Source organism: Struthio camelus, chromosome 35 (assembly GCF_040807025.1).
Source record: "Struthio camelus isolate bStrCam1 chromosome 35, bStrCam1.hap1, whole genome shotgun sequence".
Lineage (NCBI taxonomy): Eukaryota > Metazoa > Chordata > Aves > Struthioniformes > Struthionidae > Struthio > Struthio camelus.
In genome coordinates this window covers 114126-245961 of record NC_090976.1, presented here as the reverse complement: position 1 = coordinate 245961, position 131836 = coordinate 114126, and the positions used below count along the sequence as shown (strand labels likewise).

Here is a 131836-nt window from a genome sequence, read left to right as displayed (position 1 = left end):
GGGGGGGGGGGACTGAGGTCTGGGGGGTCCTGGGGTGGGGGGGACCTGGAATTGGGGGGGGGACCGGGGTGGGGGGGGACCAGGGGGACCCGGAATGGGGGGGGGGACTGAGGTCTGGGGGGGGCCCAGGGTAGGGGGGGACCCGGAATGGGGGGGACCGGGGTGGGGGGGACCAGGGGACCCGGAATGGGGGGGGGACTGAGGTCTGGGGGGTCCTGGGGTGGGGGGGACCTGGAATTGGGGGGGGGGACCGGGGTGGGGGGGGACCAGGGGGACCCGGAATGGGGGGGGGGGGGGACTGAGGTCTGGGGGGTCCTGGGGTGGGGGGGACCTGGAATTGGGGGGGGGGAACTGGGGTCTGGGGGGACCAGGGGACCCAGAATGGGGGGGGCGGGGTCTGGAGGGTCCTGGGGTGGGGGGACCTGGAATTGGGGGGGGAACCGGGTCTGGGGGGGACCAGGGGGACCCAGAATGGGGGGGGGACCAGGGTTTGGGGGGGTCCGGGAAGGGGGGGAACTGGGAGGGGGGGCACCAAGGAGCAGGAGAGTCTGGGATGGGGCTGGGGGGGGGAATGGGCCTATGGGGGGCGTCCCAGGGGCCTAGGGGGTCCCCAGGGCTCTTCCTGGGGTGTTTGGGGAGGGGGGGGAGCCCGGACACCTGGGCCCTCTGGGTGGGGGGAGAGGGTTGGGGGGGGTCTCCAGGTTTCGGTCCCCCCCCCCCAACTCTGCTCCAGGCCCGGGACACGGAGACGGGGGAGCTCGCCGCTGTCAAGATCGTCAAGCTGGACCTAGGTGCCCCCCCGGGACCCCCCCCCGGGGACTGACCCCCCCCCCGGACACCCCACCCCCACCCCTCTGGGGACACCTGGGTGCCTGGGTCCCCTGGGGAGGGGGTTGTGGGTCCCCCCCCCAGACTCCTGGGTCCCCCCGGACACCTGGGTCCCCTGGGGAGGGGGTTGTGGGTCCCCCCCCCCGACACCTGGGTCCCCCCGGACACCTGGGTCCCCTGGGGGGGGTTGTGGGTCCCCCCCCCAGACATCTGAGTCCCCCCTGGACACCTGGGGGGGAGGTTGTGGGTCCCCCCCCCAGACTCCTGGGTCCCCCCGGACACCTGGGTCCCCTGGGGAGGGGGTTGTGGGTCCCCCCCCCCCAGACATCTGAGTCCCCCCTGGACACCTGGGGGGGAGGTTGTGGGTCCCCCCCCAGACATCTGGGTCCCCCCTGGATGCCTGGGTCCCCCTTGGATGCCTGGGTCCCTGGGGGGGGTGTGTGGGTCTCCCCCCGGACGCCTGGGTCCCCTGGGGGGGTAGGTTGTGGGTCCCCCCCCGGATGCCTGGGTCCCCCCTGGATGCCTGGGTCCCTGGGGGGGGGTGTGGGTCCCCCCCCCCGGATGCCTGGGTCCCCCCCGGATGCCTGGGTCCCTGGGGGGGGTGTGGGTCCCCCCCCGGACGCCTGGGTCCCCTGGGGGGGTGTGTGTGGGGGTCCCCCCCGGACGCCTGGGTCCCCCCCGGATGCCTGGGTCCCCTGGGGGGGTGTGGGTCCCCCCCCGGACGCCTGGGTCCCCTGGGGGGGTGTGTGTGGGGGTCCCCCCCCGGACGCCTGGGTCCCCCCCGGATGCCTGGGTCCCTGGGGGGGGTGTGGGTCCCCCCCCGGATGCCTGGGTCCCCCCTGGATGCCTGGGTCCCTGGGGGGGGGTGTGGGTCCCCCCCCCCCGGATGCCTGGGTCCCCCCCCGGATGCCTGGGTCCCTGGGGGGGGGGGGTGTGGGTCCCCCCCCCCGGATGCCTGGGTCCCCCCCCGGACACCTGGGTCCCCTGGGGGGGTAGGTTGTGGGTCCCCCCCCGGACGCCTGGGTCCCCAACGGCCCGCTCGCCCTGGCAGGGGACGACATCGGCTCCCTGCAGCAGGAAGTGTCGACGCTGCGCGAGTGCCGGCACCCCAACGTGGTGGCCTATTTCGGGAGCTACCTCCGGTGAGGGGGGGGGGAGTGGGTGGGTGGTTGGGGGGGCCCAGGAGTGCCCAGTCCTGTGACCCCCCCCCCCACCGTCCTCGTGCCGCAGGAACGACCGGCTCTGGATCTGCATGGAGTACTGCGGGGGGGGCTCCCTGCAGGAGATCTACCACGGTGAGCTGAGCGCCGCGGGCCGGACGCCTGGGTCCCCGGGGGGCTGCGGGGGGGAGCGGGAGCCCCCCGGACGCCTGGGTCCCCTGGGGGGGGAGCGGGAGCCCCCCGGACGCCTGGGTCCCCTGGGGGGGGAGCGGGAGCCCCCCGGACGCCTGGGTCCCCTGGGGGGGAGCGGGAGCCCCCCGGACGCCTGGGTCCCCGGGGGGCTGCGGGGGGGGAGCGGGAGCCCCCCGGACGCCTGGGTCCCCAGGGGTGGGAGCAGGAGCCCCCCGGACGCCTGGGTCCCTGGGGGGCTGCGGGGGGGGAGTGGGAGCCCCCCGGATGCCTGGGTCCCCTGGGGGGGAGCGGGAGCCCCCCAGACGCCTGGGTCCCCGGGGGGCTGCGGGGGGGGAGCGGAAGCCCCCCGGACGCCTGGGTCCCCTGGGGGGGGAGCGGGAGCCCCCCAGACGCCTGGGTCCCCTGGGGGCTGCAGGGGGGGAGCAGGAGCCCCCCAGACGCCTGGGTCCCCTGGGGGGGAGTGGGAGCCCCCCGGACGCCTGGGTCCCCTGGGGGGGGAGCGGGAGCCCCCCGGACGCCTGGGTCCCTGGGGGGCTGCGGGGGGGGAGCGGGAGCCCCCTGGACGCCTGGGTCCCCTGGGGGGGGAAGTGGGAGCCCCCCGGACGCCTGGGTCCCCTGGGGGGCTGCAGGGGGGGGAGTGGGAGCCCCCCGGACGCCTGGGTCCCCAGGGAGGGCGGGGGGGGAGCCCCCCGGACGCCTGGGTCCCCGGGGGGCTGCGGGGGGGGAGCGGGAGCCCCCCGGACGCCTGGGTCCCCTGGGGGGGAGCGGGAGCCCCCCGGACGCCTGGGTCCCCAGGGGGGGGAGCGGGAGCCCCCCGGACGCCTGGGTCCCCTGGGGGGGAGCGGGAGCCCCCCGGACGCCTGGGTCCCTGGGGGGCTGCGGGGGGGGAGTGGGAGCCCCCCGGATGCCTGGGTCCCCTGGGGGGGAGCGGGAGCCCCCCGGACGCCTGGGTCCCCGGGGGGCTGCGGGGGGGGAGCGGGAGCCCCCTGGACGCCTGGGTCCCCAGGGGGGGGAGCGGGAGTCCCCCGGACGCCTGGGTCCCCGGGGGGCTGCGGGGGGGGAGCGGGAGCCCCCCGGACGCCTGGGTCCCCTGGGGGGGGAGCGGGAGCCCCCCGGACGCCTGGGTCCCCGGGGGGCTGCAGGGGGGAGCGGGAGCCCCCCGGACGCCTGGGTCCCTGGGGGGGAGCGGGAGCCCCCCGGACGCCTGGGTCCCCGGGGGGCTGTGGGGGGGGAGCGGGAGCCCCCCGGACGCCTGGGTCCCCAGGGGTGGGAGCGGGAGCCCCCCGGACGCCTGGGTCCCCGGGGGGCTGCAGGGGGGAGCGGGAGCCCCCCGGATGCCTGGGTCCCCTGGGGGGGGAGTGGGAGCCCCCCAGACGCCTGGGTCCCCGGGGGGCTGCAGGGGGGAGCGGGAGCCCCCCGGACGCCTGGGTCCCTGGGGGGGAGCGGGAGCCCCCCGGACGCCTGGGTCCCCGGGGGGCTGCAGGGGGGAGCGGGAGCCCCCCGGACGCCTGGGTCCCCTGGGGGGGAGCGGGAGCCCCCCGGACGCCTGGGTCCCCAGGGGGGCTGCAGGGGAGGGAGCGGGAGCCCCCCGGACGCCTGGGTCCCCAGGGGGCTGCAGGGGGGGGAGCGGGAGCCCCCCGGACGCCTGGGTCCCCTGGGGGGGGAGCGGGAGCCCCCCGGACGCCTGGGTCCCCTGGGGGGCTGCAGGGGGGGGAGTGGGAGCCCCCCGGACGCCTGGGTCCCTGGGGAGGGCGGGGGGGGAGCCCCCCGGACGCCTGGGTCCCCGGGGGGCTGCGGGGGGGGAGCGGGAGCCCCCCGGACGCCTGGGTCCCCTGGGGGGGAGCGGGAGCCCCCCGGACGCCTGGGTCCCCAGGGAGGGGGGGGGGAGCGGTGGCTGGAGCAGGGGTGCCAGCACACCTGCGGGGCCCAGGCGTCCGGGCGGCGACGGCAGGATGTTGCGACGAGCCGTCGCCGTTTGGCGCCTCATCCCTCTCGTTTCCTGTTTGTGCCGGGAGCCGGTTCCTGCTGGGGGGGGGCGGAAGTGGGGGGCAGGGCTGGGGGGGGTACTGGGAGCACTGGGAGCACTGGGATGCTCCCCCCCTCCCAGCCCCTCCCTGTCTCTGTCCCCAGCCACCGGGCCCCTGGCCGAGACGCAGATCGCCTACGTGTGCCGAGAGACCCTGCAGGTGGGTGCGGGGCCCCCGGACGCCTGGGCCCCCTGGGGTGCAGGGGGGGGGGTGTGGTGGGGGCTCCCGGACGCCTGGGCCCCTGGCTGGCGGGGAGCCCCCGGCCCCGCTCAGGCTCTCGCCTCCCCCAGGGGCTGCAGCACCTGCACGCCAAGGGCAAGATGCACCGGGACATCAAGGTGAGCTGGACCCACGGCTCGGACCCACGGTCCCCCCCCCTGCCCCACAGCTCAGCCCCACAGCCCCTAGGACCCACGGCTTGGACCCACGGCTCAGCCCCATGGTCCCCCCCTGCCCCACAGCTCGGACCCCACAGCCCCTCGGACCCACAGCTCAGCCCCACAGCCCCCTAGGACCCACGGCTTGGACCCACAGCTCAGCCCCATGGTCCCCCCCTGCCCCACAGCTCGGACCCCACAGCCCCTCGGACCCACAGCTCAGCCCCACAGCCCCCTAGGACCCACGGCTTGGACCCACAGCTCAGCCCCATGGTCCCCCCCTGCCCCACAGCTCGGACCCCACAGCCCCTCGGACCCACGGCTCAGCCCCACAGCCCCTAGGACCCATGGCTTGGACCCACAGCTCAGCCCCATGGTCCCCCCCTGCCCCACAGCTCGGACCCCACAGCCCCTCGGACCCACGGCTCAGCCCCACAGCCCCTCGGACCCATGGCTCAGACCCACAGCTCAGCCCCACAGTCCCCTCGGACCCACGGCTCAGCCCCACAGCCCCTAGGACCCACGGCTTGGACCCACAGCTCAGCCCCATGGTCCCCCCCTGTCCCACAGCTCGGACCCCACAGCCCCTCGGACCCATGGCTCAGACCCACAGCTCAGCCCCACAGTCCCCCCTGCCCCACAGCTCAGCCCCACAGCCCCTCGGACCCACGGCTCGGACCCACGGCTCAGCCCCATGGTCCCCCCCTGCCCCACAGCTCAGCCCCTCGGACCCATGGCTCAGACTTGTGGCTCAGCCCCACAGTCCCCTCGGACCCACGGCTCAGCCCCACAGCCCCTCGGACCCATGGCTCAGACCCACAGCTCAGCCCCACGGTCCCCCCCCGCCCCACGGCTCAGCCCCACAGCCCGTAGGACCCATGACTTGGACCCACAGCTCAGCCCCATGGTCCCCCCCTGCCCCACAGCTCGGACCCCACAGCCCCTCAGACCCACGGCTCAGCCCCACAGCCCCTCGGACCCACGGCTCAGCCCCATGGTCCCCCCCTGCCCCATGGCTCAGACCTACAGCCCCTTGGACCCATGGCTCAGACCCACAGCTCAGCCCCATGGTCCCCCCCTGCCCCACGGCTCAGCCCCTCGGACCCACGGCTCAGACTTGTGGCTCAGCCCCACAGTCCCCCCTGCCCCACAGCTCAGCCCCACAGCCCCTTGGACCCACGGCTCAGCCCCATGGTCCCCCCCTGCCCCACGGCTCAGCCCCACAGCCCCTTGGACCCATGGCTCAGCCCCATGGTCCCCCCCCCTGCCCCACGGCTCAGCCCCTCGGACCCACGGCTCGGACCCACGGCTCAGCCCCGTGGTCCCCCCCTGCCCCACGGCTCAGCCCCACAGCCCTTTGGACCCACGACTCAGCCCCATGGTCCCCCCCTGCCCCACAGCTCAGCCCCACAGCCCCTCGGACCCACGGCTCAGCCCCACTGTCCCCCCTGTCCCATGGCTCAGCCCCACGGCCCCCCCTTCCCCACGGCTCAGCCCTATGGCTCAGCCCAGTAGCCCCCCCTGCCCCACGGCTCAGCCCCGTGGCCCCCCCGTGCCACAACCCTGCCCCACGGCCCCCCCTGCCCCATAGCCAGGCCTTCCCCCGCTAACCCTGCCTTTCCCCTTGCAGGGAGCCAACATCCTCCTGACCCATAACGGGGACGTCAAACTGGGTTCGTCACCTGCCAGCCGGACGCCTGGGCCCCCTATGTGGGGTAGCCGGACGCCTGGGCCCCCCGAGTGGGACGAACCTGCTGCCTCCCCCCCCCCCAACCCCTCTCTCGTCCTCCCCCCCGCAGCGGACTTCGGGGTCTCGGCCGAGCTGACGGCGTCCGTGGCCAAGCGGAAATCCTTCATCGGGACCCCGTACTGGTAACGCCGGGGGGCGGCCGGACGCCGGGGTCCCCCCCTCCCGCCGCGGCCGGACGCCTGGGCCCCACCTGCTGTGTGTCCCGTCCCCCCCCCCCCAACCAGGATGGCCCCCGAGGTGGCGGCGGTGGACAAGAAGGGCGGCTACAACCAGCTGTGCGACGTCTGGGCCGTGGGCATCACCGCCATCGAGCTGGCCGAGCTGCAGCCCCCCCTCTTCGACCTGCACCCCATGAGGTGAGGGGAGCCGGGGACCCCCCCCCCCCCGTCCCCCCCTCGGCTGCTGCCCCCTAACCTGCCCCCTAACCTGCCCCCAGGGCCCTGATGCTCATGTCCAAGAGCAGCTTCCAGCCCCCCAAGCTGAAAGACAAAAATCTCTGGTGAGTGGGGGCTGTTTGGGGGGCTGGGGGGGGTGGCCGGGGTGCGAGGCCGTTTTAGGGTTGCAGGGGCTATTGGGGTGCAATGAGGTAATTTGGGGTGCAGGGGGGGTGTTGGGGTAGGGGGCTATTTGGGGTGCAGGGGGGCATTGGGCTGCAGGGGGATATTTGGGGTGCAGGGGGATGTTTGGACTGTGGGGAGAATTGAGGGTGTGGGGGGGCATTCTAAGGTGCAGGGGGACATTTTGGGGTGCAGACCCCCATGCAGTGACCCCCCCCAGGTCCCCCATTTTCCACCAGTTCCTCAAACTGGCGCTGACCAAGAGCCCCAAGAAGCGCCCCACGGCGGAGAAGCTGCTGCAGGTGAGGGGGGAGCCGGGTTCGGGGGTGCCGGGGGGGCGTTTGGGCCCCCCTCGACCATGTCCCCCCCCCAATTCTGCCAGCACCCCTTCACGGCCCAGCCGCTGCCTCGCCACCTCGGCCTCCAGCTGCTGGATCAGGCCCGCAGCCCCGGCGCGGCCCCCCCCGGCCTGGACGACGGGGACCTGGAGGTGCCCCCGCGCCGTGGGGCGGGAAGGGCAGGGGGCCAGGGTCTTTAGGAGCGGGGTTTGGGGGTGTCGAAGGGGATTTGGGGTCCCTATGGGGGGTCTAGAGTGCCTGCGAGCAGGGTTTGGGGGTATTGAGGGGGATTTGGGGTCCCTGTGGGGGGGGTCTAGGGTGCCTGGGAGCGGGGTTTGGGGGTGTTGAGGGGGATTTGGGGTCCCTGTGGGGAATTTAGGGTCCCTATGGGGGGGTCTAAGGGTGCCTGGGAGCAGGGTTTGGGGGTGTTGAGGGGGATTTGGGGTCCCTATGGGGGGTCTAGGGTGCCTGGGAGCAGGGTTTGGGGGTGTTGAGGGGGATTTGGAGTCCCTATGGGGGGTTTAGGGTCACTGGGGGTGAGGTTTGGGGGTGTTGAGGGGGATTTGGGGTCTCTATGGGAGGTCTAGGGTGCCTGGGAGCAGGGTTTGGGGGTGTTGAGGGGGATTTGGGGTCCCTATGGAGGGTCTAGGGTCCCTGGGAGCAGGGTTTGGGGGTGTTGAGGGGGATTTGGGGTCTCTATGGGAGGTCTAGGGTGCCTGGGAGCAGGGTTTGGGGGTGTTGAGGGGGATTTAGGGTCCCTATGGAGGGTCTAGGGTGCCTGGGAGTAGGGTTTGGGGGGGTTAAGGGGGGTTTGGAGTCCCTATGGGGGGTTTAGGGTCCCTGGGAGCGAGGTTTGGGGGTGTTGAGGGGGATTTGGGGTCCCTATGGGGGGGTCTAGGGTCCCTGGGAGTGAGCTTTGGGGGTGTTGAGGGGGATTTGGGGTCCCTGAGGGGAAGTGGGGGGCATGTGGGGGCCCAGGGTGGGTCTGGGGGCTCCCGGGACGGTTTGGGGGTGCCCCGGGGCCCGCTGACACCCACCGCGGCCGCAGGACGACGACGTCTTCCCGGACCTGATCCGGTCGCGGGACGGGCACGGCGCGGCTGAGCGGACCCTCTCCGAGATCCAGTGTGAGTGGGGGCGCGGGACCCCCCCCACACCCCCCCCCCCGGCCCGGACGCCTGGGTCCCCGGGCTCCGACACCCCCCCCCGACCCCGGCCCGGACGCCTGGGTCCCCGGGCTCCGACACCCCCCCCCCGGCCCGGACGCCTGGGTCCCCGGGCTCCGACACCTCCCCCCACCCCGCCCCGGCCCGGACGCCTGGGTCCCCGGGCTCCGACACCTCCCCCCCCCCCCCGGCCCGGACGCCTGGGTCCCCGGGCTCCGACACCCCCCCGCCCCGGCCCGGACGCCTGGGTCCCCGGGCTCCGACACCCCCCCCCCCCCAGCCCGGACGCCTGGGTCCCCGGGCTCCGACACCCCCCCCCCCAGCCCGGACGCCTGGGTCCCCGGGCTCCGACACCCCCCCCCCAGCCCGGACGCCTGGGTCCGGGGTGCAGTTCATGGCCCCCCCAAAAAGCTTCTTTGTTTCTTCCCAGTTAATCAGGTGAAATTTGGGCCCCCCCGGCGGAAGGAGACGGAGCCGTGCTGCGGCCTGGTGAGCGGCCGTGGGGCAGCCGTGGGGTGCTGTGGGGAGCGTGGGGCAGCTGTGGGGACTGCGGGGACCGTGGGGCAGCTGTGGGGCAGCTGTGGGACCGGGGGGCGGCAGCCGTGGGGCAGCCGTGGGAGCTGGCCCCCAGCCGTGGGGCAGCCGTGGGACCGGGGGGGGGCAGCAGCCGTGGGGCAGCTGCTGGCCCCCAGCCGTGGGGCAGCCGTGGGACCGGGGAGGGCAGCAGCCGTGGGGCAGCCGTGGGAGCTGGCCCCCAGCCGTGGGGCAGCCGTGGGACCGGGGGGGGGCAGCAGCCGTGGGGCAGCCGTGGGAGCTGGCCCCCAGCCGTGGGGCAGCCGTGGGGCAGCCCCACGCTCACGGAGCTGCTCTTGCCCCCGGCAGAGCGACGACGACGACGACTGGACGCTGCTGGGGAACGAAGAGTAAGTGATGGGGGGGGGGGGGCCCGGACGCCTGGGTCCCTCCCGGACGCCCGGGGCTCCGTTGGGGGGTGGGGGGGGCAGGACACAGACCCCCCCCCCCCGGACGCCTGGGTCCCTGGGGGGGCCCTGACCCCCATCTCCTCTCCGCCCTCCGCAGGAGTTTGCTGCAGTCGGTGGAAGAGGCCCTGGAGGAGCGGTGAGACCCTGGGGGGGGGGGCACAGGGGTCGTCCCCCCCCCTCCCCGGACGCCTGGGTCCCTGGAGCAGCGGGGGGGGGGGGGGGCAGGCACAGGGTGTGTGCTGCCCCCCCACCCGGACGCCTGGGTCCCTGACCCCACTGTCTCCCCCGCAGGAGCCTGACCATCCGCCCGGCGGCCAGGCAGGTAGGTGCCCCCCCACCCACGACCCCCCCCCTCCATTGACACCCTAAGGTGCAGCCCCCCCCCCCCCCAAGCCATGGCTCACCCCTTTCTGTCCTCCCCCCCCACCAGGCCGCCACCAGCCCCCCGGCCCCCGCCAGCCCCCCGGCTTCATTCTGGGACTTCGGGGACTGGGAGCTGGACCCCCCCGGGGGCAGCCCAGACCCCCCCGGGGGCAGCCCAGACCCCCTTGGGGGGGGCCCGGACCCCCCCGGGGGCAGCCCGGACCCCTCCAGGAGCAGCCCAGACCCCCTTGGGGGGGGCTTGGACCCCCCCAGGAGCAGTCCGGACCCCCTTGGGGGGGGCCCTGACCCCCCTGGGGGCAGCCCGGAGCCCCCCAGGAGCAGCCCAGACCCCCTTGGGGGGCACCTGGACCCCCCCAGGAGCAGCCCGGAGCCCCCCAGGGACAGCCCGGAGCCCCCTGAGCGATCCAGCCCCCCAGGTAGGTGCAGGGGGGGGGGGGTCCCAGAGTGTGTGTGTGGGGAGGGGGGGTCAGGCCACCCCTGAGCCCCCCCCCATCCCCTGTTCCCCGCAGGCAGCCCCCCAGGGGGGTCCCCACGGCCCCCCAGCTCGCCGCTGCCCCTCGGCTGGGCCACCGCCAAGAGGAAGGAGGAGCTGGAGGTGGGTCGTCCCCCCCCCGGACACCTGGGCCCCCCCTAACCCCGGACGCCTGGGCCCCCATCGTCCCCGCCGGGGGGGGCTCACGGCTGTCCCTCTCTCGCAGAGATCCCGCTGCCACGGGCTGCCCCCGACCCCCAAGGTCCACGTGAGTGCTGGGGGGGGGGGTTTGGGGGGGGGGTCTCAGGGTGGGGGGGGGGGTCTCAGGGTGGGGGGGGGGGGTCATAGCCTGTCCTGACTGTCCCTCTGTCCCCCCCCCCCCAAGATGGGCGCCTGCTTCTCCAAGGTGTTTAACGGGTGTCCGCTGAAGATCAACTCCGCCGTCACCTGGATCCACCCCGAAACGCGAGGTGCTGGGCTGGGGGGGGGGGGGGGCGGCGGGACCCAGGTGTCCGGGTTGGGGGGGGGGTCCAGGCATCCGGGACCCCCCCCCGTGACGGCCGCCGTCTCCCCCCAGACCAGTACCTGGTGGTGGGGGCGGAGGAGGGGATTTACACCCTCAACCTGCACGAGCTGCACGAGGACACGCTGGAGAAGGTGGGGGCCGTGGGGCTGGGGGGGGGGGGCGTGGGGCAGCCCCACTGGGTGCTGACACCCCCCCCCCCCGGCGCCTGGCCCCCAGCTCCTGCCCCACCGCTGCGCCTGGCTCTACTGCATCAACAACGTGCTGCTGTCGCTGGCAGGTGGGGGCTATGGGGTGGGGGGCTGCGGTGTTGGGGGGCTGGGGGGCTATGGGGCCCTATAGGGCTGTAGCATGGGACCCTGGGGTGCTATGGGGCTGGGGGGCTGCAGTGTGGGGCCATGGGGCACTATGGGGCTGCAGCATGGGACCCTGGGGTGCTATGGGGCTGGGGGGCTGCAGTGTGGGGCCATGGGGCACTATGGAGCTGCAGCATGGGACCCTGGGGTGCTATGGGGCTAGGGGGCTGCAGTGTGGGGCTATGGGGCCCTATAGGGCTGTAGCATGGGACCCTGGGGTGCTATGGGGCTGGGGGGCTGCAGTGTGGGGCCATGGGGCACTATGGAGCTGCAGCATGGGACCCTGGGGTGCTATGGGGCTAGGGGGCTGCAGTGTGGGGCCATGGGGCACTATGGGGCTGCAGCATGGGACCCTGGGGTGCTATGGGGCTGGGGGGCTGCAGTGTGGGGCCATGGGGCACTATGGGGCTGCAGCATGGGACCCTGGGGTGCTATGGGGCTGGGGGGCTGCAGTGTGGGGTTATGGGGCACTATGGGGCTGCAGCATGGGACCCTGGGGTGCTATGGGGCTGGGGGGCTGCAGTGTGGGGCCATGGGGCACTATGGGGCTGCAGCATGGGACCCTGGGGTGCTATGGGGCTGGGGGGCTGCAGTGTGGGGTTATGGGGCACTATGGGGCTGCAGCGTGGGACCCTGGGGTGCTATGGGGTTGGGGGGCTGCAGTGTGGGGCCATGGGGCACTATGGGGCTGCAGCGTGGGACCCTGGGGTGCTATGGGGCTGGGGGGCTGCAGTGTGGGGCCATGGGGCACTATGGGGCTGCAGCGTGGGACCCTGGGGTGCTATGGGGCTGGGGGGCTGCAGTGTGGGGCCATGGGGCACTATGGGGCTGCAGCGTGGGACCCTGGGGTGCTATGGGGTTGGGGGGCTGCAGTGTGGGGCCATGGGGCACTATGGGGCTGCAGCATGGGACCCTGGGGTGCTATGGGGCTGGGGGGCTGCAGCGTGGGACCCTGGGGTGCTATGGGGTTAGGGGGCTGCAGTGTGGGGCTATGGGGCACTATGGGGCTGCAGCATGGGACCCTGGGGTGCTATGGGGCTGGGGGGCTGCAGTGTGGGGCCATGGGGCACTATGGGGCTGCAGCATGGGACCCTGGGGTGCTATGGGGCTGGGGGGCTGCAGTGTGGGGCCATGGGGCACTATGGGGCTGCAGCATGGGACCCTGGGGTGCTATGGGGCTGGGGGGCTGCAGTGGGGGGCCATGGGGCACTATGGGGCTGCAGCGTGGGACTCTGGGGTGCTATGGGGCTGGGGGGCTGCAGTGGGGGGCCATGGGGCACTATGGGGCTGCAGCATGGGACCCTGGGGTGCTATGGGGCTGGGGGGCTGCAGTGTGGGGCCATGGGGCACTATGGGGCTGCAGCATGGGACCCTGGGGTGCTATGGGGTTGGGGGGCTGCAGTGTGGAGCCATGGGGCACTATGGGGCTGCAGCATGGGACCCTGGGGTGCTATGGGGCTGGGGGGCTGCAGTGTGGGGCCATGGGGCACTATGGGGCTGCAGCGTGGGACCCTGGGGTGCTATGGGGTTGGGGGGCTGCAGTGTGGAGCCATGGGGCACTATGGGGCTGCAGCGTGGGACCCTGGGGTGCTATGGGGTTAGGGGGCTGCAGTGTGGGGCTATGGGGCACTATGGGGCTGCAGCATGGGACCCTGGGGTGCTATGGGGCTGGGGGGCTGCAGTGGGGGGCTATGGGGCCCTATAGGGCTGCAGCGTGGGGCCCTGGGGTGCTATGGGGCACTATGGGGCTGCAGTGTGGCACCCTGGGGTGCTATAGGGCTGGGGGGCTGCAGTGGGGGGCTCCGGGGTGCTATGGGTCTGCAGTCTGCTAGGGAGCTCTGGCATGGGGCCCAGGGGTGCCGTGGGGCTGGGGTGCTGTGGGTGTGCAGGGTGCCGTGGGGCAGGGGCGCCCCTGACCCCCCCCCATCTGTCCCCCCCCCAGGGAAGGGGCCGCAGCTGGTGGCCCACGACCTGCCGGGGCTCTGCCGTGGGGCTGGGGGGCTGCAGGGCACCGGGGGGCTGCAGGGCGCCGTGGGGCTGCGCCGTGGGGCAGGGGCGCCCCTGACCCCCCCCCATCTGTCCCCCCCCCAGGGAAGGGGCCGCAGCTGGTGGCCCACGACCTGCCGGGGCTCTGCCGTGGGGCTGGGGGGCTGCAGGGTGCCAGGGGGCTGCAGGGCGCCGTGGGGCTGCGCCGTGGGGCAGGGGCGCCCCTGACCCCCCCCCCATCTGTCCCCCCCCCAGGGAAGGGGCCGCAGCTGGTGGCCCACGACCTGCCGGGGCTCTGCCGTGGGGCTGGGGGGCTGCAGGGTGCCAGGGGGCTGCAGGGCGCCGTGGGGCTGCGCCGTGGGGCAGGGGCGCCCCTGACCCCCCCCATCTGTCCCCCCCCCAGGGAAGGGGCCGCAGCTGGTGGCCCACGACCTGCCGGGGCTCTTCGAGCAGCGGCGCCAGCGCCCGGCCCCCCTCGCCCTGGCCGCCCACCGCCTGCCCCAGCGCATCCGGCCCCGGTAGCGGCACCCGCCGGACCCCCCCGACACCCCCCCCCCCAACGACCCCCCCCCCCCCGCCGGGAACGACCCCCGGAACAACTGACATCCAGAACAACCTGCTCTCTGGGAACGACCCCCCCCCCCCAATGACCCCCCCCCAACGACCCCCCCTCAACGACCCCCACCCCCCAACGACCCCCAGAACAACCCCCCCGGGAACGACCCCCCCCCAATGACCCCCGTCCCACCGGGAACGACCCCAACGACCCCCCCCCCAACGACCCCCAGAACAACCCCCCCGGGAACGACCCCCCCCAATGACCCCCGTCCTACCGGGAAAGACCCCAACGACCCCCACCCTGCCGCGAACGACCCCCAGAACAACCCCCCCGGGAACGACCCCCCCCAATGACCCCCGTCCCACCGGGAACGACCCCCACCCCCCAACGACCCCCAGAACACCCCCCCCCCAATGACCCCCACCCCCCAACGACCCCCAGAACAACCCCCCCCGGGAAAGACCCCCCCCAATGACCCCCGTCCCACCGGGAACGACCCCAACGACCCCCCCCCCCAACGACCCCCACCCTGCCAGGAATGACCCCCAGAACACCCCCCCCCCGGGAACGACCCCTCCAATGACCCCCATCCCACTGGGAACAACCCCCCCGACCCCCCCCAACGACCCCCACCCCGCCAGGAATGACCTCCCCCCGACCCCCCCCATAACAAGCCCCCCACAGGGAATGACCCCCCCCACTGGGAATGAGCCCCCCCCACCAGGAATGAGCCCCCCATAACAAGCCCCCCCAACTGGGAACGAGCCCCCCCATAATTGAGCTTCCCCCCCCCCACCAGGAACAAGCCCCCCCATAATGAGCCCCCTATAATGCCCCCCCCACGCTGGGAACGAGCCCCCCCCCATAATCAAACCCCCATAACAACCCCCCCCATAATCAAACCCCCATGACAAACCCCCCCATAAGGAACCCCCCCCATAACGACCCCCCCCGCCGAGGGTCCCGCGGGGGGGTCACTCAGCCCCTCTCCCCCCCCCCAGGCGATTCGCCCTCTCCTCCAAGGTCCCCGACACCAAGGGCTGCCAGTGCTGCCGCGTGGGTGAGGGACACCTGGGGGGGGTCCCAGGGGACGAGGGGGGGTCCCCAGGGAACGGGGGTGTCCCAGGGGAACGGGGGGGGTCCCAGGGGATGGGGGGATTCGGTGGAAACGGGGGGGGTCCCCAGAGAATGGGGAGGGTCCCAGGGGATGGGGGGGTCTCAGGGAATGGGGGGCCCTCAGGAGATGGGGGGGGTCCCAGGGGATGGGGGGTCCCAGGGAATGAGGGGGTCCTCAGGAGATGGGGGGGTCCCAGGGGATGGGGGGGTCCTTGGGGAATGGGGGGGTCCTCAGGAGATGGGGGGGGTCCCAGGGGATGGGGGGGGTCCTTGGGGAATGCGGGGTCCCCAGAGAATGGGGGGGGTCCCAGGGAATGGAGGGGGTCCCAGGGGATGGGGGGGTCCTCAGGAGATGGGGGGTCCCAGGGGATGGGGGGGTCCCAGGGAATGAGGTGATTTGGTGGAAATGGGGGGGTCCAAGGGGATGGGGGGGTCCTCGGGGAATGTGGGGGTCCCGGGGGATGGGGGGATTTGGTGGAAATGGGGGGGGTCCCCAGGGAATGGGGGGATTTGGTGGAAATGGGGGGGGTCCCCAGGGGATGGGGGGCGTCCCAGGGGATGGGGGGATTTGGTGGAAATGGGGGGGGTCCCCAGGGGATGGGTGGTCCTCAGGAGATGGGGGGGGTTCCAGGCTTGTGGGGGGTCACAGTGGCTAGAGGGGGGGGTCTCTAATCAGGGTGCTGATTTGGGGTATGCACGGGGGGGTCCTCAGGCTCGGGGGGGGTCCTCAGGCTTGGGGGGAGTCATGGTGGTCAAGCGGGGGGTCCCCAATCCGAGTGCTGATTGGAGGTACAGATGGGGGGGGGCCCTCAGGCTGGGGGGGGGGTCCCCAGGCTTTGGGGGGGGTCACGGTGGTCAAGCAGGGGGTCCCCAATCCGGGTGCTGATTGGAGGTACAGATGGGGGGGGTCCCCAGGCTTTGGGGGGGGTCACGGTGGTCAAGCAGGGGGTCCCCAATCCGGGTGCTGATTGGAGGTACAGATGGGGGGGGTCCCCAGGCTTTGGGGGGGGTCACGGTGGTCAAGCAGGGGGTCCCCAATCCGGGTGCTGATTGGAGGTACAGATGGGAGGGGGTCCCCAGGCTTTGGGGGGGGTCACGGTGGTCAAGCAGGGGGTCCCCAATCCGGGTGCTGATTGGAGGTACAGATGGGGGGGGTCCCCAGGCTTTGGGGGGGGGTCACGGTGGTCAAGCAGGGGGTCCCCAATCTGGGTGCTGATTGGAGGTACAGATGGGAGGGGGTCCCCAGGCTTTGGGGGGGGTCACGGTGGTCAAGCAGGGGGTCCCCAATCCGGGTGCTGATTGGAGGTACAGATGGGGGGGGTCCCCAGGCTTTGGGGGGGGGTCACGGTGGTCAAGCAGGGGGTCCCCAATCCGGGTGCTGATTGGAGGTACAGATGGGGGGGTCCCCAGGCTTTGGGGGGGGTCCCCAGGCCTTGGGGGGGGTCACGGTGGTCAAGCGGGGGGTCCCCAATCTGGGTGCTGATTGGAGGTACAGATGGGGGGGTCCCCAGGCTTTGGGGGGGGTCACGGTGGTCAAGCAGGGGGTCCCCAATCCAGGTGCTGATTGGAGGTACAGATGGGGGGGGTCCCCAGGCTTTGGGGGGGGTCCCCAGGCTTTGGGGGGGGTCACGGTGGTCAAGCAGGGGGTCCCCAATCCGGATGCTGATTGGAGGTACAGATGGGGGGGGTCATGGTGGTCAAGCAGGGGGTCCCCAATCCGGGTGCTGATTGGAGGTACAGATGGGGGGGGTCCTCAGGCTTTTGGGGGGGGTCACAGTGGTCAGAAGGGGGGGTCCCCAATCCGAGACTGCAGACCTGGGGCAGAGCAGCGTCTCCTATTGAGGCTCTGGGGAGGGGGTGGCAACATGGACAGATCCCCCCCCCCCCAATTCCGGGCTGGTGGCCCCGGGGCAGTGTTTGGGGGGGGGTCCCCAACATGCACCCCCCCCCCAGCAAGAAACCCGCGCTCGGGCCAGACCTTCCTGTGCGCGGCGGTGCCGGCCGGCCTCATCCTGCTCCAGTGGTACCCGCCGCTGCGGCGCTTCGGGCTGCTCAAGGTGCGCCGAGCCGGGGCTGCGTTTCGGGGGGGGGGTTGCTCTGACCCCCCCCACCCCAAAAAACTCCGTGTCCCCCCCCCCATCTCCAGCACGTGGCCGTACCCCTGCCCTCCCCGCTGGGGCTCTTCGAGCTGCTGGTGACGCCGGCCGAGGAGCACCCGCGGGTGTGCGTGGGGGTGACCGAGCCGGCCCCCCCCGGCGGACCCCTCTCTTTCCGCCTGCTGGAGGCGGGACCCCCGGCGGGTTGCAGCCCCCCAGGTAAAGGGGCACCCGGTGGGTTGGTTCGGGGGGGGTTTATCCGAATTGTAACCCCCCCCCTCCCCAATTTTTCGCTCGCCCGTAGGTGCCCCGTGCCGCCCGGCCACCCACGTCAACCAGGTGGACCGCGACACCGTCCTCGTCTGCTTCGAGCGTGAGTGTGTCCCCCCCCCAGCCCCCAGCCCGCCTTGGGTTTGGGGGGGCGGGGGGGGTTTGGGGAGGGGGGTCGTTTCGGGGTGTGACCCCCCCTCAATCCCCCGGCGTGCGCCCCGCAGGCCGCGTGCGGGTGGTGGACCTGCGCGGGGACCCCCTGCCCCGGCCCGCCTTGGGTTTGGGGGGGCAGAGGGGGGGTTTGGGGAGGGGGTCGTTTCGGGGTGTGACCCCCCCCCCGTCTTCCATCGCCCCGCAGGCCGCGTGCGGATGGTGGACCTGCGCGGGGACCCCCGGCCCGGCCTGGCGCCCGAGCTCACCTTCGACTTCCCCGTGGAGACCCTCGGTGAGTGCCCGGCCCCGCGGCGGGGGGGGGGTGGTCCCGGCCCGGGGGGGGGTCCTGGCCCCTTGGTACGGGGTCCTGGCCCTGTGGTGGGGGTCCTGGCCCGGGGGGGGGTGGGGTCCTGGCCCTGTTGTGGGGGGTCCTGACCCGGGGGGGGTCCTGGCCCCATGGTGGCGGTGGTGGGGGGGGGGGGTCTTGGCCCCATTGGGGATGTCCCGGCCCCATTGCAGGAGTCCCCGGGCGTGTTGGAGGGGGTCTCAGCCCCATTGGGGGGGGCTCCGGCTCCACTGCGGGGGTCTCGGCCCCATTGGGGATGTAATGGCCCCATTGGGGTGTCCTGGCCCCATTGGGGATATAATGGCCCTATTGGGGGGGGTCCCTAGTCCCATTGGGGGGGGGTCCCAGTCCCATTGCAGGAGTCTTGGCCCCATTGCAGGGGGGTCTCAGCCTCATGGGGGTGTCCCAGCCCCATCGGGGGTCCTGGCCCCACTGCGAGGGGGGTCCCAACCCCATGGGGGTGTCCCAGCACCATCAGGGGTCCTGGCCCCATTGTGGGGGGGGTCCCAGCCCCATTGGGAGTTCCTGGCCCCGCTGTGGTGGGGGGGATGTCCCAGCCCCATCGGGGTTCCTGGCCCCACTGCAGGGTGTCCCAGCCCCATCGGGGGTCCTGGCTCTACTGCGGGGGGGTCCCAGCCCCATGGGGGTGTCCCAGCCCCAACGGGGGTCCTGGCCCCACAGCGGGGGGGTCCCAGCACCATCAGGGTGTCCCAGCCCCATGGGGATGTCCCAGCCCCACTGCAGGGTGTCCCAGCCCCATCGGGGGTCTTGGCTCTACTGCGGGGGGGTCCCAGCCCCATCGGGGGTCCTGGCCCCACGGCGGGGGGGTCCCAGCCCCACGGCCGCCGTGCTGAGCCCCCCGCAGTGTGCCTGCAGGACAGCGTGCTGGCCTTCTGGAAGCACGGCATGCAGGGCCGCAGCCTGGAGGGCAACGAGGTGAGTGGGGGGGGGGGTCTTTTGTGGGGGGGGGGCTGCCACACCTTGACGGGACCCCCCCTTGCCCGCTCGCCCACAGGTGACGCAAGAGGTGACTGACGAATCCCGGGTGTTTCGGGTCCTGGGCGCCAACAGGTGAGGAATGGGGTGGGGGGGGGCTGAAATAGGGGACAGGCTGGGGGGGGGTCCTAGGAGAGGGGATGGGCTGGGGGGGGTCCTGAAATAGGGGACAGGCTGGGGGGGGTCCTAGGAGAGGGGATGGGCTGGGGGGGGGGGTCCTGAAATAGGGGACAGGCTGGGGGGGGGTCCTAGGAGAGGGGACAGGCTGGGGGGGTCCTGGGACAGGCTGGGGGGGGGTCCTGAAATAGGGGACAGGCTGGGAAGTCCTGGGACAGGGGATGGACTTGGGGGGGGGGTCCTGGGCCATGGGATGGGCTCAGCTGGGGGGGGTCCCCAGGCCTGGGGGGGGGTCCATGCCCACCCCCCGTGTCCCCCCCCACCCCGGCAGGGACATCGTGCTGGAGAGCCGCCCCACGGACAAGCCCGAGGCCCACAGCAACCTCTACATCCTCACCGGCCACGAGAGCAGCTATTAGGGCGGCCCCCCCCCCCAAATCCGGAGTGTGGGGGGGGTCCGAGCCGCCCCCGGCCTGACGTCTTCCTGAGACCTCCCACCCCGCTGCGGGGCCGCGGGGCTGCCCCACGGGTCCCCCCCCGGGGCCGCCGCCACCCCCAACGGGGACAGGGACACCCCCGTGTCCCCCCCCCCCCAGGTTTGGCAATAAGTGACTGTTCCCCTGCCTGTGCCTGCTGTGTCCCCCTCCCCTTCCCCCCTCCCCGGACCTTTTCCGGCCCGCGGGTAGGTCGGGGCTGGGCCGGGATGGGGGTGGCCCCCCCTTTTTGGGGATTTGTCGTATTTTTTTACACTGGAAGCCGCTGGACGCGGAGACGGGACAGAGATCGGGATATTTAAGAATAAAGAGACGGAGACGGAGAGACGTGGGGATGCAGGGGCGGGGAGGGGGCCGGGGGGGATTTGGGGTGGGGATTTGGGGGTCGGGGCAAGGATTCGGGGTCGGGATCTGGGGGCAGGATTTGGGGGCAGGGTGAAGACTTGGGGTCGCGATTTGGGTGGGATTTAGGTCAGGATTTGGGGTCAGAGGAGAATTTGGGGTCAGGATTTGGGGTTGGGATTTGGGATTGGGATTTGGGCCAGGATTTGGGATCAAGGTGAGGACTTGGGGTGGGGATTTTGGGTGGGATTTTGGGGTCAGGGAGGATTTGGAGTCGGGATTTGGGATTGGGATTAGGGTCAGGATTTGGGGTGGGAGTTTGGGGTCAGGGTGAGGATTTTGGATCAGGATTTGGGGTCGGGGGAGAATTTGGGGATGGGATTTGGGGTCCGGGTGGTGATTTGGGGTCGGGATTTGGGGTCAGGGTGAGGGATTTGGGCATTGGGGCAAGGATTTGGGGTCAGGGTGGGGGTCTGGGGTCAGGATTTGGGGTCAGGGTGGGGGTCTGGGTTCGGGATTTGGGGTCAGGGTGGGGGTCTGGGGTCAGGATTTGGGGTCAGGGTGGGGGTTTGGGGGCTGGGCGAGGGGTTGGGGTTATCCCCCCCCTCCCCAGTACAGCCCAGTTTGCCCAGTGGCTCCTCCCTTCCCTCCCCCCGGGGGGGGGGTCTGCAGGGGACGAAGGGCCTTGGGGGGGGGAGAGAAAATGGCCGCTTTCCCATGATGCTCTGGGGGGGAGGTTGGCAGGACTCCCATGACGCTTTGCGGCCTCCTTTTTTTTTTTTTCGGCGGGCCGTTGGCCGCGGCACGAGGCCGCCCCCCCCGTCCCCACCCCCGCCCGCCGCCCTCCGCCAATCGGCGAGCGCCTCGCCTTGCGGGACGGCGGAGCCCGCCAATCGGGCCGAGGCGGCCGCGCTGACGTCACGCCCAACCGCCTGGCACGGGGTCTTCCAACGTCCCGTCCAGAGCGTGGCGCGCGGGGCGGGGCGGGGCGGCCCGCAGCCAATGGCGCCGCGCCTCGCCCTCCGCCCCCCCCACCCCCGCCGCGGGCCCGCCCTCCGTCGCTCCGCCCAATTCCCGCTCGCCCCCTCCCCCGCCGCCACCGCCCCGCCCTCCCCGCCAACCCTACGCCGCCTCCCCTTTTGAGCGACGTCCCTCCCAACCTATGAGCGCCGGCGCCTCCCCCGGGCCAATCGCAGCCCCTCTACCCGCCCTCCCACCAATGAACGGCGGCGTCGCTCGGACGGACGGGGCGCCCGACCAACGGCGACGCGCGGCGGCCCGGAGCGACGCGCGAGGCAGCCAATGAACGCCGGGCGTGAGCGGAGGCGGCTTGGAAGGTTCGCGAAGGCCGGCGGCTGAGGGGGAGGCTCTATGGCGACCGGGGCGAACGCCACGCCGCTGGGCAAGCTCCACCCGCCCCCGCCGCCGGGGAAGCCGGGTTACCCCCTGCCGCCGCCTCCCCCGGGCCCTCCCGGCCTCGTGCTCCCCGGGCCGCCGCCGCCTCCCGGAGCGGGCCAGGCCCAAGCCCAGGCCCAGGCCGCGCTGCTGGGCCCCATGGCGGCCGCCGCCTACCCCTTCGCCGCGCTGCCGCCGCCGCCGCCTCCGCCGCCGCCTCCTCCGCCGCCGCCGCAGCCCCAGCCGCCGCCGCAGCAGCCGCAGCCGCCGCCGCCGCCTCCGCCGCCCCCCCCGCAGCAGCAGGCGGCCGCCCAGCAGCAGCCGCCGCCGACCTCGGCGGCCCCCCAGCAGCAGCAGCCGGCGCAGGGCGCCGCGCCCTACGGGCAGTACCGCTACCCGTCGTCCTCGCCGCCGCCGGGCCACGACCAGCCGCAGGCTCCGCAGCCCGCCGCCCCGCCGCCTCAGCAGCAGCCGCCCCAGCAGCAGCCGCCGGTGGCGGCCCCGCCGCAGCAGCCGCCGCAGCACCCGGAGGAGAGCGGTCCGGGCGGCGGTGGCGGCGGTGGCGGTGGTGGCGGGCAGAATGAACCGGCCCCGCGGCCTGCCGGGGGGCACAAGGGGTCCCGGAGGTCAGGTACGTGCTGGGGGGTGGGGGGAGAGGAACAAAGGGGAGGCGGAGGGGGGGGCGAAGAAGAGCCTAGGGGGGCTGTTGGGGGGGGAGCAAGGAACAAAGAAGGGCTGAGGAGGGTTATGGGGGGGCGAGGAGGAGCCGTAGGAGGGTTATTTGGGGAGGGGGCGAAGAGGAGACCTAGGAGGATTATTGGGGGGTGAGGAGCAAAGAGGCGTCCAGGGCGATTATTGGCAGGATGAGATCTGAGGAGGGGGGCGAGGTGGAGGGCCCGGAGGGGTTGGTACATGGGGGTCAGGAGCGAGGAGGGGTCGGGGGGGGAGGTGTCCAGGGGGGGTACACGGGGGTCAGGAGCGAGGAGGGGTCGGGGGGGAGGTGTCCAGGGGGGGTACACGGGGGTCAGGAGCGAGGAGGGGTCGCGGGGGAGGTGTCCAGGGGGGGTACATGGGGGTCAGGAGCAAGGAGAGATCTAGGAGAGGGTGTCGGGAAGGGTACATGGGGGCTAGGAGGAAGGAGGGACCTGGTGGGGGGGTGTTCAGGGGAGGTACAGGGGGGTCAGGAGCAAGGAGAGACCTAGGGGAGGGTGTCCGGGGGGGTACATGGGGGCCAGGAGGAAGGAGGGACCTGGTGGGGGGGTGTTCAGGGGAGGTACAGGGGGGTCAGGAGCAAGGAGAGACCTAGGGGAGGGTGTCCGGGGGGGTACATGGGGGTCAGGAGCAAGGAGAGATCTAGGAGAGGGTGTCGGGGAGGGTACATGGGGGCTAGGAGGAAGGAGGGACCTGGTGGGGGGGTGTTCAGGGGAGGTACAGGGGGGTCAGGAGCAAGGAGAGACCTAGGGGAGGGTGTCCGGGGGGGGGTACGTGGGAGTCAGGAGGAAGGAGGGACTTTGGGGGGGGGGTGTTTGGGGGGGGGTACGTGGGAGTCAGGAGGAAAGAGGGACCTTGGGGGGGGGGGGGTGTTCCGGGGGGGTACATGGGGGTCAGGAGCAAGGAGGGCTCCCAGGGAGCTGAGAAGGAGAAAGGGAGAAGAGGTTTGAGGAGCGCAGCCTGGGGGCCGTGGGGTGCACCGGGGGTGAGGGGGGAGCAGGATGGGGTCCGGAGGCCCCGGAGCCGAAGTGGGGGGGGCGCTGGGGGCCGAGAGGCGGCCTCGGGCCGGCGGGGGCGGGGGGGAAGGAGCAGCCCTGTGGGGGAGCTCTCGGCCTCCGCCGCCAGAAACGGGGCTCAAGGCCGCCGTCGCGAGGAAGAGCCGCTTCCCCGGTTGCCCCGAGCCGCTCGCCTCCGGCCCCTTCCAGCGGAGGGGATTAGAGCGGGGGACACGTGTACTGGCAGCGGGGACACGTGCGGGTCGGGCGCCCAGCCCTTCTGCGGCTCTCGCCCCCCTTCCTCCGGGCTGCCGCGCGGGGAACCAGGCCTGTCGCTGCCTGAGCGCGCAGCCAAAATGGAGGCCGGGCAGGAAACGGGGCAGAACGGCTCGGGGTCGCCGCTGGCCGATCAGCCCCCGCTCGCCTGGCGGCGCTTTCCGCTCCCTCCTGCGTGAAACTCTCGGCCGGGTCTCGTCAGGAGCCCGGAGACCATCTCCCCACGGCGGCGGCGGCCTCGGCGCTGCCGTTCCCCCACCGCGGCGGCGCCTGAAATGGAGCCGCGGGAGGCGGCCATGTTGCGTGGCGCTGGCCGGCGTCCGTCCCGCTCCGATAGCGAAGCCCTAATCGCGTCCCCGTGAACTCGCCGCCGCTTCCGCCTCTCCCTCGTCCCCGGGCGATCAGCCGGCGGGAGAGCGAAGTCCGCGGGCTCCCGTCACGTCCTCTCAGGCCGCTTTTAATCGCTCTTCGGGCAGGATGCGGGAGGCGGCGGGTGAGGGGGTTGCGGCCTGGGCGGGGGGGCTCTCGGGGGGCCGCCGCGGCGAGGCCGGGCCGTCCCCGGAGCCCCTCCGCCGCCCCGGGGCGCAGGCCAGCCCCTCCGAGAGAGGCGTCGTCTCCTCCCGGCCGCTCTAAGCGTCTAAAGCGAGGTGCTTGCCCCCAGATTTCCCTAAGAAGCGGAAGAGGAGCCGATGGAACCAGGACTCCCTGGATCAGAAGACCGTCATCCCGGGAATGCCCACGGTCATCCCTCCCGGGCTCACCCGCGAGCAGGAGAGAGCCTACATAGGTAATTCCACGTTCTTCCTTTCCCTGCTGGCCACCTCTCGACGCAGACGCTCGCAGTCCGGACGTAACCGTTCTTTCTAGGCTTCAGGTGGTGGTTGTGACCCCGTTGCACCTCCTCCAAAGCGAGCGGCTCGCGTGGTTTTGCTCAGCTAGCCGCTGAGCGCTGCCCGCGCCCGGAGCAGCCTTCTCCACGGGCGCGACCGGAGCCGCCGGCCAGGGTGGTGGTTTAGGGGGCCGGAGTAGCTTCGCGGGACGCTTCCCCCGTGGAGAACGCCGCCTCCGAGGCTCTCCTCGAGGCGAGCGTGTTAGGCGGGCTGCGGCTACCTCTCCCGCAGCACGGCCTCGCCTCAGAAGCCCCTCCAGCCTAGTCACTGCCTGACTCTCTTTTAGGTTGTTTAATGACCTTACTTGAAAACATTTCTTTACCGTTGACGATTGCGTTCGTGGTGGTCAAAAGGGTCGAGCTGGTTTTGGTTTTGCGAGGAAAACGCAACCGTGTGCTTCCATTTTTGGCAAGAGAACTAAATCTGCAGCCTAGCTCCTGGGTCGAGCTCGGTTTAACGAGAGCTCCGCGTTTGCACGCCCACGCTGCTGGGAAAGGGACGCTGCTCGGTCTTCGGGGAGACGAGGGCTCGAAACGCCGAGCCGCGCTCCAGCCCGGGGAACGTCAGACGCTGCCGTTTGCTTTTGGGAGTTGCAAAGTGGGAAGACGCAACGTGCCAGTAACTGTCTCTGAAACGAGGTTTTAACCAACTTTGCCTTCAGTCGATGATGCTAAATTGCCTTAACGATCACGTGCCAGGCAGGAGCGTATAACGAGGGGGCAGAAGCCCTCCCTAAGGTGTCCGAGACGGCGCGTTGCCACACGTGACTGCGGTCCCTGCGCTTCACATGCAGCGAGCTGTTCTTCACGAGACAGCGCGATCCCGTTTATGTCTCTGGGCCTCGCTCTTTCTTTTGCGGAACGACTGAGAATTTTGGGTGCGTTTCATGCTCTGCCCTTCGGGTGCGTTTGGCAGCCGGCTAGGGACAGCTGTTAATAGGTTACTGGCAAGGGCGCCGGGCGACGCAGGTCTTGCCCTTAACTCTACCCCGATAACCTGCGCCGGCGCGCCTTTTTCGGGCAGCGATTAAACGCCGCGTTTGGCCCAGGCTGCCCCCTCCCCGCTGAGGGAAGCAAAAAAAGGCAAGAAACGGCTAAGCGAACGAGCCGGAGGAGAGCGCGGAGAGCTGTTTTGCAACAGCTCCGTCTCTCTGGGGAAGCGGAAACGAAAACAAAAGCGTCCCGACTTCCCGGTCCCCTTTCGGGCCGCCGTGGCGGCGCTGTGAACGCAGGTGGCGTCCGGCGACGTAGGCGAGCCGCGTCCCAAAGCGCTCGCGGCCCTCCTCGAGAGGAAACGCTGGGCGCTAGACCGGGGTGGGGGGGGTCTCGGCTCCCACCGCGTGGGGATGGCCCGAGGGGCGGCCCGGGGAGCCGGGCGGGCAGGCGCAGGGGAGCGGGGCGCCCAAAATTCTCAGCGTACGCAAAGGTAAGAAGCAGGGCGACGCCAGCGCTCGGTGAGCGGAGGCGCCGGGCAGGGACGGCGATCCGCGGCCGCTCCGGAGCCCGGCCTTCGTTCTCCGCGCAGCCCCGGAGGCCGGGAACGGAGCCGAGCTTTGCCGCCGTGTCTCCGCTAACCTGGGCTCGGTAACGGCAGCCCCGGCTCCGCGGCTCGCGCCCGTCACACGGGCAACGGCGCCGGGCGGCCGCGCGGGGAGCCCGCCCGGCCCGGCGCCAGCCGAGCGAGCTGTGGCGCGGCCGCTTTTATTGACCTATTTTTAAAGAGTTCTCCGAGAGCCGCGCGTGGTCCGCGTGCTGCTCTCTCCAGGGAGGAGGCGAGACCGTTGCTAAACTGGTGAATCCAAAACAAGCTTTTAATTGGCCTCAACAACAGCAAGGCGATTTGGATCGGGTTTAAAACTGCTCCGTTTGGGGAAGGAGCAGCCCGCGTGGGGCCAGGGGACGGCCTGCAAAGGTACCTGCCGCCGGGCCTGGATTTTCCACCAGTTGTAGCAAGTCACGGGAGGGTTTCGCTTCCGGAGACTTCCCTGGCCGTAGTCTCTCGGAGAGCAGGCGGTCGGCGTTCGCTAACCCCTCAAATAAACACTTTGCTTCCTAATTAATGATCCTCTTTGAAGAAGACTGGCTAGGTGTAAATAAGGTCAAGGTGGGCCCATCTGGATCCCGCTGAGTTCAGCTGGCTGCCATAACATTGCGGGGTCTCCTTCGGTTTGCTCACATAAGAGTCGTCCTTTGCAAAAAGTCTCCCATTCTTCATGCTTTGATGTTAAGATTTGAGATGTTATTTGGTAACATTGTCTTTTTTCCATCCTTTTTTCTTTCCTAACCTGGTTTCTTCCAGTGCAACTGCAGATAGAAGACCTGACTCGTAAACTGCGCACAGGAGACCTGGGCATCCCCCCTAACCCTGAGGACAGGTTGGGAAACAGTTTTAACCAGCTGACAGTAACACTTTTACCTTTTTTCAATACATTTTTCTGATGGCATCGTAATGTGTCAGTTCAATGCAATCCTGCAAGTGCTCTGATGTGACAGTCTGGAGGGGAGCTGGGGTGTCTGTTAGGGGAGATGGAGTGGAAGCAGTTCTGCCCCGACCAAAGCCACAGGGGAAGGGGGAACGAGGCCGTCTCGTTGGTTTTTGCTTTGGTGAGCCTGTAGCGTTAATTAACTTGACATCAGCGAAGAGAAACGAAGGTAGCCGATGAACGCGCTCCTCCGGGCCTGGCTCCGTGCACCGGCCCGGCCCGGAGGGGTCTTTCTCACAGGTTCACCCTTTTAAGCCCTTTCATTTTTATTTTATTTTTATTTATTTATTTTTTTTTTACTTTGCTCGGTTGGAGCAGCCTGGAAACCCACTCCGAGCTGACATTGCAGAGCTCTTTCCTCCTGGTGCTCGAGGGTGTGGGGTATTTTTGTAACTTTTTTATTCTATTTTTTAATTTTCTTTTAAAGCCGGATGAGTTTTCTAACCCATTTCTTTGCTGCCAGCCGCGGCGCGGCCTGGGCCCAGCTCGGGCTCGCGAGGGACGAGGCGCTCTCGCAGGGGGCAGGAAGGCAGCTTTGGCTGAATCTCAGCTTTTTGCCCCCCCCCCCAAGAGTGACAACATTGCTGAGGGGTTTTGTTTTATTTATTTAATTTTTTTGGACAAGCGGCTGCTGCCCCCCGCGCGCAGGCGTGGAGGAGCGCCCCGACGGACGCACGGCGCTTCCTCGAGCGGCACCGATTTTTCCGGAGTTGCCGCCCTCCGCGCGCGCCCTGAGCCCCCGGCGCGGCGCCGCTGAACAGCGATCACCGGTCAGCTCTGAGGGAAAGATGAGTTTTGCCCCTTCTGTTCCCCAGAAGGAAATAAGTAGATCTCGGGTTGCTCCTCTTCCCCTGTGCTTGCTTACGTTTTTTTTTGGAGGTGGGGCAGTCGAACGGGCAGACTAGCGTCTCTCCACCCTGGAGAGTAATCCAGGCCGGGTGGGGGGGCTATCGATGTCTTAACGTTTTTGCTTTAAAGGCAATTGTTTAACAGCCTTCTAATGTGCACAACGAGCAGTTTAGCAAAACAGAGTAAAGCCAGAACGATCTGATTTTTCATTCAAATATGGAACCTCTTAGCGGGGAGGGGGGGAAACACGGAGTAATCACTGGAGTTGCTGATTGAGTTTCAGAAGAGTCTAACTCTTAATTGCTCCTCTGCAGTGCAACAGAATCAAATGCATGAAATGATCTTGTGTCTTAGCGTTAATTTCTGAAGGTGGACTCTCAAATTAAGCCACTTCAATGTTACAGTGTGTGTTTGAATTTTTAAGAGTGTTTCTAAACCACCTACTGTAGCTAATGGGAATTGGCGGTTTCATTAGTGTTTAAATGCAAAGAGAACCGGGAGGGTGAAACCTGGTTTGTTTGTGTGTTGCTCTGTCTCTGACTGGGTCGCGTTACCATTTATTCAAATCCTAGAAACGGAGGTGTAATCTAGACATGATTAGTTCTGATCAAACCTGACCTTTTATTTCATGTGTTGACGGTTCACTTTAGGCTGAGAAGACAGTGGGATCAACTGATTTTAATCCTCGTTCTAACCAGCTAGAAAGTTTCTTTTAACCTAAAACAAGGGTGTAGGTTTCTGATTACTTCTGGGATGTATTTTTTTGATAACCTGATCCACATAATCTCTTCCCTTCTTGCAGCTAATCCTAAATTTTCATTCAACATGTTTTTAAAGAGGTCCATAACTTAATCAAAATCCTAGGAGTGTGACTTTTTTTTTTGTCTTACCGCAAACACAGCTGTGGTAAATCAAACTGACTCTTTTATTTTAGCTTTATGACACTTGCTCTTAAAAACAAAAAAGCCAAGCCATCTGCTTTCTGGGCGTCTAAACCTGTGGAGAAACCAGGGCTTTCCATAGAGGTTTACAGGTCCAGACTGTAAGGAGGACAGGCAGTTTGACCGAGCCTCTAACCCTTAAACACAGAAAACAGGTTGAGAGTCGGCCTTGAAGCTGCAGCACAATGAAGGAAAAGCCAGGACAGAAGCCATGACCGTCTCTCTGCACCGGGGCAGTGAATTTAGACTTAATTGGTGTTGCCAGCAGGATTAGTCACCTCCGATTAAAGCCTCGACTCTCTTGCTCCTCTGCTCCGGTGCTAAAGTCCACGTTGCAACCTGCGTTACCTCCCGCGCTAGGACTCGCTCTAAACTCGTAGCTGCATTGGAAAGCGTGTTCTCTGGGCGAACTAACCCTTTCCACCTCCCTCCGCCCCACCAAACGTCGCCAGCGGGAGAGCGGCCAGCCCGCCAGCGCCCGCAGCCCCTCCGGCCCGGCGCGCTCCCGCCGTCCCGGCGGCCGGCCGCGGCCGCGTAGCAGTGAGACAGGCCTTGAGTGAACTTACACCTTCCTTTCCGGTGGTCGTGGGGTAGAAGGCGTAGCTCTGTTGATTGGCCTAAGTGGCGGTAGCGGTGAGGGGAAGCTGTACTTGTAAGTGGCCCCGGGGCGGCGTTTGCCGGAGGGGTTAACCCTGCCTGTTCCCTGCAGGTCTCCTTCCCCCGAGCCCATTTACAATAGCGAGGGGAAGCGCCTCAACACCCGCGAGTTTCGCACCCGCAAGAAGCTGGAGGAAGAGCGGCACAACCTCATCACGGAGATGGTGGCGCTCAACCCGGACTTCAAGCCGCCAGCGGACTACAAGTAAGGGCCGGGGGCGCTGGCGGGCTGCTCCGCGCCGGCCGCTCCGGCGGCTGGCTCTTCTCCGTGGCCTGAGCGCCGCTTTTTAATCCTTCCAGGCCTCCGGCGACGCGAGTGAGCGATAAGGTGATGATCCCGCAGGACGAATATCCCGAGATAAACTTCGTGGGACTGCTGATCGGACCGAGGTGAGCCTGCCCTGCCGGGGAAGGGGCCGCCGAGCTCCGCCGCGGCCGGTCCCGGGGCAGCCTTGGGAGTTATCGGGAGCCGCCTGTTCCCAGCCGGTCTTGGCCCCCCTCTCGCGGCACCAAAGCGCTGCCCGGTTGGCGCGCGCGGGCGGGCCGCGTTGCGCCGTCCCTTTCCGGGGAAAGCCTGCGCCTCCAGCGGAGCCGGCGGCGGGCCGGGGCCAGGAGCGGAGCGTGGCGGTGACGCGAGCCTTGCTGTACCGCAGAGGCAACACCCTGAAAAACATCGAGAAGGAGTGCAACGCCAAGATCATGATCCGGGGCAAGGGCTCGGTGAAGGAGGGCAAGGTGGGCCGCAAGGACGGGCAGATGCTGCCCGGCGAGGACGAGCCCCTTCACGCGCTGGTCACCGCCAACACCATGGAGAACGTGAAGAAGGCGGTGGAGCAGGTAAGGGGCGGCGCGCGGGCGCGGGCCGGCGGAGCCGGGGCGCTCGGCGCTGGCGTGTGCTCAGCCTCTCCCGCCTCCGGCAGATCCGGAACATCCTCAAACAAGGCATCGAGACGCCGGAAGACCAGAACGACCTGCGGAAGATGCAGCTGCGGGAGCTGGCCCGCCTCAACGGCACGCTGCGAGAAGATGACAACAGGTGAGCGCCCGCTCGGCCGCCGGCTGGCGCCGCCGCCGGCCCGCGCCTCACCGCCCTCCCTCCCTCCCAGGATCCTGCGGCCGTGGCAGAGCACGGAAACCCGCAGCATCACCAACACCACCGTCTGCACCAAGTGCGGGGGAGCCGGCCACATCGCCTCCGACTGCAAGTTTGCCAGGTAAAGCCCTCGTCTTTGCGGCCAGCCCGTGGGGGCCGGGTCCCGGGGCAAGGAGGGGCGATGTTAGAGCGAGGCGCCCGCCGGCTTTCCGGGCAGCGATTGCCAGGAGTTGGGAATTCCAGTGCCCGCTACGGGTTTGGTTCTCCGTCCCGCTCTCCTGGGGCTTCGGGGTCGGTCCTGGCCCTACGGCGGCAGCTCCGGGGACGGGCAGGGCGGTTTCGTCCCGCGCCGGCGGTTGCGGGGCGCGTGCATCCCCGGTGCGTCCCTCTTGCAGGCCCGGGGACCCTCAGTCGGCCCAGGACAAAGCGCGCATGGACAAGGAGTACCTGTCGCTGATGGCCGAGCTGGGCGAAGCGCCCGTCTCCGTGAGCTCCTCGGCGGCCCACAACAACAGCCCGCTCTCCTCCCGCAACAACCCCAACGCCAACAGCAACCAGCCGCCCCCGGTGAGTGGCCTCGGCGGCGGGATCCTTCGCCCGGCGGCCGGAGGGGGACGCCGGGAGCCCTCTCCCCGCCGGCAAACGGCGGCCCGACGGCTCCCGTCCTCCCCGCAGAGCCGCCCGCCCTGGATGAACTCCAGCCCCTCGGAGAACCGGCCTTACCACGGCATGCACGGCGGGCCGGGGGGACCCGGGGGCCCCCACAACTTCCCCCACCCCATGCCCAGCATGGGGGGGCACGGCGGGCACCCCATGCAGCACAACCCCAACGGCCCCCCGCCCTGGATGCAGCCTCACCACCCGCCCATGAACCAGGGTCCCCACCCGCCGGGCCACCCGGGCCCTCACCACATGGGTAAGTACGTTCCTGGCCGCGGGGGCTCCCCCACTTTGCCCCCTCCCCGCCGCCGGCCCCCTCCCTAAGGCCACGGTCTCTCATTCCCTCAAGATCAGTACCTGGGAAATTCGCCTGTGGGCTCTGGGGTCTATCGCCTGCATCAAGGAAAAGGTGAGCGCCCGGCGCCGCGCAGCCTCGGCCCCCCCACCCCGGCCGCCGTCGCCCCTCACGGGCCCGGCCCCTCTCACCCCCCCCCAGGTATGATGCCGCCGCCGATGGGTATGATGCCCCCGCCGCCCCCTCCGCCCAGTGGTCAGCCTCCCCCACCTCCCTCTGGTCCTCTCCCCCCATGGCAGCAGCAGCAGCAGCCGCCTCCGCCGCCGCCTCCCAGCAGCAGTATGGCGTCCAGTACTCCCTTGCCATGGCAGCAAAGTGAGTAAGAGCCCTTCTCTTGCCTTCCTGACGGGGGGGACGGTGGGGGGGGGACGCGCTGCTGCTCCGTTTCGCTCCCCCCTTTTTAGACTTGCCCCCCCCCCAGTCTCATTTGCTGCCCTTCCAGCTGGCAGATGGGTTGGTGTTTAATTTCTTAATTATTTTCCCCCCGGGGTGGGGTGGGACGCAGGGGTGCCCCCAGCCCCCCTTTCCCTGCAGCGGGACCCCCTCGCAGTCCTGCAAAATAACCCACCCCCCTCCGCTTTTCTCCCCCCCCCCCCCCCGCCCCAGATACGACGACCACCACGAGCGCTGGCACCGGCTCCATCCCGCCATGGCAGCAGCAGGCGGCGGGGGCGGCTTCTACGGGGGGGCCGCAGATGCAAGGCAACCCCTCGCTGGTGCCTTTGCCGCCCGGGGTGCAGCCGCCGCTGCCGCCCGGGGCGCCGCCGCCCCCCCCGCCGCCCCCTGGCTCCGGGGGCATGATGTACGCGCCGCCCCCGCCCCCCCCGCCCCCCATGGACCCTTCTAACTTCGTCACCATGATGGGCATGGGGGTGCCGGCCATGCCGCCCTTCGGCATGCCCCCCGCGCCGCCCCCGCCGCCCCCCCAGAACTGACGGCAGCCGGCGCGCGGATGTTTTGGGGGTGATGGGGGGGGGTCCACGGATGACCGCCGCGGTCCCCCAACGGCGTTTTGTTACTGCCCTTCCTCCTCCGTTTCCCTCCCCTCTTCCTCCTCCCCGAGGGGCATCGCCTTTGGGGGGGGGGGGGGGAACGTGAGCACCCGGGGGGGGGGGCGGCACCACGGGGCCGCTCGCTCCCCCCCCACCTTGCCGCGGCTCCCTTCCTCCTCCTCCTCTTCCTCCCAGCTGGATGTTTCCGGGGTCCCCGTGTAGCCGCCCCCCCCCCCTTCTCCCCCCGCTTTCTTTTGTGTATGAATAAAGCCGAGAAACGGGGAGGCCCCGCCAATAAAAACTGGGTTTTTTTAGCCGGGATATTTCTGCCCTCCCTGTTGCCGAGGCGCTTCGGTTCCCCCCCCACCCCCAGCACCCCCCCCCTTCCTACCCTGGCTATTTCGGGAGCGCTGGGGGGGGGGACACGGGGACGACGCGGCTGGGGGGCCCCCCCTCCCGGCGGATTGGGTTTCGGGTTGTTTTCTTGCGCCGAAACCCGAGTCGTGACTTCGACCCGGTGGTGGTTGGGGGGGGGGGAATGGGGCAGCCCCCGACCCCTGCGGCTGTCACTCACTGCCGTCCTGTCCCCGAAAATGCCACGACCTTCAGGGCCGGGACGGCACCGCGGCACCCTGGGCCTTGTAGTTCCCCCCACCCCATCTCTGCCTGGACCCCCGGGCTCGTGCTGCACATGCGTGTGCACACGGGTGGGGGGTGCACGTGGTGGGGGGTTCACGCACATGCGTGTTATGTGCTTACGGGGAGCTGGGGCGCGAGCGAGTGGTGTGTCGTCGGGCGACGGATGGATGAAGAAACGGCTGGATGGAGGGGAGCAGGAGTAGAGGGAGGACGGACGGACGGAGCGAGGGCTGGAGGGGCGAGGGAGGGGGTGGAAGCATCTGGAGGGGTTGGTGGATGGATGGGAGAGTGGAGGGAGGGATGGAAGGGGTGAAGGGAGAACTGAAGGGACTGGTGGATGGATGGAGGAGCAGAGAGGGTAGGTGGAGGGGATGAAGGGATGGAGAGGTGGAGGGATGGGGTGGATGGAGAACTGGAGCGGTGGAGGGAGGAGGAGATGGAGGAGTGGATGGATAGTGGGATGGATGGAGTTGGTGGATGGAGGAGTGGATAGTGGGATGGATGGATGGAGTTGGTAGATGGAAGGAATCATGGGATGGAGGGAGGGATGGATGGAGTCATAGTGGGATGGAGGGAAGGATGGAGTCGTCGGATGGAGAGGGAGGGAAGGATGGAAGGAGTCATGGTAGGATGGAAGAATGGATGGAGTCGGGATAGAGAGAGGGATGGAGTCATGGTGGGATGGAGGGAGGGATGGAAGGAGTTGGATGGAGAAGGAGGGATGGATGGAGTCATGGTGGGATGGATGGAAGAATGGATGGAGTCATGGTGGGATGGAGGGAGGGATGGAAGGAGTCGGAGAAGGAGGGATGGAAGGAGTCGTGGGATGGATGGAAGAATGGAGTCATGGTGGGATGGAGGGAGGGATGGAAGGAGTCATGGTGGGATGGATGGAAGAATGGATGGAGTCATGGTGGGATGGAGGGAGGGATGGAAGGAGTCATGGTGGGATGGATGGAAGAATGGATGGAGTCATGGTGGGATGGAGGGAGGGATGGAAGGAGTCATGGTGGGATGGATGGAAGAATGGAGTCATGGTGGGATGGAGGGAGGGAGGGATGGAAGGAGTCATGGTGGGATGGATGGAAGAATGGAGTCATGGTGGGATGGAGGGAGGGAGGGATGGAAGGAGTCATGGTGGGATGGATGGAAGAATGGAGTCATGGTGGGATGGAGGGAGGGATGGAAGGAGTCATGGTGGGATGGATGGACAGAGGGGTCGCTGGAGGGACCAGCCCCCCCCCCCCATGGTTCTGCACGGCAGTAGAGTGGTGCTGCTCTTGCCCCTCCCCCACCGGGGGGCGGGGCCTTCCCAAAAAACCTCCACAACAGGGTGGAGCCTGTTGAGGGTGGCCCCGCCCCCTCATGAATAATGCACGAGGCGGGGGCTCATAGCGGCCGGGGCGCAGGCACCGCCGCCTCCCCGGTGCGCCCCGTCCCAGCCGGTCCCGTCCCGTCCCACCACCACCACCACCACCACCTGCCCGGGACACCGATCCCGGCTCGTCCCGACCCGCCGCGTCCCGACCGGGTGCCCCCCGGCGCGTCCCCCCCCGTCCCCCCCCGGGGTCCCCCCATCGCGGTGGCACCATGTCGCGGCCGCTGAGCGACCAGGAGCGGCGGAAGCAGATCAGCGTGCGGGGCCTGGCGGGCGCCGAGAACGTGTCCGAGCTCAAGAAGGGCTTCAACCGCCACCTCCACTTCACCCTGGTCAAGGACCGGAATGTGGCCGCCACCCGCGACTACTACTTCGCCCTGGCCCACACCGTGCGCGACCACCTGGTGGGCCGCTGGCTCCGCACCCAGCAGTACTACTACGAGAAGGACCCCAAGGTGGGGGGCCGGGGGCACCGAGGGGTCTGGGGACACCTGGGGGTCTGGAGACACCAAGGGATCTGGAGACACCAAGGGGTCTGGGGGCACCTGGGGGATCTGGGGACACCTGGGGGTCTGGGGACACCAAGGGATCTGGAGATACCAAGGGGTCTGGGGACACCTGGGGGTCTGGGGGCACCTGGCGGGTCTGGAGACACCAAGGGATCTGAAGACACCAAAGGGTCTGGGGGCACCAGGGGGTCTGGGTGCTTCACACCCTGCAGTACTGCTATGAGAAGGACCCCAAAGTGGGGGGCTGGGGACACCAAGGGGTCGGGGACAATAAGGGGTCGGGGGGGGCTCTGCACCCAGCAGTGCTACTACGAGAAGGACCCCCAGGTAGGGCTAGGGACACCTGGAGAGGGGTCTGGAGGGTTTAGGGACGCTGCAGAGCCTGGGGGGCACCAAGGGCTCTGGGGACACCAGGGACATTGGGGGTCCGAGTTGGTCTGTGGGCACCAGGGGGTCCTGGGGGTCTGGGGACACCAGGAACATTGGGGGTCCGAGTTGGTCTGTGGGCACCAGGGGGTCCTGGGGGTCTGGGGACACCAGGGACATTGGGGGTCCGAGTTGGTCTGTGGGCACCAGGGGGTCCTGGGGGTCTGGAGACACCAGAAGGTTTGGAGGCCCCCGGGGCTCTGTCTGGGGGGACCCTGGGGACACCAGAGGGTCCCAGGGCTCCAGGGACAGCAGGGGGGTCCGGGGAGGGTGTGGGGGGCACCGGGGGGGTCGGAGGCACCGGGGGGGGGGTCCAGGGGTACCATAGGGAGTTATGGGGGTCCCTGGGCACAGGGGGACCTGGGGGAGTGGGGGAGGCAGAGGTGCAGGGGGGTGCAGAGCTCCCCAGGGTGCAGGGGGGGGTCCCAGGGGGGTGCAGAGCTCCCTGGGGTGCAGGGGGTCCCGGGGGAGTCTGGGGGGGGTGCAGCAGGGTCCAGGGGGGTGCAGGGGGGGGTCCCAGGGGGGTGCAGAGCTCCCTGGGGTGCAGGGGGTCCCAGGGGGGTCTGGGGGGGTGCAGCAGGGTCCAGGCGGGTGCAGAGCTCTTCAGGGTGCGGGGGGGGGTCCCAGGGGTGCAGAGGGTCCCGGGGGGGTTGCAGCAGGGTCTGGGGGGGTGGGGGGGGGCCCTGGCCACCCCAGGAGCAGTTAAATTTAAGCTGACCTTTGCCGGTGACCTGCTGCCATTTGCTCCGCAGAAGGGCTGGGAAACCAGATAGCCCGGGGGGGGGGGGGAGACTGGGCCGGGGGGGGGGCCCAGACTGGACTGACCCCCCCCCGTGCCCCCCCCGTGCCCCCCCCAGCGCATCTATTACCTGTCGCTGGAGTTCTACATGGGCCGGACGCTGCAGAACACCATGGTGAACCTGGGGCTGCAGAGCGCCTGCGACGAGGCCACCTACCAGGTGCGGGGGGCACGGGGGGGCACGGGGGGGCACGGGGGGGCACCGGGGGGCACCGGGGGGCTGTGCACGGCGACATCGGGGGGGACACGGGGGGGGCACCGGGGGGGCACCGGGGGGGCACCGGGGGGCCGTGCACGGTGACATCGGGGGGGACACGGGGGGGCACCGGGGGGCACCGGGGGGTCATGCACGGCGATATCGGGGGGGACACGGGGGGGGCACCGGGGGGCACCGGGGGGCACCGGGGGACCGTGCACGGCGACATCGGGGGGGACACGGGGGGGCACCGGGGGGCACCGGGGGGTCATGCACGGCGATATCGGGGGGGACACGGGGGGGGCACCGGGGGGCACCGGGGGGCCGTGCACGGCGATATCGGGGGGGACACGGGGGGGCACCGGGGGGCACCGGGGGGCCGTGCACGGCGATATCGGGGGGACACGGGGGGGCACCGGGGGGCCGTGCACGGCGACATCGGGGGGGACACGGGGGGGCACCGGGGGGCACCGGGGGGCCGTGCACGGCGATATCGGGGGGACACGGGGGGGCACCGGGGGTCACCGGGGGGCCGTGCACGGCGATATCGGGGGGGACACGGGGGGGCACCGGGGGGCACCGGGGGGCCGTGCACGGCGATATCGGGGGGACACGGGGGGGCACCGGGGGTCACCGGGGGGCCGTGCACGGCAATATCGGGGGGACACGGGGGGGCACCGGGGGGCCGTGCACGGCGACATCGGGGGGGACGCGGGGGGGCACCGGGGGGCACCGGGGGGCCGTGCACGGCGACATCGGGGGGGACACGGGGGGGCACCGGGGGGCACCGGGGGGCCGTGCACGGCGACATCGGGGGGGACGCGGGGGGGCACCGGGGGGCACCGGGGGGCCGTGCACGGCGATATCGGGGGGGACACGGGGGGGCACCGGGGGGCCGTGCACGGCGACATCGGGGGGGACACGGGGGGGCACCGGGGGGGCACCGGGGGGCCGTGCACGGCGACATCGGGGGGGACACGGGGGGGCACCGGGGGGCACCGGGGGGCCGTGCACAGCGATATCGGGGGGGACACGGGGGGGCACCGGGGGGCCGTGCACGGCGACATCGGGGGGGACACGGGGGGGGCACCGGGGGCACCGGGGGGCACCGGGGGGCCGTGCACGGCGATATCGGGGGGGCACGGGGGGGCACGGGGGGGGCACCGGGGGGCCGTGCACGGCGATATCGGGGGGGCACGGGGGGCGCGAGGAGGGGGACGTGGGGGGGGACGTGGAGGGGACGAGCAGGGGGGGCGTGGGGGGGACATGCGTGGGGACACGGGGCGGACATGGAGGGGGGAGAACAGGGGACGTGGGGGGGCCGGGGCGCCCCGCTGCCCCCCCCCCGACGCCCCGCTGCCCCCCCAGCTGGGCCTGGACATGGAGGAGCTGCAGGAGGTGGAGGAGGACGCCGGGCTGGGCAACGGGGGCCTGGGGCGCCTGGCAGGTGGGGGGCTGCGGGGCTGGGGGGGGGCTGGGGTGCTGGGGGGGGCTGGGGGGCTCTGGGGGGGCTGGGGTACTCGGGGGGAGCTGGGGGGCTGGGGGGTCTGGGGTGCTGGGGGGGTCTGGGGTGCTCGGGGGGAGCTGGGGGACTGGGGGGGTCTAGGGTGCTTGGGGGGGCTGGGGGGGGTCTGGGGTGCTGGGGGGGTCTGGGGTGCTCTTGGGGGGTCTAGGGTGCTTGGGGGGGTCTGGGGTGCTCTGAGGGGGCTGGGGTGCTCTGGGAGGGTCTGGGGTGCTGGGGTAGGGTGCTTGGGGGGGTCTGGGGTGCTGGGGGGGGTCTAGGGTGCTCTGGGAGGGTCTGGGGTGCTGGGGGTGGGGTGCTTGGGGGGGTCTGGGGTGCTGGGGGGGTCTAGGGTGCTCTGAGGGGTCTGGGGTGCTGGGGGGGTCTAGGGTGCTCTGGGGGGGCTGGGGTGCTCTGGGAGGGTCTGGGGTGCTGGGGGGGTCTAGGGTGCTCGAGGGGGGATCCTAGGGGGGGTCCAGGGTGCTGGGGGGGGCCCACGGTGAAGGGGAGGGTCCTGGGGGTCTGGGGTTGCTCAAGGGGGTCCTGGGGGGATCCAGGGTGCTCTGAGGGGGGATCCTGGGGCCCTGGGGGTCGTCTGAGGTGCTCTGGGGGGGTCCTGGGGGTCTGGGGCCCTGAGGGGGGGTCCAGGACACTCTGGGGGGGTCCTGGGGGTCTGAGGCCCTGAGGGGGGGGTCCAGGACACTCTGGGGGGGTTCGGGGGGGGGTCTGAGGCCCTGACGGGGGGGGTCCAGGACACTCTGGGGGGGTCCGGGGGGGGGTCTGAGGCCCTGACGGGGGGGGTCCAGGACACTCTGGGGGGGTCCTGGGGGGGGTCTGAGGCCCTGAGGGGGGTCCAGGACACTCTGGGGGGGTCCTGGGGGGGGTCTGAGGCCCTGAGGGGGGGGTCCAGGACACTCTGGGGGGGTTCGGGGGGGGTCTGAGGCCCTGAGGGGGGGGTCCAGGACACTCTGGGGGGGTCCGGGTGGGGGTCCAGGGCCTGGGGAAGGTCTGCGATGCTCTGGGGGGGGTCTGAGGCCCTGAGGGGGGTCCAGGACACTCTGGGGGGGTTCAGGGGGGGTCTGGGGCCCTGAGGGGGGTCCAGGACACTCTGGGGGGGTCCGGGGGGGGGTCTGAGGCCCTGAGGGGGGTCCAGGACACTCTGGGGGGGTCCGGGGGGGGGTCTGAGGCCCTGAGGGGGGGGTCCAGGACACTCTGGGGGGGTCCGGGTGGGGGTCCAGGACACTCTGGGAAGGTCTGCGATGCTCTGGGGAGGGTCTGAGGCCCTGAGGGGGGTCCAGGACACTCTGGGGGGTCCGGGGGGGGTCTGAGGCCCTGGGGGGGGGTCCAGGACACTCTGGGGGGGTTCGGGGGGGGGTCTGAGGCCCTGAGGGGGGTCCAGGACACTCTGGGGGGGTCCGGGGGGGGTCTGAGGCCCTGAGGGGGGGGGTCCAGGACACTCTGGGGGGGTCCGGGGGGGTCTGAGGCCGTGAGGGGGGGGGTCCAGGACACTCTGGGGGGGTCCGGGGGGGTCTGAGGCCCTGAGGGGGGTCCAGGACACTCTGGGGGGGTCCGGGGGGGGTCTGACCGTGACCGCGGCGCCCAGCCTGCTTCCTGGACTCGATGGCCTCGCTGGGCCTGGCCGCCTACGGCTACGGCATCCGCTACGAGTTCGGCATCTTCAACCAGAAGATCGCGGGGGGCTGGCAGGTGGGGCTGGGGGGGGGAACTGAGGGTCCCTGGGGGTCCTGGGGGGGGAACTGGGGGTCTGGGGGGGGAACTGAGGGTCCCTGGGGGTCCTGGGGGGGAACTGGGGGTCTGGGAGGGGGAACTGAGGGTCTCTGGGGGTCCTGGGGGGGAACTGGGGGTCTGGGAGGGGGAACTGAGGGTCCCTGGGGGTCCTGGGGGGGGGGAACTGGGGGTCCCTGGGGGTCCTGGGGGGGAACTGGGGGTCTGGGAGGGGGAACTGAGGGTCCCTGGGGGTCCTGGGGGGGGAACTGGGGGTCTGGGAGGGGGAACTGAGGGTCCCTGGGGGTCCTGGGGGGGGAACTGGGGGTCTGGGGGGGGGAACTGAGGGTCCCTGGGGGTTCTGGGGGGGGAACTGGGGGTCTGGGGGAGGCTTAGGGGATCCCTGGAGGTTCTGAGGGGGGGAAACCGGGGGCCAGGAGGGGTCCTGGGGGGGGAAACTGGGGGTCCTGAGGGTCCCTGGGGGTCCTTGGGGGGGCCAGGAGGGAGCTAGGGAGCAGGTGAGGGGTCTCTGGAGGGTCCTGGGGAGTCTAGGGGGGGACTCCTGGGGGTCCTAGGGGGTTCTAGGAGCCTTGGGGGGCAGCTGAGGGGTCTCAGGAGGGTCCTGAGGGGGTCTTGGGGGTCCTGGGAGCATTGGGGGCAGGTGAGGGGTCTTGGGGAGGTCATAGGGGTGGTCTTGGGGGTCCTGGGGGGGCCTGGGAGCATTGGGGGCAGGTGAGGGGTCTTTGGGGGTCCTGGGGGGGTCCTGGTGGGGCCTGGAAGCCTTGGGGGGCAGCTGAGGGGTCTCGGGGGTATCCTGGGGGGAGTCCTGGGGGTCCTGGGGTGTCCTGGAGCATTGAGGGGCAGGTGAGGGGGTCCCGGGGGTCCTGGGGGGGATCCTTGGGGGGTCCTGGGAGCCTTGGGGGGCAGGTGAGGGGTCTTGGGGGAGTCATAGGGGTGGTCTTGGGGGTCCTGGGGGGGCCTGGGAGCATTGGGGGCAGGTGAGGGGTCTTTGGGGGTCCTGGGGGGGCCTGGGAGCATTGGGGGCAGGTGAGGGGTCTTTGGGGGTCCTGGGGGGGTCCTGGTGGGGCCTGGAAGCCTTGGGGGGCAGCTGAGGGGTCTCGGGGGTATCCTGGGGGCAGTCCTGGGGGTCCTGGGGTGTCCTGGAGCATTGGGGGGCAGGTGAGGGGGTCCCGGGGGTCCTGGGGGGGGATCCTTGGGGGGTCCTGGGAGCCTTGGGGGGCAGGTGAGGGGTCTTTAGGGGGGTCCTGGGGGGGTCCCAAGAAGGGTGGGGGGCAGGTGAGGGGGTCCCGGGGGGGTCCGGGGGTGCCAGGTCCCAGCTGCCCCCCCCAGGTGGAGGAGGCGGACGACTGGCTGCGCTACGGGAACCCCTGGGAGAAGGCTCGGCCCGAGTACATGATCCCGGTGCACTTCTACGGGCGCGTGGAGCACGCGCCCGACGGCGCCAAGTGGGCCGACACGCAGGTGGGCGCGCGAGCGGGGGCCAGCGGGCGCCGCGGTCTGCGTGCGAGGGCGAGCGTGCACCGCGGTCTGCGAGCGTGCACCCTGGTCTGCGAGCGTGCACCCTGGTCTGCGTGCGAGGGCGAGCGTGCACCGCGGTCTGTGAGCGTGCACCCTGGTCTGCGTGCGAGGGCGAGCGTGCACCACGATCTGCAAGCATGCACCCTGGTCTGCGAGTGTGCACCACGATCTGCAAGCATGCACCCTGGTCTGCGAGTGTGCACCATGATCTGTGCGCGTGCACCCTGGTCTGTGTGTGAGGGCGAGCGTGCACCGCGGTCTGCGAGCGTGCACCCTGGTCTGTGAGTGTGCACCACGATCTGCGAGTGTGCACCATGGTCTGTGTGCGAGGGCGAGCGTGCACCCTGTTCTGCGAGTGTGCACCACAATCTGCAAGCGTGCACCCTGGTCTGCGTGCGAGGGTGAGCGTGCACCCTGGTCTGTGTGCGAGGGCGAGCGTGCACCACGATCTGCGAGCATGCACCCTGGTCTGCGAGTGTGCACCACGATCTGTGAGCGTGCACCCTGGTCTGTGTGCGAGGGCGAGCGTGCACCATGATCTGCAAGCGTGCACCCTGGTCTGTGAGTGTGCACCCTGGTCTGCGAGCGTGCACCACGATCTGCAAGCGTGCACCACAGTCTGCGTGCAAGGGTAAGCGTGCACCCTGGTCTGCGAGCGTGCACCCTGGTCTGTGTGCGAGGGCGAGCGTGCACCACGGTCTGCGAGCGTGCACCACGATCTGCACGCGTGCACCCTGGCCGGTGTGCAAGGATGAGTGTGCACCCTGGCCTGCACGCCCGCGCGCTGCCAGAGGAGGAGGAGGAGGAGGAAGGAGCGTGCACAGCGGCAGGGCGCACGCGGGATCCTGCCGTGCCCGTGCGCGCTGGTGCAAGGCGGCAGGGAGCGTGCGAGGCCCGGGATGAGCGTGCAAGGGCGGTGGTGGGGGGGGGGGGCAGGGTGGCCGTGGCATCCTGCCACACGTGTGCAAGGGAGATGATGCAGGCTGGCGCGAGGGGGCCCTGCGGGGGCGGCACACGCGTGTGCGGCACGCGCGTGTGCGGGGGCTGAGGGCCGCCCCCCCCGCAGGTGGTGCTGGCGCTGCCCTACGACACGCCGGTGCCCGGCTACCGCAACAACACGGTGAACACGATGCGGCTCTGGTCCGCCCGCGCCCCCAACGAGTTCAACCTCAAGGACTGTGAGTACGGCCCCCCCAAACCCCCCCATGCCATCCTGCACCCCCCAAATACCCCCAGAGCCCTCCTGCACCCCCCATACCCCCTGCACCCCCAAAATACCCCCAGAGCCCTCCTGCACCCCCCTATACCCCCTGCACCCCCAAAATACCCCCAGAGCCCTCCTGCACCCCCTATACCCCCTGCACCCCCAAAATACCCCCAGAGCCCTCCTGCACCCCCTATACCCCCTGCACCCCCAAAATACCCCCAGAGCCCTCCTGCACCCCCTATACCCCCTGCACCCCCAAAATACCCCCAGAGCTCTCCTGCACCCCCCAGACCCCCTGCACCCCCAAAATACCCCCAGAGCCCTCCTGCACCCCCTATACCCCCTGCACCCCCAAAATACCCCCAGAGCTCTCCTGCACCCCCCATACCCCCTGCACCCCCAAAATCCCCCCAGATCCCTCCTGCACCCCCCTATACCCCCCTGCACCCCCAAAATACCCCCAGAGCCCTCCTGCACCCCCCTATTCCCCCTGCACCCCCAAAATACCCCCAGAGCCCTCCTGCACCCCCCATGCCATCCTGCACCCCCAAAATACCCCCAGAGCCCTCCTGCACCCCCCTATTCCCCCTGCACCCCCCAAATACCCCCAGAGCCCTCCTGCACCCCCTATACCCCCTGCACCCCCCAAATACCCCCAGAGCCCTCCTGCACCCCCATACCCCCTGCACCCCCAAAATACCCCCAGAGCCCTCCTGCACCCCCCATACCCCCTGCACCCCCAAAATACTCCCCAAATCCTCCTTTGCACCCATAAATGCCCCTTAGGGCCCCCCTTGCACCCCTAAAAACCCCTTCCCCCCCCAAAATACCCTTTAGAGACCCTTCCTGCACCCCCAACCCCCCTTGCACCCCCAGAACCCCCTCTACACCCCCAAAATACCCTTTAGAGAGCCCTCCTGCACCCCCCAACCACCCCTCTGCACTGCAAAATACCCTTTAGCGACCCCCCTCTTGAACCCCAACCCCCCTTGCACCCCCCCAAATACCCCTTAGGGCCCCCCTTGAACCCCCCTAAACCCTCTCTGCACCCCCAAAATACCCTTTAGAGACCCCCCCATGCACCCCCAAATTCCCCTAAAGGCTCCCCCTGCACCCCCAAAACCCCCTCTGCACCCCCCCAGCCCCCCCCAGGCCCCCCTGATCGCCCCCCTCTCCCCCCAGTTAACGTCGGGGGCTACATCCAGGCGGTGCTGGACCGGAACCTGGCTGAGAACATCTCCCGCGTGCTCTACCCCAACGACAACGTGAGCAGCCCCGGACGCCTGGGCCCCCCGGACGCCTGGGTCCCTGGGCTGGGAGGGGGCTGCCCGGACGCCTGGGCCCCTGGGGGGTCTGGGGGGGCGTGCAGGGCGGACGGGGGCTGCCCGGACGCCTGGGCCCCCTGGGGGGGTGTGCAGGGCGGGCGGGGGCTGCCCGGACGCCTGGGCCCCCTGAGGGGTCGGGGGGGCGTGCAGGGCGGGCGGGGGCTGCCCGGACGCCTGGGCCCCCTGGGGCGTCGGGGGGCGTGCAGGGCGGGCGGGGGCTGCCCGGACGCCTGGGCCCCTGAGGGGTCTGGGGGGGCGTGCAGGGCGGACGGGGGCTGCCCGGACGCCTGGGCCCCTGGGGGCTCTGGGGGGGCGTGCAGGGCGGGCGGGGGCTGCCCGGACGCCTGGGCCCCCTGGGGGGGTGTGCAGGGCGGGCGGGGGCTGCCCGGATGCCTGGGCCCCTGAGGGGTCGGGGGGGGCGTGCAGGGCGGGCGGGGGCTGCCCGGACGCCTGGGCCCCTTGGGGGGTCTGGGGGGGCATGCAGGGCGGGCGGGGGCTGCCCGGACGCCTGGGCCCCTGGGGGGGTGTGCAGGGCGGGCGGGGGCTGCCCGGACGCCTGGGCCCCTTGGGGGGTCTGGGGGGGCGTGCAGGGCGGGCGGGGGCTGCCCGGACGCCTGGGCCCCTGGGGGGGTGTGCAGGGCGGGCGGGGGCTGCCCGGACGCCTGGGCCCCTTGGGGGGTCTAGGGGGGCGTGCAGGGCGGGCGGGGGCTGCCCGGACGCCTGGGCCCCTGGGGGGGTGTGCAGGGCGGGCGGGGGCTGCCCGGACGCCTGGGCCCCCTGGGGGGTCTGGGGGGGTGTGCAGGGCGGGCGGGGGCTGCCCGGACGCCTGGGCCCCTGGGGGGTCTGGGGGGGCGTGCAGGGCGGGCGGGGGCTGCCCGGACGCCTGGGCCCCCTGAGGGGTCGGGGGGGCGTGCAGGGCGGGCGGGGGCTGCCCGGACGCCTGGGCCCCCTGGGGGGGTGTGCAGGGCGGGCGGGGGCTGCCCGGACGCCTGGGCCCCTTGGGGGGTCTGGGGGGGCGTGCAGGGCGGGCGGGGGCTGCCCGGACGCCTGGGCCCCTGGGGGGGTGTGCAGGGCGGGCGGGGGCTGCCCGGACGCCTGGGCCCCCTGGGGGGTCTGGGGGGGTGTGCAGGGCGGGCGGGGGCTGCCCGGACGCCTGGGCCCCTGGGGGGTCTGGGGGGGCGTGCAGGGCGGGCGGGGGCTGCCCGGACGCCTGGGCCCGGCGTCTCAGCGCGGCCCCGCAGTTCTTCGAGGGCAAGGAGCTGCGGCTGAAGCAGGAGTACTTCGTGGTGGCGGCCACCCTGAACGACATCATCCGCCGCTTCAAGTCCTCCAAGTTCGGCAGCCGCGACCCCGTGCGCACCTCCTTCGACGCCTTCCCCGACAAGGTGCTGCCCCCGCTGCGTCCCCGCGTCGGGTCCCCGCGTCGGGTCCCTGCATCGGGTCCCTGCGTCGGGTCCCCGCGTCGTGTCCCTGCATCGTGTCCCTGCATCGTGTCCCTGCATCGTGTCCCTGCATCGGGTCCCTGCATCGTGTCCCTGCGTCGTGTCCCTGCGTCGTGTCCCTGCATCGTGTCCCTGCATCGTGTCCCCGCATCGGGTCCCTGCATCGTGTCCCTGCATCAGGTCCCCATGCTGCATCCCTGCATTATGTCCCTGCATCATGTCCCTGCACTGTGTCCCTTCATCATGTCCCCGCATCGTGTCCCCACGTCGTGTCCCTGCATCGGGTCCCTGCACTGGGTCCCCGCATCGTGTCCCTGCACCAGGTCCCTGCATCGTGTCCCCGCATCGTGTCCCCACGTCGTGTCCCTGCATCGGGTCCCTGCATCGTGTCCCCGCATCATGTCCCTGCACTGGGTCCCTGCATCGTGTCCCTGCATTGTGTCCCTGCGTCGTGTCCCTGCATCATGTCCCTGCACTGGGTCCCCGCGTCGTGTCCCTGCATCGTGTCCCTGCATCGTGTCCCTGCATCAGGTCCCTGCATCATGTCCCTGCATCGTGTCCCCGCATCATGTCCCTGCATTGTGTCCCTGCATCGTGTCCCCGCATCATGTCCCTGCACTGGATCCCTGCGTCATGTCCCTGCATCATGTCCCTGCATCAGGTCCCCATGTCAGGTCCCCGCATCATGTCCCTGCACTGGATCCCTGCATCGGGTCCCTGCATTATGTCCCTGCATCAGGTCCCCATGTCAGGTCCCCGCATCATGTCCCTGCACCGGGTCCCCATGCTGCATCCCTGCATTATGTCCCTGCATCATGTCCCTGCACTGTGTCCCTTCATCATGTCCCCGCATCGTGTCCCCGCATCGTGTCCCCGCATCGTGTCCCTGCATCGTGTCCCTGCATCGTGTCCCTGCACCAGGTCCCTGCATCGTGTCCCCGCATCACGTCCCTGCATCGTGTCCCTGCATCATGTCCCTGCATCGTGTCCCTGCATCATGTCCCTGCATCGTGTCCCTGCATCGTGTCCCTGCATCGTGTCCCTGCATTGTGTCCCTGCACCGGGTCCCTGCATCATGTCCCTGCATCGTGTCCCTGCATTGGGTCCCCGCGTCGTGTCCCTGCGTCGTGTCCCTGCATCGTGTCCCCGCATCATGTCCCTGCATCATGTCCCTGCATCGTGTCCCCGCATCATGTCCCTGCATCGTGTCCCTGCATCGTGTCCCTGCATCGTGTCCCTGCATCGTGTCCCTGCACTGTGTCCCTTCATCATGTCCCCGCATCGTGTCCCCGCGTCGTGTCCCTGCACCGGGTCCCTGCACCAGGTCCCTGCATCATGTCCCTGCACTGGGTCCCTGCACCGGGTCCCTGTGCTGCATCCCCACATCGGGTCCCCCCATCGTGCCGTGTCCCCGTGCCGTGTCCCCACGCCGCACCGTGTCCCGTGCCCGCAGGTGGCCATCCAGCTCAACGACACCCACCCGTCCCTGGCCATCCCCGAGCTCATGCGCATCCTGGTGGACGAGGAGAAGCTCAGCTGGGACAAGGTGGGACCCGGGGGGACCCCCAGGGCTGGGGTGCCGTGGGGCTGGGTCCCCTCGCCCTGGGGTGACGGTGCTGTCCCCAGGCGTGGGACGTGACGGTGCGGACATGCGCCTACACCAACCACACGGTGCTGCCCGAGGCCCTGGAGCGGTGGCCCGTGCACCTGCTGGAGACCCTGCTGCCCCGGCACCTGGAGATCATCTACGAGATCAACCAGCGCTTCCTCGACGTGAGCCCGGACGCCGGGGCCCCCTGGATGGAGGGGGGGACGTGGGGTGGAGTGGGGGTGCCCAGGGAGTGGGGAGGCTGGAAGGGGCCCGGACGCCGGGGCCCTCAGGGTGGGGGGACCCCCTTGCTGCCCCGGCACCTGGAGATCATCTACGAGATCAACCAGCGCTTCCTCGACGTGAGCCCGGACGCCGGGGCCCCCTGGATGGAGGGGGGGACGTGGGGTGGGCCCCAGGGGGTGCGGTGCACGTGGTGGGGCCCATCCCGGACGCCTGGGCCCCTCCGCGCAGCGCGTCTACGCCACCTTCCCCGGGGAGCACGACCGGCTGCGGCGCATGTCCCTGGTGGAGGAGGGCGCCGTGAAGCGCATCAACATGGCGCACCTCTGCATCGTGGGCTCGCACGCCGTCAACGGCGTCGCCCGCATCCACTCCGACATCCTCAAGAAGACCGTGTAGGTGCCCGGCCCCCTCCCTCCGTCCTCCATCCCTCCTCCCCGTCCTCCATCCCTCTGTCCTCCATCCTCCTTCCTTCCATCCTTCCTCTCCGTCCCTCCACTCCAACCCTCCATCCTCCATCCCGTCCCTCCATCCCTCTGTCCTCCATCCTCCTTCCTTCCATCCTTCCTCTCCATCCCTCCACTCCAACCCTCCATCCTGTCCCTCCATCCCTCTGTCCTCCATCCTCCTTCCTTCCATCCTTCCTCTCCGTCCCTCCACTCCAACCCTCCATCCTCCATCCCGTCCCTCCATCCCTCTGTCCTCCATCCTTCCATCCTTCCTCTCCATCCCTCCACTCCATCCCTCCATCCTCCATCCCATCCCTCCATCCCTGTCCTCCATCCTCCTTCCTTCCATCCTTCCTCTCCATCCCTCCACTCCAACCCTCCATCCCGTCCCTCCATCCCTCTGTCCTCCATCCTCCTTCCTTCCATCCCTCCTTCCCATCCCGGTCCCCATCCCAGCCCCGTTGATGTCCCTGTCCCATCCCCATCCCATCCCATCCCCTCCCATCCCTGTTGATATCCTGGTCCCCATCCCCGTTGTCCCCGTCAATGTCCCCATCAACACCCCTGTCGATGTCCCGCTCCCTGTCCCCGTTGTCCCCATCAATGTCCTTGTTGATGTCCCACTCCCCATCCCCATTGTCCCCATTGATGTCCCGCTCCCCATCCCCATTGGTGTCCCCCATTGATGTCCCCGTTGATGTCCCCGTTGGTGTTCCCATTGATGTCCCCATTGGTGTCCCCGTTGGTGTCCCCGTTGGTGTCCCCGTTGATGTCCCACCCCCTGCCCAGGTTCAAGGATTTCTATGAGTTGGAGCCCCAGAAGTTCCAGAACAAAACGAACGGGATCACGCCGCGGCGCTGGCTGGTGCTCTGCAACCCGGGGCTGGCCGAGGTCATCGCCGAGGTACCGGGTGCTGGGGGGTGCCATGGGGGGCTATGGGGGGCTATGGGGTGCCCTGGGGCTATGGGGTACCGTGGGGTTCCTTGGGTGTTCTTGGGGTCCCTGGGGTGCTCTCAGGGTGCTCTGGGGGCCCCTTGGGTGCTCTGGGGGGTCCCAGGGGTCCTCGGGGTACCATGGGGATGCTTTGGGTGCTCTGGAGTTGCTCTTGAGGTGCCGTGGGGGGTCCCCTTGGTGCTCTGGGGGTCCTGGGGGAGTTTCTTAGCGTGCTATGGGGTGCCATGGGGATGCTCTGGGGGTCATGGGGGTCCCCAGGGTGCTCCGGGTGCTCTGGGGGTCCTGAGGGTCTCTTGGGGTGCTCCAGGGTGCCATGGGGATATTCTAGGTGCTCCGGCGGGTGCTGGGGGGTCCCTGAGATGCTCTGGGTGTTCTGGGGGGGTCCTGAAGGTGCTGGGGGTCCCCAGGGTGCTCTGGGGTGCCCTGGGGGTGCTGGAGGTCCCCGGGGTGCTCCAGGGGGCTGCGGGGGTGCTGAGGGTCCCCGGGATGCTCCAGGGGTCCTGGAGGTGCTGGAGGTCCCCGGGATGCTCCAGGGATGCCCCGAGGGTGCTGGGGGTCCCCGGGGTGCTCCGGGGGGCTGCGGCGGTGCTGGGGGTCCCCAGCGGTGCCCGCTGCCCCGCGCCCAGCGCATCGGGGAGGAGTACGTGGCCGACCTGGACCAGCTGCGGCAGCTCCTCAACTTCGTGGACGACGACGGCTTCATCCGCGACGTGGCCAAAGTCAAGCAGGTAGCGGGGGGCACCAGGGGGAGGTTTTATGGGGTCTTGGGGGGACATAGGGCAGTTGCGGGGTCTCTGCGGGACCGTGGCCCGGCCGGGGGTCCCCACCGTTGTCCCCCTCCCAGGAGAACAAGCTGAAGTTCGCCGCCTTCCTGGAGAAGGAGCACAAGGTGAAGATCAACCCCAGCTCCCTCTTCGACGTCCAGGTCAAGCGCATCCACGAGTACAAGCGGCAGCTGCTCAACTGCCTCCACGTCGTCACCCTCTACAACCGTGCGTGGCGGGCCCCGGCGTCCGGGAGACCCCCCACCCACCCCACCGCCAACCGTCCTGCCCAGGGGCCCCGGCGTCCGGGAGACCCATCCCACCACCACCCGCCCTGCCCAGGGGCCCCGGCGTCCGGGAGACCCATCCCACCACCAGCCGTCCTGCCCAGGGGCCCCGGCGTCCGGGAGACCCCCCACCCACCCCACCGCCAACCGTCCTGCCCAGGGGCCCCAGCGTCCGGGAGACCCATCCCACCACCAGCCGTCCTGCCCAGGGGCCCCGGTGTCCGGGAGACCCCCCACCCACCCCACCGCCAACCGTCCTGCCCAGGGGCCCCGGCGTCCGGGAGACCCATCCCACCACCAACCGCCCTGCCCAGGGGCCCCGGCGTCCGGGAGACCCATCCCACCACCAGCCGTCCTGCCCAGGGGCCCCGGCGTCCGGGAGACCCATCCCACCACCAACCGCCCTGCCCAGGGGCCCCGGCGTCCGGGAGACCCATCCCACCACCAGCCGTCCTGCCCAGGGGCCCCGGCGTCCGGGAGACCCATCCCACCACCACCCGCCCTGCCCAGGGGCCCCGGCGTCCGGGAGACCCATCCCACCACCAGCCGTCCTGCCCAGGGGCCCCGGCGTCCGGGAGACCCATCCCACCACCAGCCGTCCTGCCCAGGGGCCCCGGCGTCCGGGAGACCCATCCCACCACCAGCCGTCCTGCCCAGGGGCCCCGGCGTCCGGGAGACCCATCCCACCACCAGCCGTCCTGCCCAGGGGCCCCGGCGTCCGGGAGACCCATCCCACCACCAGCCGTCCTGCCCAGGGGCCCCGGCGTCCGGGAGACCCATCCCACCACCAACCGTCCTGCCCAGGGGCCCCGGCGTCCGGGAGACCCATCCCACCACCAGCCGTCCTGCCCAGGGGCCCCGGCGTCCGGGAGACCCATCCCACCACCAACCGTCCTGCCCAGGGGCCCCGGCGTCCGGGAGACCCATCCCACCACCAGCCGTCCTGCCCAGGGGCCCCGGCGTCCGGGAGACCCATCCCACCACCAACCGCCCTGCCCAGGGGCCCCGGCGTCCGGGAGCCCCCCCCGGGGGCCCCGGCGTCCAGCCCCCCCGCTGACCCGGGACCCCCCCCAGGGATCAAGAAGGAGCCCAACAAGCCGTTCGTGCCCCGCACGGTGATGATCGGGGGCAAGGTGAGGGGCCGGGGGGGTCTGGGGGGGCCTGGGGTGCCCCATGGGGGGATCTGGGGGGTCCTGGGAGGTCTGGGGGGGTCCTGGATGGGGTCTGGGGTGCCCCATGGGGGCTGTGGGGGGTCCTGAGGGGTCCTGGAGGGGGCCTGGGTGCCCCATGGAGGTCTCTGGGGGGTCCTGAGGGGTCCTGGAGGGGGTCTGGGTGCCCCATGGGGGCTGTGGGGGGGTCTTGGAGGGGTCTAGGTGCCCCATGGGGGCTGTGGGGGGTCTTGAGGGGGTCTGGGGGGGGTCTAGGGTGCCCCATGGGGGCTGTGGGGGGTCCTAGAGGGGGTCTGGGGTGCCCCATGGGGGCCTCTGGGGGGTCCTGGGAGGTCTGGGGGGGTCCTGGAGGGGGTCTGGGGTGCCCCATGGGGGCTGTGGGGGGTCCTGAGGGGTCCTGGAGGGGGCCTGGGTGCCCCATGGGGGCTGTGGGGGGGTCTTGGAGGGGGTCTGGGGTGCCCCATGGGGGCTGTGGGGGGTCCTGGGGGGCAGCCCTGACCCCCTGCCCCTGCCCCCAGGCGGCCCCTGGCTACCACATGGCCAAGATGATCATCAAGCTCATCACGTCCATCGGGGACGTGGTGAACCACGACCCGGTGGTGGGCGACCGCCTGAAGGTCCTCTTCCTGGAGAACTACCGCGTCTCCCTGGCCGAGAAGGGTACGCCGCCCCGACCCCCCCAAACCGCCCCAAACCCACCCCCAAGTCACCCCCAACCACCCCAAATCTCCCCACAGCCGCAGTGATCCCGGCAGGTGACCTCTTGGAGCAGATCTCCGTGGTGGCACCGAGGCCTTGGGCACCCCAAGACCCCCTGGTCCCCCTGATCCCCCTGATCCCCCTGATCCCCCTGGTCTCCTTGGTCACCTCCATGTCCCTGGTCCCCCTGGTCTCCTTGGTCACTCCCATGTCCCTGGTCCCCCTGGTCTCCTTGGTCACCCTCATGTCCCTGGTCCCCCTGGTCCTCCTGGTCTCCTTGGTCACCCCCATGTCCCTGCTCCCCCTGGTCTCCTTGGTCACCCCTATGTCCCTGGTCCCCCTGGTCCTCCTGGTCTCCTTGGTCACCCCCATGTCCCTGCTCCCCCTGGTCTCCTTGGTCACCCCTATGTCCCTGGTCCCCCTGGTCCTCCTGGTCTCCTTGGTCACCCCCATGTCCCTGCTCCCCCTGGTCTCCTTGGTCACCCCTATGTCCCTGGTCCCCCTGGTCCTCCTGGTCTCCTTGGTCACCCCCATGTCCCTGCTCCCCCTGGTCTCCTTGGTCACCCCTATGTCCCTGGTCCCCCTGGTCCTCCTGGTCTCCTTGGTCACCCCCATGTCTTTGCTCCCCTGGTCTCCCCGATCTCCTTGGTCACCTCCATGTCCCTGCTCCCCCTGGTCACCCCCGTGTCCCCATGTCCATAGTGATCCCAGCGGGCAACCTTGGAGCAGATCTCCTTGGTGGCACCGAGGCCTCGGGCACCCCGAGACCCCCTGGTCCCCCGGTCACCCCTTTGTCCCCGTGTCGGCAGTGATCCCGGCGGCCGACCTCTCGGAGCAGATCTCCACGGCGGGCACCGAGGCCTCGGGCACGGGCAACATGAAGTTCATGCTCAACGGGGCGCTCACCATCGGCACCATGGACGGGGCCAACGTGGAGATGGCCGAGGAGGCGGGCGAGGAGAACCTCTTCATCTTCGGCATGCGGGTCGAGGACGTCGAGGCGCTCGACCGCAAGGGGTGGGTGGGCGCCCCAGGGACCTCCATGGTGCCCAGGGACCCCCATAGCACCCCATGGATGCCCGCAGCACCTAGGGACCCCTCAGAGCACCCAGGGAACCCCATGGCACCCCAGGGTCCCCATCAGTCCCCATGGGTCCCCTATGGTTCCCCATGGCACCCCATGGTCCCCTTCACTCTCCATGGTGCTCCAGGACCCCTGTGTCTACCCATGACCCCCCATGGCAACACTTGGTCTCCCCAAGGCTCCCCATGGTCCCCATTGCCCCCTATGGCACCCCATGGACCCCATCCCTCCCCATGGCTCCCTGGGACCCCTAGGTCTCCCCATGGTCCTCATTGCTCCTCATGGCACCCCATGGACCCCATCCCTCCCCATGGCTCCCTGGGAACCCTAGGTCTCCCCATGGCACCCCAGGGTCCCCATCATTCCCCATAGCACCCCAGGACCCCTAGGTCTCCCCATGGCTCCCTGGGACCCCTAGGTCTCCCCATTGCTCCCCATGGCACCCCAGGGTCCCCATTGCCCCCCATGGCTCCCCAAGGCACCCCAGGGCCCCCCAGACTCCTAGGTCTCCCCATGGCACCCCAGGCTCCCCATGGCTCCCTGGGGCCCCTAGGTCTCCCCATAGCACCCCAGGACCCCTAGGTCTCCCCATGGCTCCCCATGGCACCCCATGGCTCCCCAAGGCACCCCAAGGCCCCCCAGACCCCTAGGTCTCCCCATGGCACCCTAGGGTCCCCATGGCACCCCAGGGTCTCCATCACTCCCCATGGCTCCCCATGGCTCCCTGGGGCCCCTAGGTCACCCCAGGGTCCCCATGGCCCCCCATGGCTCCCCAAGGCACCCCAGGGCCCCCCGGACCCGCCGCGGGGCCTCGGGGTGACGCTGCGGCACCCAGGTACTGCGCCCGCGACTACTACGAGCAGCTGCCGGAGCTGAAGCAGGTCATCGACCAGCTCAACAGCGGCTTCTTCAGCCCCCGCCAGCCCGACCTCTTCCGCGACATCGTCAACATGCTCATGAACCACGACAGGTCCGCCCGGACGCCTGGGTCCCCCCTCGGCCCGGACACCTGGGTCCCACCCTTGGCCCGGACGCCTGGGTCCCCCCTCGGCCCGGACGCCTGGGTCCCACCCTCGGCCCGGACGCCTGGGTCCCCCCTGGACCGGACGCCTGGGTCCCCTCGGCCCGGACACCTGGGTCCCACCCTTGGCCCGGACGCCTGGGTCCCACCCTCGGCCCAGACGCCTGGGTCCCCCCTGGACCGGACGCCTGGGTCCCCTCGGCCCGGACACCTGGGTCCCCTCGGCCCGGACGCCTGGGTCCCCCCTCGGCCCGGACGCCTGGGTCCTCCCTTGGCCCGGACACCTGGGTCCCCCTGGCCCGGACGCCTGGGTCCCCCTGGACCGGACGCCTGGGTCCCCTCGGCCCGGACACCTGGGTCCCACCCTCGGCCCGGACACCTGGGTCCTCCCTCGGCCCGGACACCTGGGTCCCCCCTGGACCCGGACACCTGGGTCCCCCCTCGGCCCGGACACCTGGGTCCCACCCTCGGCCCGGACGCCTGGGTCCCCCCTCGGCCCGGACGCCTGGGTCCCACCCTCGGCCCGGACGCCTGGGTCCTCCCTCGGCCCGGACACCTGGGTCCCCCTGGCCCGGACGCCTGGGTCCCCCCTGGACCCGGACACCTGGGTCCCCCCTCGGCCCGGACGCCTGGGTCCCCCTGGCCCGGACGCCTGGGTCCCCCCTCGGCCCGGACACCTGGGTCCCCCTGGCCCGGACGCCTGGGTCCCCCCTGGACCCGGACACCTGGGTCCCCCCTCGGCCCGGACGCCTGGGTCCCCCCCGGACCCGGACACCTGGGTCCCCCCTGGACCCGGACGCCTGGGTCCCCCTGGACCGGACACCTGGGTCCCCCTGGCCCGGACGCCTGGGTCCCCTCGGCACGGACACCTGGGTCCCACCCTCGGCCCGGACGCCTGGGTCCTCCCTTGGCCCGGACGCCTGGGTCCCCCTGGCCCGGACGCCTGGGTCCCCCCTGGACCCGGACACCTGGGTCCCCCCCGGCCCGGACGCCTGGGTCCCCCTGGACCGGACGCCTGGGTCCCTGGGCAGGGAGGGTGCTGGAGCCCTGGACCCGGACGCCTGGGCCCCCGGGGCGCCGCTGACCCCCCCTCCCCGTCCCCGCAGGTTCAAGGTGTTTGCCGACTACGAGGCTTACGTCCAGTGCCAGGAGAAAGTCAGCGCCCTCTACAAGGTGGGGACCCCCGGCACCCCCAGACCCTGGGGGCCGGAGGGCTCGGGGGGGGGCTCGGGGGGGGGGTCCCGCGCCCCCCTGACGCCGGTGCCCCCAGGACACGCGGGAGTGGACCAGGAAGGTGATCAGGAACATCGCGGCGTCGGGGAAGTTCTCCAGCGACCGCACCATCGCCCAGTACGCCCGGGAGATCTGGGGGGCCGAGCCCACCCGCCAGCGCATCCCCGCCCCCGACGAGCCCCGCGAGTAGGGCCCGGACGCCTGGGCCCCTCACCGTGCTCCCTGCCCGGACGCCTGGGCCCTCCGATGCTCCCCGCCCGGATGCCTGGGCCCTCTGATGCTCCCCGCCCGGACGCCGGGGCCCCCAAGTGCTCCCTGCCCGGACGCCGGGGCCCCCCAGTGCTCCCTGCCCGGATGCCTGGGCCCCCTGGTGCTCCCCGCCCGGATGCCTGGGCCCTCTGGCACTCCCCGCCTGGATGCCTGGGTCCCCCCACCATGCTCCCTGCCCGGACGCCTGGGTCCCCCAGTGCTCCCCGCCCGGACGCCGGGGCCCCCAAGTGCTCCCTGCCCAGACGCCTGGGTCCCCCAGTGCTCCCCGCCCGGACGCCGGGGCCCCCAAGTGCTCCCTGCCCAGACGCCTGGGTCCCCCAGTGCTCCCCGCCCGGACGCCGGGGCCCCCAAGTGCTCCCTGCCCGGACGCCTGGGCCCCCCAGTGCTCCCCGCCCGGACGCCGGGGCCCCCAAGTGCTCCCTGCCCGGACGCCTGGGCCCCCCAGTGCTCCCCGCCCGGACGCCGGGGCCCCCAAGTGCTCCCTGCCCGGACGCCTGGGTCCCCCAGTGCTCCCCGCCCGGACGCTGGGGCCCCCAAGTGCTCCCTGCCCGGACGCCTGGGCCCCTCACCATGCTCCCCACCCGGACGCTGGGGCCCCCAAGTGCTCTCTGCCCGGATGCCTGGGCCCCCCAGTGCTCCCCTCACCCGGACGCCTGGGTCCCCTGGTTCTCCTCACCCGGACACCTGGGCCCTCCCAGGGAGGGCAGCCCCCCTCCCTCCCCGCTGCGTGCTTTTTCGGGGTCCCTAAATCCCCCCCTTCGGGGATCCCCCTCCCCACCCACCCCCGGCCCCCTCCTCCCGCCTGCCACGAGCACAGCCGGACGCCTGGGCCCCTCGCCTGGCCGGGGGGGGGGGGGGGGGCGGGGAGGCTGCTGCCCCCGGAGGGAGCCCAGGCGTCCGGGCGCTCGCTGCCTGTTCGGGGCTTGGCTGCGTTGGCTGATTTCTTCTTCCCTTTTTTTTTTTTTTTTAAGTCCTTTTTAATTTATTTGGGGGGAAACGCGACTGCCCCCCCCCGCCCCGGGAACCAGTTGGCGGGGTGGGGAGGGGCCCAGGGTGTGACTGGGAGAACTGGGCTGCGCTGTGCAGGGGGGGCTGCGGGGCCCCGACCCCCCCCCCCCCCCCGGCTGCGTCGGCGCTGGGAAATAAAGCCGAGAAACCGCTGGCGGCCTGGGCTCCTTCCTTGCGGCCGGACGCCTGGGCCCCCCGGGGCTGAGCCCGGATGCCTGGGCCCCCCGGGGCTGTGTGGGGCCCGGATGCCTGGGCCCCCCAGGGCTGAGCCCGGATGCCTGGGCCCCCCGGGGCTGTGTGGGGCCCGGATGCCTGGGCCCCCCAGGGCTGAGCCCGGACGCCTGGGCCCCCCAGAGCTGTGTGGGGCCCGGATGCCTGGGCCCCCCAGGGCTGAGCCCAGACGCCTGGGCCCCCCGGGGCTGTGTGGGGCCCGGATGCCTGGGCCCCCCAGGGCTGATCCCGGACGCCTGGGCCCCCCGGGGCTGTGTGGGGCCCGGATGCCTGGGCCCCCCAGGGCTGAGCCCGGACGCCTGGGCCCCCTGGGGCTGTGTGGGGCCCGGATGCCTGGGCCCCCCGGGGCTGTGTGGGGCCCGGACGCCTGGGCCCCCCGGGCTGGTGGAGGGGACAGGGGGTAGAGCGAGGCCGCCCGGACGCCTGGGTCCTTCCCGGCTCCGCGTGACCTTTGCCGGTTCTGGCTCCTGGGGGACCCAGCTGTCACGGATGCCACCGAGGGTGGGGGACAGCCAGACCCCCCCCCCACCATGACAGTTGGTCCCAATGTCCCCAGGGCTAAAAATACCCCTGTGGCAGCAGGGGCAGCAGGAGCCCGGACGCCTGGGTCCCCGGGGTGGGGGGGGGGCATTGAGGTAGAGAGGGGACCCCCGGACGCCTGGGCCCCCGAAGCGGGGTAGTGAGGTGGAGGGGAACCCAGCCAAGGGCCCAGGTGTCCGGGCACCAGGTGAGGGCACTGAGGGGCTGGGAGGGAGCCTCGTTAGCGGAGCGGCTGCTAACGAGCCCCTCGTCACCCTGAGACGGGGCCCAGCTGGGCCCGGACGCCTGGGCCCCCTGGGAGGAGACAGATAGGCTGTGGGGATGGGGGGGAGCTGGGGTGCCCGGACGCCTGGGCCCCGGGCAGCGGCAGGCTCTGAGGGCTGGTGGGGGGGGCGTGGGCAGCCCGGACGCCTGGGCCCCGGCCCGCGGGGTGGTTTTGAGGCCGCCCCCCCCCCCGCAGCGCCCGCGGCCGCCGCTGAACTTACCATAATTGGCGCCCGGGACGCCGGAGCCGCCGGGATGAATCGCGCGTCGGCGGGGGGCGCGCGGGGGGGCGCCGCCAGCCTCGCCCCGCGTGACCGGCCCCGGGCCCAGGCGTCCGGGCCCCCTGCCGCCCCCTCAGCACCCTCCGGGCTCCGTCCCCATCCCCTTGGGGGGGGGCCAGGTGCCCCCCCCCCACCCCACTGTGCCCCAGTGCCAGAGGGGCCCAGGTGTCCGGGTGCCTCACTGTACCGGGTGCCGGAGGGGCCCAGGTGTCCGGGTGTACCGGGTGCCGGAGGGGCCCAGGCGTCCGGGTGCCCCTATGCACCCTGGTGTTGAAGGGGACCCATGTGCCCCCATGCACCCCGCTTTGCCCTGGTGCTGGAGGGGCCCAGGCGTCCGGGCACCCCCTATGCACCCTGCTGTGCCCCGGCACCGGAGGGGCCCAGGCGTCCAGGTGCCCCACTGTAGCGGGCGCCAGAGGGGCCCAGGCGTCCGGGCACCCCCTATGCACCCTGCTGTGCCCCGGCACCGGAGGGGCCCAGGCGTCCGGGCACCCCCCATGCACCCAGGCGCTGGAGGGGCCCAGGCGTCCGGGTGCCCCGCTGTAGCGGGTGCCGGAGGGGCCCAGGCGTCCAGGCACCCCCAATGCACCCCAGCACCGGAGGGGCCCAGGCGTCCGGGCGCCCCGCTGTAGCGGGTGCCCGAGGGGCCCAGGCGTCCGGGCCGCGGATGTGGGCAGGGTGGGGCGCGTTTGCCGCCGGCGGGTGCCGGGTGGGGACGGGTTTGTGGGTCCCGGTTTCGCTGCTGCCGCCTGTGCGAGTTCTGCCCCCCCCCCGCCATTGACACCTGCGGGTGGGGGCAGATCCCCCCCCCCCGCCAGCCCGACCCCGAGGGACCCAGGCGTCCGGGTGCCCCCGCTCCACCCTGCACGGGCCGGAGGGGGCCCAGGCGTCCGGGTGCCCCCGCTCCACCCTGCGCGGGCCGGAGGGGGCCCAGGCGTCCGGGTGCCCCCGCTCCACCCTGCGCGGGCCGGAGGGGGCCCAGGCGTCCGGGCCCGGTACCGGGTGTGGGGGGGGGGCGGTGCAACCCCCCCCGCGGGAGGTTTGGGGGCATCTGGGGGGGGGGCTGCTTTGGCTCCAGGAGACGCCTGGGGGGCGTTTGGGGGGGTCCGGGGGGGATTTGGGGGGCGGAGGGGAATCGGGGGGGGGTCCGGGGGGGGGCGGGGGCGTTTTGGGGCGGTTCAGGGTGGAGCCGGGCTCGGCCCCCCCCGCGGCTGTTTGGCCACAAACCACTTCCCCCCCCCGGCCCCTCCCCTCCCCGCGCTGGGGCGGACTGGGAGCCACTGGGAGCCACTGGGAGCCACTGGGAGCCGCCGGGAGCGCCGCGCAGGTGGGCTCGGGGGGGCCCAGGCGTCCGGGCGGCGCAGCACGGGGCGGGAGGGGTTAAAGCTCCGCAGCGCCGGGGGGGGGGGGGGGGGGGGGCGGGGGGAGCCGGAGCGGGACCGGGACCGGCCGGAGCCCACGGTGAGTGCCGCTGCCGCCGGGACCCCCGCCCCAGTGCGCCCAGTATCCCCAGTACCCCCCGCCCCGGTGCGCCCAGTACCCCCTGCACCCCCCACCCCAGTGCGCCCAGTATCCCCTGCACCCCCTGCCCCAGTGCGCCCAGTACCCCCTGCACCCCCTGCCCCGGTGCGCCCAGTACCCCCTGCACCCCCTGCCCCGGTGCGCCCAGTACCCCCTGCACCCCCCACCCCAGTGCGCCCAGTATCCCCTGCACCCCCCGCCCCAGTGCGCCCAGTATCCCCTGCCCCAGTGTGCCCAGTACCCCCTGCACCCCCCGCCCCGGTGCGCCCAGTACCCCCTGCACCCCCCACCCCAGTGCGCCCAGTACCCCCTGCACCCCCTGCCCCAGTGCACCCAGTGCGCCCAGTACCCCCTGCCCCAGTGCGCCCAGTACCCCCTGCACCCCCTGCCCTGGTGCGCCCAGTATCCCCTGCACCCCTGCCCCAGTGCGCCCAGTATCCCCTGCCCCAGTGCGCCCAGTACCCCCTGCACCCCTGCCCCAGTGCGCCCAGTACCCCCTGCACCCCCTGCCCCGGTGCGCCCAGTATCCCCTGCACCCCCTTCCCAGTGCGCCCAGTACCCCCTGCCCCAGTGCGCCCAGCATCCCCTGCACCCCCTGCCCCGGTGCGCCCAGTATCCCCTGCCCCAGTGCACCCAGTACCCCCTGCACCCCCTGCCCCGGTGCGCCCAGTACCCCCTGCCCCAGTGCGCCCAGTATCCCCTGCACCCCCCGCCCCGGTGCGCCCAGTATCCCCTGCACCCCCCGCCCCAGTGCACCCAGTATCCCCTGCACCCCCTGCCCCGGTGCGCCCAGTATCCCCTGCACCCCTGCCCCAGTGCACCCAGTACCCCCCCGCCCCAGTGCACCCAATGCACCTTGCACCCCCTTCCCAGTGCACCCAGTATCCCCCAGCCCCCCTCGTCCCAGTAGCCCCAGTGCCAGGCAGCTGTGCTGAGCCGGGGGCACCGGCCCAGCCGTGTCCCGAGTTGGGCAGGTCTCAGCCGGCGGGTTGCGGGGGGTCGGGGCCGCAGCGGCGGAAGCGCCGGGGCAGGAAGCGAGGCGTTATCGGGGCGCCCGGGGGCGTGCGAGGGCCGCGCGTGCGAGGGGGGGTCTGTGCTTTCCCCCCCGCCGTGTTGCACGGCCCCGTGTTGCACCCCCCAGTGTTGCACGGTCCCCCCGTGTTGCACGGTCCCGTGTTGCACCCTACAGTGTCGCACGTCCCCCCGTGTCGCACAGCCCCGTGTTGCACCCCGCAGTGTTGCACGTCCCCCCGTGTTGCACGGTCCCGTGTTGCACGTCCCCCCATGTCATACGGCCCCGTGTTGCACCCCACAGTGTTGCATGTTGCTCCATGTTGCACCCCCGTGTTGCACCCCGCAGTGTTGCACGTCCCCCCGTGTTGCACGGTCCCGTGTTGCACGTCCCCCCATGTCATACGGCCCCGTGTTGCACCCCACAGTGTTGCATGTTGCTCCATGTTGCACCCCCGTGTTGCACCCCGCAGTGTTGCACGTCCCCCCGTGTTGCACGGTCCCGTGTTGCACGTCCCCCCATGTCATACGGCCCCGTGTTGCACCCCACAGTGTTGCATGTTGCTCCATGTTGCACCCCCGTGTTGCACCCCGCAGTGTTGCACGTCCCCCCGTGTTGCACGGTCCCGTGTTGCACGTCCCCCCATGTCACACGGCCCCGTGTTGCACCCCACAGTGTTGCATGTTGCTCCATGTTGCACCCCCATGTTGCACGGCCCCCCCCGTGTTGCACCCTGCAGTGTTGCACGGTCCCCCCGTGTTGCACAGTCCCGTGTTGCACGTCCCCCCGTGTTGCACGGCCCCATGTTGCACCCTGCAGTGTCACACGTCCCCCCCGTGTCACACGGCCCCGTGTTGCACCCCACAGTGTTGCATGTTGCTCCATGTTGCACCCCCATGTTGCACGGCCCCCCCCGTGTTGCACCCCGCAGTGTTGCACGTCCCCCCGTGTTGCACGGCCCCATGTTGCACCCTGCAGTGTCACACGTCCCCCCATGTCATACGGCCCCGTGTTGCACCCCACAGTGTTGCATGTTGCTCCATGTTGCACCCCCATGTTGCACGGCCCCCCCCGTGTTGCACCCCGCAGTGTTGCACGTCCCCCCGTGTTGCACGGTCCCCCCGTGTCGCACGGCCCCGTGTCGCAGCCGCCCCGCTGCCTGCCCGTGGTGGGGGTCCCTCACCTCCCCCCCCCCGGCTCGCTCCCAGGCCCATCAGCCCGGACGCCTGGGCCCCAGCCCCCCCCGCCCCGTCCCCGTGCGAGGGTTGTGCAAGGCCTTTACCCAAAAGCTGCTTGTGCAAGAGCCCGTCCGGGCGGGGGGGGGGGGAACCACACGTGCCCCCCCCCCGGGACCCCCAAACCGCGACCCCCGGGGCTGGGGGTGCCCGAAGCCCCCCGTGACCCCCCCACCCCCCCCTCCAGGAGCCGGGAGCACCGAGGGCGGCGGGGCCCAGGCGTCCGGCCATGAGCAGCAGCCAGGCGCCGGCGGGGGGGGGCAGCACCCTGGACGAGCTGCTGCGGGGCTGCGTGGAGGCTTTCGGTGGGCTGGGGGGGGGTCCCCGGGGGGGTCCGGGGGTCTGGGGTCTGGGGGGGGTCCCCGGGCAGGGGTCCGGGGTCCCTGGGGGGGGTCCCTGGGGGGGAGGTCTGTGGGTCTGGGGTCCCTAGGAGGGGTCCCTGGGGGGGCCCGGGGGTCTGGGGTCCCTGGGGGGGTCTCTGGGGGGGAGGTCTGTGGGTCTGGGGTCCGGGGGGGGTCCCTGGGGGGGGAGATCTGTGGGTCTGGGGTCTCAGAGGGGGGTCCCCGGGGGGGTCTGGGGGTCTGGGGTCTGCGGGGGGTCCCTGGGCAGGGGTCCGGGGGTCTGGGGTCCCTGGGGGGGGTCCCTGGGGGGGAGGTCTGTGGGTCTGGGGTCCCTAGGAGGGGTCCCTGGGGGGCCCGGGGGTCTGGGGTCCCTGGGGGGGTCTCTGGGGGGGAGGTCTGTGGGTCTGGGGTCTCAGAGGGGGGTCCCTGGGGGGGTCCATGGGTTGGGGAGCCTGGAGGGGGTCTCTTGGGGGGGAGATCCAAGGGTCTGGGGTCCCTACGGGGACCTGGGGGGGGTCCCTGGGGAGATCTCAGGATGGGGGGGTCTGGGGGTCCCTGTGTGGGTCTCGGGGGGGGTCTCAGGGGTTGGAGGCCCTGGGGGGCCCAGGGGGGGTCTCAGGGGTTGGGATCCCTGGGGGAGGTCTCTGGGGGGGGGTCTCAGGGGTTGGAGGCCCTGGGGAGGGGTCCTGGGGGTCCCTGGGGGGGTCTCAGGGGTTGGGGGTCCTAGGGGGGTCCCTGGAGGGCCGGGGGGGTCTCAGGGGTTGGAGGCCCTGGGGAGGGGTCCTGGGGGGGTCTCAGGGGTTGGGATCCCTGGGGAGGGGTCCTGGGGGGGTCTCAGGGGTTGGGGGTCCTGGGGGGGGTCCCTGGGGGGCGCCGAGCAGGGGGGGCTGAGCCCGGGCGCCCCCAGACGCCGAGGGGAAGGTGCAGGACCCCCAGCTCGTCCGCATGTTCCTGCTGATGCACCCCTGGTACCTGCCGTCGGCCGAGCTGGCCGCCCGCCTGCGCCGCATATATCCTTGGGACCCCCCCGGGCCCCCCCCGGCACCCCCAGACCCCCCCCGGCACCCCCAGACCCCCCCCGGGACCCCCGACCCCCCGGCACCCCCAGACCCCTGGTACCTGCCGTCGGCCGAGCTGGCCGCCCGCCTGCGCCGCATATATCCTTGGGACCCCCCCGGACCCCCCCCCGGGACCCCCAGACCCCCCCCGGCACCCCCAGACCCCCCCCGGGACCCCCGACCCCCCGGCACCCCCAGACCCCTGGTACCTGCCGTCGGCCGAGCTGGCCGCCCGCCTGCGCCGCATATATCCTTGGGACCCCCCCGGCACCCCCCCCGGCACCCCCAGACCCCCCCCGGCACCCCCAGACCCCCCGGCACCCCCAGACCCCTGGTACCTGCCGTCGGCCGAGCTGGCCGCCCGCCTGCGCCGCATATATCCTTGGGACCCCCCCGGACCCCCAGACCCCCCCCCGGCACCCCCAGACCCCCCCCAGACCCCCGACCCCCCGGCACCCCCAGACCCCTGGTACCTGCCGTCGGCCGAGCTGGCCGCCCGCCTGCGCCGCATATATCCTTGGGACCCCCCCGGACCCCCCCCGGCACCCCCGGACCCCCCCCGGACCCCCAGACCCCCCCCGGGACCCCCGACCCCCCGGCACCCCCAGACCCCTGGTACCTGCCGTCGGCCGAGCTGGCCGCCCGCCTGCGCCGCATATATCCTTGGGACCCCCCCGGACCCCCCCCGGGACCCCCGGACCCCCCCCGGGACCCCCAGACCCCCCCCAGACCCCCGACCCCCCGGCACCCCCAGACCCCTGGTACCTGCCGTCGGCCGAGCTGGCCGCCCGCCTGCGCCGCATATATCCTTGGGACCCCCCCGGGCCCCCCCCTGGACCCCCGGACCCCCCCCGGGACCCCCGACCCCCCGGCACCCCCAGACCCCTGGTACCTGCCGTCGGCCGAGCTGGCCGCCCGCCTGCGCCACATATATCCTTGGGACCCCCCCGGGCCCCCCCCTGGACCCCCGGACCCCCCCCGGGACCCCCGGCACCCCCAGACCCCTGGTACCTGCCGTCGGCCGAGCTGGCCGCCCGCCTGCGCCGCATATATCCTTGGGACCCCCCCGGACCCCCCCGGCACCCCCGGACCCCCCCCGGACCCCCCCCGGGACCCCCGACCCCCCGGCACCCCCAGACCCCTGGTACCTGCCGTCGGCCGAGCTGGCCGCCCGCCTGCGCCGCATATATCCTTGGGACCCCCCCGGACCCCCCCCGGCACCCCCGGACCCCCCCCGGACCCCCGGACCCCCCCGGGACCCCCGACCCCCCGGCACCCCCAGACCCCTGGTACCTGCCGTCGGCCGAGCTGGCCGCCCGCCTGCGCCGCATATATCCTTGGGACCCCCCCGGACCCCCCCGGACCCCCAGACCCCCCCCCGGCACCCCCAGACCCCCCCCGGGACCCCCGACCCCCCGGCACCCCCAGACCCCTGGTACCTGCCGTCGGCCGAGCTGGCCGCCCGCCTGCGCCGCATATATCCTTGGGACCCCCCCAGACCCCCCCCGGCACCCCCAGACCCCCCCCGGCACCCCCGACCCCCCGGGACCCCCCTGGACCCCCCCGAGACCCCTGGGACCCCCTCAGGACCCCCACTTAGCCCTATGGGACCACCGGGAACCCCCCCAGGACACCCCCTGGGACCCCATCCCAGGCCCCCTGGGACCCTCCAGGACCCCCTGGGATGTCCCCGGACCCCCCCTGGGACCCCCCCAGACCCCCAGGACCCCCCCGGGCCCCCCACCCCTCGCACAGGCTCCTTGACACCCCCCACGTACGAGGAGGCGCGGGGGGGCGAGCAGAGCGCCTCGCTGCGGGTCAAGACCTGCCACCTCGTCCGGTGAGACCCCCGGGACCCCCGACCCCCCCCAGGGACCCCCTGGGACCTCGGGGACCCCCGACCCTCCCCCCGGGGACCCCCGACCCCCCCCGGGGACCCCCTGGGACCCTTACTCCTTTGGACCCCCCGAGACCCCCCAGGGAACCCCCTCAGGACCCCCCAAACCCCCCGGGGATCCCCTGAGACCCCTGGGACCCCTGAAACTCCCCTGGGACCCCCAGACCCTCCAAGAACCCCCTGGGACCCCCAATTCCCTGGAACCCCCCCAAACACCCCTGAAGAACCCCCCCCCCAGGGAATCCCCCTGGGACCCCCGAGACCCCCCCCGGGACCCCCGGACCCTCTGGGGACCCCTGGGACCCTTACTCCCATGGACCCCCAGAAACCCCCAGGGAACCCCCCCGGGACCCCCCAGCACCCTGCTGCCCTCCAGCCCCCTAGGACCCCCCCCAGCACCCCAGGACCCCCCCAGAACCTCTAGGACCCCCTGGGACCCCCCAGGACTCCCCTGGACCCCCCAGAACCCCTAGGATCCTCCGGAGCCCCCCAGAACCCCTAGGACCCCCTGGGACCCCCCCATCCCCCCCGGGACCCCCCTGGCCCCCCAGTCACCCAGAACCCCTAGGACCCCCCCAGGAGACCCCCAGCCCCCCAGAACCCCTCGGACCCCCTGGGACCCCCTGGCCCCCTGGGACCCCAGAACCCCTGGGACCCCCCAGCCTCCCCAGGACCCCTAGTGCCCCCAGAACCCCTAGGACCCCCTGGGACCCCCCCAGCCCCCCCGGAACCCCCCCCAGCCTCCCCAGGACCCCTAGTGCCCCCAGAACCCCTAGGACCCCCTGGGACCCCCCCAGCCCCCCCGGAACCCCCCCAGCCCCCCAGAACCCCTCAGACCCCCTGGCCCCCTGGGACCCCAGAACCCCTGGGACCCCCCAGCCTCCCCAGGACCCCTAGTGCCCCTAGGACCCCCCGGGCCCCCCCGGGACCCCCCCGGCCCCCCAGGCGCCCTCTAGCCCGGCGCCGCAGGTACTGGATGGCGGCGTTCCCGGCCGAGTTCGACCTGGACCCGGCGCTGCTGGCCCAGATCCGGGCGCTGAAGGAGGCGCTGGGCGGCGAGGGCGGCGCGGGCCCCTGCGCCCTCATCGACCTCGACCGCCTGTACGTGTCGCACGCGGCGCCTTGCACGGGGCCTTGCACGGGGATGTGGGCCTTGCACGGGGCCTTGCACGGGGATGTGGGCCTTACATGGGGCCGCGCGCCTTGCACGGGGCCTTGCACGGGGATGTGGGCCTTGCACGGGGCCTTGCACGGGGATGTGGGCCTTGCATGGGGCCGCGCGCCTTGCACGGGGCCTTGCACGGGGATGTGGGCCTTGCACGGGGCCTTGCACAGGGATGTGGGCCTTGCATGGGGCGCTGCATGGGGATGTGGGCCTTGCACGGGGCCTTGCACGGGGATGTGGGCCTTGCATGGGGCCTTGCACGGGGATGTGGGCCTTGCACGGGGCCGCGCGCCTTGCACGGGGCCTTGCATGGGGATGTGGGATTTGCATGGGGCGCTGCATGGGGATGTGGGCCTTGCACGGGGCCTTGCACGGGGATGTGGGCCTTGCACGGGGCCTTGCACGGGGGTGTGGGATTTGCACGGGACCGCACACCTTGCACGGGGCCTTGCATGGGGATGTGGGCCTTGCACGGGGCCACGCGCCTTGCACGGGGCCTTGCACGGGGCTGGGAACCTTGCACAGGGCGCTGCACGGGGATGGGGCCTTGCACGGGGATGTGGGCCTTGCACGGGGCATTGCACAGGGACACGGGTGTTCACAGGGCCTTGCACAGGGATGTGGGTGTTGTATGGGGATGCGGGCGTGCACAGGGCACTGCACGGCGATGCGGGCGTTGCACGGGGATGCAGGCGTGCACAGGGCCTTGCACGGGGATGCATGCATTGCACGGGGGTGTGGGCGTGCACAGGGCACTGCACAGGGATGCAGGCATGCACAGGGATGCGGGTGTTGCACAAGGAGTCAGGCACTGTATGGGACGTTGCGCAGGGTGTTGCACGGGATGTTGCACGGGGCGTTGCATGGGGCGGTGGGCGTTGCCTGGGGAGTGAGGTGTTGCGTGGGCAGGCGGGTGTTGCACGGGGCATTGCACGAGGAAGCGGGTATTGCAGAGGGTGGCGGGCATTGCAGGGGGAGGGAGGCGTCGCACGAGGAAGCGGCTGTTGCACGGGGATGTCGCGGCGGGCGTTGCACGGGGGGGAGGCGTCGCACGAGGAAGCGGCTGTTGCATGGGGGCGTCGCGGCGGGCGTTGCACGGGAGGGAGCCGTCGCACGAGGAAGCGGCTGTTGCACGGGGGCGTCGCGGCGGGCGTTGCACGGGGAGGGAGCCGTCGCACGAGGAAGCGGCTGTTGTACGGGGGCGTCGCGGCGGGCGTTGCACGGGGAGGGAGGCGTCGCACGAGGAAGCGGCTGTTGCACGGGGGCGTCGTGGTGGGCGTTGCACGGGGGGGAGCCGTCGCACGAGGAAGCGGCTGTTGCACGGGGGCGTCGCGGCGGGCGTTACACGGGGGGAGGCGTCGCACGAGGAAGCAGCTGTTGCACGGGGGCATCACGGCGGGCGTTGCACGGGGAGGGAGCCGTCGCACGAGGAAGCGGCTGTTGCACGGGGGCGTCACGGGGGGCGTTGCACGGGGAGGGAGGCGTCGCACGAGGAAGCGGCTGTTGCACGGGGGCGTCACGGGGGGCGTTGCACGGGGAGGGAGCCATCGCACGAGGAAGCGGCTGTTGCACGGGGGCGTCGTGGCGGGCGTTGCACGGGAGGGAGCCGTCGCACGAGGAAGCGGCTGTTGCACGGGGGCGTCGCGGCGGGCGTTGCACGGGGAGGGAGGCATCACACGAGGAAGCGGCTGTTGCACGGGGAGGGAGCCATCGCACGAGGAAGCGGCTGTTGCACGGGGGTGTCACAGGGGGCGTTGCACGGGGAGGGAGCCATCGCACGAGGAAGTGGCTGTTGCACGGGGGTGTCACAGCGGGCGTTGCACGGGGAGGGAGGCATCACACGAGGAAGCGGCTGTTGCACGGGAGGGAGCCATCGCACGAGGAAGCGGCTGTTGCACGGGGGTGTCACAGGGGGCGTTGCACGGGGAGGGAGCTGTCGCACGAGGAAGTGGCTGTTGCACGGGGGTGTCGCAGCGGGCGTTGCACGGGGAGGGAGCTGTTGCACGAGGAAGCAGCTGTTGCACGGGGGCATCGCGGCGGGCGTTGCACGGGGAGGGAGGCGTCGCACGAGGAAGCGGCTGTTGCACGGGGGGCCGCGGGCCCGCTGCCCACCGGGCCGGCCCCCCGCAGCGCCCCGCAGCAGTGGAGGCGGCAGGCGACGCAGCGGCAGCCCGAGGCCCGGAAGCAGCGCAAGACCTCGCTGCTGCTGGACCACCTGGAGGCGGCGGAGCTGGCCGAGCTCCTCACGCTGCTGGGCTACCGCGCCTTCCGCAGGATCCTGGTGAGCGCCCGCCCCCGCGCCGCAGCCCCTCCCCTCCCTTGCACGCCCTCGTGCGACGCCCAGACGGCGCCTCCTTCGGTGCACGCCCTCGTGCGACGCCCGGACAGGTCCCTCTCTGTTGCACTCCCTCGTGCAAGATCCAGATGAGTCCCCCTGCATTGCACGCCCTCATGCGAGGCCCAGACGGGTCCTTCTCCATTGCACACCCTCGTGCAAGGCCCAGACGGGTCCCCCTGCATTGCACACCCTTGTGCGAGGTCCAGATGAGTCCCCCTGCATTGCACACCCTCGTGCAAGGCCCAGACGGTGCCTCCTTCGGTGCACGCCCTCGTGCGATGCCCAGACAGGTCCCTCTCTGTTGCACTCCCTCGTGCAAGACCCAGATGAGTCCCCCTGCATTGCACGCCCTCGTGCAAGGCCTAGATGGGTCCTTCTCCATTGCACACCCTCATGCAAGGCCCAGACGGGTCCCCCTGCATTGCACACCCTTGTGCAGGGCCTAGATGGGTCCTTCTCCATTGCACGGTGCCGGTGCATGGGGCCGGTGCACGGTGCCGGTGCACAGGGCCGGTGCACAGTGCCGGTGCGAGGTGCCGGTGCGAGGTGCTGGTGCACAGGGCTGGTGTGAGGTGCTGGTGCGAGGTGCCGGTGCATCGTGCCAGTGCGAGGTGCCGGTGCATGGGGCCGGTGCGAGGTGCCGGTGCACAGGGCCGGTGTGATGTGCCGGTGCACGGTGCCGGTGCACGGTGCTGGTGCACGGTGCTGGTGCACGGTGCCGGTGCGAGGTGCCGGTGCGAGGTGCTGGTGCACGGGGCCGGTGCGAGGTGCCCGTGCGAGGTGCCGGCGCGCAGTTGCAGGACTACCGCAGCTTCGCCAGGCGCGGCTGCACCGTGGACAACCCGGCGCTGGAGCGCTTCATCGCCCTCTTCAACGGCGTCTCCCACTGGGTGCAGCTCATGGTGCTCAGCAAGCCCACGGCCCCCCAGCGCGCCCACGTCGTCGCCCGCTTCGTCCTCGTCGCCCAGGTGCCCTCCCGGCCCCGGCCCCGGCCCCGGCCCCATAGCGCTGCCCCATAGTGCCATGTCCCCCCCCCCTTGCAGAGGCTGCTGCAGCTGCAGGACTTCAACACGCTGATGGCCGTGCTGGGCGGGCTGGGACACAGCTCGGTGGCCCGGCTGCGCCACACGCGGGCCCTGCTGCGCCCCGACGTCACGCAGGTGGGCGGCCGCCGCCCGGGGGGGGTCCCTGGGGGGGATATAGGGGTCTTGGGGGGGTCGCTGGGGGGGATATGGGGGTCCCAGGGGGTCCCTGGGGTGGATATAGGGGTCTTGGGGGGGTCACTGGGGGGGATATGGGGGTCCCAGGGGGTCCCTGGGGTGGATATAGGGGTCTTGGGGGGGTCCCTGGGGGGGATATGGGGGTCTTGGGGGGGTCCCTGGGGGGATATGGGGGTCCCTGGGGTGGATATAGGGGTCCCAGGGGGTTCCCTGGGGGGACATGGGGGTCTTGGGGGGGACATGGGGGGATATGGGGGTCCCAGGGGGTCCCTGGGGTGGATATAGGGGTCTTGGGGGGGTCACTGGGGGGGATATGGGGGTCCCAGGGGGTCCCTGGGGTGGATATAGGGGTCTTGGGGGGGTCGCTGGGGGGGATATGGGGGTCTTGGGGGGGTCCCTGGGGTGGATATGGGGGTCTTGGGGGGGTCGCTGGGGGGATATGGGGGTCTTGGGGGGGTCCCTGGGGTGGATATAGGGGTCTTGGGGGGTCCCTGGGGGGGATATGGGGGTCTTGGGGGGGTCCCTGGGGGGATATGGGGGTCTTGGGGGGGACATGGGGGGATATGGGGGTCCCAGGGGGTCCCTGGGGGGGATATAGGGGTCTTGGGGGGATTCCCTGGGGGGACATGGGGGTCTCAGGGGGTCCCTGTGGGGGGATATGGGGGTCTTGGGAGGGCCCTGGAGGGTCCCTGGGGGGATATGGGGGTCTTGCGGGGGTTCCCTGGGGGGACATGGGGGGATATAGGGGGTCCAGAGGGGGTCCCTGGGGGGATATGGGGGTCTCAGGGGGGGTCTCAGGGGTCCCTGGGGGGGATGGGGGGTCCAGAGGGGGGTCCCTGGAGGGGCAGGGGGTCCCTGGGGGGATATGAGGGTCCCTGGGGGGGGCATGGGGGTCTCAGGGGGACGTGAGGGGCTGGCCGGGTCCCGGGGGGTCCCTGGGGCAGAGCTCCGTCACCCGCCGGCGCGGCTCAGCCCCGACATGTGTCCCCCCGTGTCCCCCCGCCCCATGTGACATGTCCTTGTGCCCCCTCGTGCTCTGTCCTTGTGCCCCCTCGTGCTCTGTCCCCTTGTTTCCTGTGTCCCCCTCGTGCCGTGCCCCCTCGTGCCTCCTGGTGCTCCCTTGTGCCCCCTGGTGCTCCGTGTCCCCTTGTTTCCCGCGTCCCCCACGTGCCCCCTCGTGCCCCCTCGTGCTCCGTGTCCCCTTGTTTCCCATGTCCCCCTCGTGCCGTGCCCCCTTGTGCCCCCTCGTGCCCCCTCGTGCCTCCTGGTGCTCCGTGTCCCCTTGTTTCCCGCATCCCCCATGTGCCGTGCCCCCTCGTGCCCCCTCGTACCCCCTCGTGCCCCCGGTGCTCCGTGTCCCCTTGTTTCCCATGTCCCCCTCGTGCCGTGTCCCCTCGTGCCCCCTCGTGCCCCCTCGTGCCTCCTGGTGCTCCGTGTCCCCTTGTTTCCCATGTCCCCCTCGTGCCGTGCCCCCTCGTGCCCCCTCGTGCCTCCTGGTGCTCCGTGTCCCCTTGTTTCCCGCATCCCCCATGTGCCGTGCCCCCTCGTGCCCCCTCGTGCCCCCTGGTGCTCCGTGTCCCCTTGTTTCCTGTGTCCCCCTTGTGCCGTGTCCCCTCGTGCCCCCTGGTGCTCCGTGCCCCCTTGTTTCCCATGTCCCCCTCGTGCTGTGCCCCCTCGTGCCCCCTTGTGCCCCCTCGTGCCCCCGGTGCTCCGTGTCCCCTTGTTTCCCATGTCCCCCTCGTGCCGTGTCCCCTCGTGCCCCCTCGTGCCTCCTGGTGCTCCGTGCCCCCTTGTTTCCCACGTCCCCCACGTGCCGTGCCCCCTCGTGCCCCCTCGTGCTCCCTCGTGCCCCTGGTGCTCCGTGTCCCCTTGTTTCCCGCGTCCCCCTCGTGCCCCTGGTGCTCCGTGTCCCCTTGTTTCCCATGTCCCCCTCGTGCCGTGCCCCCTCGTGCCCCCGGTGCTCCGTGTCCCCTTGTTTCCCGCGTCCCCCTGGTGCGCCCTGGTGCGCCCTGGTGCGCGGCCTCGGGCAGCTCTGGGAGTCGCTGACGGAGCTGGTGAGCTCGGCCGGCAACTACGGGCGCTACCGGCGGCGCCTGGCCGCCTGCCGCGGCTTCCGCCTGCCCGTGCTGGCCGTGCACCTCAAGGACCTGGTGGCCTTGCACGTGGCCCTGCCCGACTGGCTCGACGGCGCCCGCACCCGCCCCAACCCCGCCAAGATGCAGCAGCTCTTCAGCATCCTCAGCGAGCTCGTCCTCGTGCAAGGCATCTGCCCGCCCGTGCGCGGCGACCCCGACCTGCTCAACCTGCTCGCGGTGAGCCCCCGTGCGCCCCCGTGCGCCCTCGTGCGAGGTGGCTGCATCACCTGCTCGCGGTGAGCCCCCGTGCGCCCTCGTGCGAGGCGGCTGCGTCACGTGCGCGCTGCTCGCGGTGAGCCCCCGTGTGCCCCCGTGCGCCCCCGTGCGAGGTGGGTGCATCACATGCGACCTGCTCACAGTGAGCCCCTGTGTGTCCTCGTGCGTCACGTGCACGCTGCTTGCGGTGAGCCCCTGTGTGTCCTCGTGCGCCTTCGTGCGAGGTGGGTGCATCACCTGCTCGCGGTGAGCCCCCGTGCACCCCCGTGCGAGGCGGCTGCATCACGTGCGACCTGCTCACAGTGAGCCCCCGTGTGCCCTCGTGCACCCTCGTGCAAAGCAGCTGCGTCACGTGTGCACTGCTTGCGGTGAGCCCCCGTGTGCCCTCGTGCATCCTTGTGTGAGGCAGCTGCATCACATGCGCGCTGCTGGCCGTGAGCCCGTGTGCACCCTCGTGCACCCTTGTGCAAGGCGGCTGCGTCACCTGCTTGCAGTGAGCCCCCTGTGCCCTCGTGCACCCTCGTGCAAGGCATCCACCTACTCGTGCACAGCAACTCCGACCTGCTCAGGGTGCACGTCCTCATGCACACCCTTGTGCATACCCTCGTGCGAGGCAGCTCTCTCTGTGCCCATGCCCCCGTGCACACCCTCGTGCGAGGCAGCCCCCCCGTGCACAGCATCATGCAAGGCAGCCCCCTCGTGCACACCAGTGTGTGAGGCAGCCCCCTCTGTGCCCGTGCCCCCGTGCGCACCCTCGTGCGAGGCAGCCCCCCCTGTGCACACTGTCATGCAAGGCACGCGTGCCCCCTGTGCACACCCTCGTGCGAGGTGTATGTGCCCCTGTGCCTGCGCCCCCCGTGCACACCCTCGTGCGAGGCAGCCCCCTGTGCACACTCTCGTGCGAGGCGCGTGTGCCCCCTCGTGCACACCCTCGTGCGAGGCAGCCCCCCGTGCACACCCTTGTGCGAGGCACGCGTGCCCCCTCGTGCACACCCTCGTGCGAGGCAGCCCCCCTATGCCCACGCCCCCGTGCACACCCTCGTGCGAGGCGCGCGTGCCCCCTCGTGCACACCCTCGTGCGAGGCGCGCGTGCCCCCCCGTGCCCTGCCAGGTCTCCCTGGACCAGTACCAGACGGAGGACGAGCTCTACCAGCTCTCGCTGCAGCGGGAGCCGCGCACCGCCGACGGGGTGAGCGTGCGAGGCCGTGCGAGGCCGTGCGAGGCGCGGGGCGGGGGGGCGGCGGGCCCTGAGCTCCCCCCGGCCCCCCCGCAGGCCCTCGTGCAGCAGCAGCCGCCGTGGGGCACGGCCGTGGGGCGGGGGGGTGACACATGGGCGTGCGACACGAGGGCCGTGCAACACGGGGGGGGGGGCCGTGCGACGCGGGGTCGTTCCCACGCTGCGGCCGCAGCTGCTTCCGGCCCCCCCCCACCTCCCCTGGGGGGCTGGGACCCCAAAGTGCCCCCCCAGGACCCCCGACCCCCGTGTGTGGGTCTGACCCCCAAGTGTGGGTCCTCCCCCCAGAGCTCCCCCCAGGGCCCCAAAGTGCCCCCCACATGTGGGTCTGACCCCCCCAGGGCCCCCCACTCCCCACATGTGGGTCTGACCCCCAGGGCCCTTCTGCCCCCCACGTGTGGGTCTGACCCCTCAGGGCCCCCCCGTGGGTGGGTCTGACCCCCCAGGGCCCCCCACCCCCCGTGGGTGGGTCTGACCCCCACGTGTGGGTCTGACCCCCCCCGGGCCCCCCGCCCCCCGTGGGTGGGTCTGACCCCCACGTGTGGGTCTGACCCCCCCCGGGCCCCCCACCCCCCGTGGGTGGGTCTGACCCCCACGTGTGGGTCTGACCCCCCAGGACCCCCCGCCCCCCGTGGGTGGGTCTGACCCCCACGTGTGGGTCTGACCCCCCAGGGCCCCCCGCCCCCCTCGCCGCCCCCCGTCCCCCTGCCGGTGCTGGACGACTGGGCGCTGGGGACCCCGGCCCGGCCCGACCCGGCTCTGCTGCGGGGGCACGTGGAGAAGATGGTGGAGGTGGGACCTGGGGGTCTGGGGGGGACATGGGGGTCTGGGGGGACATGGGGGTCTGGGGGGTCTGGGGGGCACGTGGAGAAGATGGTGGAGGTGGGACCTGGGGGTCTGGGGGGGACATGGGGGTCTGGGGGGTCTGGGGGGCACGTGGAGAAGATGGTGGAGGTGGGACCTGGGGGTCTGGGGGGTCTGGGGGGGTCTGGGGGGTCTGGGGGGGCACGTGGAGAAGATGGTGGAGGTGGGACCTGGGGGTCTGGGGGGGACATGGGGGTCTGGGGGATCTGGGGGGGCACGTGGAGAAGATGGTGGAGGTGGGACCTGGGGGTCTGGGGGGGACATGGGGGTCTGGGGGGTCTGGGGGGGCACGTGGAGAAGATGGTGGAGGTGGGACCTGGGGGTCTGGGGGGGACATGGGGGTCTGGGGGGTCTGGGGGGGCACGTGGAGAAGATGGTGGAGGTGGGACCTGGGGGTCTGGGGGGGACATGGGGGTCTGGGGGGGTCTGGGGGGGCACGTGGAGAAGATGGTGGAGGTGGGACCTGGGGGTCTGGGGGGGACATGGGGGTCTGGGGGGGTCTGGGGGGGCACGTGGAGAAGATGGTGGAGGTGGGACCTGGGGGTCTGGGGGGGACATGGGGGTCTGGGGGTCTGGGGGGGTCTGGGGGGGCACGTGGAGAAGATGGTGGAGGTGGGACCTGGGGGTCTGGGGGGGACATGGGGGTCTGGGGGGTCTGGGGGGCACGTGGAGAAGATGGTGGAGGTGGGACCTGGGGGTCTGGGGGGGACATGGGGGTCTGGGGGTCTGGGGGGGTCTGGGGGGGCACGTGGAGAAGATGGTGGAGGTGGGACCTGGGGGTCTGGGGGGGACATGGGGGTCTGGGGGGTCTGGGGGGGCACGTGGAGAAGATGGTGGAGGTGGGACCTGGGGGTCTGGGGGGGACATGGGGGTCTGGGGGGTCTGGGGGGCACGTGGAGAAGATGGTGGAGGTGGGACATGGGGGTCTGGGGGGGACATGGGGGTCTGGGGGGTCTGGGGGGCACGTGGAGAAGATGGTGGAGGTGGGACCTGGGGGTCTGGGGGGGACATGGGGGTCTGGGGGGTCTGGGGGGCACGTGGAGAAGATGGTGGAGGTGGGACCTGGGGGTCTGGGGGGGACATGGGGGTCTGGGGGGTCTGGGGGGCACGTGGAGAAGATGGTGGAGGTGGGACCTGGGGGTCTGGGGGGACATGGGGGTCTGGGGGTCTGGGGGTGTCTAGGGGGGCACGTGGAGAAGATGGTGGAGGTGGGACCTGGGGGTCTGGGGGGGACATGGGGGTCTGGGGGGGTCTGGGGGGGCACGTGGAGAAGATGGTGGAGGTGGGACCTGGGGGTCTGGGGGGGACATGGGGGTCTGGGGGTCTGGGGGGGTCTGGGGGGGCACGTGGAGAAGATGGTGGAGGTGGGACCTGGGGGTCTGGGGGGACATGGGGGTCTGGGGGGTCTGGGGGGGCACGTGGAGAAGATGGTGGAGGTGGGACCTGGGGGTCTGGGGGGACATGGGGGTCTGGGGGGTCTGGGGGGGCACGTGGAGAAGATGGTGGAGGTGGGACCTGGGGGTCTGGGGGGGACATGGGGGTCTGGGGGTCTGGGGGGGTCTGGGGGGGCACGTGGAGAAGATGGTGGAGGTGGGACCTGGGGGTCTGGGGGGACATGGGGGTCTGGGGGGTCTGGGGGGGCACGTGGAGAAGATGGTGGAGGTGGGACCTGGGGGTCTGGGGGGGACATGGGGGTCTGGGGGGTCTGGGGGGGCACGTGGAGAAGATGGTGGAGGTGGGACCTGGGGGTCTGGGGGGGACATGGGGGTCTGGGGTGTCTAGGGGGGCACGTGGAGAAGATGGTGGAGGTGGGACCTGGGGGTCTGGGGGGGACATGGGGGTCTGGGGGGTCTGGGGGGGCACGTGGAGAAGATGGTGGAGGTGGGACCTGGGGGTCTGGGGGGGACATGGGGGTCTGGGGGGTCTGGGGGGCACGTGGAGAAGATGGTGGAGGTGGGACCTGGGGGTCTGGGGGGGACATGGGGGTCTGGGGGGTCTGGGGGGGCACGTGGAGAAGATGGTGGAGGTGGGACCTGGGGGTCTGGGGGGACATGGGGGTCTGGGGGGTCTGGGGGGCACGTGGAGAAGATGGTGGAGGTGGGACCTGGGGGTCTGGGGGGACATGGGGGTCTGGGGGGGTCTGGGGGGTCTGGGGGGGACATGGAGAAGATGGTGGAGGTGGGACATGGGGGTCTGGGGGGTCTGGGGGGACATGGGGGTCTGGGGGGGTCTGGGGGGTCTGGGGGGGACATGGAGAAGATGGTGGAGGTGGGACATGGGGGTCTGGGGGGGACATGGGGGTCTGGGGGGGGGCATGTGGCCGTGGGTCGCGGCCGTGGGTCGCAGTCGGTGTTCCGGCACTTCGACGTGGACGGCGACGGGGGGCTGCGGGGGGCCGCGGCGGGGGGCTGCGGGGGGCTGCGGCGGGGGGCTGCCGTGGGTCGCGGCCGTGGGTCGCTGACGCCGTGGGTCGCGGCCGTGGGTCGCAGTCGGTGTTCCGGCACTTCGCCGTGGACGGCGGCGGGGGGCTGCGGGGGGCCGCGGCGGGGGGTGGCCGACGCCGTGGGTCGCGGCGGTGGGTCACAGCTGTGGGTCGCTGACGCCGTGGGTCGCCGACGCCGTGGGTCGCAGTCGGTGTTCCGGCACTTCGACGTGGACGGCGACGGCCGCATCTCGCGCGCCGAGTTCGAGTCCGTGCGCAGCAACTTCCCCCACCTGCGCCCCTTCGCCCAGCTCGACGCCGACCGGTGCGGGACCCCCGGGACCCCCCCGGGACCCCCCCCGGGACCCCCCCTGGGACCCCCCCCGGCACCCCCCCAGACCCCCCGGGACCCCCCGGGACCCCCTGGGACCCCCCCCGGCACCCCCCCAGACCCCCTGGGACCCCCCTTCGCCCAGCTCGACGCCGACCGGTGCGGGACCCCCGGGACCCCCCCGGGACCCCCCCGGGACCCCCCCCGGCACCCCCCGGCACCCCCCCCGGCACCCCCCCCGGCACCCCCCCCGGGACCCCCCCCCGGGACCCCCCCGGGACCCCCCTGGCACCCCCCCGGGACCCCCCCGGGACCCCCCCGGGACCCCCCCAGACCCCCTGGGACCCCCCTTCGCCCAGCTCGACGCCGACCGGTGCGGGACCCCCCCCGGGACCCCCCCTGGCACCCCCCTGGCACCCCCCTGGGACCCCCCTGGGACCCCCCCAGACCCCCTGGGACCCCCCTTCGCCCAGCTCGACGCCGACCGGTGCGGGACCCCCGGCACCCCCCTGGGACCCCCCCCGGGACCCCCCCTGGGACCCCCCTTCGCCCAGCTCGACGCCGACCGGTGCGGGACCCCCGGCACCCCCTCGGGACCCCCCCTGGACCCCCCCGGCACCCCCCCCGGCACCCCCCAGACCCCCTGGGACCCCCCTTCGCCCAGCTCGACGCCGACCGGTGCGGGACCCCCGGCACCCCCCTGGGACCCCCCCGGGACCCCCCCTGGGACCCCCCTGGGACCCCCTGGGACCCCCCTTCGCCCAGCTCGACGCCGACCGGTGCAGGGATCCCCCCACGGACCCCCCCCGGGACTCCCCGACCCCCTGGGACCCCCCGGGGACCCCCCCTTCACCCAGCTCGATGCCGACCGGTGCGGGGACCCCCCCCGGGGACCCTTGGGGACCCCCCCGGGACCCCTGACCCCCCTGGGACCCCCGGGACCCTCCAGGACCCCCCCGGGACCCCCCCCGGGGACCCTTGACCCCCCAGACCCCCTGGGACCCCCCTTCTCCCAGCTCGACGCCGACCCCCCCCGCCAGGGACCCCCCCGGACCCCCTGGGGACCCCCCACCGGGGACCCCCCTGGGACCCCCCCCGGGACCCCTCCCGGGACCCCCAGGGTCCCCTCGAAAACCCCCAGGAAACCCCCAACCCCTCCTGGGACCCAGGTGTCCGGGCGCGCCCCCCCCCCCAACCCCTCCTGGGGCCCAGGCGTCCGGGCGCCCCCCCCCCCGGCCCGGGCAGGTGCCGAGGGGCCCAGGCGTCCGGGCGCGTGACGCCGGCGGCCGCGCAGGGACGGCGCCATCAGCCGGGAGGAGATGCTGCGCTTCTTCCTGCAGGAGGGGGCCGGGGGGCCGGGGGGCCGGGGGGGCCCCCACCGCTTCGAGGCCCAGCGCCCGCTGCGCCCCGCCGCCTGCCGCCACTGCCGCACCCTGGTGAGCGCCCCCCGCGCCCCTCGTGCGCCCCTCGTGCGCTCCTCGTGCGCCTTGCACGCTCCTCGTGCACCCCCCGTGCCCCTCGTGCACCCCTCGTGCGCCCCTCGTGCGCCCCTCGTGTGCCCCTCGTGCGCCCCTCGTGCGCCTTGCACGCTCCTCGTGCGCCCCCGCGCCCCTCGTGCGCCCCTCGTGCGCCTTGCACGCTCCTCGTGCACCCCCCGTGCCCCTCGTGCACCCCTCGTGCGCCCCTCGTGCGCCTTGCACGCTCCTCGTGCGCCCCCGCGCCCCTCGTGCGCCCCTCGTGCGCCCCTCGTGCGCCTTGCCCACTCCTCGTGTGCCCCCCGTGCCCCTCGTGCGCCCTTCGTGCGCCCCTCGTGTGCCTTGCACGCTCCTCGTGCGCCCCCCGCACCCCTCGTGCGCCCCTCGTGTGCCCCTCGTGTGCCTTGCACGCTCCTCGTGCGCCCCCCGCACCCCTCGTGCGCCCCTCGTGCGCCTTGCACGCTCCTTGTGTGCTCCTCGTGCCCCTCGTGAGCCTTGCACGCTCCACGTGCACCCCTCGTGCGCCTTGTACACTCCTTGTGCACCCCTCGTGCCCCTCGTGCGCCTTGCACGCTCCTCGTGCACCCCCGTGCCCCTCGTGCCCCTCGTGCCCCTTGCACGCTCCTCGTGCACCCCTCGTGCACTCCTCGTGCGCCCCTTGTGCACCTTACACGCCCCTCGTGCACCCCCTGCGCCCCTCGTGTGCCCCTCGTGCGCCTTGCACACTCCTTGTGCGCCCCTCGTGCCCCTCGTGCACTCCTCGTGCACCTTGCACGCCCCTTGTGCACCCCCTGCGCCCCTCGTGTGCCCCTCGTGCGCCTTGCACGCTCCTCATGCACCCCCTGCACTCCTCGTGCCCCTCGTGCACCTTGCACGCTCCTCGTGCGCCCCCCGCGCCCCTCGTGCACCCCTCGTGCGCTCCTCGTGCGCCCCCCGCACCCCTCGTGCGCCCCTCGTGCGCCTTGCACGCTCCTTGTGTGCTCCTCGTGCCCCTCGTGAGCCTTGCACGCTCCACGTGCACCCCTCGTGCGCCTTGTACACTCCTTGTGCACCCCTCGTGCCCCTCGTGCGCCTTGCACGCTCCTCGTGCACCCCCGTGCCCCTCGTGCCCCTCGTGCCCCTTGCACGCTCCTCGTGCACCCCTCGTGCACTCCTCGTGCGCCCCTTGTGCACCTTACACGCCCCTCGTGCACCCCCTGCGCCCCTCGTGTGCCCCTCGTGCGCCTTGCACGCTCCTCATGCACCCCCTGCACTCCTCGTGCCCCTCGTGCACCTTGCACGCTCCTCGTGTGCCCCTCGTGCCCCTCGTGCACTCCTCGTGCGCTCCTCGCGCACCCCTCGTGTGCCTTGCACGCCCCTTGTGTGCCTCTCGTGGTGCCCCTCGTGTGCCTTGCACGCTCCTCATGCGCCCCTCGTGCCCCTCGCGCGCCTTGCATGCCACTCATGCACCCGTCGTGTGCCCCTTGTGCGCCTTGCATGCTCCTTGTGCTCCCCTCGTGCCCCTTGTGCGCTCCTCATGCACTCCTCGTGTGCCTTGCACACCCCTTGTGCACCCCTCGTGTGCTCCTTGTGTGCCTTGCACGCTCCTCGTGCACTCCTCGTGCCCCTCATGCCATTCATGGATTCCTCGTGCGCTGCTCGTGCGCCTTGCATGCCCCTCGTGCGCCCCTCGTGCCCCTTGTGCACCCCTTCTGCGCCCCTCGTGCGCCTTGCACGCTTCTCGTGTGCTCCTCATGCCCCTCGTGTGCCCCTTGTGCCCCTCGTGCACCCCTCGTGCACCCCTCGTGCGCCTCATGTGCCCCTCGTGCCCCTCGTGTGCTCCTTGTGTGCCTTGCACGCCCCTTGTGCCCCTCTCGTGCCCCTCATGCAGCCCTCGCGCCCCTCTCGCACGCCCCTCGTGCGCCCCTCGCACGGCCTCGCACGGGGGCCTCGCACGCACGGGGTGGCCCCCCCCTCACCACGCCCCCCCACGCCCCCCCAGATCCTGGGCATCTACAAGCAGGGCCTCAAGTGCCGGGGTGAGTGCGGGGGGGCGCGGGGGGGCGATGGGGAGTGCAGCGGGGGGGCTGCAATGGGGGGGTGCAATGGGGGGTGCAATGGGGGGGTGCAATGGGAGGGTGCAATGGGGGGTGCTGGGGGGTGCTGGGTGCTGGGGGCTGCAATGGGGGGTGCAATGGGGGGGTGCAATGGGAGGGTGCAATGGGGGTGCTGGGGGGTGCTGGGTGCTGGGGGCTGCAATGGGGGGTGCAATGGGGGGGTGCAATGGGAGGGTGCAATGGGGGGTGCTGGGGGGTGATGGGTGCTGGGGGGTGCAATGGGGGGTGCAATGGGGGGGTGCAATGGGAGGGTGCAATGGGGGTGCTGGGGGGTGCTGGGTGCTGGGGGCTGCAATGGGGGCTGCAATGGGGGTGCAATGGGGGGGTGCAATGGGAGGGTGCAATGGAGGTGCTGGGGGGTGATGGGTGCTGGGGGGTGCAATGGGGGGTGCAATGGGGGGTGCAATGGGGGGGTGCAATGGGGGGTGCTGGGGGGTGCTGGGTGCTGGGGGCTGCAATGGGGGGTGCAATGGGGGGTGCAATGGGGGGGTGTAATGGGGGGGTGCAATGGGGGGTGCTGGGGGTGATGGGTGCTGGGGGCTGCAATGGGGGCTGCAATGGGGGGTGCAATGGGGGGGCTGCAATGGGGGGGCTGCAATGGGGGGGTGCAATGGGGGGTGCCGGGGGGGTGCTGGGTGCTGGGGGCTGCAATGGGGGCTGCAATGGGGGGGTGCAATGGGGGGTGCCGGGGGGGTGATGGGTGCTGGGGGCTGCAATGGGGGGTGCAATGGGGGGGTGCAATGGGGGGGTGCAATGGGGGGTGCTGGGGGGTGATGGGTGCTGGGGGCTGCAATGGGGGCTGCAATGGGGGCTGCAATGGGGGGGTGTAATGGGTGCCGGGGGTGCAATGGGGGGTGTCATGGGGGTGCTGGGGGGGTGCAGTGGGTGATGCAATGGGGGGTGCAATGGGGGGGTGCAGCGGGGGGTGCCATGGGGGGTGCAATGGGGGGGTGCAGCGGGGGGTGCCATGGGGGATGCCGGGGGGTGCAGCGGGGGGTGCAGTGGGTGCAGCGGGGGCGCCGGGGGGGCGCGGGTCGGGTGCCATGGAGCCACCGGTGCAATGGGGGGTATCGGGGGGGTGCAATGGGAGGGTGCAGCAGGAGTTGCCATGGGGGGTGCCGTGGGGGGTGCCGTGGGTGCAGCGGGGGGTGCAGCGGGGGCTGCAATGGGGGGTATCGGGGGGTGCAATGGGGGGGTGCAGCGGGGGGTGCCGTGGGGGATGCTGTGAGGGGGTGCAGCGGGGGCGCCGGGGGGGCAGCGGGGGGTGCAATGGGGGGGTGCAGCGGGGGGGTGCAATGGGGGGGTGCAGCGGGGGATGCTGTGAGGGGGTGCAGCGGGGGCGCCGGGGGGGCAGCGGGGGGTGCAGCAGGGGGGTGCAGCGGGGGGGTGCAATGGGGGGGTGCTGTGGGGGGGTGCAGCGGGGGGTGCCGTGGGTGCAGCGGGGGGTGCAATGGGGGGGTGCAGCAGGGGGGTGCAATGGGGGGGTGCTGTGAGGGGGTGCAGCGGGGGTGCCGGGGGTGCAGCGGGGGGTGCCATGGGGGGGTGCAGCGGGGGGGTGCAATGGGGGGGTGCTGTGGGGGGGTGCAGCGGGGGATGCTGTGAGGGGGTGCAGCGGGGGCGCCGGGGGGGCAGCGGGGGGTGCAGCAGGGGGGTGCAGCGGGGGGGTGCAATGGGGGGGTGCAGCGGGGGATGCTGTGAGGGGGTGCAGCGGGGGCGCCGGGGGGGCAGCGGGGGGTGCAGCAGGGGGGTGCAGCGGGGGGGTGCAATGGGGGGGGTGCTGTGGGGGGGTGCAGCGGGGGGTGCCGTGGGTGCAGCGGGGGCGCCGGGGGGGCAGCGGGGCGCCGGGGGGGGTCGGGTGCCATGGAGCCGCCGGTGCCGCAGCCTGCGGGGTCACCTGCCACGAGCAGTGTCGCGAGCGGCTGGACGTCGAGTGCCGGCGCCGCACCCGGAGCGTCGCCGCCGAAGCCCCCCCGGGCCCCCCCGGCCGCTCCTTCAGCTTCTCCCTGCCCCGGCCCCGGCGGCCCTCCCTGCGCCCCCCAGGTGGGCCCAGGCGTCCGGCTCCCCGACCCCCCCCCCCCGAGGGGCCCAGGCGTCCGGCGTCCCGACCCCCCCCCCGAGGGGCCCCGGCGTCCGGCACCCCGACCCCCCCAAGGGGCCCAGGCGTCCGGCTCCCCGACCCCCCCCGAGGGGCCCAGGTGTCCTGCACCCCGACCCCCCCCCCGAGGGGCCCAGGCGTCCGGCACCCCGACCCCCCCCCCCGAGGGGCCCAGGCGTCCGGCTCCCCGACCCCCCCCCCGAGGGGCCCAGGCGTCCGGCACCCCGACCCCCCCCCCGAGGGGCCCAGGCGTCCGGCATCCCGACCCCCCCCCCCCGAGGGGCCCAGGTGTCCTGCACCCCGACCCCCCCCCCGAGGGGCCCAGGCGTCCGGCTCCCCGACCCCCCCCCCGAGGGGCCCAGGCGTCCGGCACCCCGACCCCCCCCCCCCGAGGGGCCCAGGCGTCCAGCTCCCCGACCCCCCCCCCAAGGGGCCCAGGTGTCCTGCACCCCAACCCCCCCCCGAGGGGCCCAGGCGTCCGGCTCCCCGACCCCCCCCGAGGGGCCCAGGCGTCCTGCACCCCGACCCCCCCCCCGAGGGGCCCAGGCGTCCGGCTCCCCGACCCCCCCCCCGAGGGGCCCAGGCGTCCGGCACCCCGACCCCCCCCCGAGGGGCCCAGGCGTCCGGCACCCCGACCCGCCCCCCGAGGGGCCCAGGCGTCCGGCACCCCGACCCCCCCCCGAGGGGCCCAGGCGTCCGGCACCCCGACCCCCCCCCCAGGGGCCCAGGCGTCCGGCTCCCCGACCCCCCCCCCGAGGGGCCCAGGCGTCCGGCTCCCCGACCCCCCCCCCCGAGGGGCCCAGGCGTCCGGCGTCCCGACCCCCCCCCGAGGGGCCCAGGCGTCCGGCACCCCGACCCCCCCCCCCGAGGGGCCCCGGCGTCCGGCATCCCGACCCCCCCCCGAGGGGCCCAGGCGTCCGGCGTCCCGACCCCCCCCTCGAGGGGCCCAGGTGTCCGGCTCCCCGACCCGCCCAGGGGCCCAGGCATCCGGTGTCCCGACCCCCCCAAGGGGCCCAGGCGTCCGGCGCTCCGAGCCCCCCCCAAGGGGCCCCAGTGTCCAGCTCCCCGATCCCCCCCGAGGGGCCCAAGCGTCCAGGACCCCCAACCACCTGTCACAGGACACTGACCCCCCCCCAACAGGGAGGGACCCAGGCGTCCGGGCAGCCCTCCTGCCCCCCAGCCCCAGCCCCCCAGGGGGCCCAGGCGTCCGGGCCCCATCCGCCTCCTGGGCTGCCCGCACCCACCAACCCCCTTCCCACCCGGCCCCGGTTCCTGTGGGTGCCTGGGGGGGGGGGAGCCACAGCCCCCCCCGGGGCCCAGGCGTCCGGGCGGGGGGCTGAGCAGGGCCCGTCCCCGCAGAGCCCCCCCAGGACGTGCAGGCGCTGGAGGACGGCGTCTTCGACATCCACCTCTAGGCAGGTAACGGCCGGACGCCTGGGCCCCTTGGCGGGGGGGGGCCCGGACGCCTGGGCCCCCTCGGGGCTTTGGGGAGGTGGGGTGGGGGGGCTCGGATGCCTGGGCCCCTTTGTGGGGGCACCCAGACGCCTGGGCACCCTCATGGTTTTGGGGAGGTGGGGGGTGGCCCGGATGCCTGGGCCCCTTGGCAGGGGGGGCCCGGACGCCTGGGCCCCCTCGGGGCTTTGGGGAGGTGGGGTGGGGGGCCCGGATGCCTGGGCCCCTTTGTGGGGGCACCCGGATGCCTGGGCCCCCTCAGGGCTTTGGGGGGTGAGGGGGTGGCCGGGATGCTTGGGCCCCCTCAGGGCTTTGGGGGGGGGGGTTCCAGGACGCCTGGGCCCCCTGAGTGGGCTGCCCGGACGCCTGGGTCCTTCTCCCCCCACCCCCAACTTTTCCCCTCTCTCCAGGGTCTCTCGCTCTCCGGATCCTCCTGACCCCGCTGGGCCGCCCCGGACGCCTGGGTCCCCTCCGCAGCGGGGGGGGGTGACGGGGCACCGGACGCCTGGGTCCTCTTTTGGGGGGGGGGGGGGGCTGCTGCCTGCGCTTGTACCCGCGAGAATAAACCGTGCGACCGCCCGTCCGCCTGCTCGTGGCATCCTGCTCCGGGGGGGGGGGGAGTCGGACGCCTGGGCCCCCTGGGACCCCCCCGGACGCCTGGGCCCCCTAGGAGCCCCCCCCAGATGCCTGGGCCCCCTGGGAGCCTCCCTGGACACCTGGGCCCCCTGGGATCCCCCCCGGACGCCTGGGCCCCCTAGGAGCCCCCCTGGATGTCTGGGCCCCCTGGGAGCCTCCCCGGACACCTGGGCCCCCTAGGAGCCCCCCTGGATGCCTGGGCCCCCTGGGATCCACCCCGGACGCCTGGGCCCCCTAGGAGCCCCCCTGGATGCCTGGGCCCCCTGGGAGCCTCCCCGGACACCTGGGCCCCCTAGGAGCCCCCCCCGGACACCTGGGCCCCCTGGGACCCCCCAGATGCCTGGGCCCCCTAGGAACCCCCCCGGATGCCTGGGCCCCCCGGGAGCCCCCGGACGCCTGGGTCCCCTGGGTGGGGGGCAGAGGGGTGGGGGGACTCAGCCGAGGGCCCAGGTGTCCGGGCCCCAGGTGAGGGCACTGAGGGGCTGGGCGGGAGCCTCGTTAGTGGAGCGGCTGCTAACGAGCCCCTTGTCACCCTGAGACGGGGCCCAGCTGGGCCCGGACGCCTGGGCCCCCTGGGAGGAAGGAGGCTGCAGGGAGGGGGGAGCTGGGCTGCCCGGACGCCTGGGTCCGTGGAGGGAGTCACTGCCAGGTCAGTGGGGTGCTGGGGGGCCCAGGCGTCCGGGCTCCTGTGGCCTCCTTGGGTATGGGGCAGGCAAGGGGGGGCCCCAGGGGGTCTCTGTGGGGTGGTTTGGGGCCCCTGTGGGGTGGTGTGGGACCCCGGGGGGTCTGTGTGGGACCCCGGGGGGTCTCTGTGGGGCGGTTTAGGGGCCTGGGGGGGTCTCTGTGGGGTGGTTTGGGGCCCCTATGGGTCTCTGTGGGTCCCTGGGGGGGTCTCTGTGGGGCAGTTTGGGGCACTGGGGGGTCTCTGTGGGGCCCCTATGGGTCTCTGTGGGGCAGTTTGGGGCCCCAGGGGGTCTCTGTGGGGCCCCAGGGGGTCTCTGTGGGGCAGTTTGGGGCACTGGGGGGGCCCCAGGGGGTCTCTGTGGGGCGGTTTGGGGCACCAGGGAGGTCTCTGTGGGGCCCCTATGGGTCTCTGTGGGGCGGTTTGGGGCACTGGGGGGTCTCTGTGGGGCCCCAGGGGATCTCTGTGGGGCGGTTTGGGGCCCCATGGGTCTCTGTGGGGCAGTTTGGGGCACTGGGGGGTCTCTGTGGGGCCCCTATGGGTCTCTGTGGGGCAGTTTGGGGCCCCAGGGGGTCTCTGTGGGGCCCCAGGGGGTCTCTGTGGGGCAGTTTGGGGCACTGGGGGGTCTCTGTGGGGCAGTTTGGGGCACCGGGGGGTCTCTGTGGGGCCCCTATGGGTCTCTGTGGGGCATCCGTGGGGCGCACAGCGGTGCTGCGTGCTCGTGCGTGGCCATGGGTCACGCGCCGTGGGTCACGCGCCGCTGCCCCCCTCGTGCGCCGTGGGTCGTGCACGGGCCGCGCTGGTGCGCCGTGGGTCGTGCGAGGGGCTGTACTCGTGCGAGGGGCCGTGCGAGGGGCCGTGCTCGTGCGAGGGGCCGTGCGAGGCGTGCACCGTGCGAGGGGCCGTGCGAGGGGCCGTGCTCGTGCGAGGGGCCGTGCGCGCGGCCGCGGCGGGCGGCAGCGGCGGGACTGCGGGAGCCGCCGCGCGTCCCCGGTGGGCGCCGCCGGGCCGGAGCGGGACGGGGACGGGGACGGGGACGGGGACGCCGCCACCCCCCGGCAGCAGGTACCCGGGGGGGGTGGGAGTTGGGGGGCTGCAGGGATTGGGGGGGGCAGGGCTGGAGGATGCAGGATTTGGGGGGTGCAGGGCTGGGTACCGGGGATGGGGGGTGCAGGATTTGGGGTGCAGGGCCGGGGGGTGCAGGATTTGGGGGGTGCAGAGCTGGGGGGCACGGATGGAGGATGCAGGATTTGGGGGGTGCAGGGCTGGGTACCGGGGATGGGGGGTGCAGGGCTGGGGGGTGCAGAGCTGGGTGCTGGGGCCGGGGGGGTGCAGGATTTGGGGTGCAGGGCTGGGGGGTGCAGAGCTGGGTGCCAGGGCCGGGGGGGTGCAGGATTTGGGGTGCAGGGCTGGGGGGGTGCAGAGCTGGGTGCTGGGGCCGGGGGGGTGCAGGATTTGGGGTGCAGGGCTGGAGGATGCAGGATTTGGGGGGTGCAGAGCTGGGTACCGGGGATGGGGGGGTGCAGGGTTGGGGGGGTGCAAGGATGGAGGATGCAGGAGTTGGGGTGCAGGGATGGGGGGTGCAGGATTTGGGGGGTGCAGAGCTGGGTGCTGGGGCCGGGGGGGTGCAGGAGTTGGGGTGCAGGGCTGGGGGGTGCAGGATTTGGGGGGTGCAGAGCTGGGTACCGGGGCCGGGGGGGTGCAGGGTTGGGGGGGTGCAAGGATGGAGGATGCAGGAGTTGGGGGGCAGGGATGGGGGGTGCAGGATTTGGGGGGTGCAGAGCTGGGTACCGGGGATGGGGGGGTGCAGGGTTGGGGGGGTGCAAGGATGGAGGATGCAGGAGTTGGGGGGCAGGGCCGGGGGGGTGCAGGATTTGGGGGGTGCAGGGCTGGGTACCGGGGCCGGGGGGGTGCAGGGTTGGGGGGGTGCAAGGATGGAGGATGCAGGAGTTGGGGGGCAGGGATGGGGGGTGCAGGGTTTGGGGGGTGCAGAGCTGGGTACCGGGGATGGGGGGTGCAGGATTTGGGGGGTGCAAGGATGGAGGATGCAGGAGTTGGGGGGCAGGGCTGGGGGGTGCAGGATTTGGGGTGCAGAGCTGGGTGCTGGGGACAGGGGGGTGCAGGATTTGGGGTGCAGGGCCGGGGGGTGCGGAGGTGGGTGCTAGGGCCGGGGGGGTGCAGGATTTGGGGTGCAGGATTTGGGGTGCAAAGCTGGGTGCCAGGGCCGGGGGGTGCAGGATTTGGGGTGCAGGATTTGGGGTGCAGGATTTGGGGTGCAGGGCTGGGTGCCAGGGATGGGGGGGTGCAGGATTTGGGGTGCAGGGCTGGGGGGTGCAGGAGTTGGGGGGGCAGAGCTGGGTACCAGGATTTGGGGGGCTGCAGGGCTGGGGGGTGCAGGGTTTGGGGGGCAGGGCTGGGTACCGGGGATGGGGGGCAGGATTTGGGGTGCAGGGCTGGGTGCCAGGGCCGGGGGGGTGCAGGATTTGGGGGCAGGAATGGGGGGTGCAGGATTTGGGGTGCAGGATTTGGGGTGCAGGATTTGGGGGCAGAATGGGGGGGTGCAGGATTTGGGGTGCAGGATTTGGGGTGCAGGGCTGGGTACCGGGGTTGGGGGGGTGCAGGATTTGGGGGCAGGAATGGAGGATGCAGGAACTGGGGGGGCGGTGATGGAGAGGGCAGGATTTGGGGTGCAGGGCTCAGTACCAGGGCCGGGGGGTGCAGAGTTGGGGGGTGCAAGGATTTGGGGGGCAGCGCTGGGGTGAGGTGGGATTTGGGGGGCAGGATTTGGGGGGCAGCGCTGGGAACCGGGGGGGGTGCAAAGATAGAGGATGCTGGAGTTGGGGGGCAGGCTGGGGGGGTGCAGGAGTTGGGGGGCTGCAGGGCTGGGGGGATGTGGGATTTGGGGTGCAGGAATCGGGGGGTGCAGGATGGGGCTGGGGGCTGCAGGGGGGTGATGCGGGATGGGGGGCGGTGGGGGGTCGGGGGGGTGGTGAGGCAGCAGGGAGGGGGGACGTGGGGCTGGGGGCCGCATCCTGCCCCACTGCAAGGGCCGGGGGGGGACCCGTCCTGCCCCATTGCACAGGGCTGGGGGGCCGCATCCTGCCCCCCCCTTATTGCATGGGGCTGGGGGCTGCATCCTGCCCCATTGCACAGGGCCGGGGGCCGCATCCTGCCCCATTGCAAGGGTCCGGGGGGGCTGGGGACCCCCTGCACCGCTGGGGGGCCGGGGGCCGCATCCTGCCCCATTGCAAGGGTCCGGGGGGGCTGGGGACCCCCTGCACCGCTGGGGAGCTGGGGGCCGCATCCTGCCCCATTGCACAGGGCTGGGGGCTGCATCCTGCCCCATTGCAAGGGTCCGGGGGGGCTGGGGACCCCCTGCACCGCTGGGGGGGCTGGGGGCCGCATCCTGCCCCATTGCAAGGGTCCGGGGGGGCTGGGGACCCCCTGCACCGCTGGGGGGCGGGGGCCGCATCCTGCCCCATTGCACGGGGCCGGGGGCCGCGTGCCGCCGCGGTGCAGAGCGGTCGCGGCTGGGGGGGGGGGGCTCAGCCCCACCCCGGGGCTGGCGTGCGCCGCACGCGCGCGTGCACCCCCCCGGGGACGGGGCGGGGGGGGCCCACGGCCCCCACGTGTGTGCGCACGAGGGCGGGAGCCGGGGCAGGAGCGCGTGCGGGGCTGCGTGCGCACGCGTGTGCATGCGTGTGCAAGGGTGGCGCGGCCGGCGGGGGGGGTGTGGTTGCGGCACACGCGTGTGCGTGTAGTTGTTGGGGGGTGCGTGTGCATGGGCGTGCGCGGGGTGCGTGTGCATGGGCGGTTGTGCGTGCACGCGGGGCGCGTGCGGCGTTGCGTGTGTGCACGCGCGGGGCGGTGCGTGTGTGCGGGGTGCGTGCACACGTGTGTGCGCGGGGGCCGTGCCGGTCCGGGGTGCGCGTGCGTAAGCGGGTGCACGGCTGGGGGCGTGCGCACGTGCGTGCACGATTGTGCGTGGATGTGTGCGTGTGCACACGCGTGTGCAGGGCTGCGTGTGCAAGCGTGCGTGGGTGTGCACGGGGGAGCGCGCAGCACTCGGGCGCTTACACGGGTGCGGGGCTGCGTGCACCGTCGCACACGCGTGTGCGGGGCTGCGTGCACAGCTGCACACGTGTGTGCACGGTTGCATACGTGTGTGCCCACGTGCGGGGCTGTGTGTGTGTGCACGGTTGTGTGCACGCTCATGCGTGTGTGCGGGGCTGCGTGTGTGCACGCTCGCGTGTGTGTGCACGCTCACGCGTGTGCACACGTGTGCGGGGCGGCGCACTCGTGCGAGGCTGCGTGTGTGCGTCCCCACACGCGTGTGCCGGGCCCTGAGCACGCGGCGGGGGGGCCCCGGCAGGGGAAACCGAGGCACCGCAGCGGGCCGGGGCCCAGGAGTCCGGGCCCCCCCGCCCGCCCGGACGCCTGGGTCCTTCCCCCCCCCCCCCCCCCCCGCCTTCTCCTCCCGGTGACCTTCAAGCGCCCGGGGGAGATGGGAAGGGCCCAGGCGTCCGGGTGCCCCCGCTGTGTTCCCCCCCCCCCCAAAGCCCCCCGGGGGCCCCGGCGTCCGGGTGCCCCCAGGGGTGACAGCACCGGGGGGGGGGGGAAGGGGGGGCGAACCCGGACGCCGGGGTCCCTGGGGTGGCGCCCGGACGCCTGGGCCCCCTGGGAGCGTTGGGTGGGGGGCGCCCGGACGCCTGGGCCCCCCCGGCGTGGGGGAGGGGCAGGTCGGTGCCTCTCGGCCATGACGGCAGCTTTTATTAACAGCCGTCACCGGGGGCCCAGGCGTCCGGGGGCCCCGCGACACCTCCCACCCGGGGGGCCCAGGCGTCCGGGCACCCCTGCACCCCCTCCCCCATGCTTCCAGGGGGCCCAGGCGTCCGGGCACCCCCGCAGCCCCCCAACCCAGGGGCCCAGGCGTCCGGGCACACCCCCCACCCCCCCCCCCCGCACCCAGGCGGAAATCGATAGTTAATTAACTCTGGTCTGGGAAAAGATGGGGGGGCAGCGGGGGAAGGGCGCGCCGAGGACGCCTGGGCCCCTCCTGGTCGAGGGGGGTGGGGAAGAGGTCGGGGAGGTCGGGGACCCGGACGCCTGGGCCCCCAGGATGCTGGATCCCGCCTGGACGCCTGGGCCCCGGGGGTGGGGATGCTGGATCCCGCCCGGACGCCTGGGCCCCCAGGATGCTGGATCCCGCCCGGACGCCTGGGCCCCGGGGGTGGGGATGCTGGATCCCGCCCGGACGCCTGGGTCCCCGGTGGGGGGGTGCCAGAGTCCGCCCGGATGCCTGGGCCCCCGGGGTGCTGGATCCCGCCCGGACGCCTGGGCCCCGGGGGTGGGGATGCTGGATTCCGCCCGGACGCCTGGGCCCCCAGGATGCTGGATCCCACCCGGACGCCTGGGCCCCGGGGGTGGGGATGCTGGATCCCGCCCGGACGCCTGGGTCCCCGGTGGGGGGGTGCCAGAGTCCGCCCGGATGCCTGGGCCCCCGGGGTGCTGGATCCCGCCCGGACGCCTGGGCCCCCGGGGTGGGGATGCTGGATCCTGCCCGGACGCCTGGGTCCCTTGGGGGGGGGGGTCGGCGCTGTCAATCCCGCTCCCCCCTGCAGGTGCAGCAGTTACCGTGATTGGCTAATTATGCGGCGCATGTTAATGAGCCCCATTACCCAATGAGGGGTGCCGACGAGGCCGGGTTATAAATAACCCGGGGGCTCATTTGCATAATGCCATATCCCCGGTGCCCCGTTACCGCGGTGACCGGTACCCCCCCAATCATGGTTAATTAACTGAGACTGGTAATGAGGGGGGCCCCTCCCCCACCTTGGGGTTGAGGGGGGGGGGGACTTTGGGGCAAGGCCTGGACGCCTGGGCCCCCTGAGGGGTGGAGCAGGGCCCCCCCGGACGCCTGGGCCCCCCCCGGACGCCTGGGCCCCCTGTGGGGTGGAGCTGGGCCCCCCCCGGACGCCTCGGCCCCCCCGGACGCCTGGGCCCCCTGTGGAGTGGAGCAGGGCCCCCCCGGACGCCTGGGCCCCCTGAGGGGTGGAGCAGGGCCCCCCCGGACGCCTGGGCCCCCTGTGGGGTGGAGCAGGGCCCCCTCGGACGCCTGGGCCCCCCCGGACGCCTGGGCCCCCTGTGGGGTGGAGCAGGGCCCCCCCGGACGCCTGGGCCCCCCCGGACGCCTGGGCCCCCTGTGGGGTGGAGCAGGGCCCCCCCGGACGCCTGGGCCCCCCCGGACGCCTGGGCCCCCTGTGGGGTGGAGCAGGGCCCCCCCCGGACGCCTGGGCCCCCCGTGGGGTGGAGCAGGGCCCCCCCGGACGCCTGGGCCCCCCCGGACGCCTGGGCCCCCTGTGGGGTGGAGCAGGGCCCCTCCGGACGCCTGGGCCCCCCCGGACGCCTGGGCCCCCTGTGGGGTGGAGCAGGGCCCCCTCGGACGCCTGGGCCCCCCCGGACGCCTGGGCCCCCTGTGGGGTGGAGCAGGGCCCCCCGGATGTCTGGGCCCCCCCGGACACCTGGGCCCCCTGTGGGGTGGAGCAGGGCCCCCTCGGACGCCTGGGCCCCCCCGGACGCCTGGGCCCCCTGTGGGGTGGAGCAGGGCCGTCCTGGACGCCTGGGCCCCCCCGGACGCCTGGGCCCTTCCGGACTCCTGGGCCCCCTGTGGGGTGGCCCTATCCCCTCTGACGCTCTCTGTCCCCCCAGGTGCCGCCGCCCTCAGCCCCCCCCCGGCCATGCTGTAGCCCCCCGAGGTGGCCCGGGGCTGGCGGGGCCCCATGGACGCCGCGGCCCCCCGAGGCCCCACAGCTCGCCTGGACACCGAGGCCCACCAAGACTCTATGGTCCGTCTAGATGTTGAGGTCCTCCAGGACACCGAGGTCCCCCAGGACTCCGCGGCCAGCCGAAGCCCCACGTCCCACCCAGTCGCCGACGTCCCCCAGGACTCTGTGGCCAACGGAGCCTGCGCGGCCTGTCTAGACGCCAGGGTCCACCGAGACACCGAGGTCCACCAAGGCCCTGCGGCCGACCGAGCTGCTATGGCCTGTCTAGACGTTGAGGTCCACCAAGACGTTGAGGTCCCGTGGTGCTCCGTGGCCAGCCGAGGCCCCGTGGCCTGTTCAGACGTTGAGGGCCACCAAGGCACCGAGGTCCACCAGGACTCCACGGCCAACCAAACCTCTATGGCCTGTCGAGGCCCCAAGGTCCACCAGGACTTTATGGCCAAGCGAGCCTCTACGGCCCACCTGGACACTGAGGTCCACCAAGAAGCAAAGGTCCCCCAGTGCTTGCTAGCCAACCGAGCCTCCAAGGCTCACCAAGATGTGAAGGTCTACCAAAGCGCCATGGCCAACCGAGCCTCTGTAGCCTGTCTAGCTGCCAAGGTGCACCAAGGCTCCAAGGTGCACCACGACATGAAGGTCCACCATAGCCCCATGGCCAAGCGAGCCTCTGCAGACCATCTAGACGCAAAGGTGCACCAAGATATGGAGGTCCACCAAGGCTCTGTGGTCAACCGAACCTCTGTGGCCCATCTAGATACCAAGGTGTACCAAGATATGGAAGTCCACCAAGGCTGCATGGTCAACCGAGCCTATGCAGGCCATCTAGAGGCAAAGGTGCACCAAGATACGGAGGTCCACCAAAGTCTGCTGGCCAACCAAGCCTTCAAGGCACCCCGGAGCACCTCGATGCACCAAGATACGGAGGTCCACCAAGGTCTGCTGGCCAAGGGAGCCGCCAAGGTGCACCAGAGCACCTCGATGCACCAAGATACGGAGGTCCACCAAGGTCTGCTGGCCAAGCGAGCCCCCAAGGTGCACCCGAGCACCTCGATGCACCAAGATACGGAGGTCCACCAAGGTCTCTCATCCAACCGAGCCGCCAAGGTGCACCTGAGCACCTCGATGCACCAAGATACGGAGGTCCACCAAGGTCTGCTGGCCAAGCGAGCCCCCAAGGTGCACCCGAGCACCTCGATGCACCAAGATACGGAGGTCCACCAAGGTCTGCTGGCCAAGCGAGCCCCCCGGGGCGAGGCGGCCAAGCGGGACAGGCCGGCCCGCCGGCCCTCGGCCCCGGGGCTGAGCCTGGCCCTGCTGGCGCTGGGGGCTCTGCTGGGGCCGGCGAGGGCGGGGGGCGGCTCGGCGCTGGAGTTCGCCGGGGCGCCGGGCCAGTGGGCCCGTTACGGCCGGTGGGCGGCGGGGGCGAGCGGGCAGCTGAGCTTCAGCCTGAAGACCAACGCCAGCCGCTGCCTCCTGCTCTACCTGGACGACGGCGGCAACTGCGACTTCCTGGAGCTGCTGGTGGCCGAGGGGCGGCTGCGGCTGCGCTTCGCCATCGCCTGCGCCGAGCCGGCCACGGTGGAGGCGGCGGCGGCGGTGAGCGACGGGCGGTGGCACGCGGTGCGGGTGACGCGCGACGCCCGCCGCACCGCCCTGGCCGTGGACGGCGAGGGCCGGGCCGGCGCCGTGCGCTCCAAGCGGGCCGAGATGGCGGTGGCCAGCGACCTCTTCGTGGGCGGCATCCCGCCGGACGTGCGCCTCTCGGCCCTCACCCTCAGCACCGTCAAGTACGAGGCGCCCTTCCGCGGCTGGCTGGCCGACCTCAGGGTGGGCGACGCGCCCGCCGCCTTGCTGGCCGCCCGGGGCGTGCGGGGTGCCGCTTGCGCCCGGCGCCCGCCTTGCGCTCCGTGCCCCCCGGGCCGGGCCCGCTGCGAGTGCGCCGGCCGCCGCGGCACCTCCTGCGACGAAGGTGAGCGGCGGGCGCGGGGCGGGCGTGGGGCGGTGGCGGGCGTGCGCCGTGGGGCGGTGGGCGTGCGCCGTGGGGCGGTGGGCGTGCATCGGGCGGCAGCGTGCGTGCACCGTGGGGCGGTGGGCGTGCGCCGTGGGGCGGTGGGCGTGCACCGGGCAGCAGCATGCATGCACCGTGGGGCGGTGGGCGTGCATTGGGCAGCAGCGTGCGTGCACCGTGGGGCGGTGTGCGTGCATTGGGCAGCAGCGTGCGTGCACCGTGGGGCGGTGTGCGTGCACCGGGCGGCAGTGTGCATGCACCATGGGGCAGCGGGCGTGCACCGGGCGGTGGTGTGCGTGCATTGGGCAGCAGCGTGCGTGCACCGTGGGGCGGTGTGCGTGCACCGGGCGGCAGTGTGCATGCACCATGGGGCAGCGGGCGTGCACCGGGCGGTGGTGTGCGTGCACCGGGCGGTGGTGTGCGTGCACCGGGCAGTGGTGTGTGTGCACCGGGCAGCAGCGTGCGTGCACCATGGGGCGGCGGGCGTGCACCGGGCAGCGGTGTGCGTGCACCGGGCAGCAGCATGCATGCACCATGGGGCAGTGGGCGTGCGCCGTGGGGCGGTGTGTGTGCACTGGGCAGCAGCGTGCGTGCACCATGGGGCGGTGTGTGTGCACCGGGCGGCAGTGTGCGTGCACCATGGGGCGGTGGGCGTGCACCATGGGGCGGTGGGCGTGCATCGGGCGGCAGCATGCGTGCACCATGGGGCGGCGGGCGTGCACCAGGCGGCGGCATGCGTGCACCGGGCAGTGGTGTGCGTGCACCGGGCGGCGGTGGGCGTGCACCATGGGGTGGTGGGCGTGCACCATGGGGCGGTGTGCGTGCACCGGGCAGTGGTGTGTGTGCACCAGGAAGCAGCGTGCATGCACCATGGTGTGGTGTGCGTGCACCGGGCGGTGGTGTGTGTGCACCGGGCAGCAGCGTGCATGCACCATGGTGTGGTGTGCGTGCACCGGGCAGCAGCGTGCGTGCACCGGGCGGTGGTGTGTGTGCACCGGGCAGCAGTGTGCGTGCACCATGGGGCGGCGGGCGTGCGCCAGGCAGTGGTGTGCGTGCACCATGGGGCGGTGTGTGTGCACCGGGCAGCAGCGTGCATGCACCATGGGGCGGCGGGCGTGCGCCGGGCAGTGGTGTGCGTGCACCGGGCAGCGGCGTGCGTGCACCGGGCGGTGGTGTGTGTGCACCAGGCAGCAGTGTGCGTGCACCATGGGGCGGCGGGCGTGCACCGGGCAGCGGTGTGCGTGCACCGGGCAGCAGCATGCATGCGCCATGGGGCAGTGGGCGTGCGCCGTGGGGCGGTGTGCGTGCACCGGGCGGCGGTGTGCGTGCACCGGGCAGCAGCGTGCGTGCACCATGGGGCGGTGTGTGTGCATCGGGCAGCAGCGTGCGTGCACCGTGGGGCGGCGGGCGTGCGCCAGGCAGTGGTGTGCGTGCACCATGGGGCGGTGTGTGTGCATCGGGCAGCAGTGTGCGTGCACCATGGGGCGGCGGGCGTGCGCCAGGCAGTGGTGTGCGTGCACCATGGGGCGGTGTGTGCGCATCGGGCAGCAGCGTGCGTGCACCATGGGGTGGTGGGCGTGCACCATGGGGCGGCGTGCGTGCACCGGGCAGCGGCGTGCGTGCACCGGGCGGCGGCGTGCGTGCACCGGGCGGCGGTGTGCGTGCACCGGGCGGCGGCGTGCGTGCACCATGGGGCGGTGTGCGTGCACCGGGCAGCGGTGTGTGTGCACCATGGGGCGGTGTGTGTGCACCGGGCAGCGGTGTGTGTGCACCGGGCAGCGGTGTGTGTGCACCATGGTGCAGCGTGCGTGCACCGGGCGGCGGCGTGCGTGCACCGGGCGGCGGCGTGCGTGCACCGGGCGGCGGCGTGTGTGCACCATGGGGCAGTGTGTGTGCACCGGGCAGCGGTGTGTGTGCACCATGGGGCGGCGTGTGTGCACCGGGCAGCGGTGTGTGTGCACCAGGCAGCAGTGTGCGTGCACCATGGTGCAGCGTGCGTGCACCAGGCAGTGGGGGGCACTGAGCAGAGCGACGTGCACAGGGCGGCAGCGTGCACGCACCATGGGGCAGCGTGCATGCACTGGGCAGCGTGCACCGGGCAGCGCGTGCGCACCAGGCAACGCGTGCACAGGGCAGCAGTGTGCACGCGTGCACCGGGCAGCGGTGGTGTGCTTGCACCGGGCAGCAGCGTGCAGGCGTGCCCTGGGCGGGGGCGGTGTGCGCCGGGCTGCGGCGGCGGGTCCTTGCACGGCGCCGTGACTTTGCCCGTGGCCATGTCTGCGCGCCACCGCCGGTCCTTGCACGGTCGCAGGTCCTTGCACGTTGCGGTGTTTCGGGGCGCCCAGGCGCCCTTGCACGCCCGCGCGCCCTTGCACGCCGCCGCCGTGGTGGGTCCTTGTGCGCAGCGATGGCTCCGTGCTCCCGCGAGGCCTTGCACCGCCCGGTGCGGCGTCTCTGCACGGCCGCGTGTCCTTGCACGGCCGCGTGTCCTTGCACGGCCGCGTGTCCTGGTGCCTTTGGCCTGACCTAGCTCCCTGCACGTCCTGGTGCCTTTGCACACCCTCCTGCCTTTGCACGTCCTCGTGCGCTTGCACGTCCTCGCGCCCTTGCGTCCCCTTGCACACCTTCGTGCCGCCTTACGTCCTTGCGTGCCCTTGCGCGCGCCCGCCTCTTCGCACGTCCCCGGTGCCCTTGCACGTCCTCGTGCAGGACGGAGGAGGTGGGGGGGGGGGCCGCTGGGGAGAGACACGAGGATCCCCGCGGCCCGGCCCGAGGGGGCTGGCGTCCCTCCCGGACGCCTGGGTCCCTCCCGGACGCCTGGGTCCCTCCCGGCCTGCCGGCACGGGGCCGACACGCGTGTGCCCCGGCGCCCGCCCCCCGTGCGAGACCCCCCCCCCCCCGCCCAGGGGCTGCCGTGACAACCGGGCGGCGTTGCCGCGGCGGCAGCATCCTCGCGGGCCCGTTGCCGGGGCTGCAGTTGCCGTGGCGATGCCGGGGAAGGCTGACCCGTTGCCGGCGCGACGGCGGCGGCGCCCTGGCAACCGGGGCTGGTTGCCGTGGAGACGGCCGGTCCGCCTGTCTCCCTGGGAACGGTTGCCGGGGCGCGTCGCCACGGGGCTGTTTTCCTCCGCGCCGCGGCCGCCGCGTCCTTGAGGCCGCGGGGGGACGGGGACGATGCGGGGGGGGGGGAAGGAGGGCCCCGGGGGGGCGTGCAATGGGGCGTGCAAACCCTGGGGGGTGTGCAAACCCCGCCGGGATGTGCAACAGGGCGTGCAAACCCTGGGGGGCGTGCAAACCCCGCCGGGGCGTGCAACAGGGCGTGCAAACCCTGGAGGGGTGTGCAAACCCCGCCGGGACGTGCAACAGGGCGTGCAAACCCTGGAGGGGTGTGCAAACCCTGCCGGGGCATGCAACAGGGCGTGCAAACCCTGGAGGGGTGTGCAAACCCCGCCGGGACGTGCAACAGGGCGTGCAAACCCTGGAGGGGTGTGCAAACCCCGCCGGGACGTGCAACAGGGCGTGCAAACCCTGGAGGGGTGTGCAAACCCTGCCGGGGCATGCAACAGGGCGTGCAAACCCCGCCGGGATGTGCAATGGGGTGTGCAAGCCCTGGGGGGTGTGCAAACCCCGCCGGGATGTGCAACGGGGCGTGCAAACCCTGGGGGAGCGTGCAAACCCCGCCGGGACGTGCAACGGGGTGTGCAAGCCCTGGAGGGGTGTGCAAACCCCGCCGGGATGTGCAAACCCTGGAGGGGTGTGCAAACCCCGCCGGGACGTGCAACGGGGCGTGCAAGCCCTGGGGGGTGTGCAAACCCCGCCGGGACGTGCAACGGGGCGTGCAAGCCCTGGGGGGTGTGCAAACCCTGCCGGGGCATGCAACAGGGCGTGCAAACCCCGCCGGGACGTGCAACGGGGTGTGCAAGCCCTGGAGGGGTGTGCAAACCCCGCCGGGATGTGCAAACCCTGGAGGGGTGTGCAAACCCCGCCGGGACGTGCAACGGGGCGTGCAAGCCCTGGGGGGTGTGCAAACCCCGCCGGGACGTGCAACGGGGCGTGCAAGCCCTGGGGGGTGTGCAAACCCCGCCGGGACGTGCAACGGGGCGTGCAAGCCCTGGGGGGTGTGCAAACCCCGCCGGGATGTGCAAACCCTGGAGGGGTGTGCAAACCCCGCCGGGACGTGCAACGGGGCGTGCAAACCCTGGGGGGTGTGCAAACCCCATCGGGATGTGCAACGGGGCGTGCAAACCCTGAGGGGCGTGCAAACCCCGCCAGGACGTGCAACGGGGCGTGCAAACCCCGCTGGAACGTGCAACAGGGCGTGCGAGCCCTGGGGGAGTGTGCAAACTCTCTCTGGGACGTGCAACGGGGCGTGCAAACCCCTGGCGCCTGCTGCAGGCGCTGGGACCCGCCGCTGCCGCTGCCCCTCGTGCATGGGCTGTGCACGGCGGCGCGCGTGCACCTCGCACGTGGCCCCGGCTCTCCCAAGGGCGGCCCAAGGTTGCGGGGTGCCGCGGGGTCAGGCCTCGCACGGGGCCTCGCACGGCGGCTCACTAACGGCTCCCTCCCTCTCTCCCCGCTGCCCGTGGCCGTCCCGCAGAGGAGCTCCCCGTGGAAGGTGAGCCCGCGCCGGGGCGTGCGAGGGGCCGGGGCTTGCACGGGGCCCTGCGGGGGCTCGTGCGAAGCTCAGGGAGTTCGTGCGCGCTTCAAGGCACGTGCGAAGGTCAAGTTTGTGCACGTTGTTGGGGCTCGTGCAACACGGGGGCTCGTGCAACATGAGTCTCGTGCGCGTTGCGGGGTCCGTGCGCCGCTCGGGGGCTCGTGCGACACGGGGGGGCTCGTGCGCGTTGCGGGGTCCCTGCGCCGCTCGCTGTCGTGCGCGGAGCAGGCGCTCGTGCGAGGTCGGGGGCTTTGCACGGCTCAAGGCCCCGTCCGGCCTGTGGTGCACGTGGGCCCCCCCGCAGGGACCCAGGCGTCCGGGGGGGGGAGGACCCCCATGCGAGCCCCCATGTGAGCACACACTCGTGTGGCCGTGCTCCACAGCGTGTGCACGGGGCCAGTGGTGCTCGCACACGCGTGTGCGTGGGGGGGGGCGTGCAAGGCTTTGCACACAGGTGCGTGTTCCCTCGTGCGTGGCCGCCGGCCCCCCCCCCCCGTCACACGCGTGTGCGCTGGGGCGGTTTTGGTGTCCCAGGCGGTGCACACGCGTGTGCGAGCCGGGTCCGTGCACGAGGGCGTGCACGCGCCTGCGTGCTGCCTCCGCCCGAGGACACGCGTGTTCCCGCCTCACCCCCGCCCCGCCCCCTCGGGGTGACGTCATCCCGGGCCGCCCAATGAGGCGCGGCCATGCAAACGGGGCGGGGGGGGGGGCTGCGCAGCCAATGAGCTGGGGCGCTGCAGCGGGTGGGGGGTGGGTCCAGCAGGCAGGTGGGCGGAGCTATGCAAATGCAAGTGGCCGAGCAGCCAATGGGGTGGCAGAATGCTGTGATTGGCGGGCTGGGGGCAGGGCTCGGGCGAGGGGCGTGCGACGCACGAGGGTGCAAGGGGCCAGGCTCGTGCAAGGGACGTGTGACACCCCGGGGGGGGCCCGAGGGGGGGGGAGTTCGGCCTCGCACGGGGGCGTGCGGCGCACGAGGGGGTCGGGGAGGCCCTGTGTCCCCATGCGAGGCCGTGTCCTGGTGCAAGACCTCGTGCGAGGCCACATGCTGGTGCAAGGCCCCGTGCGAGGCCGTGTCCTGGTGCGAGGCCCTGTGTGAGGCCATGTCCTGGTGCAAGACCTTGTGCGAGGCCACGCCCTCGTGCAAGGCTGCCCAGCCCGTGCGAGGCCATGTGCAAGGCCACCAGGCCTATGCGAGGCCTCGTGCAAGGCCCCGTGCAAGGCCGTGTCCTGATGCGAGGCCCCGGGCACGGCCGCCATGTCCTGGTGCGAAGCCTGGTGTGAGGCCGTGTCCTCGTGCGAGGCCCCGTGTGAGGCCATGTCCTGGTGCAAGACCTTGTGCGAGGCCATGTCCTGGTGCGAGGCCCCGTGCGAGGCCGCGTCCTTGTGCGAGGCCGCCCATCCCATGCGGGGCCCCGTGCGAGGCCACCCTGCCCACGCAAGGCCTCGTGCAAGGCCCCGTGTGAGGCCGTGTCCCGGTGCGAGGCCCCGGGCACGGCCGCCATGCCCTGGTGCGAAGCCCGGTGCGAGGCTGTGCCCTGGTGCAAGACCTTGTGCGAGGCCGCATCCTGCTGCGAGGCCCCGTGCGAGGCCGTGTCCCCGTGCGAGGCTGCCCAGCCCGTGCGAGGCCCCGTGCGAGGCCGTGTCCCGGTGCGAGGCCTCATGCAAGGCCCCGTGCGAGGCCGTGTCCCCGTGCGAGGCCCCGAGCACGGCCGCCATGCCCTGGTGCCAGGCCCCGTGCGAGGCCGTGTCCTGGTGCGAGGCCCTGTGTGAGGCCATGTCCTGGTGCAAGACCTTGTGCGAGGCCATGTCCTGGTGCGAGGCCCCGTGCGAGGCCGCGTCCTTGTGCGAGGCCGCCCATCCCATGCGGGGCCCCGTGCGAGGCCACCCTGCCCACGCAAGGCCTCGTGCAAGGCCCCGTGTGAGGCCGTGTCCCGGTGCGAGGCCCCGAACATGGCCGCCATGCCCTGGTGCGAAGCCCGGTGCGAGGCTGTGCCCTGGTGCAAGACCTTGTGCGAGGCCGCATCCTGGTGCGAGGCCCCGTGCGAGGCCGTGTCCCCGTGCGAGGCCTCGTGCAAGGCCCCGTGCGAGGCCGTGTCCCCGTGCGAGGCCCCGAGCACGGCCGCCATGCCCTGGTGCCAGGCCCCGTGCGAGGCCGTGTCCTCGTGCGAGGCCGCCCAGCCCGTGCGAGGCCCCGTGCGCTGCCGCCGCTTGCTCCGTGCCCCCCCCCGCCCCCGTTTGCCCCGTGCTGGTCCCCGTCCCCCCCCGGCGGCGGGGGGGGCGCCCGGCGCGGCCCCGGCATCGGCCCGCGATGTCTGTCACAAGTTAAAAGCGGTTTTAAGTTGTGGCTGGGGGGCTCGGCCCCCCCTGACTCGACTCTTCTCTCCCCCCCCCCCGTTTCTTGGCTTTTCCCCCCCGTTTCCGGCTCCCCCCCCCCGCTCCCCCCCCCCAAGGTCCTGCTCACCTGACGTTAAGCAGCCAAGGTATGATGCCCCCCCCGTCCCCCCCCTCGTGCGACCCTCGTGCGACCCTCGTGCGACCCTCGTGCCCCCTCGTACAACCCTCGTGCCGCCTTGTACAACCCTCCTGCGAGCCTTGTGCGAGCCTCGTGCCCCCTCACGCCACCCTCGTGCGAGCCTCGTGCAACCCTCAGGCGGCCCTCGTGCGACCCCCGTGCATGTCCCGCGCCCCCTCGTGCGACCCCCGTGCATGTCCCGCGCCCCCTCGTGCGACCCCCGTGCATGTCCCGCGCCCCCTCGTGCGACCCCCGTGCAAGCCTCGTGCCCCCTCGTGCCACCTTTGTGCATGCCTTGTGTGACCCCCGTGCAAGCTTCATGCCACCCCCGTGCAAGCCTCGTGCATGCCTTGTGCGACCCTCGTGCAAGCCTCATGCCACCCTCATCCCCCCTCGTGCCCCCCTCGTGCAAGCCTTGTGCGTCGGGTCTCCCTCCTTCCCTCCCCCCCCGCCGGGCCCTTCCCTCTGCTCCCCCCCCCCGCAGTGTGTGGTCGTGCGGCACGCCGGGGGCACGGCGCCCCTCGCACGAGGACGCGTCCCGATCCCCCCCCACCCAGGGTGCGTCACCTTGCACGGAGACCCGGGGGTGCCCTTGCACGGGGTGGTGGTGGTGGGGGGGGTCTCGGGGAACGGGTGCGAGTGCGGCGCCTTGCACGGAAGAGCCAGGGTGCCCTTGCACGGGGACGGAAGCGAGCGTGCGAGCGCATCGCCTCGCACGGAGACCGGCAGGGCCCTCGTGCAGGAGCTCCAGCGTCTCCTTGCACGGGGACCCGAAGGAGCGTGCAAGCACGTTTCCTTGCACGGGGACCCGAGGGAGAACTGGGGGTGTGTCCCCTTGCACGGGGACCCGAGCGAGCGTGCAAGCCGGTTTCCCTTGCACGGCCACGAGCCGGGGCCTGCCCGGCCCTGCTGGCGGTGCCCCCCCCCCCCCCGGACGCCTGGGCCCCCCGGACGCCTGGGCCCGGCCGCCCTCACCCGTCTCCTCCCGCCCAGGGCCCGCCGAGGTCGCCGAGGGGGGGCCCGGCCCCGGCGCCGCCGAGAGCCCGCAGGCGGCGAAAGGTCAGTGCCCCGGACGCCTGGGCCCCCGGACGCCTGGGCCCCCGGGGTCCGGGTGCTGCAGCCGCCTCCCCGGGGGCAGGCGCGCGTGCACACGCGTGTGCGAGGCGTGTTCCTGCAGGGCCCGCGCTCGGGCACACGCGTGCAGCTCGTGCGAGCGAGCCGGCTGTGCACACGCGTGTGCGTGCGCGCGGGTGCACATCCGCCTCTCCGCGCTCCCGTCACGCCCCCACACGTGCCTTGCACACGCGTGTGCATGCACACGGGTGCGCCTCCCCCCACCTCTCTGCGTGCTCTCATCACTCCCGCAGCACGCACATGCGTGTGCATGCACACGGGTGCGCATCCACCCGCCCCATGCCTCTGCGCGTGCTCCCATCAGCCCCACAGCGTGCACACGTGCCCTGCACACGCGTGTGCCCGCACACAGGTGCCGCTCCGCCCATGCAGCCCTGCACGCCTCTCCGCATGCTCTTGGCGCTCCCGAGGCATGCCGGCGGGCCGTGCACACGCGTGTGTGTGCACGCAGGTGCACGTCTGCCCATGCACGCCAGGGCGCACCAGGCGGTCGTGCATCGGCGCCACGCGTGTCGGGGCCGTGCACGCAGGTGTGTGTCCACCCGTGCACGCCCCGCACCCCCTCCGTGTGCTCCCGGTGCACCTTCAGCCTGCGCGCCTGCCATGCACACGCGTGTGCGTGCACGCAGGTGCGTATCCACCCCACACCCGCCCTCTCCATGCTCCTGCACACCTTGCACACGCGTGTGCGTGCACGCAGCTGCGTATCCCCTGCACACATCCCTCTCCAACGCCCTGCACAGCGTGCACATGCACACAGGTGTGTACTCATCTCATGCACGCGTGTGTGCATGCACGCCGCTGTGTACCCACCCCGCACACACACACGTGTGCATGCACGCAGCTCCACGTCCACCCGGCGCACACCGTGCACCCGCACGTGCATGCACGCAGCCCCATATCCATCCGGCGCACACGCACGTGCACGCACGCAGCTCTGCATCCACCCCGCACACACGCGTGTGCATGCACGCAGCTCCGTATCCACCTGGCGTGCACCATGCACACGTGTGTGCATGCATGCAGCTCCGTATCCACCCGGCGTGCACACGCGTGCATGCACACAGCTCCATATCCGGCCGGTGCGCACCACGCACCCGCACGTGCATGCACGCAGCTCCGCACCCACCCCGCGCACCCGCGTGTGCATGCATGCAGGTCCGCCTCCACCCCACGCACCCGCACGTGCATGCACGCAGCTCCGTATCCACCCGGCGTGCACACGCGTGCATGCACGCAGCTCTGCACCCACCCGGCATGCACACGCGTGCATGCACGCAGCTCCGCACCCACCCCACGCACGCACACGTGCATGCACGCAGCTCCGCACCCACCCGGCGTGCACACACGTGCATGCACGCAGCTCCGCACCCACCCGGCGTGCACACGCGTGCATGCACGCAGCTCCGCACCCACCCCGCGCACCCGCGTGTGCATGCATGCAGGTCCGCCTCCACCCCGCGCACCCGCACGTGCATGCACGCAGCTCCGCACCCACCCCACGCACGCACACGTGCATGCATGCAGCTCCGCACCCACCCGGCATGCACACGCGTGCATGCACGCAGCTCTGCACCCACCCGGCATGCACACGCGTGCATGCACGCAGCTCCGCACCCACCCCGCGCATGCACACGTGCATGCACGCAGCTCCGCACCCACCCGGCATGCACACGCGTGCATGCATGCAGCTCCGCACCCACCCCGCGCACCCGCGTGTGCATGCATGCAGGTCCGCCTCCACCCCGCGCACCCGCACGTGCATGCACGCAGCTCCGCACCCACCCGCGCGCGCACACACGCACACGCGTGTGCGGGCACTGACGGCCCGGCGCCCCGCAGGCAAGGAGGAGTACGTGGCCACCTTCAAGGGCAACGAGTTCTTCTGCTACGACCTGTCGCACAACCCCATCCAGAGCAGCGCGGACGAGCTGACGCTGTCGTTCCGCACGCTGCAGCGCAACGGGCTGCTGCTGCACACGGGCAAGTCGGCCGACTACGTGAACCTGTCGCTCAAGAGCGGCGCCGTCTGGCTCGTCATCAACCTGGGCTCGGGCGCCTTCGAGGCCCTCGTGGAGCCCGTCAACGGCAAGTTCAACGACAACGACTGGCACGACATCCGCGTCACCCGCAACCTGCGCCAGGTAGGGCCCCCCCCCCCGCCCCGCCGCCCCGCCGCCGTGGGCCCAGGCGTCCGGGCGGCTCGCCCCCCCCCACCCCACCCCTTGCTGCCCTTCCTCCTCTTCTCGGCCCCGGCGCCCGCCCGGCCAAAGCGGGTGCGCGGGGAGGGAGGCGCCCGGTGCGCTGCCCGGACGCCTGGGCCCCTTCTCTGGGTTGGGGTCCCGGACGCCTGGGCCCCTTCTCTGGGTTGGGGTCCTGGATGCCTGGGTCCTTTCCCTGGGTGGCAGCCCGGATGCCTGGGCCCCTTCTCTGGGTTGGGGTCCTGGACGCCTGGGCCCCTTCTCCGGGTTGGGGTCCTGGATGCCTGGGCCCTTTCCCTGGGTGGCAGCCCGGACGCCTGGGCCCCTTCTCTGGGTTGGGGTCCCGGACGCCTGGGCCCCTTCTCTGGGTTGGGGTCCTGGATGCCTGGGTCCTTTCCCTGGGTGGCATCCTGGATGCCTGGGCCCCTTCTCTGGGTTGTGGTCCCGGACGCCTGGGCCCCTTCTCTGGGTGGCATCCTGGATGCCTGGGCCCCTTCTCTGGGTTGCGGTCCCGGACGCCTGGGCCCCTTCTCTGGGTGGCATCCCGGATGCCTGGGCCCCTTCTCTGGGTTGTGGTCCCGGACGCCTGGGCCCCTTCTCTGGGTTGCAGTCCCGGACGCCTGGGCCCCTTCTCTGGGTGGCATCCCGGATGCCTGGGCCCCTTCTCTGGGTTGTGGTCCCGGACGCCTGGGCCCCTTCTCTGGGTGGCATCCTGGACGCCTGGGCCCCTTTTCTGGGTTGCAGTCCCGGACGCCTGGGCCCTTTCCCTGGGTGGCAGCCTGGACGCCTGGGCCCCTTCTCTGGGTTGCAGTCCCGGACGCCTGGGCCCTTTCCCTGGGTTGTGGTCCCGGACGCCTGGGCCCTTTCCCTGGGTGGCAGCCCGGACACCTGGGCCCCTTCTCTGGGTGGCATCCTGGACGCCTGGGCCCCTTCTCCGGGTTGGGGTCCCGGACGCCTGGGCCCCTTCTCCAGGTTGGGGTCCCGGATGCCTGGGCCCCTTGCCCAGTGCTCTGTGGGGCAGACTGGGCTGGGAGCCCCGAACGCCTGGGTCCCTTCCCCAAGTGGGGGTCCTGGACACCTGGGCCCCTTTGCTGGGTGGGGGTGGGGGGGCCCGGACACCTGGGTCCTTTCCCCGTGCTTTGTGGGGCAGACAAGGCTTTGAGCCCCGGACACCTGGGCCCCCTTCCTGGTTCCCCATAGGGTGGGATAGGTGGGGGCCCCCGGACGCCTGGGCCCCTTCCCCGATCCCCCCATAGAGCGGGTGTCCCCGGACGCCTGGGCCCCTTCCCCGATCCCCCCGTAGAGCGGGTGTCCCCGGACGCCTGGGCCCCCTCCCCGATCCCCCCGTAGAGCGGGTGTCCCCGGACGCCTGGGCCCCCTCCCCGATCCCCCCGTAGAGCGGGTGTCCCCGGACGCCTGGGCCCCCTCCCCGATCCCCCCGTAGAGCGGGTGTCCCCGGACGCCTGGGCCCCTTCCCCGATCCCCCCGTAGAGTGGGTGTCCCCGGACGCCTGGGCCCCCTCCCTGATCCCCCCGTAGAGCGGGTGTCCCCGGACGCCTGGGCCCCCTCCCCAGTGGGCAGCAGCAGGGCCGGTGGGGGGGGGGTCCGATCGGGCTCGCACGAGGGTGGAAGTGGGGGGGGGGGATTGGGGACACCGCTGGGGGGGGGGGGACACGATTCGGTGGTGACAACGGCGGCGGGGGGGGGGGAAGCCGCCCCCCTCCCCTCTCTAACCAGGTTTCTCCTTCTCCCCCCCCCGCCCCCGTTTCCTCGTGCGACGGCCGCCCTCGTGCGACGGCCCCCAACCCCCCCCATGTGTGTGTGTGCGTGCACGCGCGCGTGCGACTAACACGCTTAGCCCCCCCCCACCACTAACCGCCCCCCCCCCCGTCCCCGAACTAACTAACGCCCCCCCGGCGCCCCGGTCACTTGGGCTCTCGTTGTGTTTTGTCGCTCCCGGGCGCCCCGGCCCCGCCGTGGCCCGGCCGCAGCACGCCGGCGTCGGACACGCTCTGGTAAACGCTCTCCGCTACCTGGTAGATATCGCCTCCCGCCCCCCCCCCCCGCCGGGGGTGTCACGAGTTGGCGGGGGCTCTGCAGCGCGGCTCCCCCCCCCCCAACCCCGAACCCACCCGGCTCCGGCTCCGGCTCCGGCTCCGGCTCCCCCCCCCGCCAGGGGTGTCACGAGTTGGCGGGGGCTCTGCAGCGCTGCCCCCCCCCAAACCTGGGGTGTCACGAGTTGGCGGGGGCTCTGCCGCGCTGCCCCCCCACCCAACCTGGGGTGTCACGAGTTGGCGGGGGCTCTGCAGCACTGCCCCCCCCCAAACCTGGGGTGTCACGAGTTGGCGGGGGCTCTGCCGCGCTGCCCCCCCCCAAACCTGGGGTGTCACGAGTTGGTGGGGGCTCTGCAGCGCTGCCCCCCCACCCAACCTGGGGTGTCACGAGTTGGCGGGGGCTCTGCCGCGCTGCCCCCCCCCCCCAAACCTGGGGTGTCACGAGTTGGCGGGGGCTCTGCTGCGCTGCCCCCCCAACCTGGGGTGTCACGAGTTGGCGGGGGCTCTGCAGCGCTGCCCCCTCCCACCTGGGGTGTCACGAGTTGGCGGGGGCTCTGCAGCGCTGCCCCCTCCCACCTGGGGTGTCACGAGTTGGCGGGGGCTCTGCTGCGCTGCCCCCCCCCAAACCTGGGGTGTCACGAGTTGGCGGGGGCTCTGCAGCGCTGCCCCCTCCCACCTGGGGTGTCACGAGTTGGCGGGGGCTCTGCAGCGCTGCCCCCCCCCAAACCTGGGGTGTCACGAGTTGGCGGGGGCTCTGCAGCGCTGCCCCCCCCCAAACCTGGGGTGTCACGAGTTGGCGGGGGCTCTGCAGCGCTGCCCCCCCCCAAACCTGGGGTGTCACGAGTTGGCGGGGGCTCTGCAGCGCTGCCCCCCCACCCAACCTGGGGTGTCACGAGTTGGTGGGGGCTCTGCCGCGCTGCCCCCCCCCAAACCTGGGGTGTCACGAGTTGGTGGGGGCTCTGCAGCGCTGCCCCCCCCCAAACCGGGGGTGTCACGAGTTGGCGGGGGCTCCGCAGGGCGGCTCCCCCCCCCCAAACCCACCCGACCCGCCCAGCTCCGGCTCCTGCCCCCCCCCCACCTGGGGTGTCACGAGTTGGCGGGGGCTCTGCCGCGCTGCCCCCCCCCTGCTCCGGCTCCCCCCGCAGCCCATGGCCCCACGTGATTCTGCCCGACTTTGCATGATTTTTTTTTGATTTTTTTCATTATTTTTTTCATTTTTTTTAATTTTATTCTTTTGGGGGGAGTCTTTCCCCCCCCGCCCCCCACCCCGAACCGGAGCCAGAACCGCCAAATCCAGGGAAATCGCCCCGAGCCGGAGCCGGCAGCAGGGCCCAGGAGCCCCCAGCCCCCCCCCAGCCCCCCCCGGCCCCCCCGCCGCTGCCCCCTCGCACGCCCCTCGCACGTCGGCCCCTCGCACGCCGCTTCGCACGCCGCCGCCCCCTCGCACCCCGGGACGCCGCCGGCCGGCCCCGCTCACGGCGGGGGGGGGGGTGTGCACACGCGTGTGCGATTGCACGAGGGCACGGCTGTGGTTGCAAGTGCACATGCGCATGTGTGCGTGTGCATGTGCCGGTGCGTGTGCAGGTGTGCGTGCACACACGTGGGCAATTGCACGGGCTCATGGCTGGGGTGTGCGTGTGCACACGTGTGATTGCCCAGGGTCACTGATGCGGGGGGGGGATATGCGTGTGCGTGCAGGTGCGGGTGTGTGCAGGGGTGCGTGCGTGTGCGTGTGCAGGGGGTGCACGTGTGTGTGCAGGGGGTGCACATGTGTGTGCAGGCGCAGGCGTGCGCAGGCGTGTATGTGCATGGGTGCCTGTGCAGGCGTGCATGCGTGTGCGTGTGCAGGGGTGCGTGTGCAGGCGTGCGTGTGCAGGCGTGTGCAGGGGTGCGTGCACGTGCGTGTGCATGCATGCGTGTGCAGGCGTGCGCTTGTGCAGGCGTGCATGTGCATGGGTGTGTGTGCAGGCGTGCATGCGTGTGCAGGGGTGCGTGCACATGCGTGTGTGTGTGCAGGGGTGCATGCGTGTGCAGGGGTGCGTGCACATGCGTGTGCGTGTGCAGGGGTGCATGCGTGTGCAGGGGTGCGTGCACATGCGTGTGCATGTGCAGGCGTGCATGCGTGTGCAGGGGTGCGTGCACATGCGTGTGCGTGTGCAGGGGTGCGGTGCGTGTGCGTGTGCAGGTGTGCGTGCACACGCGTGGGCAATTTCACGGGCTCATGGCTGGGGTGTGCGTGTGCACACGTGTGATTGCCCAGGGTCACTGATGCGGGGGGGGGATATGCGTGTGTATGCGTGTGCGTGTGCAGGGGTGCACGCGTGTGTGTGTGTGTGTAGGGGGTGCACGTGTGTGTGCAGGCGCATGCGTGCGCAGGCGTGTATGTGCATGGGTGCCTGTGCAGGCGTGCATGCGTGTGCGTGTGCAGGGGTGCGTGTGCAGGCGTGTGCAGGGGTGCGTGCACGTGCGTGTGCATGCATGCGTGTGCAGGCGTGCGCTTGTGCAGGCGTGCATGTGCATGGGTGTGTGTGCAGGCGTGCATGCGTGTGCAGGGGTGCGTGCACGTGCGTGTGCGTGTGCAGGCGTGCATGCGTGTGCAGGGGTGCGTGCACATGCGTGTGCATGTGCAGGGTTGCATGCGTGTGCAGGGGTGCGTGCACGTGCGTGTGCGTGTGCAGGCGTGCATGCGTGTGCAGGGGTGCGTGCACATGCGTGTGCGTGTGCAGGGGTGCGTGTGCGTGTGCACGGGGGGAGGGCGCGGCGCTGCCGCCCGCCGGCGTCCCCGCTCGCACGGCCCCTCGCACGGCCCCTCGCACGGCCCCTCGCACGGCCTCTCGCACGGCCCCGCGGGCTGAGGCCCGACGCGCTCGTGCCGCCCCCCACTAACGCCGGCCGCCCCCACTAACAGCCATTTTTCTGTCTGAGCCTGGTCCCGCCTGAGACCCCCCAAACTCGTTACTAACCCGTCCCCCCCCCCCGTCACCCCCTCACCATCATCCTCATCGTCACCGACACCATCGTCACCATCGTCACCCCCCCCCGGGGCCACCTTGGCCCTGGGGTGCAGCCCGGACGCCTGGGCCCCTGGGGGGGCACTTGGTGCTCAGCCCGGGGCTGTGCCGGGGGCACCGGGGGCCGGGGGCGACTCCTCGCACGAGGACCTGGTGCCTCCTTGCACAAGGACCCTGGTGCCTCCTTGCACAAAGACCCCAGTGCCTCCTTGCATGAGGACCCTGGTGCATCCTCGCACAAGGATCTGATGCATCGTCGCACGAGGACCTGGTGCCTCCTTGCACGAGGACCCTGGTGCATCCTTGCACGAGGACCCCGATGCCTCCTTGCAAGAGGACCCAGTGCATCCTCGCACAAGGATCTGATGCATCGTCGCACAAGGACCCAGTGCCTCCTCGCACGAGGACCCTGGTGCCTCCTTGCACAAGGACCCCAGTGCCTCTTTGTATGAGGTCCCCGATGCTTCCTTGCACGAGGACCCCGGGACCTCCTTGAACAAGGACCCTGGTGCCTCCTCGCACAAGGGCTCCAGTGTCTCGTTGCACGAGGTCCTGGTGCCTCTTTGCACAAGGACCCGGTACCTCCTTGCACGAGGACCCCGGTACCTCTTTGCACAAGGACCCGGTACCTCCTTGCACGAGGATCCCGGTGCCTCTTTGCACAAAGACCCTGGTACCTCCTCGCACGAGGACCCTGGTGCCTCTTTGCACAAGGACCCGGTACCTCCTCGCACGAGGACCCCAGTGCCTCTTTGCACAAGGACCCGGTACCTCCTTGCACGAGGATCCCGGTGCCTCTTTGCACAAAGACCCTGGTACCTCCTCGCACGAGGACCCCAGTGCCTCTTTGCACAAGGACCCGGTACCTCCTCGCACGAGGACCCCAGTGCCTCTTTGCACAAGGACCCGAAACCTCCTCGCACGAGGACCCCAGTGCCTCTTTGCACAATGACCCCGGTACCTCCTCGCACGAGGACCCCGGTGCCTCTTTGCACAAGGACCCGGTACCTCCTCGCACGAGGACCCTGGTGCCTCTTTGCACAAGGACCCGGTACCTCCTCGGACAAGGACCCCGGTGCCTCCTCGCACGAGGACCTGGTACCTCCTCGCACGAGGACCCCGTTACCTCCTCGCACGAGGACCCCAGTACCTCCTCGCACGAGGACCTGGTGCCTCCTCGCACAAGGGCTCCAGTGCCTCGTCGCACGAGGACCCTGGTACCTCTTTGCACAAGGACCCGGTACCTCCTTGCACGAGGACCCCGGTACCTCTTTGCACAAGGACCCGGTACCTCCTCGCACGAGGACCTGGTACCTCCTCGCACGAGGACCCGGTGCCTCCTCGCACGAGGACCCGGTGCCTCTTTGCACAAAGACCCTGGTACCTCCTTGCACGAGGATCCCGGTGCCTCTTTGCACAAGGACCCGGTACCTCCCCGCACGAGGACCCGGTACCTCCTCGCACGAGGACCCCGGTGCCTTCTCGCACAAGGACCCGGTACCTCCTCGCACGAGGACCCCGGTGCCTTCTCGCACAAGGACCCGGTACCTCCTCGCACGAGGACCCGGTACCTCCTCGCATGAGGAGCCCGTTACCTCCTCGCACGAGGACCCGGTACCTCCTCGCACGAGGACCCCGGTGCCTCTTTGCACAAGGACCCGGTACCTCCTCACACGAGGACCCTGGTGCCTCCTCGCACAAGGACCCGGTACCTCCTCGCACGAGGACCCCGGTGCCTCCTCGCACAAGGACCCGGTACCTCCTCGCACGAGGACCCCGTTACCTCCTCGCACGAGGACCCGGTGCCTCCTCGCCCGAAGGCGCTGAGCTCCAGGCGCCCCGGCCCCGTGCCAGACCCCCGCCCCCCCCATCACCCCATCGCCGCCCCCCCCGGGGGCCGCCCCAGGCACAGAAATGGCTGCGGCGGGCGGGGGCGGGCGCCCGCTGAGGCCGGCCCGCTCGTGCCGCAGGTGACCATCTCGGTGGACGGCATCCTCACCACCACGGGCTACACGCAGGAGGACTACACCATGCTGGGCTCCGACGACTTCTTCTACGTGGGCGGCAGCCCCAACACCGCCGACCTGCCCGGCTCGCCCGTCAGCAACAACTTCATGGGCTGCCTCAAGGACGTGAGCGGCGGCCGGCGGCGGGGGGCAGCCGGGCCCGGGGGGCTGCGGGCCGCGGGGGGCAGCGGTGCATCGCACGGGGGGGGCAGCGGTGCACAGCGCACGGGGGGTGCAATGGTGCACGGTGCATCGCGCGTGGGGTGCAGCGGTGCACAGGGCACGGGGGGTGCAATGGTGCACGGTGCATCGCGTGTGGGGTGCAACGGTGCACAGTGCATCGCACAGGGGGGGCAGCGGTGCACAGCGCACGGAGGGTGCAATGGTGCACGGTGCATCGCGCGTGGGGTGCAACGGTGCACAGTGCACGGGGGGTGCAATGGTGCACGGTGCATCGCGCGTGGGGTGCAGCAGTGCACAGTGCACGGGGGGTGCAATGGTGCATGGTGCATCGCGCGTGGGGTGCAACGGTGCACAGTGCATCGCACAGGGGGGGCAGTGGTGCATAGTGCACGGGGGGTGCAATGGTGCACGGTGCATCGCGCGTGGGGTGCAACGGTGCACAGGGCACGGGGGGCAGCGGGGCACGGGGCAGCACACGTGGGGTGCAATGGTGCACGGTGCATCGCACGGGGGGTGCAGCGGTGCACAGTGCACGGGGGGCAGCGGGGCACGGGGCAGCACACGTGGGGTGCAATGGTGCACCGTGCACGGGGGGCAGCGGGGCACGGGGCAGCACACGTGGGGTGCAATGGTGCACGGTGCATCGCACGGGGGGTGCAGCGGTGCACAGTGCACGGGGGGCAGCGGGGCACGGGGCAGCACACGTGGGGTGCAATGGTGCACCGTGCACGGGGGGCAGCAGGGCACGGGGCAGCACACGTGGGGTACAACGGTGCACAGTGCACGGGGGGCAGCGGGGCGCGGGGCAGCGCACGTGGGGTACAACGGTGCACAGTGCACGGGGGGCAGCGGGGCACGGGGCAGCGCACGTGGGGTGCAACGGTGCGCAGTGCACGGGGGGCAGCGGGGCGCGGGGCAGCGCACGTGGGGTGCAACGGTGCGCAGTGCACGGGGGGCAGCGGGGCACGGGGCAGCACACGTGGGGTACAACGGTGCGCAGTGCACGGGGGGCAGCAGGGCGCGGGGCAGCACGGGTGGGGGGCCACGGTGCGCAGTGCACGGGGGGCAGCGGGGCTCGGGGCAGCACGGGTGGGGGGCCACGGTGCGCAGTGCACGGGGGGCAGCGGGGCTCGGGGCAGCACGGGTGGGGGGCCACGGTGCACAGTGCACGGGGGGCAGCAGGGCACGGGGCAGCACGGGTGGGGGGCCACGGTGCGCAGTGCACGGGGGGCAGCAGGGCGCAGGGCAGCACGGGTGGGGGGCCACGGTGCGCAGTGCACGGGGGGCAGCGGGGCGCGGGGCAGCACGGGTGGGGGGCCACGGTGCGCAGTGCACGGGGGGCAGCGGGGCGCGGGGCAGCACGGGTGGGGGGCCACGGTGCGCAGTGCACGGGGGGCAGCGGGGCGCGGGGCAGCACGGGTGGGGGGCCACGGTGCGCAGTGCACGGCGTGCACGGGGGCAGCAGTGCACGGGACGCTGTGCATGGGGTACGGGGCACAACGGCGCACGGCGTGCACAGGGCACAATGGTGCACAGGACACTCGTGCGTGGGGCACGGGGTGCACAGTGCACGGGAAGCAGCGTGCTCGGTGCACCGGTGCACAGGACACGGCGTGCACGGGGTGCAAGGGCGTGCGGGGTGCAGCGGTGCCGAGGACAGGGTGCGCGGGGGACGCAGGGTGCAGCGTGATGCAGGGTGCAGCACGCAGGGGACGCAGGGTGCAGTGGCGCAGGGGGGTGCAGGGCGCAGGGAGGTGGGGTGCAGGGGGGTGCAGGGGATGCAGGATGGGGGGTGCAGGGTGCAGCGGTGCGGGGGGGTGCAGGGGATGCAGGATGGGGGGTGCAGGGTGCAGCGGTGCAGGGGGTGCAGGGTGCAGCGGTGCGGGGGGTGCAGGGTGCAGGATGTGCAGGGTGCAGGGGGCGCAGGGTGCAGGGGGCGCAGGTGGTGCACGGTGCAGGGGGCGCAGAGTGCACAGGGGGTGCGAGGGACGCAGGGGGCGCAGGGTGCAGGTGGTGCAGGGTGCAGGGTGCAGGATGCACAGGGGGCGCAGGGGGCGCAGGGCACAGGGGGTGCAGGGTGCAGGGGGTGCAGGGGGCGCAGGCGGTGCAGGGTGCACAGGGTGCACAGGGGGCGCAGGGGGTGCAGGGTGCAGGTGGTGCAGGGTGCACAGGGGGCGCAGGGTGCAGGGTGTGCAGGGTGCAGGGTGCAGGCGGTGCAGGGTGCACAGGGGGTGCAGGGTGCACAGGGTGCAGGGGGCGCAGGGGGTGCAGGGTGCACAGGGGGTGCAGGGGGTGCAGGGTGCAGGAGGCGCAGGGTGCACAGGGGGCGCAGGGGGCACAGGGTGCGCAGGGTGCAGGGTGTGCAGGGTGCAGGGTGCAGGCGGTGCAGGGTGCACAGGGGGTGCAGGGTGCACAGGGTGCAGGGGGCGCAGGGGGTGCAGGGGGTGCAGGGGGCGCAGGCGGTGCAGGGTGCACAGGGTGCACAGGGGGCGCAGGGGGTGCAGGGTGCAGGTGGTGCAGGGTGCACAGGGGGCGCAGGGGGCACAGGGTGCGCAGGGTGCAGGGTGTGCAGGGTGCAGGGTGCAGGCGGTGCAGGGTGCACAGGGGGTGCAGGGTGCACAGGGTGCAGGGGGCGCAGGGGGTGCAGGGTGCACAGGGGGTGCAGGGGGTGCAGGGTGCAGGAGGCGCAGGGTGCACAGGGGGCGCAGGGGGCACAGGGTGCGCAGGGTGCAGGGTGTGCAGGGTGCAGGGTGCAGGCGGTGCAGGGTGCACAGGGGGTGCAGGGTGCACAGGGTGCAGGGGGCGCAGGGGGTGCAGGGTGCACAGGGGGTGCAGGGGGTGCAGGGTGCAGGAGGCGCAGGGTGCAGGGTGCAGGATGCACAGGGGGCGCAGGGTGCAGGGTGCAGGGGGTGCAGGGCACAGGGGGTGCAGGGTGCAGGGGGTGCAGGGGGTGCAGGGTGCACAGGGTGCACAGGGGGCGCAGGGGGTGCAGGGTGCACAGGGGGTGCAGGGCGCAGGGGGTGCAGGGTGCAGGGTGCAGAGGGGGTGCAGGTGGTGCACGGTGCAGGGTGCAGGTGGTGCAGGGTGCAGGGTGCAGGTGGTGCAGGGTGCACAGGGGGCGCAGGGGGCACAGGGTGCGCAGGGTGCAGGGTGTGCAGGGTGCAGGCGGTGCAGGGCGCAGGGGGTGCAGGGTGCAGGGTGCAGAGGGGGTGCAGGTGGTGCACGGTGCAGGGTGCAGGTGGTGCAGGGTGCACAGGGGGCGCAGGGGGCACAGGGTGCGCAGGGTGCAGGGGGTGCAGGGTGCACAGGGGGTGCAGGGCGCAGGGGGTGCAGGGTGCAGGGTGCAGAGGGGGTGCAGGTGGTGCACGGTGCAGGGTGCAGGTGGTGCAGGGTGCACAGTGTGCACATGGGGCGCAGGGGGCGCAGGGGGTGCAGGGTGCAGGGTGCAGAGGGGGTGCAGGTGGTGCACGGTGCAGGAGGTGCAGGGTGCAGGGTGCACAGGGTGCACATGGGGTGCAGGGTGCAGGGTGCGCAGGGTGCACAGGGTGCACATGGGGCGCAGGGGGCGCAGGGGGCGCAGGGGGTGCAGGGTGCAGGGTGCAGAGGGGGTGCAGGTGGTGCACGGTGCAGGAGGTGCAGGGTGCAGGGTGCACAGGGTGCACAGGGGGTGCAGGGGGTGCAGGGTGCAGGAGGCAGGGAGCGCAGGGCACAGGGTGCACAGGGGGTGCAGGGGGTGCAGGGTGCAGGAGGCACAGGGTGCAGGGTGCAGGATGCACAGGGGGCGCAGGGTGCAGGGTGCAGGGGGCGCAGGGTGCAGGGTGCACAGGGGGCGCGGGGGGTGCAGGGTGCGCAGGGGGCGTGGGGGGTGCAGGGTGCACAGTGTGCACATGGGGTGCAGGGTGCACAGGGGGCGCAGGGGGCGCAGGGGGTGCAGGGTGCAGGAGGTGCAGGGTGCAGGGTGCAGGGTGCGCAGGGTGCAGGGTGCACAGGGTGCACATGGGGTGCAGGGTGCACAGGGGGCGTGGGGGGCGCAGGGTGCAGGGGGTGCAGGGCACAGGGGGTGCAGGGCGCAGGGTGCAGGGGGTGCAGGTGGTGCAGGGTGCACAGGGGGCGCAGGGGGTGCAGGGTGCAGGGTGCAGAGGGGGTGCAGGTGGTGCACGGTGCAGGGTGCGCAGGGTGCAGGGTGCACAGTGTGCACATGGGGCGCAGGGTGCACAGGGGGCGCGGGGGGTGCAGGGTGCAGAGGGGGTGCAGGTGGTGCACGGTGCAGGGTGCGCAGGGTGCAGGTGGTGCACATGGGGTGCAGGGTGTGCAGGGTGCAGGGTGCACAGTGTGCACATGGGGCGCAGGGTGCACAGGGGGCGCGGGGGGTGCAGGGTGCAGAGGGGGTGCAGGTGGTGCACGGTGCAGGGTGCGCAGGGTGCAGGTGGTGCAGGGTGCACAGTGTGCACATGGGGTGCAGGGTGCGCAGGGTGCAGGGTGCACAGTGTGCACATGGGGTGCAGGGTGCAGGGTGCGCAGGGTGCACAGGGTGCAGATGGGGCGCAGGGTGCGCAGGGGGCGCGGGGGGTGCAGGGTGCAGAGGGGGTGCAGGTGGTGCACGGTGCAGGGTGCAGGTGGTGCAGGGTGCACAGTGTGCACATGGGGCGCAGGGGGCGCAGGGGGTGCAGGGTGCAGGGTGCAGAGGGGGTGCAGGTGGTGCACGGTGCAGGAGGTGCAGGGTGCAGGGTGCAGGGTGCAGATGGGGCGCAGGGTGCAGGGTGCGCAGGGTGCACAGTGTGCACATGGGGCGCAGGGTGCACAGGGTGCAGGGTGCACAGGGTGCACATGGGGCGCAGGGTGCACAGGGCGCGCAGGGGGTGCAGGGTGCAGGGTGCAGAGGGGGTGCAGGTGGTGCAGGGTGCACAGGGTGCACATGGGGCGCAGGGTGCACAGGGCGCGCAGGGGGTGCAGGGTGCAGAGGGGGTGCAGGTGGTGCACGGTGCAGGGTGCGCAGGGTGCAGGGCGCAGGGTGCACAGGGTGCACATGGGGCGCAGGGTGCACAGGGGGCGCAGAGGGTGCAGGGTGCAGAGGGGGTGCAGGTGGTGCACGGTGCAGGGTGCGCAGGGTGCAGGGTGCGCAGGGTGCACAGGGCGCGCAGGGGGTGCAGGGTGCACAGGGGGCGCAGGGGGCGCCCTGCAGCGGCGCAGGGTGGGTGATGCACGATGCAGCACGACGCGGGGCGCGGCGGCGGCGGGGTGCGGGGTGCAGGGGGGGGGGGACACGCCGCCGCAGGCCGCAGCGGCCGACCCCCCCCCCCCGTGTCCCCCCCCCCCAGGTGGTGTACAAGAACAACGACTTCAAGCTGGAGCTGTCGCGGCTGGCGCAGGAGGGCGACGGGCGCGTGCGGCTGCAGGGCGCCCTGCTCTTCCGCTGCGAGGCCGTGGCCCCCCCGGAGCCCGTGAGCTTCGGCGCCCCGGGCGCCTTCCTGGTGCTGCCGGCCTGGCGGGCGCAGCGCGCCGCCTCCGTCTCCTTCGACTTCCGCACCACCGAGCCCAACGGGCTGCTGCTCTTCGGGCGCGGGCGGGCGCGGGCGCCGGGCGCCGGGCGCGGGCCCCCCCGCGCCGACTACTTCGCCCTCGAGCTGCTCGACGGCCACCTCTACCTGCTGCTCGACATGGGCTCCGGCGGCCTCAGGGTGCGCGCCAGCGCCCGCAAGGTCACCGACGGCGAGTGGTGCCACGTGGACTTCCAGCGCGACGGGCGCAGAGGTGGGCGGCCGGCGGGGCAAAGGCGGGGGGGGCGGGAAGGGTGCGCACCGGTGCAAAGGGTGGGTGGGCGTGCAGGGTGCGCGCCGGTGCAAAGGGTGGGTGGGCGTGCAGGGTGTGCACTAGTGCAAAGGGTGGGTGTGCGTGTAGGGTGCGCACTAGTGCAAAGGGTGGGTGGGTGTGCAGGGTGTGCACTAGTGCAAAGGGTGGGTGTGCGTGTAGGGTGCGCACTAGTGCAAAGGGTGGGCGTGTGCGTGGAGCATTTGCACCGATGCAAAGGGTGGGTGGGTGTGGTGGATTTGCACCAGTGCAAAGGGTGGGTGGGCGTGCAGGATGTGCACTAATGCATGGCCGTGCATGGAGGATTTGCACTAGTGCAAAGGGTGGGTGTGCGTGCAGGGTGCGCGCCGGTGCAAAGGGTGGGTGGGCGTGCAGGGTGCACACTAGTGCAAAGGGTGGGTGGGCGTGCAGGGTGTGCACTAGTGCAAAGGGTGGGTGTGCGTGTAGGGTGCGCACTAGTGCAAAGGGTGGACGTGTGCGTGGAGCATTTGCACCGATGCAAAGGGTGGGTGGGTGTGGTGGATTTGCACCAGTGCAAAGGGTGGGTGGGCGTGCAGGGTGCGCGCCGGTGCAAAGGGTGGGTGGGCGTGCAGGATGTGCACTAATGCATGGGCGTGCATGGAGGATTTGCACTAGTGCAAAGGGTGGGTGGGCGTGCAGGGTGCGCGCCAGTGCAAAGGGTGGGTGGGCGTGCAGGGTGTGCACTAATGCATGGGCGTGCATGGAGGATTTGCACCAGTGCAAAGGGTGGGCGTGCGTGCAGGGTGTGCGCTGGTGCAAAGGGTGGGTGTGCGCGCAGGGTGTGCACTGGTGCAAAGGGTGGGTGTGCGCGTAGGGTGCGCGCCGGTGCAAAGGGTGGGCGTGTGCGTGGAGCATTTGCACCGATGCAAAGGGTGGGTGGGTGTGGTGGATTTGCACCAGTGCAAAGGGTGGGTGTGCGTGCAGGGTGCACGCCGGTGCAAAGGGTGGGCGTGTGCACAGGGTGTGCACTAATGCATGGGCGTGCATGGAGGATTTGCACTAGTGCAAAGGGTGGGTGGGCGTGCAGGGTGCGCACTGGTGCAAAGGGTGGGCGTGTGCGTGGAGCATTTGCACCAATACAAAGGGTGGGTGGGTGTGGTGGATTTGCACTAGTACAAAGGGTGGGTGGGCGTGCAGGGTGCGCACTAGTGCAAAGGGTGGGTGGGCGTGCAGGGTGCACACTAGTGCAAAGGGTGGGTGTGCATGTAGGGTGTGCGCTGGTGCAAAGGGTGGGCGTGCACGGAGGACTTGCACCAGTGCAAAGGGTGGGTATGCGTGCAGGGTGCGCGCCGGTGCAAAGGGTGGGCGTGCGAGCAGGGTGCGCGCCGGTGCAAAGGGTGGGCGTGCACGGACAGTTTGCGAGGGTGCAAAGGATGCGCCCGCACGCTGGGTGTGCGCAGGGTGTGGGTGCACAGAGGGTGTGCGCAGGGTGTCTGCGCGTCCCCATGCATCGCGTGCACCCCCGTGCGCTCTGTGCACCCCCATGCACCCTACGCACCCCGTGCATCCCTGCGCACCCCGTGCATCCCCCATGCACCCCACGCACCCCACACATCCCCCATGCACCCCATGCATCCCCTGCGCACCCCGTGCATCCCCCATGCACCCCATGCATCCCCCGTGCACCCCACGCACCCCTTGCATCCCTATGCACCCCACGCATCCCCACACATCCCCCGTGCACCCCATGCACCCTATGCACCCTATGCACCCCATGCATTCCCTGTGCACCCCATGCATCCACCATGCACCCCATGCACCCCACGCACCCCATGCATCCCCCGCGCACCCCACGCACCCCCACGCATCCCCCATGCACGCCATGCACCCCATGCACCCCACGCACCCCATGCATCCCCCGCGCACCCCACGCACCCCCACGCATCCCCCATGCACGCCATGCACCCTATGCACCCCACGCACCCCATGCATCCACCATGCACCCTATGCACCCCACGCACCCCATGCATCCCCCGCGCACCCCACGCATCCCTCGTGCACCCCACGCACCCCATGCATCCCCCGCGCACCCCACGCACCCCCACGCATCCCCCATGCACGCCATGCACCCTATGCACCCCACGCACCCCATGCATCCACCATGCACCCTATGCACCCCACGCACCCCATGCATCCCCCGCGCACCCCACGCATCCCCCATGCACCCCACGCACCCTATGCACCCCACGCACCCCATGCATCCCCCATGCACCCCACGCATCCTCCATGCACCCCATGCACCCTATGCACCCCACGCACCCCATGCATCCCCCGCGCACCCCCCGCATCCCCCATGCACCCCCCATGCACCCTATGCACCCCCGCGCACCCCGCGCACCGCCACGCACCCCGGCGGCGGCTGACGCGGGCGCCCCGGCAGGCTCGGTGTCGGTGAACAGCCGCAGCACCCCGTTCCTGGCGAGCGGCGAGAGCGAGATCCTCGACCTGGACGCGGAGCTCTTCGTGGGGGGGCTGCCGGCCGGGCCCCCGCCGCCGCCGGAGGTGTGGACGGCCTTCCTGCGCTACGGCTACGTGGGCTGCCTGCGCGACCTCTTCGTGGACGGGCGCAGCCGGGACGTGCGGGCGCTGGCGGCCGAGCAGGGGGCGCCCGGCGTGGCCCCCGCCTGCACCCGCCAGCCCCCCCGGCACTGCGCCGCCGGCCCCTGCCGCCACGGCGGCCTCTGCCGCGAGGGCTGGAACCGCTTCGTCTGCGACTGCCTGGCCACCGGCTACCTGGGCCCCCGCTGCGAGACAGGTGGGCCCGGACGCCTGGGCCCCTTGCTGGGTGGGGGATGCCTGGGCCCCTTGCGGATGGGGGATGCCTGGGCCCCTTGCTGCAAGAGAGGTGGGCCCGGACGCCTGGGCCCCTTGCTGGGTGGGGGATGCCGGGGCCCCTTGCTGCAAGAGAGGTGGGCCCGGACGCCTGGGCCCCTTGCTGGGTGGGGGACGCCTGGGCCCCTTGCGGATGGGGGATGCCTGGGCCCCTTGCTGCGAGACAGGTGGGCCCGGACGCCTGGGCCCCTTGCTGGGTGGGGGATGCCTGGGCCCCTTGCGGATGGGGGATGCCTGGGCCCCTTGCTGCAAGAGAGGTGGGCCCGGACGCCTGGGCCCCTTGCTGGGTGGGGGACGCCTAGGCCCCTTGCTGGGGCAGGGGGGAGTGGGGACGCCTGGGCCCCTTGCTGCGAGACAGGTGGACCCAGACACCGGGGTCCCTTGCGGGGGGGGGGACACCTGGGCCCCTGATGGGGGGGTTGAAATGGGGCCCCCCCCGGACGCCTGGGTCCCCTTGGGGGGGGGCTGAGGGGTGCTGTGACCCGGCCGAGGGCCCAGGTGTCCGGGCCCAGGTGAGGGCACTGAGGGGCTGGGCAGGAGCCTCATTAGTGGAGTAGCTGCTAATGAGCCCCTCATCACCCCCAGATGGGGCTCAGCTGGGCCCGGATGCCTGGGCCCCCTGGGAGAGGAGAGATGGACGCCTGGGCCCTGGGAGGCTCCTGGGCCCCTGGGAGGGAGATGGGCTCCTGGACGCCTGGGCCCCTGAGAGGCTCCCGGCCGCCTGGGCCCCCAGGAGGGAGTGGGGTTCCTGGACGCCTGGGCCCCGGGAGACTCCTGGCCGCCTGGGCTCCCGGACACCTGGGCCCCGGGGGGCTGCCGGGCGCCTGGGTCCCGGGAGGGAGATGGGCTCCCGGCCGCCTGGGCCCCGAGAGGGAGATGGGCTCCCGGACGCCTGGGACCCTGAGAGGCTCCCGGCCGCCTGGGCCCCCGGGAGGGAGCTGGGCTCCCGGACGCCTGCGACCCTGAGAGGCTCCCGGGCGCCTGGGCCCCCGGGAGGGAGTGGGGCTCCCGGACGCCTGGGCCCCGGGAGGGAGTGCGGCTCCCGGACACCTGGGACCCTGAGAGGCTCCCGGCCGCCTGGGCCCCCAGGAGGGAGATGGGCTCCCGGACGCCTGGGCCCCGGGGGGGGCTCCCGGCCGCCTGGGCCCCGGGAGGGAGTGGGGCTCCCGGACGCCTGGGCCCCGGGGGGCTGCCAGGCGCCTGGGCCCCGGGAGGGAGTGGGGCTCCCGGCCACCTGGGCCCCGGGGGGCTGCCGGCCGCCTGGGCCCCGGGAGGGAGAGGGGCTCCCGGCCGCCTGGGCCCCGGGAGGGAGAGGGGCTCCCGGCCGCCTGGGCCCTGGGAGGGAGAGGGGCTCCCGGATGCCTGGGCCCCGAGAGGCTCCCGGCCGCCTGGGCCCCGGGAGGGAGCTGGGCTCCCGGCCGCCTGGGCCCCGGGGGGGCTCCCGGCCGCCTGGGCCCCGGGAGGGAGATGGGCTCCCGGACGCCTGGGACCCTGAGAGGCTCCCGGCCGCCTGGGCCCCCGGGAGGGAGCTGGGCTCCCGGACGCCTGGGACCCTGAGAGGCTCCCGGGCGCCTGGGCCCCCGAGAGGGAGTGGGGCTCCCGGACGCCTGGGCCCCGAGAGGGAGTGGGGCTGCCGGCCGCCTGGGCCCCCGAGAGGGAGTGGGGCTCCCGGACGCCTGGGCCCCGAGAGGGAGTGAGGCTCCCGGACGCCTGGGCCCCCGAGAGGCTCCCGAACGCCTGGGCCCCCGAGAGGGAGTGGGGCTCCTGGACACCTGGGCCCCGAGAGGCTCCCGGCCGCCTGGGCCCCCGAGAGGGAGTGGGGCTCCCGGACGCCTGGGCCCCGAGAGGGAGTGAGGCTCCCGGACGCCTGGGCCCCCGAGAGGCTCCCGGACGCCTGGGTCCCCGGGAGGGAGTGGGGCTCCCGGACACCTGGGCCCCGAGAGGCTCCCGGCCGCCTGGGCCCCCGAGAGGGAGTGGGGCTCCCGGACACCTGGGCCCCGAGAGGCTCCCGGACGCCTGGGCCCCCGAGAGGGAGTGGGGCTCCCGGACACCTGGGCCCCGAGAGGCTCCCGGACGCCTGGGTCCCCGAGAGGGAGTGGGGCTCCCGGACGCCTGGGCCCCGAGAGGCTCCCGGCCGCCTGGGTCCCCGAGAGGGAGTGGGGCTCCCGGACACCTGGGCCCCGAGAGGCTCCCGGACGCCTGGGTCCCCGGGAGGGAGTGGGGCTCCCGGACGCCTGGGTCCCCGGGAGGGAGTGGGGCTCCCGGATGCCTGGGCCCCCGAGAGGGAGTGAGGCTCCCGGACGCCTGGGCCCCTGAGAGGCTCCCGGCCGCCTGGGCCCCGGGAGGGAGTGGGGCTCCCGGACGCCTGGGCCCCTGAGAGGGAGTGAGGCTCCCGGACGCCTGGGCCCCCGAGAGGGAGTGAGGCTCCCGGACGCCTGGGCCCCCGAGAGGCTCCCGGACGCCTGGGCCCCGGGAGGGAGTGGGGCTCCCGGACGCCTGGGCCCCCGAGAGGCGCCCGGGCCGGCGGTGACGGCGGGGCCCCGCAGAGGCGGCGGTGCTGAGCTACGACGGCAGCATGTACCTGAAGATCGCGGTGCCGGGGCCGGCGCACACGGAGGCCGAGGACGTGGCGCTGCGCTTCATGTCGCCCCGCGCCTACGGGCTGCTGCTGGCCACCAGCTCGCGCCGGTCGGCCGACACGCTGCGCCTCGAGCTCGACGGCGGCCGCATGAAGCTCACCGTGAACCTGGGTGAGCCGCTCGCGCCCCCCCGCCCCCCCCGCCCTCCTCCTCCTCCTCCTCCTCCTCCTCCTCCTCCTCCTCGTCTCCCCCCCCCCCCCCCCCGTCCCCGGTTTCGGAGCCTTCGAGCCCTCGGGCTCCGCCGGCCGGGACACGCGGCCGGGACCCCCCCCCGGTGTTGGGGACCCCCCCCTGGGGTCTGGGACCCCCCCGGTGTTGGGGACCCCCCCCGTGGGATCTGGGACCCCCCCCGTGGGATCGGGGACCCCCCCGGTGTTGGGGACCCCCCGTGGGGTCTGGGGACCCCCCCCCGTGGGATCTGGGGACCCCCCCGTGGGATCGGGGACCCCCCCCGTGGGATCGGGGACCCCCCCCGGTGTTGGGGACCCCCCCCCGTGGGATCTGGGGACCCCCCTGTGGGGTCTGGGACCCCCCCCGGTGTTGGGGACCCCCCCAGGTTCGGGGACCCCCCCGGATCGGGGACCCCCCCGGGTCCCGGCGCGTTTCCCCCTCCGCCCCGATGCGGTTGACGACCGACCCGGCCCCCCCCGGCTCCCCCCCCAGCTCCCCCCCCGGCCCCCCCCGGCCCCCCCCGGCTCCCCCCCCGGCCCCCCCGGCCCCCCCCGGCTCCCCCGGCCCCCCCGGGGCGCTGGCGAAGGCTCTGAACCTGCCTCTCTTCTCTCCCCAGACTGCGTGCGCGTCGGCTGCCTCCCCAGTAAGTCCGTCTGTCCGTCCGGCCGTCTGTCCGTCCCTCTGCTCCTCCGTCCCTCCGTCCGTCCATCTGTCCATCCCTCCAGCCGTCTGCTCCTCCGTCCCTCTGTCTGTCCGTCTGTCCGTCCTCTGCTCCTCCGTCCCTACGTCCGTCCGTCTGTCCATCCCTCCAGCCGTCTACTCCTCCGTCCCTCTGTCTGTCCGTCTGTCCATCCTCCTGCTCCTCCGTCCCTCTGTCCGTCCGTCTGTCCGTCCTCTGCTCCTCCGTCCCTACGTCCGTCCGTCTGTCCATCCCTCCAGCCGTCTACTCCTCCGTCCCTCTGTCTGTCCGTCTGTCCATCCTCCTGCTCCTCCGTCCCTCTGTCCGTCCGTCTGTCCATCCTCCTGCTCCTCCGTCCCTCCGTCCATCTGTCCGTCCATCCCTCCCTCTGTCCCTCCGTCCGTCCATCCATCCTTCTGCTCCTCCTGCCCACCCACCATCCCTCCGTCCATCCCTCCGTCCATCCCTCCGTCCGTCTGTCCGTCCCTCCAGCCCTCTGCTCCTCCTGCTGTCCGTCTGTCCATCCCTCCCTCCGTCCGTCTGTCCGTCCCTCCCTCCATCCGTCTGTCCAGCCCTCTGTCCATCCAGCCCTCTGCTCCTCCATCCCTCCGTCCCTCTGTCCCTCCCTCCGTCCGTCCGTCCGTCCCTCTGTCCCTCCCGCCCACCGTCCCTTTGTCCGTCCCTTCATCTGTCCGTCCGTCTGTCCCTTTGTCCGGCCCCCATCCCTGCCTTCATCCCTTCTTCTGTCCCTCTGTCCATCCTGCTGTTCCTCCGTCTGTCCGTCCCTCCTCCCTCCGTCCCCCCCCCGTCCCTGTGTCTGTCCGTCCTTCTGTCCGTCCGTCCCTTCTTCCTTCCCTCCCTTGTGGTGTCTGACACCCCCCCCGGACGCCTGGGCCCCGCACTGACCCCCCCCCCCGGACGCCTGGGCCCCTTGGCTCCTTGGGGGGCCCTGAGCCCCCCCCCGGACGCCTGGGCCCCTTGGCTCCTTGGGGGGCCCTGAGCCCCCCCCCCGGACGCCTGGGCCCCTTGGCTCCTTGGGGGGCCCTGAGCCCCCCCCCCCGGACGCCTGGGCCCCTTGGCTCCTTGGCGGGCCCTGAGCCCCCCCCCGGACGCCTGGGCCCCTTGGCTCCTTGGGGGGCCCTGAGCCCCCCCCCCGGTCGCCTGGGCCCCTTGGCTCCTTGGGGGGCCCTGAGCCCCCCCCCCGGTCGCCTGGGCCCCTTGGCTCCTTGGGGGGCCCTGAGCCCCCCCCCCGGACGCCTGGGCCCCTGGACACGCACACGTCAAGGGTGCCCCGAGGCCTTGGCGTGTCCTGGGTGCGCGGGTGTCCCGGGGGGACACGCGTGTGCGAGGACACGTGAGGCGGTGTGTGCTGGACTCGCCCGTCGTGCACACGCGTGTGCAGGACGGGGCACACGCGTGTGCGGGCGCACGAGGACCCTGCACGCCCGGGTAAGGCGCAGTGTCGGGGCACACGCGTGTGCGGGGGCGTGCCCGGGGGGAGGCCGGGATCACGCGTGTGCGACGGCCGGTGTTTCACACGCGTGTGCGACAGCTCACACGTGAGCTGCTATGCAGGGGGTCACGCTGGCACACGCATGTGCACGGGGGGCTGCATGCCACCACGTGTGACATATGAGTTGTGCCCCGCAGCCCCCCCCCCCCCACCAAGGGACCCAGGCGTCCGGGCACCCCTTCCCCCTCCCCCACCCCCGGGGACCCAGGCGTCCGGGGGCTCCTGCCCCGTCTCGGAGGGGAGGGGGCAGGGACACGCGACCACACGTGTGTGCACACGCTGCAGCCATGCACGGGCACGCACACGCGTGTGCACAGGCAGCTGCACGCTGCAGCCAGGCCCCCCCGGAGCCGAGCGGGGCCCCGAGCCGTGTCCTTGGCGTGTGCGGCGGGGTGGGCAGCCACAGGGACACGTGTGCCGTGGGCGCGTGCACATGCGTGGCGCATGCTGGCTGTGCGGGCGTGCACACACGTGTGCGCCCCTGCATGCACGAGCAGCTTGGGGTGTGCATGCACGGGCTGCGCGTGCCGTGTTGCAGGCGTGTGCGTGCAGCGTTTGCAGCAGTTTGCCGGGCGTGTGCGGTGCATGCCGTGTTGCGGGCGTGTGCGGTGCAAGCCGTGTTGCAGGCCTGCACGTGGTGTGTGCGGAGCTGCCGGCGTGTGTGTGCTCAGTGCGTGTTGCAGGTGTGTGCGTGTTGCAGGTGTGTGCACTGCGTGTGCTGCAGGCGGGTGCACGCTCAGTGTGTGCCACAGGTTGCGTGTGCGCGCGCGGCAGGCGTGTGCGTGTTGCAAGTCTGCATGACGCAAAGGTGCGCGTGCGGCAGGCGTGTGTTCACGGTGCGTGCAGCGGGCACGTGCGTGCAGCAGGTGTGTGCGTGCGCGCGCGGCAGGCGTGTGCGTGGGCCGTTTGGGCTGCAGGCGTGTGCATGAGCACGGGGGGTGCTGCAGGCGCGTGCGTGCTGCAGGCATGTTCCTGTGCACGGTGCGTGCCCTGGTCGCGTGTGTGTATGCACAGTGCATGCTGCAGGCGTGTGCATGTAGCAGGTGTGTAGCGTGTGAGGGCAGCAGGCGTGTGCGTGCAGTGTGTGCAAGCAGCCAGCGTGTGCAGGTGTGCGTGTGCGGGCGTGTGCATGCGGCGTGTGTGTGCATGCAGGTGTGTGCATGTGGCGTGTGCAAGCAGCCGGCATGTGCGGGCGTGTGCAAGCAGCCGGTGTGTGCATGCGGCGTGTGTGAGTGTGTGCGGCTGGGCAGGCATGTGCGAGCGTGTGCATGCGGCGTGTGCATGAGGCGTGTGCAGGTGGGCAGGTGTGTGCATGTGGCGTGTGCATGCCTGGGCGGGCAGGCGTGTGCTTGCGGCGTGTGCGGGCGGGCAGGCGTGTGCGGGCGGCGTGTGCAGGTGTGTGCGGGCGGGCAGGCGTGTGCATGCGGCGTGTGCCTGCGTGCACGGGCGGGCAGGCGTGTGCATGCATGTGCGGGCGTGCGCGGGCGGGCAGACGTGTGCGGGCGTGCGCGGGTGGGCAGGCGTGTGCATGCGGCGTGTGCGGGCGGGCAGGCGTGTGCAGGCGTGTGCGTGCAGGCGTGTGCGTGCAGCGTGTGCAGGCGTGTGCGTGCGGCGTGTGCATGCGTGTGCAGGCGGGCGTGTGCATGCGGCGTGTGCGGGCGTGCGCGGGCGGGCAGGCGTGTGCATGCGACGTGTGCAGGCGTGCGCGGGTGTGCACGGGCGGGCAGGCGTGTGCGGGCGTGTGCGGGCGTGTGCGGGCGGGCAGGCGTGTGCAGGCGGCGTGTGCAGGCGTGCGCGGGCGGGCGCGGGCGGGCAGGCGTGTGCAGGCGGCGTGTGCATGCGTGCACGGGTGTGTGTGGGCAGGCGTGTGCAGGCATGTGCATGCGTGCGCGGGCGTGCGCGGGCGGGCGTGTGCAGGCGTGTGCAGGCGGCGTGTGCATGCGTGTGCGGGCGTGCGCGGGCGGGCGGGCAGGCGTGTGACGGCGGCGTGTGCATGCGTGTGCGGGCGTGCGCGGGCGGGCGTGTGCAGGCGTGTGCAGGCGGCGTGTGCATGCGTGTGCGGGCGTGCGCGGGCGGGCGTGTGCAGGCGTGTGCAGGCGGCGTGTGCATGCGTGTGCGGGCGTGCGCGGGCGGGCGGGCAGGCGTGTGACGGCGGCGTGTGCATGCGTGTGCGGGCGTGCGCGGGCGGGCGGGCAGGCGTGTGACGGCGGCGTGTGCATGCGTGCGCGGGCGTGCGCGGGCGGGCGTGTGCAGGCGTGTGCAGGCGGCGTGTGCATGCGTGTGCGGGCGTGCGCGGGCGGGCGTGTGCAGGCGTGTGCAGGCGGCGTGTGCATGCGTGCGCGGGTGGGCAGGCGTGTGCATGCGTGCGCGGGCGTGCGCGGGCGGGCGGGCAGGCGTGTGACGGCGGCCGCGCAGGCAAGGGCCCCGAGACGCTCGTCGCGGGGCAGCGGCTGGACGACAACGAGTGGCACACGGTGCGCGTGCTGCGCCGCGGCCGCAGCCTGCAGCTCTCCGTCGACAACGTCACCGTGGAAGGTGCCGGCGCGCGGGGACGCGGGTGCACGCGGGACGTGGCGGCACGGGGGGGCAGGGACGCGGGTGCACGGGGACGTGGGTGCACGAGGACACGGGGACAACGGGACGCGGGTGCACGTGGGACACGTGTGCAGGGACATGGGTGCACGTGGGACACGGGTGCATGGGGACACGGGGACGGCAGGACGTGGGTGCACGGTGACATGGGTGCACGAGGACACGGGGACAACGGGACGCGGGTGCATGTGGGACACGGGTGCATGGGGACACGGGGACACGGGGATGGCAGGACGCGGGTGCATGGTGACATGGGTGCACGAGGACACGGGGACAACGGGACGCGGGTGCACGTGGGACACGGGTGCATGGGGACACGGGGATGGCAGGACGCGGGTGCATGGTGACATGGGTGCACGAGGACACGGGGACAACGGGACGCAGGTGCACGTGGGACACGGGTGCATGGGGACACGGGGACGGCAGGACGTGGGTGCATGGTGACGTGGGTGCACGAGGACACGGGGACAACGGGACGCGGGTGCACGTGGGACACGGGTGCATGGGGACACGGGGATGGCAGGACGCGGGTGCATGGTGACATGGGTGCACGAGGACACGGGGACAACGGGACGCAGGTGCACGTGGGACACGGGTGCATGGGGACACGGGGACGGCAGGACGTGGGTGCACGGTGACATGGGTGCACGAGGACACGGGGACAACGGGACGCGGGTGCACGTGGGACACGGGTGCATGGGGACACGGGGACGGCAGGACGTGGGTGCACGGTGACATGGGTGCACGAGGACACGGGGACAACGGGACGCGGGTGCACGTGGGACACGGGTGCATGGGGACACGGGGACACGGGGACGGCAGGACATGGGTGCATGGTGACGTGGGTGCACGAGGACACGGGGACAACGGGACGCAGGTGCACATGGGACATGGGTGCATGGGGACATGGGGACACGGGGACGGCAGGACGTGGGTGCATGGTGACGTGGGTGCACGAGGACACGGGGACAACGGGACGCGGGTGCACGTGGGACACGGGTGCATGGGGACACGGGGACGGCAGGATGTGGGTGCATGGTGACGTGGGTGCACGAGGACACGGGGACAACGGGACGCGGGTGCACGTGGGACACGGGTGCATGGGGACACGGGTGCACGTGGGACGTGGGGACACGGGAAGGCAGGACGTGGGCGGCGTGCTGGGGGCTGGGGCAGAGGGACGCGGGTGCCAAGGGGCAGCGACGCGGGTGCGGGACGTCAGGGTGCAGGCGCGGGGATGTGGGTGCGGGTGCAGGACGTCGGGGTGAGGACGCGGGGGTGCAGCTGTGGGTGCAGCTGTGGGTGCAGCTGCAGACCCAGGACGTTGGGGTGCAGGTGCATGGATACAGCTGTTGAAATGGGTGCAGGGATCAGGGTGCTGGTGCAGGGACGTGGGTGCAGATGCGGGTGCAGGGACGGTGCGGGTGCAGGGACATGGGTGGAGGGATGTGGGTGCAGATGTGGGTGCAGGGACAGTGCAGATGCAGAGATGTGGGTGCAGACGCGGGTGGAGGGATGTGGGTGCAGATGCAGGGAGGCGGGTGCAGGGACACGGGTGCAGACGCAGGTGCAGATGTGGGTGCAGATGTGGATGCGGGCGGAGGGACACGGGTGCAGGTGCAGATGCAGGTGCAGCACGGGCGCAGACGTGGGCGCGGGTGCAGGGGCGCGGGTGCAGGGATGCAGGTGCAGGGACATGGGTGCAGACGTGGGTGCAGGTGCAGGGACGTGGGTGCAGGGATGCGGGTGCAGGGACGTGGGTGCAGACGTGGGTGCAGGTGCAGGGGCGAGGGTGCAGGGACACGGGTGCAGACGTGGGTGCAGGCATGGGCAGAGGGATGCAGGTGCAGGGACACGGGTGCAGACGCAGGTGCGGGTGCAGGGCCGCGGGTGCAGACACGGGTGCGGGTGCAGGGCCGCAGGTGCGGGTGCAGGGCCGCGGGTGCAGGGCCGTAGGTGCAGACCTGGGTGCGGGTGCAGGGCTGCGGGTGCAGACCTGGGTGCGGGTGCAGGGCCGCAGGTGCCGGTGCGGGTGCAGGGCTGCGGGTGCAGACCTGGGTGCGGGTGCAGGGACACGGGTGCAGACACGGGTGCGGGTGCAGGGACGCGGGTGCCGATGCGGGTGCAGGGCCGTGGGTGCAGACCTGGGTGCGGGTGCAGGGCCGCAGGCGTGGGTGCAGGGACATGGGTGCAGACCTGGGTGCGGGTGCAGGGCCGCGGGTGCAGACCTGGGTGCGGGTGCAGGGCCGCGAGTGCAGACACAGGTGTGGGTGCAGACCTGGGTGCGGGCGCAGGGCGGCGGGTGCAGGGCCGCGGGTGCGGGTGCAGGGCCGCGGGTGCGGGTGCAGGGCCGCGGGTGCAGACCTGGGCGCGGGTGCAGACCTGGGCGCGGGTGCAGACCTGGGCGCGGGTGCAGGGCCGCGGGTGCAGACCTGGGCGCGGGTGCAGGGCCGCGGGCGCCGGTGCGGGTGCAGGGCCGTGGGCGCAGACCTGGGTGCGGGTGCAGGGCCGCGGGTGCAGACACAGGTGCGGGTGCAGACCTGGGTGCGGGTGCGGGTGCAGGGCCGCGGGTGCAGACCTGGGTGCAGGGCCGTGGGTGCAGACCTGGGTGCGGGCGCAGACCTGGGCGCGGGTGCAGGGACACGGGTGCAGACACGGGTGCGGGTGCAGGGCCGTGGGCGCAGACCTGGGTGCGGGTGCAGGGCCGCAGGTGCAGACACAGGTGCGGGTGCAGACCTGGGTGCTGGTGCAGGGCCGCGGGTGCAGACCTGGGTGCAGGTCCGTGGGTGCAGACCTGGGTGCGGGCGCAGACCTGGGCGCGGGTGCAGGGACACGGGTGCAGACACGGGTGCGGGTGCAGGGCCGTGGGCGCAGACCTGGGTGCGGGTGCAGGGCCGCAGGTGCAGACACAGGTGCGGGTGCAGACCTGGGTGCTGGTGCAGGGCCGCGGGTGCAGACCTGGGTGCAGGTCCGTGGGTGCAGACCTGGGTGCGGGCGCAGACCTGGGTGCGGGTGCAGGGACACGGGTGCAGACCTGGGCGCGGGTGCAGGGCCGCAGGTGCCGGTGCGGGTGCAGACCTGGGTGCGGGTGCAGGGACACGGGTGCAGACCTGGATGCGGGTGCAGGGCCGCAGGTGCCGGTGCGGGTGCAGACCTGGGTGCGGGTGCCGGCGCGGGTGCAGGGCCGCGGGCGCCGGGGCCGGGCGGCCCGCGGCATGGCCGGCGCTCCCCGAGCAGGGCAGATGGCGGGGGCGCACACCCGCCTGGAGCTGCACAGCATCGAGACGGGCATCGTGACGGAGCGCCGCTTCCTGGCCGTGGCGCCCTCCAACTTCCTGGGCCACCTGAGCAGCCTGCTCTTCAACGGGCTGCCCTACCTGGACCTCTGCAAGAACGGCGACATCAGCTCCTGCGAGCTCAACGCCCGCTTCGGCCGCCGCGCCATCGTGGCCGACCCCGTGGCCTTCCGCGGCCGCGGCTCCTACGTGGCCCTGGCCACCCTGCAGGCCTACGCCTCCATGCACCTCTTCTTCCAGTTCAAGACCACGGCGCCCGACGGCCTCATCCTCTTCAACAGCGGCAACGGCAACGACTTCCTCGTCGTCGAGCTCGTCAAGGGGTGAGCGCCGGGCGCCCGTCGCCTCCCTCCTGCACCTCCTGGTGCCCCTTGGGGACCTCGGGGCCAGCTGGAGATCCCTGGGACATCCTAGCCCTCCTGGGGACCCTGGGGATGGCCTGGGACCTCATGGACCTCCTAATCCTCCTGGGGACCTCAAGGACGCCCTGGTGCCCCTTGGGGACCTCGGGGCCAGCTGGAGATCCCTGGGACATCCTAGCCCTCCTGGGGACCCTGGGGATGGCCTGGGACCTCATGGACCTCCTAATCCTCCTGGGGACCTCAAGGACGTCCTGGTGCCCCTTGGGGACCTCGGGGGCATCTGGAGATCCCTGGGACATCCTAGCCCTCCTGGGGACCCTGGGGATGGCCTGGGACCTCATGGACCTCCTAATCCTCCTGGGGACCTCAAGGACATCCTGGTGCCCCTTGGGGACCTCGGGGGCATCTGGAGATCCTGGGGACCTCCTGGGCACCTCGGGGATGTCCTGGTGCTCCTTGGGGACTCCAGGGGCATCTGGGAGATCCCTGGGACCTCCTGGGCACCTCAGGGACGTCCTGGTGCCCCTTGGGGACCTCGGGGGCATCTGGAGATCCCTGGGACCTCCTGGCCCTCCTGGGGACGGCTTGGGACGTCAGGGACCTCCTAACCTTCCTGGGCACCTCAGGGACATCATGGGACCTCAGGGACATCGTACTCCTCCTGGGGACCTTGGGGACAGCATGACCTCAGTGGGGACCTCGGGGACCCCCGAGATGTCCTGGGGCCCCTGAGGCCGTTCTAGGCCTCGCGGGGACCTTGGGGATGTCCCCACCTGCCCCTGGGGGCCCCTCCCCCTGCAGCCCCTCCCCCAGTCTTTGGCCCCACCCCTTTTCACCCAGCCCCACCCCCTACAGTGAGACCCCCGCCCATTGTTGTTGGCTCCTCCCCCTGCAGCAGAGGCCCCGCCCCCTGGCTTGGGCTTTATTCCCTGCTGGATGCTCCCTGCAGCTCTCCTGCCCCCAAGGCCCAAGCCCCGCCCCCTCCTCCTGGCCCCGCCCCTCATACTGACCCCTCCCCTGCATCTTCACCCCACCTCCTTGTCCTGGCCCCGCCCCCACAGGTGTCTCCACTGTGTTAAACCTGGGCAGCAGCCCCTGGGTGAGCCCCGCCCCCTCATCCAGGCCCCGCCCCATGTCAGCCCCCAGCCCTGCAGCTGGGCCCCGCCCCCAGCCCCCCGGCCCCGCCCCCTCACCGCGGCCCCGCCCCCAGGTACATCCACTACGTCTTCGACCTGGGCGACGGCCCCTGGGGCTAGCCCCGCCCCCCGGCCCAGGCCCCGCCCCCTCACCG

The 131836-nt window shown here is 72.3% G+C and overlaps 5 protein-coding genes across 29 annotated transcripts in view; all 5 read left to right on the top strand.

The window, feature by feature from the left end:
• MAP4K2 (mitogen-activated protein kinase kinase kinase kinase 2) overlaps positions 1-19569 on the top strand; it is a 20318-nt gene extending 749 nt beyond the window's left edge. The window contains exons 2-32 of one of the 3 annotated variants that reach the window (XM_068923614.1): positions 734-791; positions 1880-1970; positions 2059-2123; positions 4311-4366; positions 4498-4545; positions 6215-6257; positions 6384-6456; positions 6559-6690; positions 6771-6833; positions 7112-7193; positions 7274-7381; positions 8278-8356; positions 8826-8884; positions 9278-9318; positions 9476-9514; positions 9670-9700; positions 9809-10178; positions 10272-10357; positions 10461-10502; positions 10620-10704; positions 10812-10891; positions 10977-11037; positions 13503-13617; positions 14660-14718; positions 16728-16831; positions 16921-17089; positions 17175-17243; positions 17499-17585; positions 18505-18575; positions 18655-18710; positions 19084-19569. In XM_068923614.1, the coding sequence (XP_068779715.1) occupies positions 734-791; positions 1880-1970; positions 2059-2123; positions 4311-4366; positions 4498-4545; positions 6215-6257; positions 6384-6456; positions 6559-6690; positions 6771-6833; positions 7112-7193; positions 7274-7381; positions 8278-8356; positions 8826-8884; positions 9278-9318; positions 9476-9514; positions 9670-9700; positions 9809-10178; positions 10272-10357; positions 10461-10502; positions 10620-10704; positions 10812-10891; positions 10977-11037; positions 13503-13617; positions 14660-14718; positions 16728-16831; positions 16921-17089; positions 17175-17243; positions 17499-17585; positions 18505-18575; positions 18655-18710; positions 19084-19171 (2610 nt within the window). In that variant the 3' untranslated portion in view covers positions 19172-19569. The remainder of the gene's footprint in view (positions 1-733; positions 792-1879; positions 1971-2058; positions 2124-4310; positions 4367-4497; positions 4546-6214; positions 6258-6383; positions 6457-6558; positions 6691-6770; positions 6834-7111; positions 7194-7273; positions 7382-8277; positions 8357-8825; positions 8885-9277; positions 9319-9475; positions 9515-9669; positions 9701-9808; positions 10179-10271; positions 10358-10460; positions 10503-10619; positions 10705-10811; positions 10892-10976; positions 11038-13502; positions 13618-14659; positions 14719-16727; positions 16832-16920; positions 17090-17174; positions 17244-17498; positions 17586-18504; positions 18576-18654; positions 18711-19083) is intronic. The other 2 variants (XM_068923615.1, XM_068923616.1) reach the window with 2 other exon arrangements.
• A 1375-nt stretch (positions 19570-20944) lies between these two features.
• Positions 20945-32198, top strand: SF1 (splicing factor 1). Of its 9 annotated transcripts, none has more exons than XM_068923664.1 (13): positions 20945-21614; positions 23627-23752; positions 26154-26229; positions 28837-28989; positions 29085-29174; positions 29438-29621; positions 29705-29820; positions 29891-29998; positions 30273-30444; positions 30553-30793; positions 30892-30946; positions 31132-31207; positions 31499-32198. In XM_068923664.1, exons 1-13 carry the CDS (start codon positions 20960-20962, stop codon positions 31691-31693), a joined length of 2247 nt encoding a protein of 748 aa, XP_068779765.1. In that variant the 5' UTR covers positions 20945-20959; the 3' UTR covers positions 31694-32198. The 9 variants fall into 9 exon arrangements, with proteins under 9 accessions (XP_068779765.1, XP_068779762.1, XP_068779761.1 ...); XM_068923661.1 differs by having other exon boundaries at positions 31132-31211; XM_068923660.1 differs by having other exon boundaries at positions 31034-31207.
• Positions 32199-33785: 1587 nt separating this feature from the next.
• Positions 33786-56213, top strand: PYGM (glycogen phosphorylase, muscle associated). 2 transcript variants are annotated; one of them, XM_068923722.1, is made up of 20 exons: positions 33786-34356; positions 35694-35795; positions 37200-37278; positions 38936-39039; positions 40408-40539; positions 41663-41774; positions 42986-43068; positions 44370-44513; positions 46024-46116; positions 46197-46343; positions 46633-46796; positions 47640-47754; positions 48432-48533; positions 48650-48797; positions 49931-49989; positions 50544-50685; positions 51534-51741; positions 52644-52778; positions 53936-54002; positions 54100-54389. In XM_068923722.1, the coding sequence occupies exons 1-20, from the start codon at positions 34114-34116 to the stop codon at positions 54250-54252; spliced, it is 2532 nt and encodes an 843-aa protein (XP_068779823.1). In that variant the 5' UTR covers positions 33786-34113; the 3' UTR covers positions 54253-54389. The 2 variants fall into 2 exon arrangements, with proteins under 2 accessions (XP_068779823.1, XP_068779822.1); XM_068923721.1 differs by lacking the exons at positions 33786-34356; positions 35694-35795; positions 37200-37278; ... (7 more) ...; positions 46633-46796; positions 47640-47754 and having other exon boundaries at positions 48500-48797; positions 49931-49971; positions 54100-56213.
• Positions 56214-57903: 1690 nt separating this feature from the next.
• Positions 57904-83333, top strand: RASGRP2 (RAS guanyl releasing protein 2). 6 transcript variants are annotated; one of them, XM_068923723.1, is made up of 17 exons: positions 57904-57983; positions 60612-60729; positions 61673-61775; positions 63598-63663; positions 64690-64821; positions 67016-67166; positions 68018-68191; positions 68267-68383; positions 70474-70755; positions 71906-71983; positions 72701-72820; positions 75524-75639; positions 76940-77081; positions 79102-79138; positions 81124-81256; positions 82671-82726; positions 83174-83333. In XM_068923723.1, exons 2-17 carry the CDS (start codon positions 60654-60656, stop codon positions 83251-83253), a joined length of 1863 nt encoding a protein of 620 aa, XP_068779824.1. In that variant the 5' UTR covers positions 57904-57983; positions 60612-60653; the 3' UTR covers positions 83254-83333. The 6 variants fall into 6 exon arrangements, with proteins under 6 accessions (XP_068779824.1, XP_068779826.1, XP_068779828.1 ...); XM_068923725.1 differs by having other exon boundaries at positions 81098-81256; positions 82671-82730; positions 83174-83307; XM_068923727.1 differs by having other exon boundaries at positions 81098-81256; positions 83174-83252.
• Positions 83334-85060: 1727 nt separating this feature from the next.
• The window catches only part of LOC138063707 (neurexin-1-like), a 78896-nt gene continuing 32120 nt past the window's right edge, over positions 85061-131836 (top strand). For 5 of the 9 annotated variants that reach the window (XR_011137141.1, XR_011137142.1, XM_068923588.1 and 2 more), the window contains exons 1-14: positions 85061-85146; positions 90790-92835; positions 97472-97489; positions 99982-100011; positions 101037-101102; positions 103020-103321; positions 105370-105393; positions 110414-110575; positions 115951-116383; positions 118842-119216; positions 121840-122043; positions 122720-122746; positions 126711-126830; positions 130125-130506. Coding sequence is in view for 7 of the 9 variants with exons in the window: in XM_068923588.1 (XP_068779689.1) it covers positions 90861-92835; positions 97472-97489; positions 99982-100011; positions 101037-101102; positions 103020-103321; positions 105370-105393; positions 110414-110575; positions 115951-116383; positions 118842-119216; positions 121840-122043; positions 122720-122746; positions 126711-126830; positions 130125-130506 (4118 nt within the window). In the remaining 2 variants the exon portion in view is untranslated. The remainder of the gene's footprint in view (positions 85147-90789; positions 92836-97471; positions 97490-99981; positions 100012-101036; positions 101103-103019; positions 103322-105369; positions 105394-110413; positions 110576-115950; positions 116384-118841; positions 119217-121839; positions 122044-122719; positions 122747-126710; positions 126831-130124; positions 130507-131836) is intronic. The other 4 variants (XM_068923591.1, XM_068923589.1, XM_068923585.1 and 1 more) reach the window with 2 other exon arrangements.

What these genes read in the sequence shown, in the direction of transcription:
- PYGM (XM_068923722.1), top strand. Translation starts at nt 34,114, where the DNA reads ATGTCGCGGCCGCTGAGCGACCAGGAGCGGCGGAAGCAGATCAGCGTG. An exon ending in ACTACGAGAAGGACCCCAAG is followed by an intron (nt 34,357 to 35,693) that starts GTGGGGGGCCGG and finishes TGCCCCCCCCAG; the next exon opens with CGCATCTATTACCTGTCGCT. An exon ending in CGAGTTCAACCTCAAGGACT is followed by an intron (nt 41,775 to 42,985) that starts GTGAGTACGGCC and finishes CTCTCCCCCCAG; the next exon opens with TTAACGTCGGGGGCTACATC.
- SF1 (XM_068923658.1), top strand. Translation starts at nt 20,960, where the DNA reads ATGGCGACCGGGGCGAACGCCACGCCGCTGGGCAAGCTCCACCCGCCC. An exon ending in CCCCCTAACCCTGAGGACAG is followed by an intron (nt 26,230 to 28,836) that starts GTTGGGAAACAG and finishes TGTTCCCTGCAG; the next exon opens with GTCTCCTTCCCCCGAGCCCA. An exon ending in CTGCGAGAAGATGACAACAG is followed by an intron (nt 29,821 to 29,890) that starts GTGAGCGCCCGC and finishes CCTCCCTCCCAG; the next exon opens with GATCCTGCGGCCGTGGCAGA.
- RASGRP2 (XM_068923723.1), top strand. Translation starts at nt 60,654, where the DNA reads ATGAGCAGCAGCCAGGCGCCGGCGGGGGGGGGCAGCACCCTGGACGAG. An exon ending in GCCGCCCGCCTGCGCCGCAT is followed by an intron (nt 61,776 to 63,597) that starts ATATCCTTGGGA and finishes GACACCCCCCAC; the next exon opens with GTACGAGGAGGCGCGGGGGG. An exon ending in GCAGGGCCTCAAGTGCCGGG is followed by an intron (nt 79,139 to 81,123) that starts GTGAGTGCGGGG and finishes TGCCACGAGCAG; the next exon opens with TGTCGCGAGCGGCTGGACGT.